Source organism: Gigantopelta aegis, chromosome 9 (genome assembly GCF_016097555.1).
Source record: "Gigantopelta aegis isolate Gae_Host chromosome 9, Gae_host_genome, whole genome shotgun sequence".
NCBI lineage: Eukaryota > Metazoa > Mollusca > Gastropoda > Neomphalida > Peltospiridae > Gigantopelta > Gigantopelta aegis.
Genome location: NC_054707.1, coordinates 45,369,026 through 45,490,921, shown reverse-complemented (window position 1 = coordinate 45,490,921; position 121,896 = coordinate 45,369,026). Strand labels below are relative to the sequence as shown.

The window sequence follows — 121,896 nt, the reverse complement described above, 5'->3', positions numbered from 1 at the left end:
TTACCTTTTCTGCATAGTATAATACCCTGGGCCCGTATTTTCAAAGCCATCTTAGCTACGACATATAGTAGCTAGTTAAGAGCAAAATACTAATGTCGTAGATTTAAGATACGACAGATTTTCGAAGGTATCACAAAGTTTTCTTAGTGTGTCATGATTTACGATATATTTGTCGTAAACAAAAATGGAAACTCTCATTAAGTGGTTATAGAAAGGATGGAGTATTTCTCGGTGACGTCATCAAGGACATTCCCTCAACACGTCATCTAGGTACAGCTGACTTGCCAGAATAATTGACAAATAAGTGTTTGATATTATTAAAAGGTTGGGGGGGGGGGGGGGGGGGGGGGGGGGGGGGGGTGTGTGTGTGTCATATTGCAGCATGTAAACATCAATTTCATTAATTCACTAAATATATTTTGGAGGCAAATGTTACTCTGTCGCCAAGTTTCGTGTCAGTACCATAACGCGGCGTTAACAGAGGCAACATTAATATAACCTATGTTGATTTAAATAAAGTTGTTGTGTGATCATTTGAAAGTTGTCATTGCCACAAAATCGCTTGTTTGTTTACAAAGTTTTGGTAAATTTGCTACTAAAGGTGGAATTGGTATTTTGTCAACGTTAGTACCGTAACGCAGATTCGCAATGGAGTCTGTGAGTTTGGCAGTTAAATGACCCTATAAATATGTAAAAAGAAATGACGTGTTGGATATAGCACAATGAAACATTGCATACAGCTATGTATTTTAAGTAAATAGTGTCATTTCTGTAAAATGTGTCAGTACCGTAACGTCAGTACCGTAACATGTTTTGTCTTTACGGCACTGAAACATTGCTACGGTACTGACACATTATTACATAATGACTGACATTATGGGTATGTTTTTGAAATGGCAGGAAACTTTGTACAATAAGTTTATAGCTACTTAACTACACCAGATGTTCTGGTGCGGACCTTGTCATAGAGGAGGATGTTGGAAATCTTATTGTTTGTTTATTTGTTTGTTTTTGCGTATGTGATGTGCGTAATTGTTTGTGGGTTTGTTTTGTTTGTTGTTTATTTGTTGTTGTTTTTGTTGGTTTTTGATGTGGGTTTTTTGTTTTGTTTTTTGGTGTGGGTTTTTTTTTTTTTGGGGGGGGGGGGGGGCGGGGTCCTTTATTTATTTATTTTTGTTACGGAAGATTGCTTTCGTCATCATAACGTATATTTGTTTAACTTACAGTACGGCAAAAGAAATGTTTGATTGTGCAACTTCTCATTACAAAACTGCAGCCGCCACTGAAATGAGATGCATGTATGCTTTGCTATAAGTGTTTTGTAATACACTACACATAGAATAGTTGCCATTCATTTAATACAGGACTTAAATCCGTAAAATGAAAACGATTTTTCCTTCACAAACAAGGCATTTCATATTGTTTCTGTAAGCCTCATACCCAAATACAATTTATCGAAAAAAGATCGGGGACTCTAGGAAACACCAGTGTTGAGTTGTTCTGGGTCTTTGAGTAATACTTACCGTACGTGTGCCCTACCATTACATCGTTTCTGTTCAGGTTACCGATATCAAGTAGCCTACCAGTTTATTAGCTGATTGTGCTCAAATGACCATGACAGTTCCCAGCGTTTAAATTCATGGTTTTCAAATGAATTTGCCTGCGAGAGCCAACAAAATCTGTGGTAATGTTAGTTAGCAGGCTACTGACACAACACACCAGAGTACGTTCGCATCATTTCATAACTTTTAATTAGCACACACCCTCAAGCTCCCCACTGTACCAACATGTTTGATCGTGTGTAATATCCCCTCCATACTCACCCAACTCCTCTTGTGGAATATTAATAGGGAAGATTTGTTTTCTACGTGTCGCTCTGACATTGTTTAACCATAATGGCCAAGCAACTTAATATTCGTGATTTTTCAACAACGGAATATCGCCATGCGAATGGTTACCTTTTCCGATTAGCAGCAAGGGATGTTTTATGTATGTATAAATGAACGGATGTTTAACGACACCCCAACACACACACACACACACATACACACACACACACACACACTAGATTAACTAGGGATCTTTTATAAGCATCACCCCACAGACAGGATAGTACATACCACGGCCTTTGTTACACCTGTTATGGTGCACTGGCTGAAACGAGAAATGGACTAATGGACACACCGACGGGAATCGATCCTAAGCCGACTGCGTATGAGATGAGCGCTTTACCACTGGGCTACATTCCGCCCCAAGTTAACTTTTGAATACACATGCGTATGTGAGTTAAATAGTTTAGCGGATCGCCCTATGTGGGACATGCATTGTATAGGTAGGCATGTTTACAGCAGATGGGGGATGGAGGAAGAGTGATAAAATACTAATCGACCTGCCTGTTAATTTTTTTTTTTACTTATTTTGCTATTTGGTTCAGGAATTAATTTGCATAGTATTGCAAAAAAAAAATTCCTTTAAAGAAAGACATTTCAGTAGTGAGTCTTGTCAGTACCGTAACGTGTAAGTCAGTACTGTAACAGGGAATAATACTTTAATTAACGGTGAAAATCGAAACTACCTCAAAAAGTGTTTTTTTAAAGTATTTATTTTGCACGTTCTTTAAAATAAAGTCACTTTAAATTCATTATTTATTATGTAAAGCAATTAGAAAAGCAAACAAGAAGATAAACTTGTTGAAAACCTTTCAAATTTAGTGAGGGATAAGAAGTTTTGATTATATATGTTTTCTTACTAATTTGTGATTTTTTACAATCATGTTACGGTACTGACAAAATGAGCGGGTGACCTAGTTTCGACAAGGTCATTTATTACTTGTTTGGGCCCAATTATATTTTCGCTCAGCTTGTGTGCCAGGTTGCGAAGAGGTGTCATTAGGTATGACAGACAAGGATAGCCTGAATCACCCAACAAATATCCCGAAATGTGACCATCTTCAAAGTTTCCATTTGAATCTAGCCTCATCAAAATCCTTCCATCGTGTGCACTCCGAGACCTCCGTGCCACAATGTTTGTTATCAATGGTTGTGCATTGCATACAATTGGGGTGTTGGTTGAATGGTATCCTTTTCGATTCAGAAAACGTGCTGCATCATCCCCTCCTGGATCAGCAATTCTAACATGCGTAAGGCCAACGACATTTGGGAACTCGTGCATATCACAGAAGCCTGGTGGGTATAACGTGTTTCATTACGTGTATGGGGCATGTTGATGAATTATTATTTTTTAGCTAGAGCGATGCTCACTCGTTTAATAATCCTGCTCACGGTGCCCTGGTGAATTTGAACATGGTCGCCTTCAGTAATCTGAAATGCACCATTATCATAAAATCTTAGTGTTGTCAATACCTGCAAATAGGATGGCAGTGCATAATTACGATGTGTGTCGTAACAAATATCGTCGATAATAAATTTAACATTTTCTTTTGTGAAACGGAATCGCCTGTGAAACTGCATCATTGTAATATTCAAATGGATTTTGTCGGTCTCTAAATACCATTCCCCGTCTGAGTTGTCTTTGGGCATGAAAATGTTGCAGATATCTCGCAAGTTGTGCAGTACATTCAACTGATTTGCAAAGTTCATGTAATTACATTTATTTACATTAAACAAACAAAATATGTCTCAAATCAATGTTTAATAAGACATTTAAAAAGTGAGAAAACTATGATAAAACCACATCATAATTAAAAACAAAACAGTGTGCATTAAATTAATATCACCGAAACTACTCTCTCAGCAAAATACTAGTAATGTAATGAAGAAACTTTAACACCGGTCGTTATGGTAGACCATCTTGTAGGCACAGGTTAATAGCAAAGAACACAATGTTCTTGAGTCAGTTCTCCAAATGACTGTCAGTTTGACTCTTTGCTAACTGCAAGTTAAGCATAGAGGTGTCCCGTTTAATTTGCATAATATTTTTATTTTCTGAATTATGGTAAAATTATTTGTTTAGGAATGCAAAAAAACACAAACCCTTTTTATTATTTAAAGTCCCCTGTCCTAAAATTTGGTGTAATTATTCAAAATTGTCCCTGTAAGTTTCTGTCCCGGAGTAGACCCCTGATGCACGGTCGGTTTGGGATCGATCCCCGTCAGTGGGCCCATTGCACTATTTCTCGCTCCAGCCAGTGCACCACGACTGGTACATCAAAGGCATCATAATGCATATAAAAGATTCCTGGCTGCTTATCGAAAAGAGTAGCCCATGAAGTGGCGACAGCAGGTTTCCTCTCTCAATAACTGTGTGGTCCTTAACCATATGCCCGATCCCATATAACCATAAATAAAATGTGTTGAGTGCGTCTTTAAATAAAAATGTCCTTCCTTCATGCCCTGGTGTTTAGGCCCTGGTGGTGTTTATTCTATCAAGTCATCCAATAATTTAAACATAGTCAATTGTTATTTTTGAAAATGCATGCCTGAATTTGGGACTTTATCTGATAATAATCCCATAGGTGCACAGTTAATAGTTAAAGGTGACTATTGTTTATAAACTGAATATTTCAGGTGCGTGCACATTTGGAGAACGTCGTTGACAGATAATTAATTTGGATTTCATTACGTCATTAAACCAAAACAATTACACATTATTGATTCCATTTTGAATTTGAAGGATACATTTGGGGTGTTATCGACAGGATACGGCAAAAGTATGTGCTACGTACTGCCTCCTCTTATGAGATGACCCCTGTAACTGCTGCACAAGGCGGAATCGCCCAGTCTCGAAATAGATCGCCGAGCTTTGCAATTGTTGCGACGGAGTGTCACGAAGCGTAGCTGAATGTGGGTGCTGTCGGGTTTCTTTCTGTAGTAAGTGTATTAGTGATTAATATGTGGATTTTTTTGTATCACTTAACTCGAAAATGATTGATGTAAAGGTATTTGACGTCAAACATAGGATTGTTGTGGTATTAGAGCGGGACTCGTTGCCTACCGTTTGGTAGTCAGGAATTGCCAAAAAAAGACATAGGTTGGTCTCTGACTGTAATGAGAGCGTGTTTATGTCCAAATGTCCGTCTAGCTCTCTTACAGTCAGAGTACTCGGGCTAAGGCTCTGCGTGTTAACATTGAATGCTTGTTTACCTGTAGATATAGAGAATTCACAACAGTGCGTGTATGACATTATTGATAGTTTTACTGATACTCTAAAAGATATAACACAGCAACTTGTTGTGAAACACAAAAGTAGAGAGAAATCTTACGTAGGTAACAGTAATAGTGGCCAACACAAACACAATTTATTCTCGCATACTAAAATCGACAAACCATGGTTCACCCATGATTGTAGGGTGTTGTATAACAGATGATATATGGATTCCTTGCGTGCATTCAACAAGCATAAGTGTGATGAAAATCATAAATCACTGCATGAATGTAAACATGATTATAAAAAATGGAATTAAAATTGAAAAGGCAATACAAGTTATTAGAGGAAATCTAATTAGATTTCTTACGTAAATATAACCCTAGACAATTTTATAAATATTTTTCAAAAAGTAAACAGAATCGAGCTGATATAAAATTCGCTGAATTTGTCAGCTATTTTAAGGACAGTAGTTCCGTTGATATCAATTTATATCATAAAAGTTTGTGTATGTGTGTGTGGGGGGGGGGGGGGGGGACGTGTTAGTGTTTGTGTGTGTTTCTTACATCGAATTACGTCAACAATGACGTTCGTACAAAACTATGATAAAAGGGATGACTACTTGCCATTTTAAATAAATAATTAATACAGTAGTTTTTGTTTGGTTTGTTTGTTTGTTTGTTTGTTTTTGTTTTTGTTGTTGTTGTTGTTGGTGGTGTTGTTGCTTTTGCTAAACGAAAAAGTGGGGGATATTTATATAGATTGTCCCCCGGCATTGAAAAGTGAGGGGGGGGGGCGCGTCCCCACCCCAACCCCCCGTTCCCCACTGATCGACGCCCATGATTTAGATACGACTTGTGGTTATGAAACCAATGACAATAGCGCTACTATGTATGACGAATTAGACAAGTCAACTAACGAAAGCGAGCAGTAATTAGAGAATTAAAATGCAACAAAAGCCATGGGCTGGATGGTATTATGAATGAGTTCTTTATCGAATTTGAAAATATATTATTGCCAGTGATTTGTAAGTTATTTAATATAATACTGAACACTGAATTTTACCCGACTGTATGATCAATTGCTGTCATTGTACCAGTCAATAGCAAAGGTAATATAAATGACCCAACCAATTATAGAGGTATACGTTTTTGTAAGCTGTGTAGATAAGTTGTTTACCTGTGTGTTAAACAAGAGGTTATATCAGTGGTCAGAAGAATACAACATTATAACAGATGCACAATTTGGTTTTTGAAAAGGTGTTAGCACTGTTGATGCTATATTTTTAATATATTCTATAATGAAATCTCTGGAACATAATGGTAATTTGTATTGCTGTTTTGTTGATTATAAGAAAGCGTTTGAATCTGTGAATACATATAATCTGTGGACTAAACTATTTAAGTACGGAATTAATGGCAACATGTTAAAAGTATTAAAATCTATGTATAACTGTGTCAGTGTAAATGGCTTTAGATCTGAATTCTTTAAAAGTAACATTGGCCTAATGCAAGGTGAAGTTTTATCACCGATACTTTTTTCTCTCTTTCTAAATGACCTAGAAAATGTATTTATTGTTAAAGGCTGCCCTGATACTATGTTTGCAGATCTCGGTGTTTTTCTGTTTTTTGCAGACGATATGGTTATTTTTCTGAACATTTATATGGATTACAGCATATGCGTGACACATTGGTTCTTTATAATAACACATGGGGTTTAACTGTGAATAAAAACCCTAAAATTATGATTGTCAGAAACAGTGGTAAATTACTAGATGATGAAAAATGGTCTTATGATGGTGACTCGGTCGAAGTAGTTGACCAATTTAACTATCCTGGTATCGTCCTATTTTTTATCTGAAAATTCTCTCCTGCTATGAAATGTATATTTGAACAGGGGAGAAAGCATGTTTTGCAATGAAGGAAAGTTCCAAGCCCTTGTTTGTAAATCAAAGTCCATTGTTGACAATCATCTTGATTTTTGTTAAAATATTCTAAACGTTAAAGGATGTACAACCAATGTTATGATTTATTTTGAATTAGGTAGATATCCACTGATACATGAACGTACATATCGTATGATCAAATGTGATCACATATTGATTCAAACTGATTTTCAATACAATGTATAGTGAGATGAAACCTAGCTGCGTCTATAAAACTAACTGGGTATTTTTCATTAAGAAAACATTTCAAAAGTTGGCGCTTAGTTATATTTGGGACAATCAGGACCATCTCGTGAAAAGTACAATGTATTATTTATCACTACTTATGCAATAGATATTTGACAGAACAGAACAGAACAGAACAGAACTTTATTACACTCAGACCGTTCCACAACGGCGTTAGAGGAACATACATAATAAATAGTATAAACGTGACAAGACGGTTTACAGGAGGATGAAATAATAACATATGATAATACATAATATATGTATTTACTTGTATATGATATTAATTGATAATAACTGTGACGGTAGTAGTAGTATTCAATGGCTGAGTGGTGATCATGTGACGCAACGTCACGATATAGGTCGGCGAACTTATAATTCTGCCGTCCGAAGTTTGCCGAAGCTTAGCTGAATGTGTGGGTGCTGTTGGGTTTCTTTTTGTAGTGTGTGTATTGGCGATTAATATTTGTTTTTGTTTTTAATTAAGGAACTCGAAAATTATCGATGTAAATGTATTTGACGTCAAAATTAGGTTGTTGTGGTATTAGAGCGGGAATCTTTGATTACTTTTTGGTGGGCAGCGATTTACAGAAAATTACATAGCTTGGTCTCTGACTGTAATGAGAGCGTATATAACCGTCCAAATCCGTCTAGCTCTCTTACAGTCAGAGTACTCGGGCTATTAGAAGCAACAGGAGGAACTGTCGTGTCAGGCTGCCGCCCAAATACTATCCAATACTGGATAGCCTACATGTATTTCAAGAGCTTATCAATATACGAGTGCGAGTGCGAATAATTTTTACATGCTCATATACCACTAGAGTTTCGAGCATGTCCGTCCCGGGGCCTGTCTTTGGATAGCCAGTGACTTGCTCCGGAAAAAAAAAATTAAGGGGACAATTTTGAAATTTATATCCAAAAATTAATTAGTGGGCCTTTAAAATTTTGATGCGCATCTCTAATTAATATAATTAATAAAAACAAAAAAAATCTACTCATTAAATTTGGTCGCTAGATTATATTGGGCGGTCAAAAAGAAATTAGATAGATAGATAGGGTTGGGGTGGGGTGTGGGTAAGTTTGAGGTGGGCGGAATTTGGAATACGAATTTAGTAGTTGGTCAAAGACCGAAAGGAAAATTTAAGTCCAAACAATGAAATTAGAGTGCTCGACCGAAAAGGTTTTAAGCTGATTTGAGCAATTTAGACGGGCTGCCAAAATAAACTGTGTCGGACTGTTTTACAAAACAAAAAAAACCTGTCCTAGGAGAGGTTGGCGCCTACGGACAGTTGAGGACCGGTCCAGCAGTCAGTGACGGGATCAGGTGCTTCCTGCCGAGCAATCCTGGATGACGATGTTGTAATCGGCGCCGCAGATCGTCTTGACGATTCGGTGGATAGTTGGGCTGTCCATCTGATGCAGAAGAATCGCTTGTCTTAAGATCTGCTGGCGCCGGTGTGTAACGACAAGTCCCGTCGCGTCGTTGAACCATAGGGAGTGCAGCTCGTAGTGAGTCCCATCCGGCAGTGGCTTCCATTTCTGATTGCTGTACCGGCCTCTCATCTTCTTCGTGCCTGTTATATACGACATATCTATCAAACTGTCCACTTCCATAATTGACTCTTTTAATGTTTTTCGACTTGGCAAGATGATTGTGACGGTGCGGTCGCGAACAAGGTTCATTCTGTCAAGCCAGTCCTGGGAGAGTGGCAGTCATCCTACAGGCGGTGCAGGAAGGATGAAGTAGTCTTGTGCCGTGCCCGCATCGGCGCCGTACATATTTGACGTATTCATTTATTTTAACGAAGGACCCTCCTTCTCAGTGTGAACATTGTCGGTGTACACTGTGGTGGAGTGTGATCATCTCAAGCCGACGAGAAATGATATATTTGGCAACAGAAATATTTTGGAATCGTTTAAGTTCCACCCAGAATTGTTTTTAAAGCACTTTGATTTCTATACAAAGCTTTAAAATATACCTAGATTGATATCTGTATTGTATTATATTTTTCCCACAGCTCCTTACACTGTGGTATCACATAATTGGATAAATAATATTTCCATATACTTGCCTTTCTGACACCCAATAGCCGATATGTATTTTTGTGCTGGGGTGTCGTTAAACATTCATTCATTCACTCATTCATTCATTCTTTCGAATGTACTCATTCAGCGCTACCTATGCGAGACGGGTTTTCATGCGTTACGTCCTAACTTGTACGTTATACATTACTGAATAATCTAGTTCGATTGTGCTTATTTCATTGTATGGTGTGGATATGGCGACCGAGTTATCGCCGTGGAGCAACCAATCACAAGTCTCAAAATTATCGTTAACGGGTCAACTCGAACGTATGTTCGAGGCTAAACGTATCAACAGTGAGTGATCTCTCGCACGGGTGTGCAAGATATCAATATCCACTTTTCTGATCGGGAAATTTTGGGGAAAGCTGAAGTTTGTTCGATATTCAACGTTCAACATTCAATATTGAATATTTTTTCGTGCTGGGGTGTCGTTAAACATTCATTCATTCATTCATTCAATATTGAATATTGCTCTGACAGAATAATATTCAACATTCAGTGTTTTTTTCTGAATTGTACAACATTATTTAAAATCTACGATACAAAGTTAAGTCTATGTGCTATGATGATATGATGAATCTAGGGTGGCTTATGGGTGCAAAATATTGTGTGGCTCGGAAATAAAGAACAGAGCTAAGCCTCGCCGAAATCTACAACACGCAATGGATATATATAATAAAAAAATAATAAGAAAAAGGTTTTATTTAACGACGCACTCAACACATTTTATTTACGGTTATATGGCGTCAGACATATGGTTAAGGACCATACAGATACTCAGAGAGGAAACCCGCTGTCACCACTTTATGGGCTACTCTTTTCGATTAGCAGCAAGGGATCTTTTATATGCACCATCCCACAGACAGGGTAGTACATACCACAGCATTTGATATACCAGTCGTGGTGCACTACCTTCCTTTATCATTACGTTTAGTTAGCAGGTCTTGGCGTCACACCATGACGAAGGCCTTTTCGATGTCAACAAAGATTGCACAAACTTTATGAGATTTCCTAAAAGTATCGTTAATAGAATTTTGTATCCGGACTACCTGATCTATAGTGGAACGTTTAACGCAGAAGCCCCTTTGAACGTCAGTTATTAATTTATTTTCCATAAAGTAATTATAAAGGCGTTTATTAATGATGGTTTCTAAAGTTTTTCACATGTGAAACATAAATGTAATCGGTCTGTAACTGTTCGGGAGAGAGTGGTCTTTCCCCGCTTTAGGAAGGCTGAAGCACTCGACGTGTTTCCATGCACCAGGTATTTTTCCCTCCTTCCATATTCAGTAAAAGCGGTAACATTATCCCAAGGGTTACGTCGGGCAAGTGCTTGAGTAAAGTATACCGTAACTAATTCTATTCGGTCCAGTGGCCATGCTTTTCTTAACTTTAAAGGGACATTCCCGAGTTTGCTGCATTGTAAGATGTTTCTAACTAATAAAATATTTCTACGATTAAACTTACATATTAAATATATTTTCGTATTTAGAATATCAGTGTCTGTATATTAAAAAAAACTGGATTTTGTCTTCAAATAATTTCGTACGTACGAAAAAATTATATTTTAGGAAATAAAATGAAATTTAACCTAGTACAAATATTAGAACGATCAGAAACACGTTTAATATACAGCCACTTATATTTTATGCAGAAAAATATTATATTTGATATGTAATTACAATCGTTAAAAAGTATTTTAGTCAATAACATCTTAAAAATGGTAGCAAACTCAGGAATGTCCCTTTAATAATTTATTTCTAAGAAGCCCAAACTGGATTTTGTCTTCAAATAATGTCTCCACAGAGGAGGTTCGATCCTTCGACCCAAACACGTCAGGCGAGCGCTCTACTGACTGACCTAGATTAAAAATTAATTTAAACGACTTTTCCAACTAGAACTATTTATTACGGCGTTTGCAATTAACTTTTGCGTCATAGAGAATGCGTTACGTCCTAACTTGTACGTTATACATTACTGAATAATCTAGTTCGATTGTGCTTATTTCATTGTATGGTGTGGATATGGCGACCGAGTTATCGCCGTGGAGCAACCAATCACAAGTCTCAAAATTATCGTTAACGGGTCAACTCGAACGTATGTTCGAGGCTAAACGTATCAACAGTGAGTGATCTCTCGCACGGGTGTGCAAGATATCAATATCCACTTTTCTGATCGGGAAATTTTGGGGAAAGCTGAAGTTTGTTCGATATTCAACGTTCAACATTCAATATTGAATATTTTTTCGTGCTGGGGTGTCGTTAAACATTCATTCATTCATTCATTCAATATTGAATATTGCTCTGACAGAATAATATTCAACATTCAGTGTTTTTTCTGAATTGTACAACATTATTTAAAATCTACTATACAAAGTTAAGTCTATGTGCTATGATGATATGATGAATCTAGGGTGGCTTATGGGTGCAAAATATTGTGTGGCTCGGAAATAAAGAACAGAGCTAAGCCTCGCCGAAATCTACAACACGCAATGGATATATATAATAAAAAAATAATAAAAAAAAAGGTTTTATTTAACGACGCACTCAACACATTTTATTTACGGTTATATGGCGTCAGACATATGGTTAAGGACCATACAGATACTCAGAGAGGAAACCCGCTGTCACCACTTCATGGGCTACTCTTTTCGGTTAGCAGCAAGTGATCTTTTATATGCACCATCCCACAGACAGGGTAATACATACCACGGCCTTTGATATACCAGTCGTGGTCCACTGGTTGGAACGAGAAATAGCCCAATGGGCCCACCGACGGGGATCGATCCCAGACCGACCGCGCATCGAACGAGCGCTGTACCACTGGGCTACGTCCCGCCCCTGGTTATATATAGTAAAACAATCAACATGCACACACATCGGAAACTAAACATAGAGAATTATGATATGATAAACAGGGGTTCAATAGTGCACATCCCATCGATATATAACAAATACTGGGTGGTTCAGGGGCAACTTCCCACATAACGCCCCATCATATATATATATATATATATATATATATATATATATATATATATATATATATATATATATATATATATATATATATATATATATAATATATATACAGTCAAACTTCGTTAACTCGAAGTTGAAGGGGACGACGAAATAGTTCGAGTTTCAGGGAGTTCGAGTGTTCGAAATTCGTACAGCAGACCTCAAAGTGAAACTGCATTGCAGTATTATCATTTCGTTGATATCGGATGTTAGCACATTTCTTCTGTGTATGTGATAAAACTAAGTAAATATTAACAGAAACGAGATAAATCAGATCAATTTGACGTACATCTCTATTATACTTTTATTGTATTAATTGAGAAAAAAGTTTTAAAAAACCCGAAAACTGAAAGCACGTACTTACATATAACCGGAAGTAAGCGATAAATTAAAGTTGATATATTTTTCAAATGTCAAAACAAGGCGGAACGTAACGTTGTAATAAATTAAAATACTGAATGTCGATTAGCACTAAGTACGTTTGTTTACCAAATAAAAAATACACAATATAAATAGAAAAATTATTGTAAATCACAAAAATCATTTTAAAAACCCTCACTAACATAGCGAGACATAACATAACAAATCAAAACGCTGTATGCAAATAGCACTAGGTTATGTACTTTTTTTTTTACATATAAAACATTCACAACAGTACAAAATAATGTATAGCTCTCAAATCACAAAGTACAAAGAGCAGAACTATCCGAAATTTTTTGTAATTAGAGATTGTTTGGCACACTTGCTTAAAAAATCGTCTTTCATTACTGTGTCTGTAATCTTGCACAGATTGAGCAGCATTTCTTCCGAATGTTCACGGTTCTGCAAACAAACAGCGTTAATTGTTATCACAACAGTTCTTTGAAGATTACAAGACTATCCGTACTTTGTGTAATGATGCCCGCTGCCGTGTACAAACACCGACAACCCAATGCAGGCATGTAGGATCATTTCCTTCCGCATAGTCGGCGATCTATTATTCTGTAATTACCGCGCGTATCATCGATAGCCGAGACCAGTCGGGGCACTTACGCTTGTCTTGGGTGACAATTAATTTTTCTTTAAAGTATTACCGGTACAGTTAAAAGGCTCAGTCACTCCACAAACTTCGAGTTTTGGAAGTGCAATATCCCTTATTTTGTTATGGTGGGACCACAAAATTACTTTGAGAGATAGAGTTTTTCGAATGTTCGAAGTTTGAGTGTTCGAAGTCTGTTATTACTAGTTTGTATAGCAGTTCGGCCGGGACCGCCGTTTCACTTCGAGAGATCGACGTTTACGAAATGATATACCAGTCGTGGTGCACTGGCTGAAACGAGAAATAGCCCAATAGGCCCACCGACGGGGATCGATCCCACACCGACCGCGCATCGAGCGAACGCTGTACCACTGGGCTACGTCCCGCCCCTTGCAAGATGACAAATGCGTATGAGATTACCGATATAATAATGGAGCACATTCACTGGGGGCCAACTAAGTAAAACCAAAATACCTTTCGCTACGAAGTCCAGTATAGGCGCTGCTGCAACAAAATGGTACGCCGCATGATCAATATTTTAAAAAGCTTTTAGAATTCGTAGAGCATCACAGACATTTGACTTACCTATGTTTCCATACGTAGTAGATTTTAAAGCCCTGGTCATACATTCACGACGTGGATGCCCACTCATGCCGACTGTTCGTGGATCTGTTTGTCGTACGGGGTCGTGTTGAATTGGCATCTACTACCCGACTCAAAAAGACTCACGACGACTTGGTACGAATTAGCCACCAATTGTTTTTGTCGTCGTGATTCGGGGTGCATTGTCCTGATTCGTACTTGTGTCGTCGCGGGTCGTGTTACATCGTCCTGAGTCGGCGTGAGTCTTGACAGTTGTCGTCGTGCATCGTACTGGTGTCGTACCAGATCTTGGTGATTCGTGATTAAAAATTGATGCCGTCTCAGGATGATTCACCAGGAATAGCATGTCGACTCGCTATGACTCACCAAGACTCACGCCTTCTCGACTCCCCAGGACTTGGGACGACTTACCAAGACTCAGGCCGACCGTGACAGTGTGACCAGGGCTTAATGTCTGTGATGCTCAACGATGTCAAAATGTTACGTGTTGTAAGATATTGATCATGCAGTGTACAATTTGGTGGTAGCGCCACCTATACTGGATTTCGTAGCGAAACGCCCTTTCGTTTTACCTAATTGGTCCCACGTGACATTGATCAAAAGGCTTCTGGAAGAAGCTATTAATCAAGTATCTGATATCGTTGAGATACTCTGTACACAACGCGAGAATAGCCATGGTGATTATTTAGACACCGCATATGATGATGATGATAAGGGTTATACTGATTACAGTGAGTCATTATCAAAGTGGGGAGCTCTATGCGTTAAGGTGTATGACCCAGTTTAAATTTGATGTGTACCTTCGACCCATAGAGCTCCCTGGGAGCTCTATGCGTCAGAAGCTCTATGCGGCGTAACATTATTATGTGCCGGTAGAGTGTCGTTTTTACGGACGGAGTGGGATATGCTCTGATCGCATCCCGGATGATATGGTTCAAACCATGTTGTCATATCGTCCGACCTCAGTGATAATTCGCTTGGGCGGTAATGATATTTACCCGACGACAGTGCCAAATGAAGTGGTGGAGAGTTTGCTGGCTTTCCGGTCCATGCTGCTTTGAGAAATGCTGTTAACCGGGGTTCGAAAAAAGCTTTGGGACAGGATCTGGTTCCGATGTCGACGAGGTACCCAGCTGACTACCTAGCGGACGGGGTTCACTTCAATGATAGTGGGATGCGAAAGTAGCCTACTTCTTCCGTATTCGCAACACTATCCGGCGATGTTAAGTCCCGTTCGACGGCCCTTTTCAGGGCCACCAATTCACTCGAAAGTGTGTCGGCATACAATTGCTGTAATTATAAACTGCAAATTAGTGCATACATGCATAATTACATACTAAAATTGGTTGACAATAATCAACTAAGACAATAACTATAACTATGATTATCAGGAGCCCGAGGGTGTGGGATCGACCCGCTCAGGCCCCCCGACCGAGGGGGGGGGGGGGGGGGGCTGTAGCGTACCAGTCCCACTGTCTATTTATAGATTGGGGTGTTAAATAATTGGGGATGGTGTTTTGGTCCCCTCCTCCCGGGGTAGTGTATATCGCTTGACCAGTTCTAAGTGGCACTGCTCACCCGGGGGTCACGTGTTCGTCCCCCAACCCATCCAATGTCCTCGTTGGTTATAGTTCTCTTATTCGGGCCGGTTGTCGAATCACCCGTTTTCAGCCTTGTTCCAGCCGTGAGTGCATAATCGTTCGGACGAGTTATAAGTAGCGCTAATCACGGTGTGCAACCGGACTGATTGGGTCGTCACCTATCCCCCCCCCCCCCCCCCCCCCATCCACACCCTGTACCGGCCCGCCTGTTCTAACTATTATGGTTTAGAGTTTAGTCTTGGTGGACTGAACGAATTGATAAATTAATTTAAATGTTCTTGCTTTATTTTTTTATCTGGTTGAAGTCACATTTTAGGGGTGATGATAGAGGCAGGGTTATCTTTCGTCAATGGTTCTAGCATTAATCTCCTCTGGTTATCGTGTAGCGTGCAGTCCAGAAGATAGTGTTTCATATATTCTGTTATGCCACACATGCTTGACTTGACGTGATAATTTTAGCATGCTCGTATACCACGAAGGTTTCGAGCATGTCTATCCCGAGCACCGTCTCTGGATAGCCAGGGGCCTGACTCGGGACAGAACAAATTTACCGGGCAATTTTGAATTTTTAATCTAAAATAAAATAATAAGTGGGTCAATTATAAATTTTTAATCCCCCACCCAACCCCGCAACACATGCAGTTACTTGGTATATTGCTAATTTTATGTTTGTAGTTGTTTAGTTGGGAAGAATTAACTATTCGTAATCAATAAGTGAGTTTTTACTACTTGGTCTTTTAGAGGTAACCAGAGGTTTGATATTATAGTACCACGTGTTAATTGTTTGGTCCCAGTCTTCCTGCCATTTGTTGATGTAGTGTCTGCTGGCTTTGGACATAATCTTCGTTTTGCCCAGTGGTACATATTTGATCATCTTGTCGTTGGTAATGGAGAGTGCAATTTTGGCTCCGTAGTCTGCGATTTCGTTGCCAATTACACCTACGTGGGCTGGGACCCACCCGAACGTTACAATAAGGTTAAGTAGTTGAATTTCCTTAAGTTCAGTGTGTATGGCTGCTATAATATCTGGCCTAGTTGACTGGTTAGTTTGAAGTGATTGAATAGACTATCAGAAGAAAAAAACAAACACTTTTAGGGTCTTTATTATTTTTAATCCAAACAAGGGCGTGTTGGATGGCTGTATAGACTGATAAGTTATCTGGTAGACGAGCGTATTTAACAACTTTAGGATGTCTGTATAGTTTTTCTTCCACTATTGCAAATCCAACATTGCCATTATTGGGATTTTTAGATCCATCCGTGTAGATGTGGATGTGATCTGGGTGATTATCGTTAGCAGCGGCTTCGAACAGAATTTTCTTAAAGGGTGGAAAAGGGGTTTATCTGTTGTTTGTTTAATTAGGAAGAGGCGTGACAGTCGATAGCTAGGCTGATTGACATGGTGCATTGCCACTGGAATGTTGTCTGTACTTGTTTCTATCTCTATTTTATTGGCCTGAATTGCAAAAGAGTTATTAAGTTTAAGATTAGTTTTAAAGGTTTGCCCTGATCGGCTTTCTATAGGCATAAGATCCTGTTTTGGATGGTTACGTTTAAGAGAATGAATTTTGAGATGATATTTAAGAAGCTGGTGTTTATTCTAGTGGCATGATGTCAAATTCTAGTTTTCACCATTTCAAAGTTTTTACCATTGGTGTTATTTGGTGGAACTCTAGCTATTATTCATAGTGCCTTATTTTGGATTATATCTAGTTTTTGTACCAGCTTTGTGGAGGCGCAGCTATAGGCTTTGGCTCCATAATCTATTCTGGAAAGGATACATGCTTTGTCAACCATAAGCACGGCCTCTGCTCTGAGTAAGTTAAGAGTGTTTGTAGTGCTTTTAATTATATTATTGATATGGGCTCTAAAAGTTAATTGGGCATCGAAAGTTACTCCTAAAAATTTAAATTCTGAGACTCGTGGTAAGATGTTATCACCTGATTTTAGTTGAAATTTATCTGGTTTGGTTTTATTTTGAATAAAGAGCATATAGACGGTTTTGGCTGCTGGAATCTTAATGCCCCCCAGTCTACTGCCAATGTATCGATCTATCCATAACAGCTTGCATTTTAAAAAATAAGTCAGAATTAATTCTGCCTGTGCGCCAAAAGGCGCAATCGTCAGCAAAAAGCGCTGTATTTAGTGGAGAGCTTTAGCTTAATTTATCTTTAGCATTAAGGGCGGTAGTAATATCGTTTATGAAGATGTTAAATAAGGTTGGAGAAATTACTGAACCTTGAGATATACCATTAACTATATCTGTTTTATCTGAAAACTGTCCATTAACTCTAACTGAAATATATCTGTTATGAATAAAATTGTTGCTAAAATTAATCATATTGCCTTTGATTCCTTTATCAAAGAAAAAAAGAAAGAAAGAAATGTTTTATTTAACGACGCACTCAACACATTGTATTTACGGTTATATGGCATCAGACATATGGTTAAGGACCACACAGATATTGAGAGAGGAAATCTGCTGTCACCACTTTATGGGCTACTCTTTTCGATTAGCAGCAAGGGATTTTTTATATGCACCATCCCACAGACAGGGTAGTACATACCACGGCATTTGATATACCAGTCGTGGTGCACTGCCTTCCTTTATCATTACGTTTAGTTAGCAGGCCTTGGCGTCACACCATGACGAAGGTCTTTTCGATGTCAACAAAGATTGCACAAACTTTATGAAATTTCCTAAAAGTATTGTTAATAGAATTTTGTATCCGGACTACCTGATCTATAGTGAAACGTTTAACGCAGAAGCCGCTTTGAACGTCAGTTATTAATTTATTTTCCATAAAGTAATTATAAAGGCGTTTATTAATGATGGTTTCTAAAGTTTTTCACATGTGAGACGTAAGTGTAATCGGTCTGTAACTGTTCGGGAGAGAGTGGTCTTTCCCCACTTTGTTTCCGTGCAGCAGGTATTTGTCCCCCTTCCATATTCTGTTAAAGCGATAACATTATCCCAAGGGTTACGTCAGGCATGTTGCTTGAGTAAAGTATAACTAATTTTATCCGGTCCGGTGGCCGTGCTTTGTTTAACTTTAAAGGGACATTCCCGAGTTTGCTGCATTGTAAGATGTTTCCAAATAATAAAATATTTCTACGATTAAACTTACATATTAAATATATTATCGTGTTTAGAATATCAGTGTCTGTATATGCAATGTGTTTCTGGTTGTCTTAAAGGGACATTCCTGAGTTTGCTGCATTGCAAGATGTTTCCGACTAATAAAATATTTCTACGATTAAACTTACGTATTAAATATATTTTCTTGTTTACAATATCAGTGTCTGTATATTAAAAAAACTGGATTTTGTCTTCAAATAATTTCGTTCGTACGAAAAGATAATATTTTAGGAAATAAAATGAAATTTAACCTAATACTATTTTATGCAGAAAAATATATTTGATATGTAATTACAATCGTTAAAAAGTCTCTTTTAGTCAACAACATCTTAAAAATTGCAGCAAACTCAGGAATGTCCCTTTAATATTTCTAAGAAGCCCAAACTGGATTTTGTCTTCAAATAATTTCGTACGTACGAAAAAATCCTCTTTAGGAAATAAAATGAAATTTAACCTAGTACAAGACGTTTAATGTACAACCACTAATATTTTATGCAGAAAAATATATTTGATACGTAATTACTGTGGTCAAAAAGTCTCTGTTAATTGATAATATCTTAAAAATTGCAGCAAACTCAGGAATGTCCCTTCAAGTGCTGATTTAAGTTCTAATAGTGTGAGAAAAAAAGAAATGTTTTATTTAACGACGCACTCAACACATTTTATTTACGGTTATATGGCGTCAGACATATGGTTAAGGACCACACAGATTTTGAGAGGAAACCCGCTGTCGCCACTACGTGGGCTACTCTTTCCGATTAGCAGCAAGGGATCTTTTATTTGCGCTTCCCACAGGCAGGATAGCACAAACCATGGCCTTTGTTGAACCAGTTATGGATCACTGGTCGGTGCAAGTGGTTTACACCTACCCATTGAGCCTTGCGGAGCACTCACTCAGGGTTTGGAGTCGGTATCTGGATTAAAAATTCCATGCCTCGTCTGGGATCCGAAACCAGTACCTACCAGCCTGTAGACCGATGGTCTGCCACGACGCCACCGAGGACGGTTTAAAAAATAGTGTGAGAGTTTTATTATACTCTGAATGACTATCTGTTGTTTGATTCTCGGCCGTGGAGTTGTTGGTTGGGAAAGAGTTAGATTTACTTAGTTTTTCTGAGAATTTCTTGGGGAAATTATCATTACAGCTATTTTTACTAAATGTTGCACTTAGTAAGTCGGCCTTTTGTTTATTAGTAATGGCTGTTTTATGTTTTTGAAGAACTGTGGGTCTAGCGCGGTGTCCTTGTATAGCTTTAACTTTACCCCACATTTCTTTAATTTAAGCTCTATTATTAATTTCTCCACAGAATTTATGCCAACTGGCTTGCTTACCGCTAATGATAAGCTTACCTACTTCACTTTTAGCTATTTTATATTCAGTATGATACTATTATTTACCTGTTTTCTTGAATAATTTACGCATTCTGTGTAGAAAGCCGCACTTAGATTTAATTTCGTCAGTCCACCAACTAACTGATTTATTTTTATTATTAGGTTTAGGTTTGGGAATATTTTTTTCTGCTATTTCTATTATTTTACTAGTGAGTTTAGTAGTGGCGTCGTCAATGTTTAGGTTGTCCTGTGTGTTTATTGTTTTGCAATGACTGGTGAAGCCAGACCAACTAGCTTTAAAAAAATTAAATTTAGGAATAAAACGTTATTCTTCTGAGAAGTGAGTATTACATTTATAACTGGTTAGAATGTGAAAGTGGTCGCTATTAAGGGTATCCAGTGTTTCCCATTGAACATTTGCTCCTATGTTTGGAGATGTTATTAGTATCGGACATAAACGTGATGCTACCATCATTAAGTCTATGTAGATTATTAATGTTAAAGGGAGGGTAAACTCAAATAAGAGCCTTATGTGTTGGAAAGATGCATACCCGAACCACCAACACATACTGACACTTTAACAAATGAAAAACGCGTAATTTTTGAATTAATAAAAAACCATGATTATTCCTTCTAACTGGGGGCAGCCATTTTGTTTCATTTTTGTGACGTCCGGTGGTATAGTTTGGGGCGAAGTGACATTAGCTCCGTCCAACCCCTCTTAAGCACAGTGTAAACGAACGCTCTAATTTACGACAAGGCGCTTCGCTTTCATCAACCTGACTTGTAAAACAACATAAATGACTTTATAGTATAATAAACTATTTAACTAAATATATTTCAGTTTGCATCAATAGAATGAAATGGAGTTATAGTATTTTTCTGTAAAAAAAATCCAAAGAAAACATGCTTATTATTAGGCCTATTGGTACGTTCGAGCAAAAACGACCACTCACGATGCCCAAGTGATAATTTTCTTTTCTTTGGGACTACGTAATTGGTAAGTTTTGTGATTTTAGATGGGAAAGTCTACTTAATCAAAGGTTTTACAGAATTACTTACAGTAATAAAGTGATAATGTCCATTACGATTTGAGGGATGTCCGCGCGGCTAACAGACAATACCTTGTGATCTTAATAAAAGAGGCACGTCTTTTTAGTGTGTCTAGACACAGTGTCTGGGGACCGTCTAAATATACACCTGCCAATCAGAAACCACAGGTACAGGCCACGGAAAGAAAAGACCAATTAACCGATTATTATTTCAGTACGTGGGTTAATTTATGTACAAAACAAGTATATATTATTTTTCAATACAAAATAAGCCACCATTGTCAAAGTGTTGAAATAACTGTATTATGTTGCCGGCTTACTGGGATGGATATTATTACAGAACATTGCGATGCATCTACAAAAAATCAGGTTTGTTTTGTTTCTTCATTTCGAAGACTAATTCCTGACGTGACACGTTAGGTATTACGTAACCACCAGCTCGCCAGAGGGCGTATTCACTGGAATGGTACAAAATGGCTGCGCCCGTTATATACAATAGCCGTCACATTTAATCGTTTTATTAATTAACTATACGATTAGACCTATACTTATTGATATTAAACAATAATGTACGTTATATATCGTTGAATATGCATACCAGGCCAAATGCCTTACTTGCCCCTTCCTTTAAAGGGACATTCCTGAGTTTGCTGCAATTTTTAAGATGTTATCAACTAAAATATTAGTGGCTGTATATTAAACGTGTTTCTGATCGTTCTAATATTTCTTTTAGGTTAAATTTCATTTTATTTCCTAAAATATAATTTTTTCGCACGTACGAAATTATTTGAAGATAAAATCCAGTTTGGGCTTCTTACAAATATTAAGACGACCAGAAACACATTGAATATACACACTGATATTCTAAACAAGAAAATATATTTAATATGTAAGTTTAATCGTAGAAATATTTTATTAGTCGGAAACATCTTGCAATGCAGCAAACTCAGGAATGTCCCTTTAACTCTTTTGTTAACTACTGCTGTAAACAGGATGATGAGATATGAGGTTTTTTTTAGCCGCGCTGGTTCCGGTCTACTGCCTCAGTTTATTACCTGTTTTGCTGAGGTGCTTTGTGGCGGACGTTGACTTTAAGCAGATAGCAGAGCTTTAAATAGTCACGGTCATAGCTTGTGCTGAATAGGCTAGTGAGTAAACAACAATCGGATAAAGGTCGAGGTACAGAGTTACCTGCCCGACAAGTGTTCCCAGTGAGTATACAGTGTGTAATATCATGTTATATATTGCGACTGTTGTACACATTTATGTATGTCTTTGTGTAAGTTGTGTCTACATGTATGTAATCTGAATTAAGTATAATATATTACATACATATAGTACGTCAATATATGTTGTCAGGGTGTGTGTTGGGGTATGTGTGTGTATGGTGGTGGTGGTGGTGGTAGGGAGAGATGAAAGAAGGACCGGGACATAGCTGACTGAAGTGCTGATATTAAATATGAAATACGGACAATGTTGGACTCATTCACAGTGGATGCGGTGCAGCTAGACAAATTAAAACACGCTGTTGCTAATAAGAGCATTCATTCTGGATACGCACGATACTGCTGTTTACTAAACTCATGTGACCAGACGCAAACGCTTATATAGATAGGATGCGGTGCATGCGTGCGTGCGGTCCCACTGATGCGTCATCGACTTCCGTTTTGGGGATATCACTGCCGTAGCTAGCGGGGGGGGGGGGGGGGGGATCCGGAAAAATTATAGAAACTAAAACAAAATTGTCTTCTCAACCGTTTAAGGAGTTTTAGACTATTAACTACTCAGTTGTCCCCCCCCCCCCCAACAAAAACATCCTGCTACGGCCCTATATATACACCATATACGATTATTTCATTGCGGGTTTTGGTATGCGTTTTACAGATGCACACATCGCACACATCTAACTAGAGTGTAGACGGTTTCATTGAAACTTATGTGTTTCGATTTTTGGTTTACCTGGACGCGCTGTATCCAGTCTGTACGGTCCTTAAGAGCCTTACCGCATGCGCCTCATCCAGTGTGAACGAGCCTTAATACCAGCTGCCGTCCAGCCGCAATTAATACGTTTACTGCAATGTACGTTTATGTTAAACATTAAAACTAGTACCGTGTTTTAAACATATTGATGAGAGTTCTGTATTTGTCATGTTTATTATTGCTATGCATATAGTAATATATACACCTGGAAAAAAGTTAAACGGACATACCCGAGTTTGCTGCAATTTTTAAGATGATATCGACTAACAGAGACTTTTTAACGATTGTAATTACATATTAAATATATTTTTCTGCATCAAATGTTATTGGCTGTATATTAAATGTGTTTCTGATCGTTCTAATATTTGTTTTAGGTTAAATTTCATTTTATTTCCTAAAATATAATTTTTTTGCACGTACGAAATTATTTGAAGATAAAATCCAGTTTGGGCTTCTTACAAATATTAAGACGACCAGAAACACATTGAATATACAGACACTGATATTCTAAACAAGAAAATATATTTAATATGTAAGTTTAATCGTAGAAATATTTTATTAGTCGGAAACATCTTGCAATGCAGCAAACTCAGGAATGTCTCTTTAAAGTGACATTCCCGAGTTTGCTGCAATTTGTAAGATCATATCGACTAACAGAGACTTTTTAACGATTGTAATTACATATTAAATATATTTTTCTGCATCAAATGTTATTGGCTGTATATTAAATGTGTTTCTGATCGTTCTAATATTTGTACTAGGTTAAATTTTATTTTATTTCCTAAAATATTGTTTTTTCGTACGTACGAAATTATTTGAAGACAAATTCCAGTTTGGGTTTCTTACAAATATTAAGACGACCAGAAACACATTGAATATACAGATACTGATATTCTAAACAAGAAAATATATTTAATATGTAAGTTTAATCGTAGAAATATTTTATTAGTCGGAAACATCTTACAATGCAGCAAACTCAGGAATGTCCCTTTAAGTACACCCTGCTATTTTGGCCATGAGGTCTGAAAACCTCTGCGCTGACCCACAATCTATTGAATAGAAAACAGAACATAATTATGCTATGTTTTGAAAGAGCAATACCGTACTTTGTAAAAAAAATAATGACATTTTTAGGAATTGGTATTCATAATATTGGTGAATATTTCATCGTGCGTACACGATTGATACGCAACTTAAGTATGGCGCTTCAGGAAGTCCTAGACAGTTCTGGCCGGTGCGTGGGTGATGGCAGTTGTCTGTGGGGCATCCCGTTCCCCTTCAGAAAGGCGCTCATAACAAAGGCTTGTCGCCTATCTAAGCGTCGAAGGTTGCGATATTCGCGAGGTGAGTCACACGACTTTGGAGTCTGGACGGTCCTTTACCTCATTAGTTTGCTGATGTTTCTGTGCCAGTCTCCGGTAAAGGATTTCCTCAAGAATGGCTGTCCTCCTATAAACGAGGAACTAGATAGAGATTCATGGAACCAACCACAATTTTGCTAAATGCCCATTCGACTGCATTGTGCACGTCTGTAGTATTTAAATAACCCGTTGGTTTGAAGTTACTTGTTATAATATGTAGTACTGAATGATAATAACTGTACAAGTGGTATAGTGTCACTTGTATAGCAGCAACACGAGGCGGTGATCAGGCATCGGGGCTGTTAACTGAAACATTTCGTGGTCGAACTATGTTGATTTCTACATGATACTTGTCAGTTGAGAGCACTCGCTAAATTAGTAGTCACATGACCCTCTCGATACTATAATGGACGGGATTTAGCTCAGTCGGTAGAGTGCTCGCGAGGTGCTTGCGTCTTAGGATCGAACCCGCTCGGTGGATCCATTCAGCTGACAGTTTTTTTCTCGTTCCAACCAGTGTACCACTACTGTCAATGGCTGTGGTATGTGCTTTCCTGTCTGTGGGAAAGTGCATATAAAAGATCCCTTGTTGCATCAGAAAACAAATGTAGCGGGTTTCCTCTTTAGACTACGTGTCAAAATTACCAAATGTTTGACATCCAATAGCCTATGATTAATTAATCAATATGCTCTAGTGGTGTCGTTAAACAAAATACACTTCTAACTCTTGATACTATCGGATAGTGTTGTATTTTTTTACAGAATATATTCTGACGTAGAAATTGCATTGAACTGTATGGTGTAATTAATGGTGGTTGTGACGGAACATGCTCTTATCTTTTTCGCCTGTGGCGATGTTAATTTGTTTTAGAGGGCTGTGTGCAGCTTAGTTACGTAATACCCCCGCGCGACGGTGGTAGTCTTGTTCCCAATATGCACTTAGACTAGGTGGGCACTTTGTTACGTAATACCTCCGCGCGACCGTACCCCCTAATACACACCCAGACGAAGTGTGGAGTCCATGTGGCCAGTAGTTACGTAATACCTCCACGAGTTCTGTTTTACGACCTTGTATTTCTGGCGAACTGGCGACAGTATGTCTGACCATCTAAGAAAAAATGTCGTCTTGGTCGCTGTGGAAAATTCACATGATGGGGGAGTACCGCGATGTGCCCCCAGGCGATATTCGCATTTTGTAATAAATAGATAGGATTTTAGAGATATCGAGGAGAAACATATTGGAAAGCTTCCGAGGAACGTGTCCGTTTGGACTGGTAAATATATATTTCTGCTCTGTTGTATAACCTTGATGTGATTGATGTGACTTTAAATATTTTAATACTGTATTATACCAATATTATTTAGACAGTGTTTCCGGTAATCTGACGAAGTAAATTGTAGGCTTCACTGTTCTAAAATTATTTAAGCTTAACCAGTCATCCTAGAGGACCTAGGTAAATGGTAGGTTATTGTCTTTATGGTGATATGTACCAGTATTATTTCTGTATTACAAGGTTACTGAATGAGTAGGAGTAGTTAAGGGTTAATTAAAAATTAACCAGTTAGGAATAGAGTTGTAATTCCTTTATTAATTAAGTTCCCCTGGCAGCGTTTCTCAATTATCACACGTGTGCGTGTTGTATAACGGTGAAGTGATTAGAATATTGTGTAAACTAGACACCTAGTGATTAACTAATTAAGTGATTAGTTTCGGGTTGTTATTATTATTGTTGTTGTAAGTAATTAACTGCGGCAAATATATTTGTCAGCGTAAGGTTAATACAGATTCCAAAGTTTATTGTGTTTTATTGTGTTTTCTAGTGAACTAACGTGCTATATTATATATACTTTATATAAGATCTTATCTCTGATATACCCAGAGCCGAGCCACTCGGGTATCCAACTGCCCGATACAGAGAGATCTAATAGATATACAGTTAGGAGAGATATTTGGATAATTGTGTTTTATTCAGTTACGGGTATTATAGGATCCCCGTGACAGTGGTGTGCAACCAAAACCGATTGTTGGTAACCGAGGTAACAACATGTTTGTAAGACATTTCTGCATTAATCATTATTCGTCACCTTCTGCCATCAGATAATCATTTTGAATAAGAATAAAAGGACACGTCAGAATAATTTCAAAATTGGTTTGGATATCAGGGCCCCGTTCCACGAAGCGATCTTAACCCTAAGATCACCTTAAGTGCACAGCTACCTCATGCACTTAAGGTCATCGTAGCACTAAGATCGCTTCGTGAAACTGGGCCCAGGGCCGTATCTAGCGGGAAGTCCCCCCCCCCCCCCCCCCCCCCCACACAAAAAAAAAAAAAAGAGAAGAAAATACGGTAAATATAACAGAAACTTACTGGTTACTGATGTTTTAAGTATATAACCTCCCTAAAATGGTTGCAAAATTGTATTTCAGAGCCTCTAGATTTAAAAATGTCTAGGGTGTGTATGTGAATGTGTTTGTGTTTGCATGACCCCGGACCCTCTAGTGTATTTTGCCTTCCATACTCGTTCGTTCCAAGAATTCATATGCCCCCCCCCCCCCCCCCCCCGCACAACAAACAAATCCTAGCTACTGCCCTGGATATAACATCGATTGATAGTGCGTTCTTAATAAGTCGCGGCTTGTTGTACGTGCATTCACATCTTAACCATGGGTATCTGTTCATGTTATTACCAAACATTTACTACTTAAAGCGTGTTTGCGGGGGGGGGGGGGGGGGGGGGCAGGCGCGTGTGCAGGAATTTTATCAGGGGTGGGGATCTACACAGATAGAGAGAGGAAACCTGCTGTCGTCACTTCATGGGCTAGTCTTTTCGATTAGCAGCAAGAGTTCTTTTATATGCACCATCCCACAGACAGGGTAGTACATACCACGGCCTTTGATATACCACTCGTGGTGCACTGGCTGAATCGTTAAAAATAGCCCAATAGGCCCACCGACGCTGAAATTCATGCACAAGCGTCTGCAATTAGATTCACTGTGTCCGCCTCGGACTAAGTCGCGCTACGGTTATTAACCCTTTGAGGGAGGGTTGTTGTTTTATTTAACGACGCACTCAACACATTTTATTTACGGTTATATGGCGTCAGATATATGGTTCAGGACCACACAGTTTGAGAGGAAACCCGCTGTCGCCATTACATGGGCTACTCTTCCAATTGGCAGCAAGGGATCTTTTATTTGCGCTTCCCACAGACAGGATAGCACAAACCATGGCCTTTGTTGAACCAGTTATGGATCACTGGTCGGTGCAAGTGGTTTACACCTACCTTGCGGAGCACTCACTCAGGGTTTGGAGTCGGTATCTGGATTAAAAATCCCATGCCTCGACTGGGATCCGAACCCAGTACCTACCAGCCTGTAGACCGATGGCCTGCCACGACGCCACCGAGGCCGGTATATTTTATAGGGAAGTTCCTGGCTATTGGATTGATAAATTCATGGTATGGTTTGTGGTCATGCAATAAATACCTTGCTACAGCTGAGCAATGGACGGAGTTTGTTTATTAGTTTATGATGAAGGTGATTCATGGTTGCACTTAACTTTTACTTTTGTTAAACTAATTAAATAGCATGTGATTAATATACTCCACAACATTAATTAGCGGTCAGGAAACTTTTGGTAAATTTTTGCTAGTGTTTCTACGGATGATTTCTGAATGTTGTTCGAGTAAGTTGTGACCAGTTTTGCAGCGCTTTGATTTCTTTTCAAAACCAAAACCAAATATATCTTGTAACACGTATAAAGACAAATGCTGGGGGTGGGGATCAACCGGTCCTTAATTGATTGTGTTGAGTATATGTCACAGACCCAAGCGTTTGGTTATTTCCGTGAATTTTAGTTTGAGAATCAACACCACACGGACAGGCCGTATCCGATGTAAACGAGCTCCAAAACTACTTCACGTTTGTATGATTTAAAAGAAATTGTGTTTTCTTATTTATTAGATTCTAAAATGTTCTGCTTCTGCTGGTACGTCATCGGTGCTGTTGCTGGATACTTTCTGCTAAAATGGCTTCTCAGGCTTGTCAAGATAAGCGACTACAGCAACAAGTACGTCTTCATCACGGGTTGCGACACGGGGTTCGGCCACATGCTGGCTAAACGACTGGATGGGCTCGGCTTTCACGTGTTCGCCGCCTGCTTCACCGAGAAAGGAGCAGACGACACAAAAAAGGGCGCGTCGTCCAGACTGATAACGATATCTCCCGTTGACGTCACCAAGGAGGAGAGTATCCAGAAAGCTTTGCAAGAGGTGGAGTCGAAACTCCCGACAGATAAAGGTACTAACACAAATTGTAACATAACATAGGTGGGTTCAAGGGGGCGAGACGTAGGTCAGTGGTAAAGTGCTCGCCTCATACGCCGTCGGTCTAGGATCGATCCCCGTCAGTGGTCCAACTGGGCCTCTTCTCGCTTCTAGACAGTGCACCACGACTGGTATATTAAAGGATATGGTCTGTGGGATGATGCATATAAAAAATCCCTTGCTACTAATGGAAAACTTTAGCAGGTATCCATGTTTCCTCTAAGACTATATATTTCAAAATTACGAAATGTTTGATATTCAATAGCCGATGTTAATAAAACAATGTGCTTTGGTGGTGCCGTAAAACAAAACAAACTTTAGGTTGGTTCAAGTGCTGACAACCCCCCCCCCCAAAAAAAAAAAAAAAAAAAAGAATAAAAACAACAAAAAAACCAAAAAAAAAAACAACAAAAAAAAAAAAAAAAAAAAAAAAAAACCCACACCAAACAAACAAAAAACAACTAACAAAAGCAACAAGAAAAACAACGAAACCCTGAGCTTCTCCTTAAGATTGCATGTGGCCCGCATTTATTTGCAGGTAGCCTGTGGGAGGCGCAAATAAAAGATCCCTTGCTACCTGTCGTAAAAGAGTAGCCTATGTGACGACAGCGGGTTTCCTCTAAAAACAGTGTCAGAATGACCATATGTTTGACGTCCAATAGCCGATGATAAAATCAAAAATCAATGTGCTCTAGTGGCGTCGTTAAATAAAACAAACTTTTTTTTTATTTGCAGGTAGATTAAATGGGAGGTCCTACACTTTTTATTGGTGCACTACCTGTGTTTTGATGCACTGCTTATATCAGTTTTATTAGTAAATGTGAACATTATTGGCAATAAGAACTGATTTGGTCTAATGAAATCTTAACAGCAAAGACAATACTACTGCAATTGATATAGCATCACTGACATCGGGGGGGGGGGGGGGGGGGGGACGTGGTTAAAGGCATACTGTCACGGATTTAAGGACCTTATTTCTCTAAAAATGGATAATAAATAAAAATTACATTCACTGTTGGAAACCAAATCTAGCTATTGCATCACCTTAACTGAACCATGATGGAATGAAATCCATGTCAACCATCTCGGCAATTTTAGTTTTTGAATTATGGACCATTGCCATAATTCAATTATTTTTTGCAAAATATCATTAATAAATGGAGTATGGTGGTTATGAAGATGGTTGAATAAAGTACATTTTGGGACAAATCAAATTATTTTTGTTCAGGTAATACTTAGTTAGACTATTAAATAGGTCAGTGGTCTGTGACAATATGCCTTTAAGCCATCGGAAATATGGCTGGTAGGTACTAAGTTCGCAGCCCGGAACCGGCTTCCACCCATAACGAGTGTTAACGACTCAGTGGGTAGGTATAAAACGACTACACTCACTAACCACTAACAATTAACCCTCTGTCCTGGACAGACAGCCCAGATAGCTGAGGTGTCTGTCCAGGACTGCTTGCTTGAACCGTAAATATATATATATATATATGACATATATAAGGACGGAAATCAGTTGAAATGAAAGGGAATGACATAGCATCGACCGAGAATTAACTAGGTCTATCCGCAATGTATTTGATACTGATGACAGACCTAGTTAATTATCGGTCGACAACAGAAAAGCATAAAACGTCTTACAATACTAGTTATAAGCTGTACTTAAAATAATTTTCTTTGTGTTATCTCGCACAATCTGGATTCACGTGTCCTCTTGTGTTTTAATTGTTACATGATTAATCCTGACCACTTTTAATAGTGAGCATTAATGTTAACTTAGGATAAGCACAGCTCCATTTATATAACTACTGTATTTAAGTAGATTTGCTTCAGTTTTAATAGAAATATATGTTCAGTCATTTGGCCAAATGGTTTGATGCCATTTAAGGTATATATGTGGCTGAGAATGGTATTATTCTAAATAAATATCTACCATGCTATGCTTTTTTGCTAAATACAATTACCAGGGCCGTACATAGCGGTAAAGAGCTAACAGGTGAGAAAGAAATATACCCAGAAGTGACCGTTTTAGTTTAAAATGCCTTTTTTTTTTTTTTACCTGAAGAAAGCCCCATATGAAGCAAAGCGGAGGGAGTGGTGGGGCACTGCCCCTCTTCTCTGAAAGTAATGCATTCCTCCCCCAGTAGAAAGGCAAATTACAATATTACTGCTCCCCGCCAGATGCTCTCATTTTCTAACAACCATGTTACTGTGCCATAATAATAATAAAAAAACATGTTACTGCTTCCCTATCTACGTTAGTGTAGACACGACCATCGGATCACAGTGTTATGCCTTCGTTAATGCAGCCATCATTGCTGGATTGGTATTATCAGTAGTTTGACAACTAGTGACCCAAAACTGGTGTAACAAAGGCCGTGGCATGTACTATTCTGTCTGCGGGATGGCGCATATAAAAGATCCCTTACTGCTAATCGAAGAGAGTAGCCCATGGAGTGGCGACAGCGGGTTTCCTCTCTGAATATCTGTGTGGTTCTTAACCATACGTCCGACACTATATATCCTAAATAAAACGTGTTAAGTGCGTCGTTAAATAAAATAGTTCCTTCCAGTACTTTGACCAACCCTGGGACAACATCACGGCACCTTACCTACCGGTGTAGGCGAGTCTTCCCTGGGTTTTCATGCCACGACCAGAAGCGGTCAGGCCCTATGGGCAACCTAGGGAGACACCCCGGCATCAAATAGGTCTAATTAACGAGCTACTCTCGACTCACTAGAATCAAAACCTATGTTAGCTCTTTATCTTTCTTTTTTGACCGACCCCTCAAAACTGCGCCAAATTTCCTTAATCAAAATTGCGTACCTTTTCTCTTTGGCATTTTTTGCTCCTTCAAAATTCCATAGCACCACTACCCACCCACCCGCCTGTTACCGACCACGGTCGGGCTACTGGTGCTCCCTTGCACCTGCGAGTGCAGGCGGTCCTTCCTCCTTCCCATCCCCACATTTCCTGTCCTGGACAGAGGAGCCGGCCAAGGCAACAGCTTGCTCTGAATGTGCACGTAAAGCACTATGACCTGACTTGACCTAGTTTGACCAAATGACTTGTTTGACTCGTTGTAACATTGTGTAATTCTTTTAATCCCATTGCGACAGGTCTGTGGGCGATTGTGAACAACGCTGGGATCGCTGGCCCCATGGGGTATATCGATTGGTTCACTCGCAAACACTACGAATCGGTGCTGGCTGTCAACCTGTTTGGCGTGATCGAAGTTACCCGTATTTTCCTACCGCTTATTCGAAAAGGCAAAGGTCGTGTTGTCAACATTGCAAGTTTTCTCGGAAGAATAGGAATTCCACCAATGCCGTACACAATATCTAAATATGGCGTCGAAGCTTTTTCCGATTGTCTAAGGTGTGTGTTAATTCATTGCCATCCAGCCACTATACAATGTTAGGTTTGAAGGTGTACAGAACTACATAGTTGTATTGGTTAAATACATCCACATTAAATATATTCATATGCGTGTTGGGCGTGGGTTGGGTTGTTGAAGTGGGGCTGCAACAAATCCTTTCAGACTAGGGAATTGAGGGTATGGTGAAATAGGGGCTCTTAAAACTATATGAAGTCAAATTCCTTCTGATCTTCTAGTACAATGCATATTATCCAGAAGTTACCCTTTTTTTCTCTAGTGGCATCTTTTCCACATCAAGGTTTGTTACCATTTGTGATGAGTTACTTAAGAGAAGTAAAAATAACTCTGTCCCATTATAGAAACTTAAAGAAAATTCTCTTCTTAACTGTTTAAGGAGTTTTAGACGATTAACTACTCAGTTGCCCCCCGAAACAAAAAATTCTAGCTACGGCCCTGATCTGTACACTTCAAATTTGGATCCTGGTATTTTAATTAGAAAGCAATAATAGCCGAACTCGTCTTACTCTGAATTTCTTTTCAGACGGGAACTGTATCATCAGGGTATTTCTGTGCACATTCTGGAGCCAGGATATTTCAGAACAAACATTTTGGACAGGAGCACCTTAAAAGACAACATGCGACGAAACTTCAGTGAACTTCCACAAGACTTGCAGGAGTATTATGGCAAAAAATATTTGGAAAACGGTAGGCAACGTTAATCATAGAACTGCTTCTGTATTATGCAGTTTTGTAGGTTTCTAATGCAAGTTATTAGCTATGTTCCTCTACCATTTTATACCATGCAAGCACGTTGCGCGGGAAGAAACCTTAGCCGTGTGGCCATCTTACTATTGGTTAGTAAGACAAGCCGACGTAGTAGCCTTACAACCCAGACGTGTGACCCCACGTATAGCTGGAGCTAATACTAGATGTACGAAACTCAAACACAAACCCACCACCTACCAGCTTTATAACCGTAAGCGTGTACAATAAATTATTCACGGCGGAGGGGGTTCCAACGATGGCAAGGCACATTTGTATAGGGGTTTGGGTCATGCTTCCTCTGAATAAATATTTTTAAAATCGTTATTGTCCATGTTATTTGTCCCGCAGGAACCAAGGGTCTAAAACATTTACTATTGTATGCCATACTATTGTTTGTCGCGATATGTACAGTAAGAAAATGGGTCGGGTCGTAGGTACAGGGGCGATGTTTAGCATCCCCAGCGAATATAATATTATGTTTCATTTATAGTCAAGTATTATACACAGTAGAATCTTTTAATCCCTTATACTGCCTTTAAGTACGCAACAATGGGTACATTATGACTTAATGTACAATATATAATACACATATTGAATCTGTTTACCATGAAATAACATATATTAGGCCTACTTCACGCTTACCACGTAATATCTCGATCTGTGTGTGCAATCATGTAAAGCCCCAGTCACACTGTCAAGGATCAGGACGCCGGGTTAGCCACGGATACGACTCGGCATCATTCGTCACAATCCGTTGTGGTCCGTATTAAATCCCTGATCAATCGTAGTAGTACTTGTGTATCCGTGAAAATTTTGAGCATGTCCAAAAATTCATCACGGATCGAACAACCGTAGTACATCCTTAATGATCCGTAGAAGAACGTAATAATCCGTTCTAATCCGTAATAAACCGTACTTAATCGGAATAATCCCCCGGCCACACTGTCAAGGATCAGGACGCCGGGTTAGCCACGGATACGATCCGGCATCATTCGTCACAATCCGTTGTGGTCCGTACTAAACTGTACCGATTTGTAGCGACTCGTAGCGCTCCACGTTGTCAACTAACCCCTATCCTTAATAATCCTTGGTTTATCCATGGGCGTACATAGGATTTTGAAAAGGGGGGTTCCAAAATAGATTGCAGATATTGGGCATATATTTCTATGTTGACTTTTGAAAAGGGGGGTTCCAAAATAGATTGCAGAGATATTGGGCATATATTTCTATGTTGAGTAAATATAATAATGTCAGATATCAATGTCAGATATATTAAATTATAAAAAAAGCGATTTCGGGGGGGGGGGGGGGGGGGGTTCGGTCGAACCCATCGAACGCCCATGTTATCCGTCGAAAACCGTAGACCACTATTCGGGTTCATCCGTCGTGGATCAGGCCAGACGATCCTTGACAGTGGGACCGGGGGTTAACAACAGCAATGTTATTCATTTGTTTAATGGGTATTTTGTTTTCAGGAATTGAAGTAATCGATTTTGTGTTGGACAAGGTTGCCAGCCCACACACCCACAAAGTTGTGGATGCTTACACACACGCAATAACGGCCAGGTTCCCCAAACACCGTTACCTGGTGGGCAACGATATCCAGGTCTTCAGACTGGTGTGGAACCTTCCAGAATGGCTGAGTGACTGGCTTCTGACATTACAGACAGCGACACCTGCCGGAGCTAAATGAAACAGGGTCCAAAGCTTGCTAACATTAACTGGTTACTGTCTTATGACACCGACTTTATTAAACCCGTAGGAACCGGGGGTGGGGTGAGGTGGGCCTTGGCTCTCCCCTCTCACTCGAGGACGAAACTGGATGCATTTTTTGCTCTACTCTACATAAAGGTAAACATAAGACAGCCCCCCCCCCCCCCCCTCCACCTCAGATATCGTTCCTACGGACCTGTTTATCCTGTGATGGTTAAAATGGCTATTGCCACATTTGCAATCAGGAGCCGATATCTTAAGACAGTAACCGGTTATTATTATTTATTTTTGTTAAATTTATTCTACATAATACAAAACATATATGAAAGTTATTATTTATTTGTAAAGACACTGCTGAGAGCGGTGTGCTTCAAGCAGTGAAACTTGTTTGAAATAATGCTCAAGTTTTGTATGCACTTTGATTCTTTTTACATTGTCACTTGGTAACGGTTATTTTATACTTATCCAAGAAGATACTAAAATGCAGTCTAAATGTGACCAATAACAGAAGTTGGCTGCTCAAACCAGGTCAATATGAACAACACTGGGTGGAAATGGTAAATGTGGACTACTTCAACATTTGTGCAGTTTGGTTGTAGTTATGGACAAGTTCGAAGAAATGTTGCACAATGGATATATTTGTAATTTATAGAAGTATCAAATTGCTCACTATCGGATTTCGATGTTTTGTTTTTGATGCGTATACATTATATTGTTTTCACTTACTTTTTAAATATAATAATGAAACGGAGTAAACAGCGACCCAGACACACATGACTGGTGTATTACTGGGGTCAGTTTGGTGTCGGTGTCCTCCTTTGGGGGGGGGGCATGTCGGTTGGTGGGCTGGTGGGATCGGGTTCTGCACTTTGTTCCTGGCTGGAGGGCCGAGTTCCGGATGTGTTTAGGTTGGATTAAATTATTTTTATTAGTATTTTAATCTTCTTTTTTTAAAAAGGGCATATCAATTGTGTAATTTTTATTGTTTTATTTACCTTTTTTGAAATGCCCAGTCAAAAATAAGCGTCACACTAAATTAACTAAAACTATTTTTTGTATATAAATACTATAGGTTATTTGAACGACGCATGAAATTTCCCCCCAACCCCATTTTTATAAATAATTCAAAATTGACCCATTAATAAGTAATTTTTCTGTCCCACACTCAACCACTGGCCATGTCAGAGATTGGGTGTGGGAGAGACGTGCCGAACCTTAATTAGATAGCGGCACGTTAATAGAGTTTACGAGTACGAGTATAAAAAAAAGAAAAAAGAATATGCCACTATTTACGGGACAGGATTTAGCTTAGTCATTATATTATAGCACTTTCCTGGGGTGCTTTGGTGGTACGTGTGTCTTGTATCAACAGTTATCTCAACTCCCAAGTCTCTCTGCCATTTTAAAAACACTAAAACAGATTACCACCTGTATTGTTTGTAATTGCTACATATATGATAAATTAATGTTCTAAATGATCCTATTCAACACACTTTGTTGGCTAACATATACACAAACTATTCTACTTCTAATTTCTTTGCACTGGCCTCGGTGGCGTCGTGGTTAGGCCATCAGTCTACAGACTGGTAGGTACTGGGTTCGGATCCCAGTCGAGGCATGGGATTTTTAATCCAGATACTGACTCCAAAACCTGAGCGAGTGCTCCGCAAGGCTCAATGGGTAGGTGTAAACCACCAGTGATCCATAACTGGTTCAACAAAGGCCATGGTTTGTGCTATTCTACCTGTGGGAAGTGCAAATAAAAGATCCTTGCTGCTAATCGGAAAGAGTAGCTCATGTAGTGGCGACAACGGGTTTCCTTTCAAAATCTGAAGCCATATAATTGTAAATAAAATGTGTTGAGTGCGTCGTTAAATAAAACATTTCTTTATTTATTTATTTCTTTCTTTCTTTCTAATTTCTTGGCAACACACAACATAACCATCTGATCAGTTACATACAAACCTAATACAAGGCACGGCCACAATGAAATGATTGACTTCAGCACACACAACATTATGGATGTTACACGTGCAGTTCAATACTCTCTAGCAAACAATACACATGGTATTTAACAGTGGCAAAACTACAATGTGATAAGCAAAGTTCTCCATACAGTTTGGTTTTGATATGCTGAATGAAAATTTCATGTGGTAATCAAGATATCTGTAAATTGGACCTTTATAGTTTTGGGAGATACACAGATTAGTTTTGGGGGATACACAGATTTCAAAATGGTGTAGTTTGAAAAAGGGAAATAATACTTTTTGAGCAACCAAGATGACATGGCAACAAAACAAATTATAGCAGATATTTTTAATAGATAATTATTTTCTTTAAAAATAAACAACAAATGATTTTGAATTTGAAAATGCATGTTTGTAAATGGATTTTTTCTTTTCTGTTTATTCTGCACCCACAGCTTAGATCCCTCCTCCTCATAGTTTACAGTTTATTATTACATTTACAGTCAGACCTCACTTTAATGACCAGCTTTACTGTGGCATTTACACCATCTTACCAAACATTGTCAGGAACAAACATACATCAATGTAATTTTGTTCATTACACCAGAATTAACTTTCTGACATCAACAGTACAAAGTGGGAACAAATGTACAGTATCCAACTTCTTAAAGTACCGCTTTACATAATCAAAGATGTTGAATGGAATGGATGCACTCAACACATTTTAATTATGGTTATATGGTTAAGGACCACACAGATAAAGAGAGGGGAAACCCGCTGCCACTTTACAATGGGTTACCCTTTTTGATTAGCAGCAAGGGATCTTTTATGTGCAGCATCCCACAGACAGGATAGTACATACCACATCCTTTGTTACACCAGTTGTGAACATAATTATGTGTTCTGTTTTTATGTCAATATATACTCTTCAAAAAAAGTAGGGAACCTGAAATATTAATGTTAATATCAACTATTAGACCAAACATACGTTTTGACCACAGACATCCTAGTAAGGAACAGTCAGGTTTGTTTATCAACACACAAAAATACATTCCATAGTTTGCACATGCATCACGCAGTTACCCCGTACACATGCATGGGGTGTCATTCTCGATTTTGACAAATTTCCAGGAAGGCTGATTAATCACTGTGGAACATTATTTCTGTCAATCGTTTTCATTCTGTTGATCACACAGTTGTTATTGTTTTGTTTTTAGTCATTTTTATTGTTTGAATTTGCAATTTACTGATAAAAAACGGTTAACTTTCAAATTCAGGGCTCGAACCTAACGGCGGCACAGACGGCAATTGCCGGCATTGAGATATAAATTGCTGTAGGCAGAGAGCATCACTGATGGCAGTTTTGTGCCTTCGATAAAGCTCCTCAACACTGGCGAAATGTATACACCTGGTGTATATTATCTGCCAATATTTAACATTTGCACATTTAAAAGATGTCTACATATAACAAGATAGCCTTTCAGTCAGGTTTATTTGCTGCAAATGTCACTTTAAAAAAAATTGCCACAGGCAGGCTCAAACTTGCCATCGAAGGGCTGTTTCACCCATTGCAATTCTTTTAAAAAATTGCCGAGGGAGACAAATTCTAAAGTTCGAGCCCTGAAATTTCTCTTCGGACCCCAATCGTCCTTCAAGATCTTTGGTGGCCATAAAACCTACTGTAATACTGAACTACTGGTTGTAATGTTTGCCCAATTAATTCACTATTAGCATGTAACCATTCCCCACAGCTAATATACCTTACAATTTTGGCAATTGTAAATTGTTATTAGAGTTCCCCTACTTTTTTCAAGAGTATATAAATGAACAGGACCGATGTCTATAGATTAATATATTGATTTAATAATGCTTTTTTTTCAAACGTATTTGTTAGTAGTGATAATAATTGCAGTGCATTATTTAAATACCTTTCAGACTGGTGTTATGATTATATTATAACAACTACTGTATTGAGCAACATTTTTCCTCGTCATTATGGCAAGGGAGATAATTCATGACAAATTCGCTATGACAATTTGATATGACAACAAAGTGCTCTAGGCACGAATATGGTGGTTGTGTGAAGGTCTAACTATATTATATTCTAGTTAATAACACCTCAGTTCCAGTGAAAGTCTGGTCGGTCAGCTCATCATGTATACAGATGGTCTCTGCTGACGGGGTTCCAATCTGACAAACAAACACACTGATTTTTCCGTCAGAATTACACACAATGTCAACAGCTGTCTCCAGCTTGAATCGAATCCCTCCTGTTACATCATTTTCAGACTGCGACGTTGACACCACTGTTTGATGTGTTCTGTCTTTATCTACGGAGATTTTAGACAACAGTTGAGCACCTATAAAATATCAAGATTCTAGAAAGATAATTAAGTTTTTATTTTAAGCTTCAGTTCAAGAATCTATTTAAATATTACACAAGTGACTATTGATGCACAAATGTACACTAATTGATGTAAAATACTGACAGGAGAGAAAATACCAGGCTGATAGTATTGTGATAAGAACAGAAAGGAAAGAACTCGGGGTAGCCCACTAAAGTGAAAAATCAACTTTTGGTAGCTCACATAAGTTAGTTTGTTTTGTTTAATGACACCACTAGAGCACACTGGCTACTGGATGTGAAACATTTGGTAATTCTGATATATAGTCTTAGAGAGGAAACCCGCTACATTTTTTCATTAGTAGCAAGTGATATTTTATATACACCATCACACAGAGAGGATAGCACATACCACAGCCTTTGATATACCAGTCATGGTGCACTGGCTGAATTGAAAAATATCCCAATGGGCCCAACGATGGGGATCAATACTAGACTGACCATGAGTGCTTTACAACTGGGGTATGTCCTGCCCCAGCTCACATAAATATAGCATTGTAAAACTATGAATAACAGAGTCCGAATGATCCATTTTAAATGTAAGATACTGCAAAGAGTAACCAAGACACTAATACCTTCTTCATTTGGGGGACGATCAAAGATTCCTTCAACATCTGTTAAAAACACAACTCTATTCACATGCACTTCTTTACATAAAGTCTGAAAGTAAAAAAATTAAATTTGGTTATTGCTATCAGCAGAATGTTGAAATCTGAAAATTTAATGGTTTAACAAGTACATTTAACTTTTTATTATTACAGGCTTGAAAATAAACAAACCTCATTTGAGAATATTTTTACCATAATCTATATTTAAAAACAATTCTGAGAAAAGGTAAGAGCTGCCAAGCTTTTTTTTTTAAAGGGACATTCCTGAGTTTGCTGCAATTTTTAAGATGTTATCGACTAAAAGAGACTTTTTAATGATTGTAATTACATATCAAATATATTTTTCTGCATAAAATATTAGTGGCTGTATATTAAACGTGTTTCTGATCGTTCTAATATTTGTATTAGGTTAAAATGTCATTTTATTTCCTAAAATATAATTTTTTCGTACGTACAAAATTATTTGAAGACAAAATCCAGTTTGGGCTTCTTACAAATATTAAGATGACCAGAAACACATAGAATATACAGACACTGATATTCTAAACAAGAAAATATATTTAATATGCAAGTTTAATCGTAGAAATATTTTATTAGTCGGAAACATCTTACAATGCAACAAACTCAGGAATGTCCCTTTAAAGTAGATCTTCCAACAAAAAGATAAATGTTTCTAAATAATCTAACTAGAAAGCAAGTCTGGGGGTCTTGTCAGAAAGAAAAGGAATTTCAGCCCAGCACATTTAACAATGGCTGTTAGGTGCCTGATATACTGTAATTGTGACACTTGGTCACTGGTCCTGTCCTTATAAAACTTTCCGAGCCTAAGACTCGAATGTCTAACAATGTGTTGAGACTTTAACATCATATCAACAAATGCAAATCACGTGTGTGTGCATTCAATAAAGATTTTAGTCCAGGCTAAAATTTTATAAGCATGATCCAGGACTAGACAAAGTGAGGAAAAAAAAACCCACTGTAAATTTCCAGAGACTGCTATTACCAATAAGATGAAAAGGAAGCCTTTGTATTTCTCCACAGGGGCAATTCCATGCAAACATCAACCTCAGGGTGAAAATCCAAACCATACTTTGTGATTATTGTTTATTGTTAGTTTGCAAGGCCAAACCAGATAACTAAACCCTACTGCATAATACATCTATGTATCCTGTTACTCAGTATTTCAGCTACGTAACATTATCTTGAATGGACGGGAAAAATGCTACATTGCAAAGGCTGTAACTTTATCAACATATATAAAAAACTGTTAGCAATTAAACCAAATTAGAGGTGTTCATCAATGGTCTAAATATCAGTCTCCAGAACTGTATAAACAACGGTTCGTTATATTTTCATATTTCAGTCATACCATGCCTTTTTCAGGGCTAGTTTTACAAATGTTATGCATGCTACTTTCACAAAACAAAAGGTTTTTTTTACTGCAGAAATCTGAAAGAAAATTTGGTGACAAGCTGGATTCTCGGTTAGCATCTAGTTATGGCTTCTAGCAAAAAAGATTAATAAAAAATTATTAGCCCTTTTCCCACAAAATATGTTAAAGGGACATTCCTGAGTTCGCTGAAATTTTTAAGATGTTATCGACTAACCGAGACTTTTTAATGATTGTAATTACATATCAAATATATTTTTCTGCATAAAATATTAGTGGCTGTATATTAAATGTGTTTCTGACCGTTCTAATATTTGTACTAGGTTAAATTTAATTTTATTTCCTAAAAACAATTTTTTCGTATGTACAAAATTATTTGAAGACAAAATCCAGTTTGGGCTTCTTACAAATATTAAGACGATCAGAAACACATTGAATATACAGACACTGATATTCTAAACAAGAAAATATATTTAATATTGAAGCTTAATCGTAGAAATATTTTATTAGTCGGAAACATCTTACAATGCAGCAAACTCAGGAATGTCCCTTTAACACACATGACATCCTGGACAAAATTTGTCTTGTTCAGATTTGTAATGTCATTAGTTTTTCTTACTGTATGTACATGTAGCTAGATGTCAGGACAATTTAGAATAGATGGGTTTTTTTTTTTTTTTTTTTTTTAAATTAATGTCAATGAATGGAAGTTAGAAGAAACAATGATGTCAAAAATAAATTATAATCTTGTTAATTTTAAAACTTTATGAAACCATTGATAAATAATGAAGAAAGAAAGAAAGAAATGTTTTATTTAACGATGCACTCAACACATTTTATTTACGGTTATATGATGTCAGACATATGCTTAACGACCACACAGATTTTGAGAGGAAACCCGCTGTCGCCACTACATGGGCTACTCTTCCGATTAGCAGCAAGGGATCTTATTTGCACTTCCCAAAGGCAGGATAGCACAAACCATGGCCTTTGTTGAACCAGTTATGGATCACTGGTCGGTGCAAGTGGTTTACACCTACCCATTGAGCCTTGTGGAGCACTCACTCATGGTTTGGAGTCGGTATCTGGATTAAAAATCCCATGCCTCGACTGGGATCCGAACCCAGTACCTACCAGCCTGTAGACCGATGGCCTACCACGACGCCACCGAGGCCGGTCAGGTAAATAATGAAGACCTGTTGTTATGCAATGAGTTGAGGTATAATGTCACACCCACACACACACACACCCACCCAAGACAACTTCCAAGTCAGCGAAGAGGATAAAGGGACATTCCTGAGTTTGCTGCATTGTAAGATGTTTCTGACTAATAAATACTTATTTCTATGATTAAACTGACACATAAAATATATTTTCTTGTTTAGAATATCAGTGTCTGTATATTCAATGTGTTTCAGGCCATCTTAATATTTATAAGAAGCCCAAATTGGAAATAAAATGAAATTTTACCTACTACAAATATTAGAATGATCAGAAACACGTTTAATATACAGCCATTAATATTTTATGCAGAAAAAATATATTTGATATGTAATTACAATGGTAAAAGTCTCTGTTAGTCGATAACATTTTAAAAGTGTAGCAAACTCAGGAATGTTCCTATAAGATTCTTCAAGATGTTAATTCTAATCAGAATGACACACAAGCTCGTATAATAATCTCTATTTATGTGAAATATTGTGCCATAAAAAAGATGTCATTGCCTGGTCGGAAATGAAACAAAAAGACACCCCCCACCAAACAAAAAAACCCAACAACCCAAAAACAAAACAACAAACAATCCCACAAAAACATAAGGAAAAAGAAAATCAGAAGCACAACCCCCCCTCCCCCAGACATGGACAATACGTCAAGCTAGGAGAATTGATCCTCCAACCTATCACACTTAAGGTGAACTCTTCCACTGAGCTACATGTACATCCAACCCTGACAGAGAGGATTCCCCGACAGAAAGGATTCCCCGACAGAAAGGATTCCCCAACATACATGATTCCCCAACAGACGGGATTCCCCGATTCCCCAACAAACCAGATTCCCTGACAGACCGGATTCCCTGACATACAGGATTCCCTGCAGACGAAGTGAAGAGAAAGAAGTAGAGTTACATGTATGATTGTGTCTCCACTCAGAATACAGCAGCCCAGTTTGGTGTCTTGAACGCAGTCTCCATGAATAACAGGCACAAAACCGTCCTTCAGCAGAGACGCCACGCTAGGTACGCCATGTTGTTTCACAGCTTTGTTTTCTGTAACCCACTGTCCACACGGCTGAAAATAATGAATAAATATCAAAATGAATGAACATACATGTATACGTGAATATACAAGCATTCTGAGAGTACTGCTAAAACAAAACAAATCCTATACCAAACCCAAGAAACTTTCACATACATGTATACTAGTAATCTCTGACATTGGACGGTCATAACTGTCAAACATAGGCAAATCCCTAGATGAAAGACAAATGTGATCGGTAATATTCAAAATTGCAAAAAACAAAGTCTGGAAAACCATGTGAGTCAAATGGATGGACATACATACATACATACATACATACATACATGTATATGGACAGAGAGAAAGGCAGGGAAAATCAAGAAAGGAATATCAGACAGCAATTTCTGAATTAGAGCTGCTTAGTAATGATGAAGTATTTGAGAAGTATTAAAAACTCATTAATAGCCCTTTTTTTTCTTTTATTTGGAAAACTACATGTAAAGTCCGAACTACATACATGTAGCTAACAATTAGTACAATAAATGATTCTCTTACCTTTAATTACTGTTAAATTTTCCACGCATTTTGTACAGACAGAAGTCTTGAAAAAGCCATCACACTGACACAGATTCCACATATTAGATGATAACCAAGTCACCTATATCGACTTTGCTGAGATGGCATAGGGCAAAAAGCATGTCATTTAGTGCTGGTTGCCATTTAGGGAAAACTCTTCAAGAGGTGTGAAAGGATGTGATGTAATCGAACAACGTCATAACATGTGTTGTGGTATAAAAGCATTTGCGATGACGTCACGTACTTTGGAGGCTTCCACCTCTTTTGTCCTAGATGATCCTAGCAAAGTCAAGATAGATGACATGTTTATCATCTAGAATGTGGAATTTGTGTCTTGTAATGTTTTTTTTTCACGATTTCTGTCCAGACAAAATGTACGTAAAATCTATTGGTAATTAAAGGTACAATGTAGAAGACTAATTTACTATACTTAATATTTTGAAAGTGTTTAGTTTTCCAAATAAAAGAGAAAAAAGGGCTATAAATGAGTTTTTACTATTTCTCAAATATTTTATCATTACTAAGCAGTTAATACAAGGATGAAATGGGGTGGACAAAATAAAATGGGACACTTACATATTTCATTTAAACATTTCAGTTTCTTACCGAGCATCCAACAGCAGGAACCCCTAAAGACAGTAGACTATCCACAATCAATGAGTTCAACTGAAAAATATAACAAAGTAAATAAGCATCTAATTTTACTTAAACTGGATCACTGTGAACTGCAAACATCTGTATGAAACAAATACTCTAACTCTACTCTCTGCTGATCGAAAAAGAGTAGTCCATCAATGTTTATGTGGTCCTTAACCATATGTCTGATGCCATATAACCATAAATAAGATGTTGAGTTCATCGTTAAAAAACCCAGTTCCTTCCTAACTCTACTCTCAGTTTGCACAGACTGATAGATCATATGACCTATGAATCAAAGGATTGGATGGACGAACGTCTGATGCATGAATGAATGAATGAATGAATGAATGTTTAACGACACCCCAGCACGACACCCCAGCACGACACCCCAGCACGAAAAATACATCGGCTATTGGGTGTCAAACTATGGTAATGCAAATAAATAAAGTGATGATCAACATCAATATAAAAATTCAAGGTTCAAACAAAAACAGTGTAAAGAACTGTGCAAAAATACAAATACAAATATCAAAGAATTTTACGGACACCGAATTTTACTCTAAACTTCAATTTGTGCTGTATTGGCCATTCTCAAAGAGAATGTTACACCCCTGCACCACAGTGAGGTTACAGCACACGCAGGGGCGTCTGATGCAGTATGTCTCATAAGACAAGAGGCTGGCTGGCTGGCTGGATTGACTGATGGATGAATGAATGAATAGATGGATGGATGGATTGATTGATGGATTGATGGATGGATGGATGGATGGATGGATGGATGGATGGATGGATGGATGGATGGATGGATGGATGGATGGATTGACTGAGTGACAGATGGTATGATATATGAATCATATGATAAATGGATAAATGGATGAATGGATGGATGGATGGAAGGATGGATGGATGGATGGACGGACAGACAGATGAAATGATACATCAATCAACAGATAGACAGATTTCTAATATGACAGATGCATGGATGAATGAATGGATGGTTGGATAGATTGACTGGCTTACAGATGATATGATCTATGAATCAATGACTGACAAATTTCTGATGCACTAAATTTCATATGACAGATGGATTGATGGATGGATCAATGGATGGATGACTGAATGAATGAATGAAATAATTAAGTATACAAGTAAATAAATAGACAGACAGACAAACAGATACATACAGACAGACAAGACAATTTGATCGATAGATACATGTAGATAGATGGATAAAATATTTTCAAATGCTTTCTCTTTAGTATAAAAATATTTTAAGTTTTAGAAAGTGATTTGTTCTATAGAACACAGACAACTACAAGTTTCTAAAGTAAGACCTTGAGAACGGACTTCCTCGTCACACAGAAGCCGTGTTTGACCACCGCTGCCGCCTTGTCATCAAGATGTCTGTAACCTTCATTGACCTTCAAGTTCTTCGCATGGTGGTGACCAAACGATCTGGGTCCAAAAGAAAGAAAGAGTTAAAGCTTGTTTTGATAACATCACCACTAGAGCAGAATTGTTAATTCTTCAATTATTCATCAGCTAGTGGATGTCAAACACTTAGCCATTCTAACACATGGTCTTAGAGGAAACCCACTACATTGTTTCCATTAGAGCAAGGGATGTTTGACATGCACTTTCTCACAGACAGGACACCAGATACGACAGATGTGGAGAACTGGTTGGAATGGGAGGAAACCCACTACATTGTGTACATTAGAGCAAGGGATGTTTGATATGCACTTTCTCACAGACAGGACACCAGATACGACAGATGTGGAGAACTGGTTGGAATGGGAGGAAACCCACTATATTGTGTACATTAGAGCAAGGGATGTTTGACATGCACTTTCTCACAGACAGGACACCAGATACGACAGATGTGGAGAACTGGTTGGAATGGGAGGAAACCCAATTAGCGAATAGGTCCACCAAGGAGATTCGATCCTGTTAACAAGTTCCTCAGGCAAGCGCTCTACCCACTGAGCTAGACCGGGCTTGGTGGCATCGTGGTTAAGCCATCGGTCTACAGACTGGTAGGTAATGGGTTCGGATCCCAGTCAAGGTATGGGATTTTTAATCCAGATACCGACTCCAAACCCTGAGTGAGTGCTCTGCAAGGCTCAGTGGGTAGGTGTAAACCACTTGCACCGACCAGTGTTCTATAACTGGTTCAACAAAGGCCATGGTTTGTGCTATCCTGCCTGTGGGAAGTGCAAATAAAAGATCCCTTGCTGCTAATCGGAAAGAGTAGCCCATGTAGTGGCGACAGCGGGTTTCCTCTCAAAATCTGGGTGGTCCTTAACCATATGTCTGACGCCATCTAACCATAAATAAAATGTGTTGAGTACGTGTGTCGTTAAATAAAACATTTCCTTTTCCTTTCTACCCACTGAGGTAGGTCCTGCCAGCTGGTTGCAACGGAATATGAGGACAAGATATCAGGAAATTCAACCTTTAGAGAATACTCAGCGAGCTACAAGGCAATACCGTTTATCTTGCCTGAGTAAATTGGTATTGACAACATCAATTTATGAGTGCAAGATAAACAGTATTGCCAACTAGTGAGTTGAGTATTCTGTTTATTACCCATTTTTAATCTTTATCATTTTATGGAAGATTTTTAAATGATACTGTTATTTAAAACAAGTTTGCAGGCTGAGAACAACAGACAGTGTTGCGTCATAGCTGTGACATGCATACACATGTAGTTAGTTGTTGAAATGACTGCCACCATGGAAACTATTCTTACACATAACTTGACATAAACAGTTGTTTGTTGTTGCCTAACAGCTGCTGTGTCAAAGCCTATAGTGAAGCACAGATGACATCGAAACATATCTAGGGGAAGAAATGTTGTTTTTTCTTTCCCAAGGGAAAGATCACTTTTCTTTCCTCACTTCTCTCTGCCCCCATGGGTAATAATATAAAATATGGTACAGATTATTATGCATTTAACATTATAATGTACATAACAATAGACTTATATTAAATATGGAAATAGAAAGAAACATGTCGTTTCCAGTACGGTACATTCAAAAATGCACTGATTCTCAATTTTACAATTAATTAAATCTCAAAGTAAATTTTTGTGGTTTTGTTATTAAATAAGAATATTTAGCTCCATCCACTGAATAAATGCATTATAAAATCATAGATAAACTGTAGGGGTGACAGGGTAACACTATTTCCATAATAATATTTGCAGTGTTATTGGAACACACTAATTATGAATTTATCTTTAAAATAGGGGAGACAACCTCACTTCTCAATGACTGGATCAATCTGTAATTTAGTAGCAACTGATTTAGTACCATGTCTTCTGCCTGAGGTGAAAATTCAGGTGGTGTGTCTCGTCCTGTCTGGGCACAATGACCCATGCTGTTACTTGTATAGTAAAACAGAGCTTATATATGCGCATGCATATGTCAGCAGCTAGCTAGTAGTATTTTGATACAAAGGTCACAATTACCATATTTCTGTTACAAATTAATAACTGCTGGTTAAGCAATCTGTTACGGTGGTATCAAACATTCCTTCCCTGTCTTTCTGGGGTTGTTGAGGGGTTTGGGGGTAGAGTACGTATCACAATTATCTGATTAACATAGTTTAACTTCAGTTCATCGGTCACCTTGTGTTTGTTAACTAACCAGGGCCCTGTTCCATGAAGCGATCTTAGCCCCAAGATCACTGTAACTGCACAGCTAATATATGCACTAAAGTTGATCTTAGAGCTAAGATAACCATAACTGCACAGCTATATATGCACTAAAGTTGATCTTAGAGCTAAGATAACCGTAACTGCACAGCTAATATATGCACTAAAGTTGATCTTAGAGCTAAGATAACCGTAACTGCACAGCTAATATATGCACTAAAGTTGATCTTAGAGCTAAGATAACCGTAACTGCACAGCTAATATATGCACTAAAGTTGATCTTAGAGCTAAGATCACTTTGTGGAATGGGGCCCTGTAGACCAAATTTCACAACACAATAATATTTTATAAATGCCTATTCAGTTATAATTGTTTGGTGCTCTACTATTGTGTTGCAAATAACTATGTAAGTAATATATTTGCTTTTACCAAATTCAAAATGCAAAACACACAACCCTGTGATCCAAATTTTAGCTACTAAGAATTTTAAAAACTAAAATTTAATCCAGCTGTAATTGAAAAACTATTGCTACTTACCCGGCACCATGTACGACAATAAATGTCCTGTTGGCAAGGTAACACTGATTGAGTAAAATGGCCACTTCTGCCAAGTTGTGTGAATTGAGCATCTCTGTATAATCCTTGTGGGTTACCGCACTACCACCCAGCTTTACTATAAAGTCAACATTAAGTTCCTCTTCAGCCATCACAATATTATGCCAAAAGCAAGGTCAAGATTAATAATATTTGTACTTTAAGCTACTCAAAGAAAAGTAATACCAAAGAAACAATTTAACAGGTTTTACAGTTACATGATTTGTTTTCTTATACAGTCTTGTCTAACAGCTGACATTTGACAGCCAGTTTCAATATGCAGCAATGGTAGTTCAAAGATGTTTGTGCATGGACATCACAATTACCTGGAAGAAAAATTCTACCAGAATGGAGCTTAATTTCAAAATGGCTGTTACAATTTTGAATACAAAGGTTTACTCTTTAGTTAATTATCTTACTGTATGAATTTCAACACTGACAGAAATATCACAAATCCATGTTACTTGGAGCACATCTGTTTCAGTCTGTCTGTTTAAAACAAACAAGTCGTCTGGTGATGTCTACACATTTCAATGTAGTGGCTCTATTTAAGCTAGTTGCTGGGTATGCAAGTCTTCTGATTTGTCTCCAGATAAACCAGTAGATCTCAATGTAGTGGCTGCTTACTCCACTTCCACATGTATCCAAGTGTCAATACCTAGAAAACACACATCATACTGTTACAAATTGTCCAGACAAGAAGGTAATGATTATATAAAGGATTCGTCATGAGTATTTTTTAATATGGAAAATATCAACCGAGTCTATTATAATCGGTATTTGTCGAGGTTGATATTTTACATATTAAAAAAACACGAGCAGTGAATTTTATTTCTCCTATAACACTTTTAAAATAACATTTAATTATTTTTTTTTAGTAAATCACAGTACTAAAGTCACTGCCATCGATAATATGACGTCATCACGATCAGCACAGATTAGTTTGACGTCACGCATTTAAAAAAAATCTTTGAAAACATTACACTCAGGTACACAGGTGTTGTTGTCTTGTAAGCAAATGACCCATCCACAGCAACACATTACCTAGAGACCTTGCAAATTTGCATACCATTATTAACCGGGTTAATAAAGTAAATTATCACATGGTTTTATGACATGGATATCATTGGTAAGTTATAGGATAAAGGCAGTTATTAGTAGAACTTTGTCTAAGAGAAGATGGTGTTGGGGTCCTAACCCACCCACCCCTAATCATTTCAATAGGACAGCATTCTATCAGATCTGGGGCCTAATTCACATAGGCGGGGAGGGATGTAGCCCAGTGATAAAGAGCTTGCCTGATGCACGGTCAGTCTGGTATCAATCCCTGTCGGTGGGCCCATTGGGATATTTCTCATTCCAACCGGTGCACCATGACTGGTATATCAAAGGCTGTGGATGTGCTATCCTGTCTGTTGGACAGTGTATATAAAAGATCCCTTGCTACTAATGGAAAAAGGTACATTATGTATGTCAGAATTACCAAATGTTTGACATCCAATAGCTGAAGATTAATAAATCAATGTGCTCTAGTGGTGTTGTTAAACAAACCAAACTGCTTTTTAATGCACAAAGCTCTCTTAACAACATCAGATAATCATTGCAAATCTCTGCATCACACTACGTGAGTTGAGTGAATTAGGCCCCAGGTGCACATTCTATAGATAGTAATAAATAAACACTGGACATGCAATGTATCTTTCTCAAATTAAATTCCAATAAATATACATTAGCTATTGAGTACATTTTACTTTAATTAGATTTTATGCACACATGTCTGAATATATTTACTTAAGATCTATATGCAGGGATTTACCCAGGCGTTCTGTGGGTTCGAACATAGGCCCATTCCCAATAGAAAGTAGCACTAAAAATTCCCAATTCATGTACATGTATATATAAAATTATATATTTAATTAAGTCTGTTCTGATAAATTAATGTAACAGTGGTGTACTGCATCATTCAGTGGCCTGACACAATATCCCAAGGATGATTTACTTGTGCTAATTTTCTCAATTACATCAGACATGAGACCCTGGCAAAAAATCCTGGATAAATCTCTATGTAGATATATACTACCTGTGTGCATCTCAACTATAGTCTGTCAAAAGGAAATAAAGGAATTGGCATATTACTACAGAGCTTCTAGATTATGGTAGCCCCACTCCCATGGCTAGTGATATTCAGTGTTGGGCTAGTAAATAACTATTATAACTAGCCCGACGGCTAGTGGAGAAGAAAAAAACCCTTGTCAAATGCTGCATTAATTTTACATAGTTTTTAAATATGAATCTCCTGCCCCCTCTTTCCACCCCCAATCTATTGATTTTAAATCTCTGTCTCCCTCTTTAGATGACATATCTGATTATTACTATTAGTAAAATTGTATTTATTTAAAGTAGAGCTAGTGAATTTGTAATCATGGCTAGTACATTTTTAAAATCACTGATCCCATGGCTAGTGGATTTTTATAAAATTCTAGAAGCCCTGTACTACATAAAGTAAATAATGCTAATTATATAGGCCTACTCACATAACACCCCACATATTATTTAGTTTTAAACCAATACATACAAACTCTCATCACATTTTTTACCAAAACATTCTGTTGACAAATAATATCCATCATTTTTTATAAATTAAATACAGACACTAAAAAACGTTCAACTTCCCGTAAAATAAATAAGTAAGGAACTGAACTATAACTATAAGCATCTGACAAAAATATTACACAGGGAGAATCCCTTTAATTATCATTCACTGTGCTATCAAAGATGGAGTAGCCAATGTATTTGCTCAAATTTATGTTTGTGATAGATAATTACATACCAGTACTACATACATGTATGCGTCTATTCACCAAACCTGGGGCCCTATTTTCGAAGCCATCTTAACGCTACGAAATCGTAAAACCGTCGTAGGTTGTGACGTCACTACAGCACACGCCATAGTGACGTCATAGCTTACGATGATTTCACGATTTCGTAGGCTAAGATAGCTTCGAAAATATGGGCTCTGGTCTTTACAATAAAAATACTATGAAAATGCTAATACACATATGAATACATTTTTGTTTGGCATCTGATGACCTACAAGCGCTAACTACATATTATTAAATTATATATAGTGTATAATCTGAAACACATTAAAACTAAAAATATCATCCAAGTTAAAACTACATCTTCACCATGAAACCACTGAAAATATGTCCATTAATTACAGAGTATCTTTAAATACTGTAATGAGAATTTCCCTAAACACAATTACAGGTACAGTAAACAGAATACATCTAGATCAAGTCTGTCTTAACATGAGAGAAATGCTGTAACCTAATTTATAAATTTACACTTCTGTTACAAGCAGTTTGTACATACATGTTGTATACCAGTATATGTCTCTAAAATAGCTGTATCTTCACCATAAAAGCTGAAATCATTTATGGCTTGCTGACGTTTCAACATGACCAAGCCTATACAACCTGCAACAATAGTCCACAGAGATTTTATTAAACACCAGATGAGGGATAACACCTGTTTCCTGAAGCGGTTTTGAAAGTGCTGTAAACAATCTATTTTTTTTACCAAAAAAAATAATAATAATAATAATAATAATTTAAAAAAATAATTAAAAAATGCTAGAAATGAATGATTTCCAACAATGTCCCAAGATGAAAAACACATTGGCTACTGTGTGTAACACAACGGTATATATGACAATCAACATCAAAACATAAATTCTAAAATTACTAACTAAAACAGTGTAAACAGCTTTGAAATGTAGTCTGGATGTCCCATACATCACCACAGTATAGGGCTGAGTAGAATTAGATTTGACATCCATCAAATGCAGTAAATGCATTTGCTTTACTTGCCATATGTATGTTTGTTCCAAATATGCCTAGCAAAAGTTGAAAATAGATGGTTTACACCATATCACTAAACTAAAAGTCATCTGCACAAAGCATGAAAGCCTACACAGCTAGCACAGCCTACTAGTACATAACAATGGTACATTACACTATACTTGAAGAAACACAGGGCAGGACATAGCCCAATGGTAAAGCACTCGCTTGATGCACAGTCTGTGATCAGTCTCCATCAGTGGGGCCCATTGGGCTATTTTTTACATTCCAGGCAGTGCACCACGACTGGTATATCAAAGACCATGATATGTGCTATCCTGTCTGTGGTATGGTGCATATAAAAGATCCCTTGCTACTAATGGAAAAATGTAGCGGGTTTCCTCTCTAAGACTATATATATATATGTCAAAATTACCAAATGTTTGACATTCAATAATCAATGTGCTCTAGTGGTGTATTTGAAGAAAACTATTTTTTTGTACGTTATCCACGTATTGGGTACCATACTGTGAACACGAAGAACAATGAATAATAGTGAATTAAATTACCTTTAATTAAATAAATGTTGCATGTAACCTGGTAAGTTTCATTGTATCGGTACCAAATACATTTATATTGCCAATAATGTTAATTAATTAATGTTGACTAATAAAACTGATACAAACAGTGTGTATCGTCACACCCAGGCAGTACACCAATAAAAAAGTTTGGCACCTTACATTTAATCTACCTGCAAGAAAATGGGGATCACAAACCATTTAGGTGTGTGATGATTTTTAAAATTATTATTATTACTATGCAACCGTTATTATTGCTGAAAATAACATTTCCATGTTTATGGGTACCCGGCACTGCATAACAACTGTATTATAACAAGGAAAAGTGTACCAGTATTTATTTATTTATTAATTAAATATTTTATTGGCAATACCACATCTAAGAAATTAGCATATATATATATACCTGCTGTTAACTTGCAGACCGTGTGTTTGTTTGTGTGTGTGTGTGTGTGTGTGTGTTTTGAAACTACTGTATATCAGGTCCAAAGTGGACATTAAATGGTAGGAGTCACAAGTATGGATGGAGAAGCAACTCCTGCAATTAAGAAAACGTCCACGGCAAAAAGCAGTGGAAAAACATTTCTAATATAGTCCACAGCAAAAAGTAAAAAAAGAAGTTTGTTTTATTTAACGACACTACTTGAGCACATTGATTTTTTATCTTATCATCGGCTATTGGATGTCACACATATGGTCATTCTGACACTGTTTTTTTTAGAGGAAACCCGCTGTTGCCACATAGGCTACTCTTTTATGAAAGGCAGCATGGGATCTTTTATTTGCGATTCCCACAGGCAGGATAACACAAACCATGGCCTTTGTTGAACCAGTTATGGATCACTGATCGGTGCAAGTGGTTTACACCTACCCATTGAGCCTTTCGGAGCACTCACTCAGGGTTTGGAATTGGTATCTGGATTAAAAATCCCATACCTCAACTGGGATCCGAACCCAGTACCTACCAGCCTGTAGACCGATGGCCTAACCACAACCACAATCGGAAAGAGTAGCCCATGTAGTGGCGACAGCGGGTTTCCTCTCAAAATCTGTGTGGTCCTTAACCATATGTCTGACGCCATATAACCGTAAATAAAATGTGTTGAGTGCGTCGTTAAATAAAACATTTCTTTCTTTTCTTTACTACACAGCCGTAAACTAATTAGACGGCGACCGTGTCTATAAGACCTGGGGAAATAGCAATATTGCACGGCTGCCGTGTATATTGCCTTATCTGACATCGGTTTTTATTTTTGTTTCGGGACACTTCCGGTACTTGCACAAAGATTATAAATTACAGAATGCCACCCAAAAGAAAATCGGTAGAAAATACATCACCTTCAAAAAAATTGAAAACCAGCAACAAACAGGGTATACGGTTGTTTTTATGTAAACATCTAGTTGAAGTTAGAGGTAGTTGTGCAAACTGCAGGTTGCATCTAATTTCTAAATGCCTCGCGCCCAATCGGGGTATTCCGGGTCAAGTTCTGGAATCTAGAACGCTTCGCACAGAATACAACATAAAACCAACTGCAGCAATGCAGGGATGGATATGTGGCAGTGATTTACATCAGGCGCAACTGAACGTATATATGTACTGGTACAGGTATTTATTCTGAATAAATTAAAAACGCACCAATAAACTCGGTCATTTCCGTAAAGGTCCGTTTGTTGGTCGGAAACACTGATCGGTGCAGGGGGTGCGCAGCCTCCTCCGAACTTCAGTGTATCCTGACATTTCGGTGTTTATCATACATGAATATAAAGAACATATGCTTTTTATTGACTTTTAACAGTTGGCATTATTTATTATTTTTGTTTTTCTAGTAAAATATATAAATAACAAAAGGGGCAATCTCGTAGTTGCATGTTTATAAATTAATACTAATTTTTTGTGAAAGGTAAACATTACACCTTGAATTATTACATATTTACATTATTACAAATATATAATATATATATCCAAAATAATTTAATTTACATGTATTACTATTTTGTAAATTTATATTAAATATTATATTTGCAAAATCCAGGGTGAAGGGCTGATTAACATGAGACATAATGGTTTTAATTCAAACTAGGCCTGTATCTCTATACTCACAAAGAACTGGTTGCTATTTTAATTGATATATGATGAATATTTTTTTTATGTCCTTCATATTTTTTGCCATGAATTCTTAAGGAAACCACTGTTTACACTGAGTGGCAACAAATTACCAATCTATTCTTGACTATTGTGCAAAGAATAATTTGTAGTTATTCGACATTTGCAACTTTGAGAAAGCCCCCGTAACATCACTGAGGCACCCATAAAAACATCACTGAGGATGCTTAATTAAGATACAGTAACAAAGTTATCCAGGCTTACATGGCTGTATGGAAGGTTTTCAGCCTGTTCAACCAATGGAGCTTTCAACCCTATGTAAATGGTTGGAATTTGTTTGTTATTTAACAATGCTCTCAACACATTTTAATTATGATTATATGGTGTTAGACATTTGGTAACGGATCACACAGATAATGAGAGGGGAAACCTGCTGCCGCAACGCAATGGACTATTCCATTCAATTAGATGTAGCAGCAATGAATTTTACGTGTATATGATGCATCCCACAGACATGATAGTACATACCATAACCTTTGTTACACTGGAGCACTGGATGGAACGAGAAATTTTAGCCCAATGAGCCCAGTGGTGGGGATCAATTCTAGACTGACCCTGAGTGAAAGGTGTGTGTCCAAAGCAAAGTACAAAAGTAGATGAACACAAACCATTAATTAGCATTTACTGTAGCCTGCACTGGTGTCTAGCTGTAGTAAATACAGGCTTAATTAATTAACCACTAGCTTAGCTGGAGGAAGGGGGCATGCCCCCACTTCACACCTTTTACCCCCACAACCTTTTATATTTGCCTGTTGCCCCATAACACGAGCTATATAAACAGTGTGGGGGGCTCCCAACCAATAAAAAAAAAATCTGCTAGTCCAATATAAGAGAGTATCTGTGGGTTGTACATCTACCGATACAGGTAGGTTCATTTAATCAAGATTGTGTTTTGTACTGTAAACATTCTAGGCTCCAGCAGTCTCGGATCTCTGCTTAAAGAAGATGGATGGAACGATGTGCTGCTGTCTGAAATGAAGGAAGATTATTTTGGAGAGCTCGAAAAGAAGTTGACAAAAGAATACAAGACAAAAGAGATATTTCCTCCGTGGGACCTTCTCTTCAGTGCATTCAATCTTACCCCTTTTAACAATGTAAGGCAATTTGAAGAACCAGTAGACAAAAGCAATAGTGAGGCTCAATTTCTTCTTCTTGTTCTTTTCATTTTCATAGATATAGTGTATGGGAAACTTTCACACTACTTGAAAATCCCCTCTAATTGAAAAAGCCCCCATAACAAACAAAACCCCCCCCCCCCCCAAAAAAAAAAAAATTCTTGTACCAACCCCACCCCACCTCAAAACAAAGACATGTACAGTTTTGAGAATCACTGATTGGACCTACCATCAGATGTCTATTTAGTTTGGTAGAAACAGAGCTGATTGAACCCAAACGGTTTTCTGCCAACCTCCTCCATGTTTTAGGAGCATCGATGATAACATCACATGGCAGACCATTGTATGATGAGGCATCGTGAAACATTTACCAATATTTACACACACACCCCCCCCCCCCCCCCCATCTCCAAAAAGATAACAGAAATAAATACCAGGTATATGTTCTAGCTTACTTTATGCTCATTGAAAAATGGCAAGTGACATATTACATGATCATATACAGTTGTACATGTATAAGAGTATACCTACCAAATGATCCTATTGTGTACTTTGTCATAGCCCACCTTAAACTAGATGGTATATAGCATTTTTCGGGGCCTGCAGGATTATATATTATTTTTGTGGCCCTAAAGATTGTAATCCTGAAAATTGTATGAAAGCTAGTAATTTAACCCTTTGTACATTCGTGTAGACTGTCACGTACTAGCAACTATGAAGAACAACATAATTCAGGATATAAACAATAATTTTAATTTACAATAATCTCATAAATATTCACAAATGTAACACACCATACCCTTTCATACCACCCATCAATTTCATATTTAACACAATCATTCATTCCCGCATCCCATTCACAACAAATTCACAACAATAGTTTACAATATTATGTCGTCACATAATATTGCATAATAGTCCACCAACAAACTATCAATGAATCACACAAGTTGCAAAGTCATGTTATTACACAAGTAACCAGTTCTCCATCCACGGAGCACCTAGTATCTACTTAGATACACCAAACACCGAATTCACCACCTCTCTCAGCTCTCCATCCAGTTTTCCATTGCATCATCTCTTACGAACTAAGAGACCCCTCAACATCACGAAAGACAGCCCTGACCCCGTGACGCACCTCTTGTTATAACTTCCACCACACCTGGGGCACATCTCACGTAGCATAAAAACTACAACAAAAGATTATTGAAATCACCACATTGTACCACATCCATATTTAACTACATACCCGGTACTAGTTCACATACATACATACATGTATTACACGCTCATAAACTAGTTCAGTTATTAATACATTCAATTAATAATCCATTCCTTTCTTCGTTTACACAAACTCATAATATGCATACAATGTTTAAATACATAAAGATCCACAAACCAATATTTATCTCATACCACATATTTTACAAGCTTTAACATTTAAGCTTAATGTAAAACATATACACATGATTCTACTCACTCTCTTATACCAGCTTTTAATGTACACCCACATATCTCGTTCCAATATATTTTTCCAAACGTCTCTACCAAAGAATGTGTTACCAGTGACCAGTACACTACACCACACTGCTTTTATTCACCAAAACTACTCACACCCAAGCTCCCAAAGCATGCACCACACAGTATTTCATACCCACACTCTACAGTCATTCTCAACAACTACAAGCCAAGCTACAGCTCTATTGTTCTATTGCATTAATAGTAATGCACACGGCTGTCAATAATTATACACCAAGCTATTTCTGACTTCTAATGCTACATTGCCTCAGCTACATAAAACATACTGACAAAGTGAACAGTGACAATGTAGCTCAATACAAAAAATAATAATAATAATTTACAAAATACATTTGACTTGTGACATAGACCCTAAATGTTATACATTGTACTAGCATATAAGACAGTCTCACCCTGGGTCAAAAGCCCTATAAAGATTGAGCTTGTTTATATCGCAGGCATTATTGAAATTTTTGTTAGACAAACAACTTAGATAACTGAGATATGTGTACAAGATAGTGTGTTTGAACCAGAAATGGTATATATGTAGAGATATCTCTCTATTTTTGTGATATATTTAGTTATACTGTAGGTAACTATTTTATGAAATATTGTGTATGGGTTTGGCATTTTTTAATTTCTTATTTTAATTTTGTTTTACCCATCAATATGTCTTTATAAATAAACTGATTAAAAATCTTGTATCATATTAATAATTTAATACTTAGCCATTTCAGACATTATGTGATCATGATGTTTACAACTTAAAACCATGGCTTAAACATACACTGTTCTCAACAACAAAAACCCCCCAAAACATCCATTATATGGTACATGTACTTCTGGTAGAGAATGACACTTTCTTGTTTAAATATTCAGTTCTGTATTCTGTATTCTTGATGGTATTGTCTATAGACGCTCCAGACAGTATATTGAGACAGTTTGACACAAACCATAATGTTGATGACAATGCTGGTTTGAATGTACCTTTAAGGAATATACTGATGGAAAGAAAAACATTTAAGGGAACACATGGTATTTGATACCAAATTTAATTACTGCTAGAGTAGTAATAATACATAGGTAATGTGTATTTGAATGTCAGTACTGTGGGCCCATGACTGCTAATAACACTGTTCACTTCCTGATACAGTGGATGTGGGGTTTTAGTATTTACTATTTATGTAATCACTTCTTTCTATCAGTATCAACAGGATATATTTGCTCTTACTATTTATGTAATCACTTCTTTCTATCAGTATCAACAGGATATATTTACTGTTACTATTTATGTAATCACTTCTTTTAATCAGTATCAACAGGATATATTTGCTCTTACTATTTATGTAATCACTTCTTTCTATCAGTATCAACAGGATATATTTGCTCTTACTATTTATGTAATCACTTCTTTCTATCAGTATCAACAGGATATATTTGCTCTTACTATTTATGTAATCACTTCTTTCTATCAGTATCAACAGGATATATTTGCTCTTACTATTTATGTAATCACTTCTTTCTATCAGTATCAACAGGATATGTGATACTAGTTGATCACCAATATAAGCAGATACAATTTGAACACTTCAGGTTGTGGATTGTCAGATGCACATGTACATTTAGATGATCATAATTTGTAAATACACTCTAAATGTAAAAATGTAAAAAAAAACATTACTATTTCAATCCACAAACTCAGTTTTAGACAAAATGCAGTATAACTTGTCAGAGTACCAAGTATTATGAAAGGTGAATGTTAACATGTTATATAATGTTTTGTTTCAGGTAAAAGTGGTTATTCTTGGTCAAGACCCATATCATGATGATGGTCAGGTATAGCATATTCTATTGTTTACTATAAACCGTGTTGTTTTTGTTATTGTTTAATATTGCAATAACTGACAGTTAAAGTTTGTTTTGTTTAAAGACACCACTAGAGCACATTGATTTGTTAATCATCATCTGTGTTGGATGTCAACAGCTGATAGAAACCTGCTACATTTTTGCATTAGTAGCTAGGGATCTTTTATATGCACCATCCCACAGACATGATAGCACATACCACAGCCTTTGATATACCAGTTGTGGTGCAGTGGCTGGAACGAGAAATACAATGACTGACATATTGTTATTTTCTTTACATACTTTTCATAATAAAAATACAAATAATTAAAATGACAAATATCTTTAAAATGTACACACATCACATCCTTTCTGCTCTGTAGGTCTCTTTCACAGACAACATGGACAACACAAACACACACAGACATGCACACAATCACTGCATTTTGTTTTCTTAGTGACAACAATAAAAATCCCAGCTGTTTTGTCTTTAGGCAATGGGACTGAGTTTCTCTGTGCCTGATGGCATCGCGGTACCCCCGTCCTTGAAGAACATGTACAAGGAGCTGACGACTGACATCCCGGGTTTCAAAACACCGGACCACGGCAACCTGACCAAGTGGACTCAACAAGGAGTATTACTTCTTAATGCCACACTCACAGTGGAGTATGTATGATTATTCTCTGTACTGTCATTAGTCCTCTACCGCTATAACCAGAGGGGACTATAGGTGTTATCTCCCATAACTATATAGTTTTATAGACTTTTTTTTTTCCACAATGCCTGAAGATATTTAGCTGAAATGTTATTTATATTCATATAGAGTTACAGATCAAGTTTGACTTTCATAGAGGTTGACCCATGTCTGACAGAGTTATGACCCTTGAACATAAGAGATATGAAAATTTGTTGGGCCCTGTAGGGAACAAATATTACTTTTGCAGAATGCTTCTTCTTCCATTGATATATATTTGTCTTTGTTGGCCCACAATCACTATTTTTGTGTGTTTTTTTAATTCAAGGGTTTCAATTTACTTGCATTCATAAATTTCATTCACAATAATAATTAATAATTCAAAATAAGACTACGTATTATATATTACATTAATAATAACAAATATAAATACAAGTAAGCTATTAATTTGGGTGAAAAATGTACATGGTAGTCTTTATTTGTGTTTAATGTGAACAAATTGGCCTGTCAGTAATATTATAAAACATTACTTACAAACATTGAATTGAGCAAGTTTCATATACATGTGAAATTCATCATTTATGATATTCCAAGCTCTCGTAAATAACATAAAAGTGAAGAGAACATATTAGGACATTGAATATCACTTCTGTATTTTTAATATAGTTACAAAATGTCTTATTGGTCCCCAATGAATATTAGTTCCATAGTTTCTGTGTGTGTTTTATATTGCATGTGTATGTATACACACCCCTGCAATTGCCCACAACAATTGGCAATGCCATGGCAGTTTTAAATTCTCCATGGCACTTTTTTTGCTGTGGACTATATTATTTGATTTTGTCTTCCCCTTGGCATGTTTTTTGCCGTGGATATTTTATTTGCAGAGTTTGATATATACCAAATTTGTATTAATTTCAGGGCCCACAGCCCCAACTCACACAGGGCGTATGGGTGGCAGAAGTTCACGGACAGAGTTCTGAAAATCATAAGTGATGAGAGTTCCACGAGAATAGTCTTCATCCTGTGGGGCCTGTTTGCCCACAAGAAGGAGAAGCTGCTGGACGCATCTCGACACACCATCATCAAAACAGCTCACCCGTCGCCGCTCAGTTTCAACAAGTTCTCTGGCTGCAAGTGCTTTTCCAAGGCTAACAAGGCGCTCAAGAGTGCTGGCATTAAACCTGTTGACTGGAGTCTTTGAACTCAGAAATGTTGGGGGTGTAGGCGTCAGTGTCCAGTTTCCCCCTCGCAATGTTAGTTAAAAAAAAAATTCCAGATCACTAATTTCAGGGTTTAAGCTGGACAACAAAATGTTCCAAGAATTTGGTCAGAAAGTCTTTTGGCAAATGCTAGTTAAACAAAATATAACAAAAATTAAGATTAAAAAAAAAAAAATCTAAGAGATAGTAAAAAAGGGTGAGGTGAATGACAAGTCATGCCAAGAAATCTGCTGACAAGATGCTGATGAATTATAAATGTATTCAAGCATATGTTCAGACAAAAGCATGAGGCAGCCAATTAGAGTTGGCTTTACAAAACACACATGATTTTCAGATGATCATTTTGGGCAATTAGTAATAGAATATATTCGTAAATTCAACTTAAAATTCAATTCATATTTTGTGATTTGGCAAACAACAGCTTATACCCTGCATTTTCATATCACATGATGGTGAATAACTTATCTTATTTTCGACTGTGTGTTTAAACTAGCTATAGTTAATCAGGATGAAATAGCCGACCATTGATCTGACAGAACTCGGAGGTTCAAGAGGTCCCGTTTTAATATTTTCTTCTCCCCTTCCTTCTGAAACACCAAGTCCACCCTGGAGTGATGGCTCATCTTATATGTTAGAACAGAAAGAATGAAATAGGGGCCTATTTTATTAAAATAAATAGCCGCTAATTTGTAAACTATGATTATTTGGTATCGAACATTATTATGTCTAGGTAATGAGTAAAGAAACATGCTACCACCACATGGGCTACTCCGGCCTACTGTATTGTGACAGAGTCTTTTATAAGCATTTCCCTATTCATTTCATTTCAACTTATTTTTGTGCTTATATCCAATTAAGGTTCAAGCACACTGTCCTGGGCACACACCTCAGCTATCTGGGCTGTCTGTCCAGGACAGTGGGTTAGTTGCTAGCATTTCCCTAGACACGGCAGCATGCTACAATTTTCTTTATGCAAAGATCATGTGTCAATTACATGGATAATTATCAGAAATAAATGTAAAAATAGTTAAATATATCACATGCAAATATAATAAGGGACGTTTAAATAAATAGGGTCAACATTTGTTTTGTTTTTTAACCACATTGCTTTTACTGTACAAGATATATTTTTACCACATTGTTTTTACTTTGCAAAATATATTTTTACCACATTGTTTTTACTTTGCAAAATATATTTTAGCACATTGTTTTTACATTTTGCAAGATATATATTTTAGCACATTGTTTTGACATTGTCCAAGATATACATGTACTTTCATTTTTTTAATTTTATTGTGTACTCTTTATAAGATATATTTCATAAAAAAAATTGTTGGTACATTTCCACTTTTAACAGATGCTGTGAATACACTTCATAAGGTGTATTTTATCAACTTGGTAATAAAATAAAAATAATAGAACTAATAATAACAAGGAAACTCATATTGCATGTATTCTGCTGTATTTACTAGAAATTGTGACACAATATTTTCTATTTTTGTCATAACAATAGTGTATATTCTATTTATAGATGAATACCTAATTTTTTAATCTGTTATTACACGGATAAAAGATTATGTTTATTTTTATTATTTTTGTATTAGTTATATATACCATGTACACATTTATACAAACCACATATGAAATATATTTTATTCTGTTAATAAACAAACAAAACATTTGTTATTCTTGTTTTCATTTATTAAACACATTCACTTTAACATATAATGAAAAACATGAAGATATTAATCTTGTTACCACAAGTTATTGTTGCCTGTTTGAAGGCTTCAATAAATATATCTACCACATTCCCTTCATACATGGAATTAAATCAATGCCAAAACATCCTGCACATAATTCCGTTTGATAATAAATATATGAAGTTATTTGATGCAAAGCCGAATGCGATTCGAACATTTGGTCTTCACATTAAGCAGTTTTTATCCGTTTTCCAACATTGATTTAACAGACATTTTGGAAACTCCTTCATATTTTATTTTGCCACTTTGGTGTATCAAACCACCCAAAAATTGTATTCAATCGTGTGCATCTAAAGAAAGATTGCACAGATGCAGTTGATTTATAAACATTTCATGGAAATCTAAGAGGTACTACGATTACATTCCTGTTTACACAGACGGATCACGTGATGGGAATTCTGTGGCTTCTGCTTCAGTTTTTCCATCAGACAATAATTTCCATGAGATTGCCCGATTCACATCAATCTTTACTGCTGAAACCTGGGCAATCATTGAAGCCCTGGAACAGATTAAGAATTCGTGTGCATCCAAATATATTATTTTTACAGACTCGCTTTCATGTCTCCAAGCTTTGCAGTACATGAAGTTGGAGCATCCCTTAGTTGGGAAAGAAAGAAAGAAATGTTTTATTTAGCGACACTCTCAACACATTTTATTTATGGTTATATGGTGTCGAACATATGGTTAAGGACCACACAAATATTGCGGGAGGAAACCTGCTGTCGCCACTTCGTGGGCTACTCTTTTTCGATTAGCAGCATGGGATCTTTTATATGCACCATCCAATAGACAGGATAGCACATGTCACAGCCTTTGATGTACCAGTTGTGGTACACTAGCTGGAGCTAGAAATAGCCCAGTGGACCCACTGACAAGGATCGATCACAAACTGACCATGCATCAAGCAAGCACTTTACCACTGGGCTGTCTTGCCACCCCCACCCCCAAGTTGGGACGATGAATGGGGGGGGGGGGGGGGAAGCAGGATGTAGCCCAGTGGTAAAATGCTTGCTTGATGCACAGTCGGTCTGGGATCGATCCCTGTCGGTGGGCCCCATTACCTATTTCTTGTTCCAGCCAGTACACCACGACTGGCATATCAAAGACCGTGGTATGTACTACCCTGTCTGTGGGATGGTGCATACAAAAGATCCCTTGCTTGCTAATTGAAAAGAGTAGCCCATGACATGGCGACAGCAGGTTTCCTCTCTCAATATCTGTGTGATCCGTAACCGTATGTCTGATGCCATATAACCACAAATAAAATGTGTCGAGTGTGTTGTTAAATAAAACATTTCCTTCCTTCCTTTTATCAACTGTCAATAAAGATGTTATATTTTGTTAGGTATCCAGCCATGTTGGCATTAAGGGTAACGAAAAGACAGATATTGCTGCCAAGTCTGCTTTGAACTTGCCCTGTGTCAATGTTTGTGTCTACAGTGATTTTAAATTTCATATTAACCAATATATCTTTTCGACTTGGCAAGATGATTGGGACTGTGCCATTGCGAACAAGCTTCCTTCTGTCAAGACAGTCCTGGGAGAGTGGCAGTCCTCCTACAGGCAGTGCAGGAAGGATGAAGTAAACTTATGCCGTGCTCGCATCGGCCATACATATTTGACACATTCATTTATTTTTAAGAAGGCCCCTCCTCCTCAGTGTGAACATTGTCAGTGTACGCTGACAGTGCGCCACATTTTGGTGAACATCTCAAGCTGACAAGAAATGATGTATTTGGCAACAAATGTTTTGGAATCTTTTAAACTCCATCCAGAATTAATTGTAAAGTTTTTAAAACACTTTGACTTCTATACAAAATTTTAAAATATACTTACCTTAATTGATTTATGTATTGTATTATACTCCCCCCCCCCCCCCCCCCCCCCCCCCACACACAGCTCCTTACACTGGTTTTACATGGTTATATATAAATATTTTCATATACTTACCATTTATAACACCCAATAGCGATGTGTATTTTTGTGCTGGGGTGTCATCAAACATTCATTAATTCATTCAAACATGGAAATTTGCAAGTAACCACAGGCACAGAAGAAGCAAGTAGGCATGGGGTGGGGGTGTCTAACCAAGATTGAGGGCACAGACCAAAGTTTTTAGAAAACTACATGTAGATATCATGAAATATGAAATGCAATTTCCTGCATTCTGCAAGTAAAATTTATTTCTGCCTTGATTTACTACCAATATTTTTTATTCAGAATTATTGGGGGGGGGGGGGGGGGGGGGTTCTGTCGTTCCTGAAACAGATACATTATTTCTATATGGTTCTTACATTGAAAAAAATGTCTTCATAAAATGGTAGTCCATTGCACAATAAATGCTGCAGCATATACACAAAAGATATAAATCAACAAAATACCCTGAGATTTATTCAAAATAATTGGAGGTGGTTTCGATATAATATTAGATATAACAGGAAGTGTATAAACATGCGAGCGGCAACCCACATTAACATGTTTTAAGTACAATAGTACTGTACCTGGTATACTGACATTCGATGAAATCAAATACTGAAGTTAGAATTATTAAAAAAAACAGAGAATAGTACTGTCACATATCTCGACAACATCATGGCTTTATTCTATACTTTAATAACAGTTTGGCACTGAACTTTGACCTAGTAAGATGTTTTGGTATAGTGCTACCTAATGAAATAATGTGATACAAACATTCACTTCCAGTAAAAAGTAAAATGAACAAACTTAAAAAGGGTGATTGTTTAGACTGATAAGTAGAATGTCGGTCACATGGATCACATTTTGTTTTTTTATTCAATTACCAACATCTCGTTATAGTTCATGTCCTGCGTATGCCATTTGAACCTCAACATTAACGGATCAATACCAAACTCCAATCTTTGGTGCCAAATCACTCATAACATTCCCAAACATCCAAGGAAATTTGACATGTTGCTATTTTCTACTGATATTCAACTTCTTTTTTAATTCCTCAAGTTCTTTTGAATGCTGTTTATGTATTTTCAGTTGATCTTCAATTCGGTTCTGAGATCGCATAAGTATTTCACCACACACAAGTTTGGCACTTTCTGAAATTTGAAAACAAAATAAATTAACACATAAAAATAATTAAACATTTGAATTACCATTGTAAATTTATGTTTTTGATTAGTTCACAAACCTGCTGCAGGGGTCAGGGATTTGAACAACACCCCACCCCCACCTCCTGCTCAGGCTAAAATACTTTTTTATAAATTGATATTAGGCTATATTCATATGGGTGTCCAAGGAATATGGACACAAAAGAGTCTGAAAGATTCATATTCACCCCCCCCCCCCTCCCGTTCAGACCACAGTATGTATTCCAGATGGTTTTGAATATCAATAAAATACTTATATACCACCAATACACAATTTTGCTGTGTATATAGTCAGCCCTCATTAGTAGAGGTTAAATACAATTACCCATGGATCTATGGCATAATAATTAATTTGACAGGGTGGAAAATGAATGTGGTAATGTTTTTGTGTTTTTTAATAACTTGTTTTCATTGTTTTTGTTTCTGTTTACCCTACTTCACAGGGGATGGTCAAGCATTCTCGTTACACAAACTGGACAAATTATATTGACACTGCAGTTATTCGGGGGATGCCTGTCACGTGATTCAAAATATAGTACGTCACACGTCTGTGCTCCTAATCATTATTATTTTAAAATTTATCTATGGACCAATGCCTCAATTCAATTATTTTTTTACAAAATATCAGTAATAAGTGGAATATAGTGATTATGTAAATGGTTGAATAAGTACTTTTAGGGACAAATCAAATGTATATTGAGGGTACACGGGAATAAAATATATAACATAAACAGATAGTCAGTATTATAATGATTGTGTATGTCAAGGTCACAATGAAAACCTATAATTATGGTAGGCCATTCAAAGTAGTTGGTAAACTATGCTTTCTATTAGACATAAATATTCCACGATTACAGTTGCAAAACTTTAAAATTAAAAAAATATCCCCTTACTAAAAATGTGACATCACAGGTTATTCCTGTGGACCCTTCATATATTTTCCGATAATACTTTGTAGGACCATTAATTAGACCAACGATCTGTGACAGTATTCCTTTAAAGGGATATCACTTTTCCCTATAGAACTGTGATAGAAGCACTTGTTGTCTAGCAAACGTACTGGGTGTGTATGTCACGGCATCTTTTACCACATCACATGTTTCTTCTTCCTCCTCTGAATTTGACTCCATCCCTTCATCCTCTCCAGTTGTAACATCTTCATTGTCCAACTGTCTCAGCTTCGGAAGACACTTGATTAGTCGGGCTCTGAAGATCAAACATTTTATTAAGAGAAGTTTGGTCTAAGCACAGATTTAGCAGAAACAGGGACTTGAGGTGATCCACCAAACTTTAAAGAGTGCCAAACATTACTGTATATCATTGTGTACCAGTATTAGCTGACACTGTGGATATAAGCCGACCTCTTAGTTTGCCACTCAATATCTGGTACAAAAAGGTTGGTATGATGTATAAGCCGACTCAAACAGGCAAAAATATAGATCTACAATGTATCTGAGATAATTTCGGTCTCATGCAACAGTCAATTACAGTAACGGCCAAATTTATGAAGCCTGTCTTTACTTAAATGCAAGTGTTTAAGCATTGTAAATGTATGTAGTTACACGTGTTTAGGACATAAACATGCTTTGAAAATTCAGCCTTAAATGTTTAACAGTGGTTGTAGGATGAAATGTTTTTACCGTAAATTACATACCGTAAAGTACTCTTATAAGGAACCAGAAGGGACCATGAGAGTTAGTTTGATATAGCGGTAGTTCATTGTACAAATTTGTACAAGTAGGTTATTAATGTATAGGGTCATAAAACGGGGACTTTACGATAAGTTCGTTCTATGCAGTAGTTCCGTTATAAGTGTATACTTTACTGTAGGCTACCGGTACATAATTATTAGTGCTTTCAGTGTTTTAAATTTTGAATTAATAACCATTCTGCTCTTTCTTGTCTAAATAAATTACTGACACTTGGATTTATATATAATAAAAATTAATGTGTTACTTTATATATATATATAGAAAATTATATTCCACTCTATGTTTACATTGCCATAAACATATTTCCAGCATAAACAGCATTTATAAAAATTCACCCATCTTTAGTAAAACACAGACCTACCTGTAGTCCACAAGCTGTGTACAAGGATTGTCTGAAAGATTTAACAAAACCAGTGACTTTGGTAGTTCATCTGAAAAATATGACAATGATAAAAAAGTATATTATATGATTTTACATAATAAAAAGGAAGAATTAAAAAAAATAAAAGACTCAACACGCTTTTTATTTAACGTTATATGGCATCAGACATACAGTCAAAGATAACACAGTACTTTACTTGCATTGTTATTAGTTACTTAATTTTGACTGTAATGCACTGAAATATCTATACATAATATTGTTCCTACAAATTCAATATCGTAGAAATGGGACCACATACATGTAGTCGAACCTGTATATAGCAACCACTCAAGTGACCAACAGAAAGTGGTCGTTATGGACAGGTGGCCTTTATATAGAGGTTCCAAAATATTCCAGTTGGTTTATAAATAAATAACACAAAACAGAAATTTACTTTTGTTTAATTGGGATTTATTACTCAAGTGTCATGTTTAACTCATTATTAGTGTCATGTTAATACTGCAACAATCAGATACTATAATACTAATCCATTGGTTTGGTAGTTGCATTGGGATTACATTTCGAACCGCAAACAAAACAATTTTGGTAAACAAAGGTCGCGATTTACCAAAGCATACCAGCTTAACTAAATTCATTAATGTTTGTCGTTTGGTGCCCGGTTGACAGACTACTCAGGCACCTTGGTTATAATTGCCTTTGATAATACAGCAACAATCAGATACTGTAATACATTCTGCTTTCATAGGCTACAGCCAATGAGAAGTCGCCTTGTTATTGAGTAACGATTTGAGCTGAACGTAGATTTGTTTGCGACAATAACATCATATGATAACATCAAAATAAGTTTGTTCTTTGTCAAATCAAATCACCAAACTTTCCCATCACGTGACACAACAATGGCAGCATTGCAGAAAACAATGGGATTTACTGGGAACTAAATCGCTGTATGATCATATTATGATGGGAAGAATTTGAATTTTTTTTTTTTGGGGGGGGGAATAATATTTTGGTCGCTAATGCAGGTTCAGACCTTATTTTTGCTGAAAAGTAGTGGCTGCTGGCCGCGTTGGACAGGTTGCCATTCTATAGAGGTCAAATGAAGAAAGAAATGCATTGGGGGTGGGGGGGGGGGGGATTTCAGGTGGCCATTATGGGCAGGTGGCAGTTATATAGAGGTGCCCATTAGACCAACTTTGACTGTATACATGTAATTACTTTTTATATAATGTGGTGTGCATATGAAAACACTAATAATAACAATACCTTCTACAAAGTCAGAAATGCTGTTGCTAGATAAATCTAGGAACAAGAGTTTCTTGAGATGTGAAAGGTTTTCAATGGTGGAGATGCGGTTACCAGACAGAGTCAAAAACTGGATGCTTTGTAAGCAGTCAAAGTTGTTAATCCTCTCAATACGATTCTGTAAAACACATGCTCATTACACTTTATAAAGTTAAAAAACTTTTATGAGGTATTTAATGGACATTTAACATGTATCCAAAAAATAAAATAATAAAATCAACAACGAAAAAGTAAAATATTTTCCTTTAAAAAACTACTTTTTTGTAATTATTATCTATGCTGTGAACAGCTAGCCAAACTCTCTGCTTGGCACTTGATGCTTGAACCTCAGAATTACACTCTTGAGTACTGATATATGACTTTTTAAATTAAAGCATTTAGAATATATCATCCAGTTTAAACTGGATTCAGTGAATGAATGAATTAACAAATGAATGGTTTAACAATTCCCAGCAAAAATAGAAAAGCATTGTGTGCCAAATAATCAAAGATAAAACTGCATTGTCTATTTGGTATCAAAAGATAAACATATGAAAATAAACAGATGATTAACATGAATTATATAAAAAGTAATTATTAATAAAGCATTTTACATGAATATGTAGAGAATATCACATTTAAATATATATTTTAAATTACTCCAGTAAACTCCAGTATCTTTCAAAGCCTGCTGTGTCACTCTATAGTTATATGATATACTGAAGAAGATGTATGTGGTAATACCTTAGACAGCTGACGAGGTCTACAGGTACAATATATCAGAAAATGCTAGCAACTGGTGGCTGTTATTAAATCTGCCTTTCAAATGGAGAGCACATGGTAGATGCACATGCATATTCTGGCCACCTCTGCTTCAGAGTTTGGAGTGGACCAACCCTCTTCCCATTCCATCATTAAAGCTTACATGATAGGAATTATTAAAACCAACTGCATATCATTATGTGTTCTGCATTAGTATAGAATGTCAGAGGAATGAATGAACGAACGAACGAACGAACGAACGAACGAACGAACGAATGATGACATTATAGCTTTCTTGATAGCATGAAAATAAATTACAAGTGGATGTGAACAATATGAATGTGAAAAGTAATGACTAACAAAACCTACCTGTTGTAGATAGATATGGGTGACATTTTCACTCAGTAGGTCCAGGCTGTCAACATAACCTATATTTTCCCTGTCTAGCCGGAGTCGTGTAATCTTTGCCAGTGCATCAAGTCTGTTAAATTTAAAAAAGTAATAACCATCATAATTCTTGTTTTAACAGATACTTAACCTTCAGTTGTTCATCAGCAAAGATTTTAACAATAAAAAGCATAGTAAAACTTTTGTGTATATGACTCTTTTTTTTTTAGTTCATATCCCATTGAGCCTAAAAAAGACAATCCTCAAGCATTGTACAATCTGTCATAAACCTCATCTTGAAGTCATCTGACAATTATCATTATTTGATATATTAATCATATACTTTTTTTTTAGTACAACCCCTCCCCCTAAAAATCCCCAACAAAAACAAATACCCAAAAACCTGTATTAAGCAGCCACGTTTTAAAAAATCCTCCCCTCCCCAACACATAGCCTATATACACCACTATGACAGATAACACATTTGATAAACAAAGTATTGAATGTTGTGTGTATTATCAGGTCTATTGATTTCAGCTGGCAACTCTGGATATTATTACTGTAAAAAAGACCATTTTTATCTGCCCTATTTACTTTTTATACCTTTCTTGATTAATTATATGTTTTTTCAAGTCAGTTCTTACATCTGTTGTTGTGTCCAAGATGTTGCTTTGGGTGGAAGATGCCGCTTGACAATCAAGTGAAGAGAAAGTCGAACAGGTTTCCTTTCTGGAATTAATGTGGAGCACATATATATATATATATATATATATATATATATATATATATATATCATATAATATCTTACATTTTCAGTGCAATCAAAGTATGTGATATTTTTTAGATCACATACTTTGAGAAGTTGATAACTTTGCAAATTAGATGTAAATTAGTCGATGTCTCGGCACTAGGTTTATTGACATTTAAGCAAACATACTTGGGTGACACTCCATGACTGACATATGCATTCATAGTCATCAAATAAAAACATTTCAATGGCAATTTGACACTGAAAGCTGTCCAGCATTCAGAAAACAAAAAACGTTAGGCATAACTTTATTTTGATGTAAGGACATCCAAAATGACGTCATTCGAGTTTGGTGTCATTTCCATTCAAAAATACACCGCGCCACATATTCTTACGTCATTTGAATATCTAGTACGGTAGTGATTAATATCTGAATTTTTTTTAATCAAGGAACTCGAAAATGTTTGATGTAAATGAATTTGACGTCAAACATAGGATTGTTGTGGTATTAGAGCAGAAATCTTTGACTACTTTTTGGTGGTCGGCGATTGCCATTGGTCTGTCATCTTGTGTAAACCTGAATTACATTTTCAAATTGTAGGGAGAGGCCATGATATAGGCATTTTTCCTGTTGTCCAATCCCCAACCAGCATTATAACTGGGAATAATATTGTTTAAACGGTTTATAAATAGTTTATAGTAAATTCCTGGTGATAATTAATCACAGTATGAAAAAAGGTGTTCCACGTGGGAAGAACTATAGTATGTAGAATATCTGTGTCATTGTAATGGTTAATGTGGGGGAAACCTAACAGTAATTAATTGTAGGAGAGTAGGCCTAATTTATCGTAGTTTTTAACAATGTGGCTTGTTACCGTCACCGTGGGGCTTGTGTGGTCGGGCTAGCTAAGTGCTTGCTGGGGCTACAAAAAAACATACAAATCACCTTCTGTGTCTATAAGTTCCGTTTCACCCGCTTCAAACATTGCCATTCATAAACAGTGTATCAATGAAGATCACAGAGCAAGTAATTTAGTGATAAATCTAGTTTTAAAAACCCTATATAATCTGCCGGCACGGCGTTAGCGTCCTTGTCGACATACACCAATATTTGTAAATATTCCGCACTGGGCAATCGAGACAGGGGTGCCAGTTAAAGTTCAGAATGGCTAAATATACGTCGGCCGTGATGATGAATATTTAGACGGGCAAAATAAAAATGAAACTCATAGAGAAGTAAGACTATCGGCCCTGGTGGTGTAATAGTTAAGCCACTGGACTTAAAGCTGGTAAGTACTGGGTTCGCATCCTGTTACCGATTTCAACCAAGAGCGTTTGGGTCTTATCGGTTGTCCTCCTACGAAAAATAAACTGTTGGTGCGCCAATAATATATTTAGGAAATTACATTAAAAAATATAAATAAAAATGGAGTCGGGAACTTGTTTATCGTCGCAACGTCCAGTTTTTGGGTTGAATACACAGTGTGTGTTTATATTTTGTCACATTTGACAGTGTTACCTAGATGGGATTTGATTATAACGTCAGCATTTAGACAGATACATTTTTAAATCGGCCGACGTTTAGCATTAGACGCAGTATTAATGCCTTGTTACCAGTTGTCGACACTTGTGACTTTCTGAGTTTCTCAGTTTGGTGATTTAGACTTTTTGTTTTAGTTTGAAATAGTACTAATTCGAAATAACTCACCACTTTTCCTCACTGGTGCATCTGTTTTTTCCATTAATATTCTTTGTGTAGTGAACAAGCTCACTAAACCAACCCAACCTGCACGTAAGGGTACAATATCCACCTGCCTCTAAGCCCGAATTCAGTCCCACCCCACCCTAGCCTGAGTACTCTGAGGTATAATATCCGCCCGGTCCCCTCCATTATTATTTTTTAGTTAGGGTTAGGGGTTATGGGTTAGGGTTTTTTAGTTAGGGGTTGGGGTTAAGGTTAGGGTTAGAGGAGGGGCGGACCGGGCGGATATTTTTCCTTTTCAAATGTCTATCTTGTTCTTTTATGGTCAGAGTACTCGGGCTAACCTCTCCCTAGTCAAGAACTCTGCCATTCGATAGCTAGACAGACATGAGGATGGTTATAATTGTGTTCTGTGCTGGAGGTACCTGTAAGTCTATAATGAATACATCAATCTTCTGCCTACCACCTAGTACCTAGAAGGTGCAGTAGACAAAAAAATCCTGCTCTAATGCTGTAATAAATCATATATTTGACGTTAAATACCATATTACAGTAACATTGAACATTTTCGAGTTCACATATTAACAACTAATAAACACACTATGTAGGAAAAAACATGACAATGTTTTGCTTAAATATATAGGTGCTGGCAGGTTTCTTCCTGTAGTCTGTGTAGGCCTATTAAGATGTGAAATATTTGTTACCAGCATTTGAACTAGATAATGATCGATGTAAAGGTAATTTAATGTCAAACATATAATTATTGTTGTATTAAATTGGGAACTTTTGCCAGTGGTAGTCAAAAACTCTATTTTTTCATCATGGACCTATCTCTGATGACATTCAAATATCCACCATGCTCTCGAACGGCAGAGCACTTGGGCTACCCTACCCCCCACCACCCATATTCAATCTTCAGTTAGAGTTAGATTTTGTGTTATGGTGAGATTCACTCTTTATATCAATATAATGTGGGGGTGGGGGCAGGTGGATATGTTTCCAGTACTATTTTTATATTGCAATATCTTCTTCAAAAACAGTAAGATGCATAAGTAATCTTCAATTAAAAAAGTTCATAGTACCTTTGCATGTTTTCCTGTGTTCTGAAAATGGAAATAGCATAACCTATTTTATTGGGGGTTTTTAATACATGTATTATTATTTAAAATCTTTTTTTTTTAATTACTAGTAATATTGCAGGGGGATGCAATGTGACATGTTTAGTAAGCTGACATCATTCAAATGAAACCAGTTATAATTATTTCAGTAACTGCTTCATCACACCAACAGAACAAAAAAGAACAAATCTCAAACACCTTTTAAAATAGTTTTGAGTTCAATATTGAAGACAGTGTCATTTACATTTTTGAATGTGTTTATTTTTTTATTATTTTAGACAAAATATTTATTGTTTATGAAGAAAACAATATTCTATTTCAGTTAGCTAGATAAAACCCAAATGAATTTAAAGTCAGATTAACTTGTTTCAGTGACAAAAGAAAATGGAGATGAACCCCCTCAAAAAAACAAACAAATAATAATAATGTGTATTTTTAGTACAAAATGTTTTTACAGAAAACAACTAGAACACAAAATGTTTTTAGTTTTTTTTACAAAATTTGGTACTATTAGGTGGATAAATTATATGTAATAGGTGGCATACTGCTAAAAATAAACCTGTGACCTATTATTTTCATTCATTACATGTTTTACAACTGTGTGTGTGTGTATATATATGTGTGTATATATGTGTATATATACAGTCAAACTTCGATAACTTGATTTTGAAGGGGACAAGGAAATAGTTTGAGTTTCAGGCAGGTCAAGTTTTTGAAATTAATATATAAGAGTTAAAATTTGAAACTGCATATACATGTATGCAGCTGTATGATTTCGCTTAATATTGTAAGAAGCATGCCCTTCACAGCCTACCTCTCAACTCTGAAAACTATGCATCACCAATTGAATAACACTCAGTACATTTGTTTTTCACAAAATTATTTTCAAGCATTTTTGTAAACATTTCTCATGATTGTTTCGAGAAAATTGGCCCCTGGTTATAAAATCTACTAGTCCCATATTAGGACAGAGTCACTGGGAATTTTCAACCTTGTTACATAGTTGCCTAATTATTATTTAAGTGATGTTTGGAATTAAAAAATGTAATGTGTGTCCTTTCTATATTTTTTCAGAAACTATTTGTTAACATGATTTCAAAGTGAAAGGTGAAAGACAGAACTTGAAAATGAGTGGAAGAGACTACAGGACATTTGTCACTTTCCATAGGGCAGAAGAGATGGGTAAATATTTAGCAAGTTGTATATGATGATCTACAGCTGCATGTATTACTATTAAAGGTGCACACACTTCACCCCAGAAATAACTGGAGCAATAATTTTTGTAAAATATTTAAAGTTCCTTGCTTAAAATATTATTTTATGAACATCTGTTTATAAATGCAGACATCATTTTGTTTATGGAAGCTATAGAAAGTTTTTTTGCACCTGTACTCGTATGGGGCGGGATGTAGCCCAGTGGTACGGTGCTCGCTCTATGCACGGTCAGTGGGCCCTTTGGGCAGCCAGTGCACCATGACTAGTATGTTAAAAGCTGTGGTATGTACTACCCTGTCTGTGGGATGGTGCATACAAAAAGATCCCTTGTTGCTAATCAAAAAGAGTAGCCCATGAAGAGTTGACAGCGGCTTTCCTCTCTCAATATCTGTGTGGTACTTAACCATATGTCTGACACCATATAACCATAATTAAAATGTGTTGAGTGTGTCGTTAAATAAAACATTTCTTTTTATCTGTACTGATACATATTATATTATTGAAGTGGCTGTCCTGTTATATATGGTGTTGGAACACATATCATGGTGAACATGTCTGACAACAAAACACCTGACATTGCAGGTCTGCATTTAAATGTCTTTTGGAATCAGACTGGTGCAGAAATATTGTTTTGAATATGCTAATGACAGATTCAATTTGTTCTATATGTTACAGCTTTTAATATTAACACACTTTTCAAGATGATATATTGTTTTTATGTATTACAGTTTAGTATTACTGGTGAGTAGATTAAGGTAGCTAGAGTATCTTCAGTTTTCTTGTGGGTGGGGATAGTTTCCTTTTGAGGATGAAGTTTCTTTAATTGTTACATGGAAGAGAATGCATCTCCCTCATAAAATTTATCAGCTTTTCATATTCAGCCAACAGTTGGATAATTTGTCATCTACAAGTAGTAGGTTGTAGTACTGCCAACTCAACTATAAACTTTCATGTTCAGTATTTTGGAATTGAGGGGGCGGGGGGAGTGTTGTGTCATGATTATTTTCTTATTTGTTAGGAGGGTGTCTATAGATCATCAATGCACTGTTAAACCACTGAAAACTCAAAATCTTTCTTAAACGACTTCTACTGTTATAATTTTGCATTCATAAGTATAGACTATATTGAATTTTTATACTGCTATCAATTTAAATTTTTGTGTATATATATAATTATTATTTGTTTGACACCTAATGATGATATACCTTTAATCTCTCTTGTTGTACAGATAAGCTTGTGCGCAGAATGTCGGATGGTATTGGCAGTAACAAGTATTACAGTGCCGACTATTCTAAACTGAAGATGAAAATGGCCGAACAAAAATTCTCAGGTCACAAAACTCTACTGAAAGTGCAAAAACTTGAAGAAATATCCAAGCAGAACAAAGAGAACAATGTGAACAAACAACACGGAATTCTTTGGCACAAGGAATTTTTGCATTTGAATCAACTGAGAAAAAAAGTACAGGCAGAGATTGATGCACACATTAGAGAAAATATGGATGGACCTCTGTGTCACAAGTTGTATCAAGACTTTGAGTACTATAAGGCAGCGATTGAAAGTGATTTTGACAAATTTAGACTTGATACAGCTGTTCCTGTTTGGAATTTAAGGTAAGGTAATATAGCACCAAATGTCTAAACATGGAGCTGGATGTAGCTCTATGGTAAAACACATGTGTGAGGTGTAGTAGATCATACGGTCTGTTGCCCTCAATAACTCGGGTTTGTTCCCTACACCAGCCAGTGCAGTATGACTGGTACATCAAATGCTGTAGGCATTTGATGTACCAGTCACAGGAAATGTATATTAAAGATGGTTTGCTGCCTCTTCAGTAGGAGTAGCTAGTGTTATGGCAGTGTTGGTCCCTCTCTCTTCTCTTCTCTTCTCTTCTCATATCTTCTCTTCTCATATCTTCTCTCTCCCTCTCCCTCTCTCTCTCTCTCTCTCTCTCTCTCTCTCTCTCTCTCTCTCTCTCTCTCTCTCTCTCTCTCTCTCTCTCTCTCTCTCTCTCTCTCTTTTGTCAATAATGTAACCTTAGAATGTGCTGAGGTGTTAAACAAAAATCTCTTTCCTTTTCATTATATAAATATAAATTGCCTCTCATCCGCAGAGATACATGTAAGATATTCATATAATGTATGCAACATATCAAACCACACAATTGTATGTAATGTTTCAGGAATTTTAAATTGTTAATGTGACATTATTTACTTTATTAATATCGGGTACATTGGCACTTACTGAACTTAGTATACCCTTTAGTCACTGGACATCTACACATTGTTTCCACCCCTGCATCATGACAAATTATAATTTCAGGGAGGACTTGACATACTGGATGTCTGAGAATAAGGACGATCTGGCCCTAGGGGTGCCTTCCGTGTTGCAGAAACATCAAGAAATCATGTGCACCATAGACAATGTGAAACAGCAGCAAGCTGACATAGTAGACAAGTTAAATCTGGAACAGAGGTCCTTGGAGTGTGAGCTCAAATCAGGTGAGTTGATTAGTGAGTAATATTGCTTCTGTTCCAGCTCTCTGTTTACTCACTTGTCCTTGGAGAGTGGGCTCAAATCATGTGAGTTGGTTATTGAGTAATATTGCTTCTGCTCCAGCTCTCTGTGTTTACTCACTTATCCCTGGAGAGTGAGCTCAAATCAGATGAGTTGGTTAGTGAGTAATACTGCTTGTGCTCCAGCTCTCTGTGTTTACTCATTTCTCCCTGGAGAGTGAGCTCAAATCAGGTGAGTTGGTTAGTGAGTAATATTGCTTCTGCTCCAGTTCTCTGTGTTTACTCATTTCTCCCTGGAGAGTGAGATCAAATCAGGTGAGTTGGTTAGTGAGTAATATTCTTTCTGTTCCAACTCATTATGTTTACTCACTTATTCCTGGAGAGTGATCTCAAATCAGGTGAGTTGATTAGTGAGTAATATTGCTTCTGCTCCAGCTCTCTGTGTTTACTCACTTATCCCTGGAGAGTGAGCTCAAATCAGGTGAGTTGGTTAGTGAGTAATATTGCTTCTGCTCTGCTCCAGCTCTCTGTTTACTCACTTATCCCTGGAGAGTGAGCTCAAATCAGGTGAGTTGGTTAGTGAGTAGTATTGCTTCTGCTCCAGCTCTCTGTGTTTACTCACTTATCCCTGGAGAGTGAGCTCAAACCAGATGAGTTGGTTAGTGAGTAATACTGCTTCTGCTCCAGCTCTCTGTGTTTACTCACTTATCCCTGGAGAGTGAGCTCAAATCAGGTGAGTTGGTTTGTGAGTAGTATTGCTTCTGCTCCAGCTCTCTGTTTACTCACTTGTCCTTGGAGAGTGAGCTCAAATCAGGTGAGTTGGTTAGTGAGTAATACTGCTTCTGCTCCAGCTCTCTGTGTTTACTCACTTATCCCTGGAGAGTGAGCTCAAATCAGGTGAGTTGGTTAGTGAGTAATATTGCTTCTGCTCCAGCTCTCTGTGTTTACTCAAGATGAACTGCGCTTACATATTAACGTCCCTCTCCTGTTTATTTATATGAACTGAAATTGCTTTTTAACTTAACTGTCCTGTTTATTTAAATGTATTGTTATTGCTTTAACTTAATTGTCCTTCTGTTTATTTAGATGAACTGTGATTGCATTTTAATTTTAACTGAACTGTCCTATTTATCTAGATGAATTGTGGTTGTGTTTTAACTGAACTGTACTTCTGTTTATTTAAATGAACTGCAATTGCTCTTTTGCCTTAACTGTCCTTTTTATTTAGATGAACTGCGTAGCATTTGTCCACCAGCTTTGGAAAGGAGGCCACAATTTCAAGATGGAATTCCTGAAGAAGCATTTGATCTCGAATGTCCTAACCAAGAATTAAAGCTGAAGATTTTAGAGGAATTTTTACTGCTGGACCAGAAATATCATACACGCCTTGCACAGTTGGATCAGTGGCATGAACCAGTTTTAAGGTTTGATTATTGTTGTAGTCAATGAAATGATCAGTTACTTTGTTACAAAGTCATGGATCCAATGCTAGTACAATGCAGGTCAGTGCTTTTTAATGTCCCAATGCTGAGAATCTTGAATTTGAGTTCACTCAGTTTTGAGTTTATTAGAACTTTCACGAAAACATGAGATGTACATTCGTGAATGCTCTTCAACTGGCATGACAGAATCAATAGAAACTGATGTCACCGTCACAGGCCTCCCAGACCTCCTATTTTTCCTATATTTCCTTTTTTTATATTATAGGATCCTATAAAACTCCTATAATTGAGATTCATTTCCTATACTTCCTATATTTGACTTAATTGCTTTGCCAAAATGCTGAAGAATAAAATATGTTTCTGAGTTATATTCACAGTGAAAGGCAGCCAGCCTGTCAGAAATTCAGAAGATGCTTTGAATGTGGGAGATCTGTATCAAGTGCCAATCAAGATCCTGCTCACCTGATGAGGTGAGGAGGATGTATTACTGATACAAGATGCACCAACTTCAAAGTATCCTGGATATTGGCATGGACTGCTGGCAAGCCTTGGTATATATTTTTTGTGGTAGTAGCTGGTATCTTGTGTACATATGCAAGGTAAGAACATACCATTAGTCATGTAAATGTCTTTATAAATCTGTGTAAAATGCCTATAATCATGATAATCGGTCCAAATTTTTCTATAAAACTCCTATATTTGACCTAAAAATTCCTATAAAACTCCTATATTTTGATATGCAAATTCCTATATTTCCTGTATTTTAATATGTACAAGTGGCTGGGAGGCCTGCGTCAGAATAGTAATACTTATATGTTGCCTTCTGACTACACCAAGGTGAGACAAAAGTGTCAAGTTGTAGATCATAAGTACAGTATGATCACATAAATATTATGTGGGCTGTTATTTTAACTCACATTTGTACTTAGCTTGCAAAACAAACAGTCTAATTGTGTGCATTTGACAGCTAACTAGAAGGTGTATAGGTGTATATGTACATAAAAAACATTAAACAAAAAAAAACAGTGCCCAGATTTGTGGCATGGAACCTATTTTGAATGATAATTTTGACCTTAGCTGGTGGCCTAGCTATAAGATGTACACCCGTGACATCATGCATTCACTTTTATTTGATAATTATAAACACAAAAATAAATGAAAGTGAAATGTACCCTTAATTTAAATGAATTTATGTAATTGCACAATCGTGTATGTATTGGTTTATATGTTATATCATACTTTTATTTCTGGTTTTTAGATTGGATGAATTTGGCAGCTGGAATGAGGAGGATCATTTCACATTTGTGGCTGTTTACGATCAGTATCCTAACGAACTTCCCAACAGACGCACGCTGCTCATTAATCGACTGAAGCGCCATCTACCATCATATACAAGGAATGACCTGGTACACTTTAAAACTAACACATAGCTGGAAATGTTTAATTCTAGAGTTGTTAAAGAATAATTTGCTATGATCGCTTGAACTTGATTCATATTTAAACAGTATTTATTTTAACTAGAGGTTAGAGGATGTTTTGTTTAATCAAACAAATTTCATCATTATAAAAGTGAAAATTTTTTAAAGTTAATATTTTACAGCAATTATTAAACTATTGTTTTTGAAACTGACATTGGCCATGAAATAAAAATAATTGAATTTATTAAAAACTTCTAGTTTTACTTTTTTGCAGACTTTAGATAATCTGATACAATATTAAAGTGGCCTTTAAAGACATGTTGCTCCTAAACAGAATGTTCTCTTTGTGTTTGTATGTTCATTTGTTTGTTTGTATGTTCTTTTGTTCATTTTTGTTTTATATATTTATAATTATTTAATTATTTATGTGTTATTGACATCATCATCATCATCATCATATATTATCACCATCATTATCATTATTTATTTGTTTATTATCATCGCCATTCATTATTATTACCATCATCATCATCATCATTATTATCATTATCTTCATCATCTTCATTATTATTTTGTTTTTCAGGTTGAACATGAAGACTGGTGGGTGGGATATAAATATTACAATGAACGACAAAAAGCTATTTATTCAGACTGGCAGAGAGACCGACGAGAGCTTCTTACGAAAGCTAGAGTGATTTTTGCTGAAGTATGTGCTGCTCATGAACTGGAGGAATTACAAGCCGAGAACAGACACAAACAAAAGGAGCTGTGCGATCTCTTGTATAACAAAGTAAGTAGATTTGCATAATTATCAGCTTCACAGGTTTGGTGGTTGGGTCATCGGGTGTTAGGTTGGTAGGTACTAGATTCATATTTAAATACCTGGCTCCAATTCTCAGTGAATTAAAGTGACAGCTGCCATAGTTTTTAAACACTATGGTATAGTTGTCTGTATTAGAGCTATTTTTGATAATTGAAATCAACATTACTTACATTTTATTTTTAGATTATCCAATTCCGTACATCTGAAGTGTTTCTGGTCATCCTGGTGTTATTAATATCACAAAGTGCATTTTTCTTATTTTAAAGAATGTACATTTGTCTGAGAAGTAATGGTTATGGAGACAAACTCTACTCTGTTTTTAAGGGTATTTCTCCATTTGAATGTCACAGACTGTTGTTTCACTCTGTTGTTACTTTATCCAGATGTGTTACAGATTTGTAGATTGACCAAACTTACTGTTCATTTTCACGGGTTCAAACTAGTGTCAGCTGCTTTAATAGATAACTAATCTAGGGAGGTGCATGCAATGCCAGTTCACCTGCCTGCTGACTTCACTTACCTGCTGACTTCACTTACCTGCTAACTATTAACTTCTTTTCTGGACATACAGCCCACATGCAGAGTTACAAATAATTATATATACTGGAGTGAGCAGTAAGATCTGATGTTATTTTGATTGGTTCTTTAGACATTGTTTGACATTATTAGGTGTGTGACTGGCGGAACCAGAAACTCGAAGCCATGTATCTTGAGACTCAGTTTGAGGAGCAGAGACTGAAAGAAATGGAAGAAAGGTGGAAGAATGATGAGCAGAAGGAGAAGAAGAAAAGACATGAAGAAAAACAGAAGGTGAAAATATATCTATAACAGGTGAAATGGTGACACCCTACATATTTTCATTGGGACATATTTATGAACAAATATATGAAAGAATTAGCTTGATATACCACATTTTAATGTTTAGGTTCAGTTTGCATTGCCCACGTCTCGACTATAAAGCCAGGATCACACAACAGTTGATCTAACAAACAGTGACAAAATATTCAATAATATATAGATATTTAATTTGTCCTGAAAATTACTTTAGTACACCAGCTGCATACTCGTCATATCCGACTTGTTATTGCTATTTTGTTCTATAACTGAATTATGGCCTCATATACATAAATGATAAGCAAAAAAAACTTTATTAACTTTAGAATGTTTCAGAAATGGAAATGGTTTATGGTAGTGAGTGCTAGCTGAAGAGGAATAATTAATGTACACAATGTATTTATTTAAATATCATAACCTGTTTCTCTGCCTTTAATATCTCAACCACTGTACAACCCTGCTCTAAAAGATATATTGCAAAAATATATACATATGTACAGGTAAAGATCCCAGTTGAATATTATTATTATTATTAATTTTAAATTATTATTAATTTGTTTACACCAGAATTTCGAGTTTTGAGAGTAGATTTTCTTAGTATTTCACTCAGAATAACAACAATCAGAAAACAGCAAAAACAAGTCTTAAGATACTTATTTTGATGCTAAAGAATTCATTGAGCTACATGTACTTCACATCACAACACCTGCAAAAGTTGTCAAGTCACATTTTTAATATATATATTTATATATATATTTATTTCTTCTCTACAGCTTGATGCTTTCCATGAGGAAAAGGAGAAGAAGAGGAAACTGGAGGAGGAAAAAGACCGGAAGAGACTGGCTGACCTTCACCAGCATCTGATGGAGCAGGCTCTCATCGACAAACAAAGGTTTGTGTCTCAGTCTCTGTCAATTCAATCTACTGTCTTGTGTATTATCCTAGGTCTGTGCCTGTAAAACGTATAACACATTCTTCTGTCATATTTGCAAATTGGCCATGATGAAACTGTTTTTCATTATGGTAAAACTCAGTAGCGATATATACTGACACACAATGAAAACGCAAAAACTACTTTTCATTGCAAATAACGACAAACTATTAATGAATTGATGGATAATGTAAGATGACATTAATGATTGGTATTCATGAGATACATTCACATGAAAACATGCCCAGTTATCATCAGTAATTGAGTTGCATTTGTAATCGAAAATTTCAACCCTTCCATATCAAGGTCAGTATCTGGTGTGTCCACCATTGGCCCGTGAGCATGCGTGAAGATGACGGGGAAAGGGTTGGCACAAACATCTCAAATAAGCCACAGGAATGTTCCTCTACTCCTCTTGCAACGCCTGTGCAAGCTCAGCGACGTTACACGGTGGTGGCTGGCGGTGACATACACGACATCCTAACTCATCCCACATGTGTGCAATTGGGTTCAAATCCAGTGAAATGGCTGGGTAATTCTTGTAGTATGTAGACGGGCATTGTCTTGTTGAAACAGAAGGGGACCCTCTGGTCTTCGGTGACAGCGCAAAAGTGGCTGTAGAACTGGTCTTAGAATAATGTCAACATAACGCTGGGCTGTAAGGTCATCGTGGACAATGATGAGATCACTCCTGAAATCACAGTTGATTTCCCCCCATACAATCAGACAACCGCCGCCAAACCGATCACGTTCCCTCACACATCCATCAGCATACCGTTCATGGCGTCTCCTGTACAGGCGTGCTCTTCCATCGGCAAAGGAGACAGAGAAACGGGACTCATCTGAGAAAACAATGCTCTGGTAAAAGGCTGGTGGATGATTACCATTCTTGAGAGAAAACTAGTCTCGCAGCACGATGTAGCGGTGTCATGATGTTACCGTTGTATGGGCGTCTGCATCTGAGTCCAGCCGTTCTGAGTCGACGGATGACCGTCATCGGATGGATATGCCTTCCATGATGTCCTATAGTGTTGCTTGCTGTCATCGTCACAGTTCTGAACTGGTCACGGAGGTGGTGTCATTGAATCTGCCGATCTTGGCGTGGGGTTGTAACGGGACGTTGACCAGGTCGAGGTCGATCACGGACACTCCCGGTCTGTTGATGACATTCAACAAGTCGTCCAATAGTTGATGGATGGACTCTGAAGGTCCTAGCAACTTGGCTTTGTGAAGTCCCCCCTTGAACCATGCCCAACGCTCGCTCCCTTTACTCTTCTCTGAGTCGTGGCATTCTTAATGTGATGAGGAATACGACACCGTTACGTGACTTTTATGTGTCCATATACTGGCATTTCACGTGCATTGCATGCAGCATGATTGAGCATGTAGTGAATGCATTTCACACCATTTTGTGTGTTTCTGCTATTGTATGTGTAACGAGAACAAAACCAGGATTAAAACCCAGACAAAAGTACCAATCAATGGCTTCCTCTCATAAATTGTTATTTTAAATCCAATAAATATATTTTTCATTAATCACAACAAAATATTGAAAAATATCTGTTTTGCGTTTTCATTGTGTGTCAGTATATATACTTAAACTTTGTGGCACAACCACTGCATTATCAAATGCAGTGTACAATTGTATTCAGCTTGTTAAATTTTACATTATTTGATGGTGGGTAATAAATAAAATATCACATTCGTTTTTGCCAGATAACATTTTTACAAAACTCCTGAACTTCCCATGGTATTTGATCTCACTATCATTTGGTCAAATAGTGGGAAATTCATTTGTGTCATAAAAGTGATATCTCACAAAAACTTGTACAGTATTTTATATTAAACTTTTTCTTTACTCCAGAGTAAAATACAGAGAAGACCAAATGCAAATAAAGATGGAGGAACGTGAAAGAATGAAAGAAGAAAAAATTGCAGATGATTTAGAAAAGGAGAGAAGACTTGAAGCTCTGAGAGAACAGGTACAGGCAATGTAACTGAACACATTTCAGTTCCTTATTGAAACTGAACAAATTCATGTACGTGGCAGGCTTGGATAAAAACGTAAAATATAGCATGACATAAAATGAAACCTTATTGTGTATGCATCCATCTGAGAAGACGGTTACATGGAGGGTGGAGGGGGTGTAATATTGCCAATCATGTGTTACATAATTATTTGAGGTTTCTATTGCAAAGAAAAATTAAGTAACTGAATGTTCTTTTGGTTACATTTAATCACCATCAAGTTCCTTCCATCATGGATTGCCAACACTTGCACCCTGGACTGTCATGTGCTGCAACAGATTGTTCTGAATGTGCACATAAAACCTAACTCACTCACACAAACTCACCATCAAGTGCTTAATTGATGTAGTTATGCCAACTAGTGATGTTTCAATGATCAATTATAATAAAAAAAATATTGATTGGTTTGTCTCTACCAATATGATGACCAATTATAAAAATCCACAATTGATTGTGTGGGAAATTGTTAACTCTAATTGTTCTCCAGTTTTGGAAATGAAACTGATGTTGGGTTTGCAGTTTGCTTTCCTGTGTATATAAAGAAAAGTGATATTAAATAGTTAATAAAGGTACAATTAACCATTTGTAAGAACTACATGTAGATTCTGGTGGGCACAGCAATTGGGGCATGTTCTTTGTATTCTTCTTATGTTTGTATAATTTTAACCGATTGTTTAATCGAAGATTGATTGGTTGGTGGCAACCGATTATAACCGATGATCAGTGATGAAATTACATCCAATTCCCAACACTAGTGCCAATCTAATTTACTGTACCATCTCCGTGGTATGTTGAACATGTTTTCCTATTTTCAGGTTCGGGTTATTGCTGAAAGTGATCCAGACAGAGTTATGAAAGACACTGAGGTTAGACGATTCTTTTTACCCTCAGTTAGATCTTATATGTTGTAAATATTACCATTCTTAATTTTGAGATTTAGATTTTAGCTATAATTTCTTCTTTTTAAATGTTTGTGTTTATATACATATTTAAAATAAAAATAAATTTTGAAGCATGCAGACCTTAATGTGCAGAATTCAAATGTGTTGGTTAAAATAAACCAAACATTTCAGCATGACCGTAAATTTTATTTGTTTATACTGCAGTTTTATACTGCAGTTTTATACTGCAGTTTTATACTGCAGTTTTAGGGTAATACTAAGAAGTAAACATTGTAAAACCTTTCTGGAATCTGTAACATCTCGGCACGGTCACATTAGGGTGCGAGTGCGAATAATTTTTACATGCTCATATACCACTAGAGTTTTGAGTATGTCCGTCCCGGGGCCTGTCTCGGGATAGCCAGGGGCTTGTCCCGGGACAGAAAAAAATTAAGTGGACAATTTTAAAATTTACATCCAAAAATTAAATAGTGGGCCTTTAAACTTTTGATGCGCATCTCTAATTAATGTAATGAATAAAGAAAATTCTACTCATTAAATTTGGGCGCTAGATTAGATCGGGTGGTCAAAAAGAAATTAGATAAGATCGGTGGTCTGACTCGGGATGGAGGATGAAAATAGCAAGTAAAAAAGTTAATAGAATTTAAAAAAAAAAAAGGTACAAGCCAAAAATAAAAAGAATTGACTGCTTGGTCGAATATTTATATAATTTGGAGCATTTTAGAAGGACAGTCCAAAAATAAATAAGAGAAAGAAGAGAGGATCGGACTGTTTAATAATATTAAAAAACAGAAAGTAATTTTGACAAACTTTTGAACGAAGGTCTAAAAGTTTAAAGTCTGATCTATATGTCCACGTGAGTGGCCTTGTTAAGGCCATTAGGGTGCACAGCTTGTAGGGACAAGATGGGTTGCATCTCTTCAAGAAAACCCCTAGATTGACAGTCAATAGACGTTGAAGGTGTAGTGCTGTGCTGAAATACAGATCTTGAGAAGCTGGATCCGTCTGAACGAGAGAGAGAATCAGACTAGGGTATAGTCTAGTCATGGGTTGGTACAGTGGTGTGGACGGGCCCGACTCCGGAGGATACGAGATGGTATCACAATAAAACAAAGTAAAGTCTAGAAAAGAGTAGTAGGGGCCGACCCTGCTTCCTATTTCTTCTTAGAGTGGGGCGGTCAATCTTCCAGTGCTGCTAGGACAGGCTCGGACATGTAGAGACTAAATGCAAACAACCGTGGTGTTCTGCAGAATGGCCGTCATATGAGTCACGAAAAAAACAAGTCAACATAGTCAGACGAAGAAATGACGTGGAGGCAAGGAATCTCGCTAAACAAGAATCCAACCTGGTGGTGCAGACTGTCGAAACGAGAAGCATTCCAGCGTTCAATCATTTCCAATGGCCGCATACATCCCAGTAGAAAACTTAACTTCGCTGATAAAAACAATGAAGTGAAGGATCCCCAAGTTGAGCCACGAAAGCACGTGCAGTGTGCACAAGCGAAACAAACACGTCTTACGGCATCGAGCTCCAGACTGGGAATCTCACATTAGGTCATTAGATTTTCAGTTAAGCTGTGGGAAGTGGTCTAGATGCTGGCTTAGATTCAGTTACTGTTTACCTGTCACTTTTCAACTGTTATTTTCATCATGATGCTGGAATGTGAAAAATCTTTCCAAGGTTAGGTTATTTTGGTGGTGTTTCTTGGAGTGTGTGTGTGTGTGTGTGTGTGTGTGTGTGTGGTTTTTTGGTAGTCGATAGTGGAGGGTGTGTGTTGCTTTTTGTTTGTTTGTGGAAAACTGTGAAATGACATATGTACAAATGCTTAAGAGACATGTTGTGTTTAGAGAGACAAGGATTTCTATGTAGAGTTGGACAGATATTATAAATAACTATTGGCATATGCAGCAAAGAGAAGGAATGGACATAGATGGAAATATATAAAAATAACATATAATAATATATATATATATATATATATATTTTTTTTAATTTGCTATATTTTGTTTGCAGGCTTGGCATTGCCACGTAACGGAAGATGAAGATGATTACATGAGTATTCAGAAGCCTCTGTTTGAAGTGAACACTTTCACTTCTAATCAGGTATGGACATATTGCCCAGACACTGATCAGTGGGTGTGAATTTTGCAAATAGAGAATGCCTTCAAAATTCAACATTTAACATTTCAATACAAAAACTGTAGTTATTGTTAGTGGAGCTGATGTGATAATCAGATCAGATGGGTGTTTCCAGATTAGGGTGTAATGATAAACTCGAATATTTGGTGCACTGAACAACGATCTGTATCGTAGTTGCATTTGTATTCGTCACTAGTTGAACCGAATACACGAATACATATAACACAGGGATAAACCACATGCTGGTAACAGTATAGTTACTCACATCCACAATGGTGGAGGAAGCACGTGATGAGTATTAATCAATGTTATTTTCCTTTCTTAACGGGCATTTTTGAGATGTCCCTATACAGAGACTTCTTTTAATATATAAAATATGCATTCTTGAAGCATACGTTTAAAAAAAAAAAGTATTTGGGAATTAGATAACGGGCATCAAAAATCACGTGTGATGTTGGTAACTGAAAATGTCAACATCGTGAGGATTTTGGGTATCTGTTATGGTTGGATGAGGGTAACTGTTTGATGCATAATGCTGTTCAAATCACATATAATTCAAAATTAGGTGATTGATTACATTAATTAGAATATAAGACAAAATGACTTGACCGTAATGTCATACTCTATTATGTAATAATATAGCTAAAATGTCTTTATAGTCTTCTTGTATTAACTTGATTGAAATAGTCTGACATACTACCCAAACTCTGAAAGAAATTATCCCCAACTCAGATGAAAATTGAATGTCAGATTACACCAAAATTAAAATTAAATTATACTCCTGATATTTACTGAATTCCACACACACACACACACACACATGCTTGTCATTCAGTAAATGTGTGAAGCTGTCCAAAGTCTTTAGGTATGAGTGCTTCAACTAAACTTAGTTTTGCCAGTTGATATAGTTATTAGCTGTGGAATTGCAGAGCGCGTGTTGGCCGTGACCTCTGGCTTGGACCAGAAGACATTTGAGCTACTGTTCAGTCAGCAGAGCTGGTTTACGGATCCGCAGGGCCTGTAGCACAAATAACAGCAGGGCCGCCTTCCAAGGATATATATTTTCCAATCCTCTCAGAGAGAGGAGGAAAAATGACCTGGGGAAAATAACCCCGAGGCCCTTGAAGAGTGGGGCCCATAGCACATGCTACATGTACTACTAGGATAAACCAGCCTAACAACCATACACATATCAAGGCATCCGTATCCAACAAACTGTATAGGCTAGAGTCCAGGGTCATAAGGTGAACTCATTTTTGTTAAACATTGTCGCCATGACAGTGTTTATGAAAAAAAATAACAAAAAAATTAAAAAAAGCACGCTGTTAAATACATCCACCCACCCCCTGTAATGCCACATAACATTTGGATCTACACCTACCCACCCCCTCGAGTGTTTTAATGGCCCCATTGTGTATTTTGATGGTGTGTGTTAAAATAATATTGGCTCGGGTGGAGGGTGTATCACACAAATAGCACATGTAATAATTTGAAAAAGAAAATGAAGTGGAAAACATAAGAATAAATTTGTTTACTAATTGTTTTTACTATCTAGACACACATGGCGATCATTAGTTATGAAGAGACAACTCCAGCAGTTACTCTCATCCTACAGCTACATGTATGCTCATCATGTCAGTTACCCGCATCCCTTTTGTCAGATACCCACATCCTGTCAAAAGCTGACAGACAGCTACCTATATCATTGCTTTGAAGTTACCTTCATTGTGCCTAACTTTGTGATTTCATTATCAGCTGAATTACACAACTTCTGTTTAGTGCATCAATCCAAAATATATTCATATTAAACCAACTGTCAATATGCTCTATTAAAATGTGAATGTACTGCTTAGAAATACAGGAATTCACAATGATTAATACTCATCCTGTGATGTAGCCCAGTGGTAAAGCGTTCACTTGATGCGCGGTCAGTCTGAGATCAATCCCCGTCGGTGGACCCATTGGGCTATTTCTCGTTCCAACCAGTGCTCTACAACTGGTGTAACAAAGGCTGTGGTATGTACTATCCTGTCTGTGGGATAGTGTTTATAAAAGATCCCTTGCTGCTAATCGAAAAGAATAGCCCATGAAGTGACGACAGTGGGTTTCCTCTCTCAATAACTGAGTGGTCCTTAACCATATGTCTGACACCATATAACCGTAAATAAAAGTGTGGAGTGCACTGTTAAATAAAACATTTCTTTACATTTCGTTTTTTTCTGCTTCTGGACTAGATACACCTATGATTAATCTGTTTTTAGTTAAACCCCCCCCCCCCCCCCCCCCCAAAAAAAAAAATATTCTTTCTGCAAAACCTTTTTACTTTTGTATTCATGGACATATTCGTATTCATGGATGTATTCGTATTTGTTACCTCATATTTGTGATTTGTATTGTATTTGCCACCATGTGTTTTCGTTACACCCCTATTTCTAAGGAAGGTTACCTAAATATAATGCATGTTAGTGCAATATTTAATATTGTTTTGCCTCTTTTAAAAATTAGTCTGCCGCCGACTTCCTTGGAAACATTCTTCATTCATCCTTGTTGCTACTTTTTAAAATTATATAGAGGTCGAATAATTTCAACTCTTAATCTACCTTACAATTTAAGGTCATCATTTCAACAAAAAGGTAGTTGAATAATTCATAATTTTATGAAATAAACACATGCACAATTGTTTATAAATTATTTTACATTAAAGATATTTTTAGTATATGGGTTATGCGTGAATGTAAAAGTTATTGCATTCCTTGTCTCTGTGTTGTTGCTTTTTAATTTCATTTTCAGAAACGGTATCCTTTAGTATTTAAAAAAAACACTGGTAGAAGTGTTAGTCATATTAAGAAAATTGTCTTTTGTTGTAGATCACCTCAGATCATAGAGTTAGACTGGAACAGAAGCTTCGTGATGCTGGCCTCCACACATCAGACTATGCCCGTCAGGTCATTGCACAAGCCAAACCTCCAACAGTTCCTCGAAAAGACATGGAATCGACAGTTTTCAAACAGGACAAGAATCCCTCATAGCCACACAGAAACCTGTTTGTAATTGTGTTGTTTGTTAACCAATTTGCCAAATTAATGATACATTTGGTAAACGTATCTGTGTGTATCTGAATACACCAAAAACAAATTTGACAATCAAATTATATCATCTCTTTGGTTATTTTTGTTTTGATTTTCTCACATTTTGATGTACTTTAACAAAATGGGATTTTGTTGACTATTAATAAAGACAATTTGATGAAATGTATACTGTTTTTGTTAAGATTGAACTGAGAATAATCTCAGTTTAGATTCAAGTGCTAGCCATTATCAAGGCCTCCTAAATATATAGGTTTTTTTTATTATGCCTCATTATTTCATCAAAATGGAAGATCAGTTGAGGAACTATTTTTAATGAAATTATATTTATCAAGTCATAATTAAAAGTAACAATACTCTCTCAAGTATCTGCCATTCGAATGTATTGCCTAACTTAAAATCCAAATTACTAACAGAATGCATTCTAAGTGCATATACTGTTTCAACAAATTTGTTTATATTTTGTTTTTATCAGAACCAATTTACATCTTTTTATAATTGTCATATGACCCATCTGTGATTATGGTTGACACAGGAACTGAAACACTTTGACCTGTTCCAGTGCAAATCAGAAATAAATTGTATGTTGTGCACCAAAATATGTTTCACAATTAGAAAATACATGTATGAGGACGAAAACATTTCTTTTATGTATAGATCTTTTAGGTTCCATCATCATACTTTAAAAAAAAGAGAGTTTAATTTGTCCTATGACATGATTGTACTTCCATTTACATTCAGTTCATATACTAAGTTTATATTCATTTGAGGTTCAAAACCATTGTACAGGACACACGCCTCAGTTGTTTGAACCACTCTGTATGAGAGCCAGTACTGGTATGTGAACCAGTCATTACAAAACTAACTGCTGAACCACCAAATTTCCAAAGCTCAAGTGCATTTAAATCAAATGTAATTGATGACTACCTCATGTTATTTAGAAATAGACACCACAAAAAGCAAAATGGTGTTTTAGAATAAAATAATAGCCTAGATGTAAAGAGTATTATGTATTTTTTGTATAAAAATAGTCATGACCAAAAACAAAAATAATATGTATTTAAAACAAAAAAAAGAGATTGATTTTAAACTTTTGTGTCTATGTCGAAAATGTTTTGCAAAAATGAGGATCGAACCACTGGTGCACTATGCATGTTTGAAATTATTTAAGCTGTCTTTTGCCAGATCAAAGTGAATAAAAGTTGGATTTGGTAAATATATTTATTAGTGTGCCAAAAAGACAGTTGTTAACACCCTTTCCCCTCACCCAGTCCAAACATATTCATTAATAAATTGTATTCTGCATTGACTAATTAACATCATCCATCAGATTTTGCACATTCATTTAATGACATTGTAGTTTATGCTGATATTCTGTTTTAGACTATGTATATGTATGATAGTTACTCTATCAACAAGTATAACAAGAGATTGCTGTCATAAAACTAATAGTGTTGAGCACCACAAACATGTTGTAGGCTTCCAAAAGACCAATGGTTTTCCCTAAAAACCAATCCAAACACGGCATTTACATCATTATGACCATTGTTTGACTTGTGAAAACCATCAATATTAATTTTATAGACTGTCTATTTGCTAGTCAGCATTAAGAAACCATACATATGTTATAGAAGTCTAGTTTAATGTATATCGAACTATATCCATTTTGTTTTGCATTTGCTAAAATTTATTTTTAGAAATGTATATTGTGTCTGGAGTGCATCACCTACTGATTTAAAGTCAGTTAATTAAATCAAAGCAAATAAAACACGTGTCATGCATCTATCTTTTTATTTGGTTTATTGTTTGGGTATTTGCTGTTCTTTGTGGATGTTTGAAAGATAAAGATAAATGACTCAAAATAGTTTAATATATTTATTGTTTTAAAACCCGCTTTTAAATGTCTGCAATCTCTCGGTCAACATTGCACTTCCCATCAATGTTCGTATACTGGCTGCTGTATATATTTTCTGACTACGATATTTCAATCTAATCTGACTATAGTTCATCAAAGGTTCTTCTTCCTCTTATGTCTTTGTATTGTACTTCCTGTTGAAACTTTGTCTCTTGCTTACACTGTTCAGTTGTGAACGTTCGGTATTTTCATGAGTGTCCTGTTTATGGTCGAAGTTCAAAACATTCGATTTGGAAGATGCAAGACGTTTAATGCTGGTATCGTGTAGCAGGTTCTGGTCTAGATGAAGTTCTGTTCTAGCTCAAGTTGGCTGGCTTCATGTCGAATGGTTTTACTTGAGACTTGCTAAATGTGCAGACCCGAGAACCAACGATCCACATGGTCATGATTACAGTCTCCGCCAGTTCTGACAGCGTGAGCAGGCTAGCGCCGAGGAAGAATCCCATCTGACCTCCCAGCTTACCTGAAGTAAACAGGAATAAAACAAAAATCAAAACTGTTATGGTTGCAACTCATTTGAAATTTATATATTAACATTCATAATCTGGCTAAAATGAGATAAAATACATGTTTCTTTGTTGCATATGAATATATTGATATATGGAATTTTTATAAATCAAGCTTAATTTTTTTAATGTTTCTACTGTAGAAAAATCCACCTGCCATGCAATAGGTATACTTTTATTTATAGCGGCAGCCAGGAATTAATCCTACTTTCCCACTGCTCTGAATTTCAGCTGAACTAACATATACCATTTCGTCTTGTAGTAGCTTAAGTGTCAGAGCAAATGGTGTATATGTGTATGTCGGAGGTTACTATTTGGTGTGTATTTATTTCAGAAGTTTGGTTCTTCCTTTGCTTTAGCCACCTGATACCTGATGATACTTAGGAAACAGACCTGAATTTGAAGGGTTTCTAATACAAATGTTTGTCTTAGAATTGTGCCTATATTAATTGAGTTGTGCAATTGCAGACATTTTTAAAATAGTCTTATTATTTACATATTATAGCATAATTAGTAAGACAGTTGTAGGCAAGGTTGCATGGTATTAGGCCTATTAACAATATGATTAAAACCGACTCTACAGGTAATATGTGGAGACCAGAGGAACTGATTTTAATCAGACTAGGTTTAGAGTCAATCTGATTGAAATCGACTCTACAGGTAACAGTTATAGATCAGTGGATCGGGTTTTAATTAGATTGACCTATTAAGAGAATATTACACAGATCATGTGATTTCAAATATAAGCTATGTTCTCTGTACAATCCTCTGTAAGAGCCTTATTTTTTCAAACATTTTAAACAAGCATTATCTAAAACTGAACACATATTTTGTTATGTCATATCTACTATTTACTAACCGAAAATATCTCCCCAGGACATCTCTGGAATGTGCTCCACATGCTGTACGATCATTCTCTCAAAGCTGATGGACACGAGGATCAGATTGCTCCTGTAAAACGTAATGTCCAAGTATGTACATTGGCGTAGCCAGGAGTTTATACTAGGTGGGCAACCATATTGTCAATGGGACGTATTTAATATGGGGCGAAAATATAAAAGGTAGAGGGGAGAAAAAAAAGTGTGATTGGGATAGGCATACCCCACCCCCTTGGTTATGTCGGTGCCTATTTATTGGTCGTTGCGCCATTATGTGGATACTGACATTGGGGGCAAGCAAATAGCCATGCACGGGGAAAGCAGTTGGTTAGTTCATTTTGTACCTCTATCTTCTCATGGAAAGAGAAATCCATTTTGATCGTAATTTTCTATCAAATATTATCAACTAGTTCTTTTGATTAGTATATTGTGTTTTTGAGGTGTACTTCAGGCAAGACATTCTGGTTAGATGTACAGCACGAGATACTGTCCAGTCAACGACATATTTAACGACAAACTGGCACATTTTAAGCTACGCTTTCTAGGGTTAATTGATGTGTCGATGGCTGAGCGGTTAAGGTCGCGGGCTGTCACATGAGAATCAGTGCAGTAGGTTCGAATCCTGACAATTGATACTTTGTGTTTTTAAATATTATTTGGTGTCTATCGTATTGTTATTTCGACACATGATCTTGGAGACAAAGAAAACCTGCTGTCACTACCATAGCAATTCCTACCTGGCAGCAAGAGGGTTTTTGTTTTTTAAATATATATATTTTTCCCATATTGGGCACATGTTGGAATGCTGAAAATGAGTCAACTGAGGGCGATCGATGTTACGACTCGTCATTACTGATGGATACAAAGACATAAACTAATCTGTGGCATAACACTGAGTGACAGCTGATGAAATACATTGACATCGCGTTATTTACCTAGCATACTTGGCAGACTTGATTAGTTTCTCGTCCACAAGGAACTCTGTAAGCGGCTTGGTTGGGAAGGCTGCTGACGAAGAGTGGATGTTGTATTCCTTCATAGAACACGGCTGGGGACAGTCACACTTAACTGTGTTTTTCGCTTTAGCTGAGGAAAAAAACAAAAACATTGTACATTTGATTTAATTTTCTATTATATTTTATTAAATTTATTATTATTATTATTATTATTATTATTATTTGTATTGTTTTGTTTTGATTTGATTTGATTTGATTTAATTTTATTAAATTTTTAATTTAATTTAATTTTTATTAAAATTCTAATTTTATTTTATTTTATTTTATTTTATTTTATTTTTATAAAATATTTAACTTAATTTATTTATATTTTATTTATTTATTTATTTATTTATTTATTTATTTATTTTATTTTATTTCGTTTTATTTTATTTCGTTTCATTTATTATGTTAGTGTAAATTTTGATGTCTAATTGTTATCGTTTAAGTGAAAGCTATGGATCAGACAGCCATTTTGTGTGCCATGACGGGTACCACCGATGGCGCTGGGTATGCTTTCGTGAATGCCAGATGTAATCACTGGTTGATGAGAGCACGCCATATCAAATGTTTAAATTTCATTGAGCTATGTCCTGTTAAGGTTTTGATTTGTATTTTTGTCAAATCAATATCTGGAATTGTATCCCTCTTACCAACAAAAGAGTGTTGTATCATGATGATAACTAGTTTAACGTGCCCATATACCACTAGGGTTTCGAACACGCCCATCCCGAGTCCGACCTCCGATAAGATCGGTGGCCTGACTCGGGATGGAGGGGGGGGGGGGGGGGGGTAGAAACTGGGCAGAATTTTGAAAATAGCAATTAGTAAAGAAGTTAATAGATAAAAAAATAAAAAGGTTACAAGCCAAAAATAAAAAAGAATTGACTGCTCGGTCGAATATTTATATAATTTGGAGCATTTTAGAAGGACAGTCCAAAATTAAATAAGAAAAAGAAGAGAGGATCGGACTATTTAATAATATTTAAAAAAAAAAGAAGTAATTTCGACATAAAATTTTGAACGCAGATCTAAAAGTTTAAAGTCCGATCGATATGTCCACGCGAGTGGCCTCGTTAAGGCCGTTTGGGTGCACAGCATCTACGGGGAGGTGATGTTGTTCCTCTCCTCAAAGTGAGGCACCAGTCTCCTGTAGCTGTGGGTGTTAAGGCAGTGGACCATCTGTGGGTACTGGGCGCCGGTGACGATCTTCATGATTCTGTGGATGGTGTTGTTATCCATGTCATGGCTGAGGAATCCCTGTCGGTAAAGATCATCCCGGCGCGACGTCACTACTATAGCTTCCACTCCCCGTAGTTTGACCGTGTGGATGGCGACCTGGTGGCCATCGGGAAACGTCTTGAAGTTTTCTTCGTAGACCCCCGCCTGGCAGTCTGTCGGGGTCCGTGACGTCTCCCACCAAGTACTTAGAGTACTGGCCTTTGATTTTCCGCGCTGCCACTCTCCAGTCACCCGAAGAGGAAGTAGAAGGCCGCGTCTTGGCTGGTTGGTCCTCCGGGGGGGTCACGGCCTTCCTCTTGACAGCCCCAACATCCAGAGTCGCCGTCGCGGAGTCCCCCGTGGGTGGGGGTCTCGACGCAGACGAACGACGAGCGGGAACAGGTGACGCTGGTCGCGGTGCACTGGTTGGCTGCTCCACTTCCCGCATCTGAACAGTCGGTCCGGCTGGTTGGTATCATGAACATCCTTTTATAGACAGAACACTTGGCGATCATTCACAACCCTGTCAAACATCATTAAACTCTTGGAGATATTATAATCAATGCGTTAATGGTTTCAACGTTCGTAACACCTGTTTCCATGATTATACTTCTTTCATTTCAAATATTACGAACATAAAAAGGCACCATTATTAGGTAATACATTTACATGGTCGTAATGAGACTGACTAGTGTTAAATACAAGTAATTATTCACGTCTCATTCGATGTCAGTTTAAAATACTTTTTGACCTCATCGTCACCTAAAAAATAATACTGTATGCTTCAAAGGTATCCAAATTTTACTCTGTGATAGTACCTGAAATAAGCAACGATTACAGTAAGCATTTGTGATGGTCACTCTTAGTTTCAGATACTTCCGAAAATGCATAACATTCTAGAATGCAGTGAAAAACATTCTAAAATATGCGCGCAGTGCTAATTGTTATTGGTGCATGTGCATCCGAATGACAAACTCGTAATCGTAATGTCTTCTAGAGGTTTGTCATTCAAGTTGTCACGAACAAGACTAGGTGGTACCTTTTTATTATTGTTTAACTGCTTTACCGTGAATGTTCCAGCAGTTCCTTTCGCCATTATCAAAACCAAAATTTATCCAATGAAATTAGATGGTCATTGTAAGAAACCTCTTTATTTACATAGAAACTTGCTTTTAATTTTATTTTTACTGAGAATTGGTATTTCTTGTACAAGAGTTTTAACATTATTCATTTTAGAGAGGTAATGAACGTACTGGATAAAAGAAGCATTGCTCCCAAAAAGTAAACTTACATTTTGACCCCTTCTCTATAGATTTGCGATGTATTGTATCATAACACACTTCTCCATATAGTATACTCTTCCTTATTGCGGTGAATACAATTGAACAACGTATACACCCGTGAGTGCTACATTTGATTATGATAGAGGTGGTGAAAATGGAGGTGATAGTAATGATTATAACAATGAACTGCTTACAAAACATCGGCCAGTAGCATTTGTCCAGTTCAGATGTATGACAGATCTTGATGTCCATGGCTTCTGTAAAGAAAAGAACGACGAAGCATAAAAACGTGGTTTTAAAAAGCGTAAAGGTTCGAAGAAAGACCTGTTTCCCGTTAATCCCACCAGTATGCCATTTTATTTTATTTGCATGTTTGTTGAAAGAAACCAAACAACTGGGTATGGAATTGCTAACCTACTGTTGACGAATGAGACGTAGGGAATATTAGTTCAACGGATATTATCAGACTGTTTTATTAATAGGACCGTACTTGGCGTGGGAGAAAAATGCGAATAATTGCTATAAAGTAAATATTTCCCCTGAAGTGACTCAATCTCCATACTCGTTACATCTTAGTCGGGTGCTATTAGTTACCACCGGATTGGAACTCTCGACTCTTCAACGTATTATTATTATTATTATTATTATTATACTGAGTCAAATTAAAAAACTTCACAATCTAAAATTTGAATAAAGTCAATGAGTGTTGAAAGCAGGTATTTTTCAGGAATAAACATTGTAATGGCAATGTCAACACTTCATTTGAAGCCCATCACAGCCCACCTGACCCGATCCATAGCACGTGCACAGCACCATTGAGGCAAAAGTGGTTTTGCACGTGCCACTGGTCACGTGACTACAGTAGCACACGTGTTTTCACCGTTGCTTGCTCACAATAGTCTGACACAACGAAAAAACACATTAAAACGATATTTGTTACGACCTGTTTCGATGCCACGCCTCACAAATGTGAAGCGTGAACTGTTGTCTGCATGTTGCACGCGGGAACGTCAGGTTGCAGTCGACAAGCAATTTATGATCTGCGGACACGAGTACAACAAACGGGCACCACAGCTGATCGCCCCCGACCAGGTAGACAACGTGTGACGTCACAGTCAGATGACCGTCATATTGTGTTACGTCACCTCCGCAACTCTTTCATGACAACTACAGCAACCAGTAATTAACTTTTCAGACGTCGGGTGTCCGCGCAAACGATCCGAAATCGGCTGCGAACCGCTCACATCAACGCACGACGCCCATAGGTTAGAACCATTTTGACCCAATTTCATCGACGTCAACGTCAACTGTGGGCACAGCGCCACTTGCGACAGACTCAGAGGGAATGGAATAGATTCGTGTTTAGCGATGAATCAAGATTCACACTGTGATTTGACGATGGCAGGCAGAGGTTTTGGAGACGACGTGGTGAACGTCATGCTCAGTGTTGTGTCAATGAAGTCGACAAATTTGAAGGCGGAAGTGTAATGATTTGGGGTGCCATCTGTGGAAATGGCATCCGTGGTAATCTCAACACTGCTGCATACCGCGACCAGGTGCTGGCTCAGGAACTTGTGCCCTTCATGGCAGCTCGTGGTCCAGGCCTGATCTTTCAGCATGACAGCGCCAGACCCCACACGGCCATCTTGACAAGGGATTACCTGAGGAACACGGACATCATTAGTGAAACAATGGCGCCGTATCCCTAATGCAATCTTTACACTCATGAGGCAGTCGATGAGGAGGCGTTGCCTTGCAGTTGTGGGTACACATTGAGGGCATACGCGCTACTGAACCTGTGATTTAATCAGACAACCTTGATTGTCAATTACCATTTTGACTGTTTGTGGTTTTGACGAATGCTGTGGGCGCATCGAACAGATTTTTTAATCAACATTTATTCCTATTCTTTTTTTTGTACGTCATGCAATAAAAAATACTTTATTTAACACGTTCTTCTGTCATATTTGCTAATGAGCCAAGATGAAATGGTTGTGAAGTTTTTAATTTGACTCAGTATGTTATTATTATTGTTGTTGTTGTTGATGATGCTGTTTTTGATGATGCTGTTTTTGTTTAAAAAAACAATATTTATTGACGTTTCTATTAATGTCGGTGATCTCCCTACATTTGATGATGATGATGATGATGATGATGATGATGATGATGATGATGATTGTTGTTGTTGTTGTTGTTGTTGTTGTTGTTGTTGTTGTTGTTGTTGTTATTATTATTATTATTACAAATGCAAACGGAATATCAATGTCATGATGTATGATTGACAAATGAGATTCTAAACCTACATACATCATATCCAAGGAAACCGGATCTAAAGCATGCACTACGACGTCAGCGTTTCTTACCAAGGTGCGCCCCGTAACGACAGCCACACTTTTCGACAACCGGGATGAACCTGCACTCTATGAAGCAGGACAGCATAGTGTAGTTGTCGTAGTACCGCAGGCTGTGTTTGAAACCCGCACTGTACACGTCATCACACGTCTCTTCACCGGAACCAAACGACTTGTAAGGAAGTGGCAGAAACTTAAACTGAAAATATTATCAATAAAAGTCATCGTCGTCACAGTACCAGTTGTAGAGATATATGGTTCATAAGAATCAGTTCTGTTGTTAGATTAGATACAAGAGATCAGTGTATCCAACCACCACCACCAATATAGGTTTCTTTTTCTGGTTAACGAAAAATATATACCATCTCATGGGCTTGGGTATTTCAGTTATGGATCACTGGTACGAATGAGAATAGTCCATTTGATCAACTGATAGGGGCCAACTATGCAGCTAATGGCACTGGAGTCAGAAGGTTCATCTCTACTCTAAATTAGTTTCAAAGCGTAAAATAAACTATACTTTAGATATAAAAATCACGCGCCACCTCATGTGAAAGAGTTTCTTTTTATGGAAATGAAAACACTTTTATCTGACTTACAGACGTTTGAGTTAATTTGATTCTTGAAAAGGTTCCCGGCTCAACCATTACTAACTGCTCATCTCTGAACTGTATCTCATGGGGGTCATGAATCAGAATCTGAAACAAAATGGAAACATTAAAACATTTTAAATGGAAAACAAAGATAAATAAAATATGGAAATTCAGACACATGGGGCATTTCCAGTAGTGCTGTACTTCAGTACTTGGTTTAATGAATAATTCGATGTTTTCAATGAACGCACTTTGTTGGTTTATGGGGTTGGATTTAGCTCAGTAAGTTGAGTGCTCGCCTGAGGTGCTCGCGTAGCAGGATCGAACCACCTCGGTACATCTATTCAAATGATTGGATTTTGTCTCGTTGCAACTAGTGCACCACAACTGGTCAAAAGCCGTGGCTTGTGCATTCCTGTCTGTTGGAAAGCTTATAAAAAAATCCCTTACTGCTAATGGAAAAATGTAGTGGGTTTCCTCTGATTACTACCGAGTCAGAATTACCAAATGCTTGACATCCAATAGCCGATGGTTAATTAATTTAACTCTCTATCTTGTTAAATTTGTATTCTTAGTTTATATTAACGCTTGGGCTGTTTGTCTAAGGCAGAGATTACGATCGTCCAACACAGAGATTACGATTGTCCAGAACGAACAAAACATTGCCTGTTGGGAATGTTTGCATTATTAACATTCATGATTGTTGTTGTTCTTCGTATTATTGTTGATGTCGTTGTTGTTGTTGTTGTTGTCCTAATTTATTTATTTATTTGCAGGTTTGGGAAAATACTTTTATTTACCAGCGACAAAGAATAAAATTACAATAATATTATGGGTCTCTTTAAAAAACAACCCAGATAGGCTACTCTAATCTATACTATGTTGATGCCTACCTGGACTCCGTCTATATAAATTGGTACTATATACTCGTGAGCGACTCTAATCAATACCATGTTATGCCTACCTGGACTCCCTCTGTGTAAACTGGTGCTATATACTGGTGAGCGACTCTAATCAATACCATGTTATGCCTACCTGGACTTCCCTCTGTGTAAACTGGTGCTATATACACGTCAGTGACTCTAATCAATACTATGTTATACCTACCTGGACTCCCTCTGTGTAAACTGGTGCTATATGCACGTCAGTGACTCTAATCAATACTATGTTGATGCCTACCTGGAATCCCTCTATACAAACTGGTGCTATATACTCGTGAGCGACACATCAATACTATGTTATGCCTACCTGGACTCCCTCTGTGTAAACTGGTGCTATATACACGTCAGTGACTCTTAATCAATACCATGTTATGCCTACCTGGAATCCCTCTGTGTAAACTGGTGCTATATACACGTCAGTGACTCTAATCAATACCATGTTATTCCTACCTGAACTCCCTATGTGTAAACTGGTGCTATGTACACGTCAGTTACTCTAATCAATACTATGTTGATGCCTACCTGGAACACCTCTATGTAAACGGGTGGTATATACACGTCAGCGACTCTAATCAATACTATGTTGATGCCTACCTGAAGTCCCTCTATGTAAACGGATGCTATATACACGTCAGTGACTCTAATCAATACCATATTATACCTACCTGGACTCCCTCTGTGTAAACTGGTGCTATATATACGTCAGTGACTCTAATCAATACTATGTTGATGCTTACCTGGAATCCGTCTATGTAAACGGATGCTAATACACGTCAGTGACTCTAATCAATACCATGTTATGCCTACCTGAACTCCCTCTGTGTAAACTGGTGCTATATGCACGTCCGTGACTCTAATCAATACTATGTTGATGCTTACCTGAGCTCCCTCTGTGTAAACCGGTGCTATATGCACGTCAGTGACTAATCAATACTATGTTGATGCCTACCTGGAATCCCTCTATACAAACTGGTGCTATATACTCGTGAGCGACTAATCAATGCTATGTTATGCCTGCCTGGACTCCCTCTGTGTAAACTGGTGCTATATACACGTCAGTGACTCTTAATCATTGCCATGTTATGCCTACCTGGAATCCCTCTGTGTAAACTGGTGCTATATACACGCCAGTGACTCTAATCAGTACCATGCTATGCCTACCTGAACCCTCTCTGTGTAAACTGGTGCTATATACACATCAGTGACTCTAATCAATACCATGTTATTTCTACCTGAACTCCCTATGTGTAAACTGGTGCTATATACACGTCAGTGACTCTAATCAATACTATGTTGATGCCTACCTGGAACCCCTCTATGTAAACGGGTGGTATATACACGTCAGCGACTCTAATCAATACTATGTTGATGCCTACCTGAAGTCCCTCTATGTAAACGGGTGCTATATACACGTCATTGACTAATCAATACTATGTTGATGCCTACCTGGAATCCCTCTATATAAACGGGTGCTAATACACGTCAGTGACTCTAATCAATACCATGTTATGCCTACCTAAACTCCCCCTGTGTAAACTGGTGCTATATACACGTCAGTGACTCTAATCAATACTATGTTGATGCCTACCTGAGCTCCCTCTGTGTATACGGGTGCAATATACTCGTCAGCTTGGATGTTCAACAGAAGATGCAGACCTTCTGACTGACGAACACGAAATCGTTCCAAATCTCCATCTGCACTGAGTGTGTTGAATGAAAAACAGCTGAGCCCAGCCTTCTTGAAGTCTCTGGACACGTTTAAAGTGGTCTTCCCAGCCATCGCCCACAGTATGAAATCCTCCTTTGGGATCCAAAATTCGTCATAGTCGTCTGGTAGTGCTGCATAATCAGCAGGCTTACTGATGTTCAAGGAACCAAACATTCCTCCTACGACTTGAGAATACAGATAACGTGACCACTCTCGGGAAATGTTTAGCTTGCTTGCGTAGTAGCTGTTGAATCTACAGACAGAGATCGCGGGGAAGTCCAGTTCCACATGTCGCTTCAAGCTGGTCACCGTCTTGAACGGGTAGCTTCTATACACAGCATACATGTCTATCAACAGCCTCAGAAGCATGCCACTCATCACTAGTAGCATCACCGTCCATACGATACTGAAACAAGAGAAATATTCCATACTGCACTTAAATAGGCACCCAGTGCACATGCTACAATAAAATAATAAAAAGTCATAACATTGCATTGCAACAAGAGAACCATGGCAGTCTGAATTACTGCATTAAGAATTGGAAGACAGTTTATAATGCTAGGATCAGACTACCACCTGCCACGACAACGTTGGCCACCTTTCTGCTTTCACGATTTCTATGTCAGTTCAGGTGCTAATCTAAGCGCTGTTACAACTCAATTCTCGTCGTATAACCAATTAGTTGTTATTCTGAGCGCACTCGTCGTAAATTGGGAGTTGGGGGGAATCACAATGTAACTGTCTGAGACTAGCATTAGTTGCCCTACAATAACAAGTACAACAGTTCATATCATGCACTCCAAGATAAGGAAAAAGACTACATACGTCATTTACATAAGAGACATATTACGTTCCACACTGCACTAAAATAATAATAAAAATAAATATAAAAAATAAAAACCCACGCCTAATATACAATGGAATCCTTAAAGGAACATTCCTGAGTTTGCTGCATTGTAAGATGTTTCCTACTAATAAAATATTTCTACGATTGAACTTACATATTAAAAATATTTTCTTGTTTAGAATATCAGTGTCTGTATATTCAATGTGTTTTTGGTCGTCTTAATATTTGTAAGAAGCCCAAACTGAATTTTTTCTTCAAATAATTATATTTTAGAAAATGAAATGAAATTTAACCTAATACAAATATTAGAGCGACCAGAAAAGCATTCAATATACAGCTACTAATATTTTATAAAGAAAAATATAATTGATATGTAATTACAATCGTTAAAAAGTCTGTTATTCGATAACATCTTAAAAATTACAGCAAACTCAGGAATGTCCCTTTAATGTAATAAATTGTTAAAGAACCAATCAGTGATAAATTAATAGAAAACACCAAAAGATTTATCAAAGATTGATGCTTTATCTGATTGATTGAGACATATTTTATTGCTTTTTAAAGAACAAATGGATTAGGCACAAGTTACACAACTTACTAGGCCTTCTCCAAAATACATACATATTACGACAGTAATATATTTTTGCAATTTAAATATGAACAGAAATAAATATTATTGAGAAAAGAAAGAATAAAGGAAACAGAAAAAAGAGACGCAATAAAATGTTCTATGTGTTTGATAATTAGACAGCAGGTTTGATAAAAGAAAACACAAAACACAAACAAGGCATCGCAATGATTACATAATGGCTACACAAATAATACTAATAGCAATAAAATAAATAAATAGTAATAATTTTAAAGATCCATACTTTATTTACTACTTAAGGGAAACGTTTTGTTTCATTTACATACTTATGCACATGAAAAATATTGTTTATTGTCTTCTTCACTAAGAGTGTTTTTACCATTCAAAACTAGTTGTAAATCTATTGGCTGAAATCTTTGCAATGAATTCCAGAGAGTGCGTCTTTGCCTTTCATATAAAATGTATTCACAGAAAAAAAAGATAATTGTTTTCAAAATTATACCCACAACTGCACGAGGAATCGGTGCTAAGACCAACTCGATATAAGTCTGCTTTTAAATCACCACACCTGTGTCTTAACTTGGTATGTAATACATTTTCTCTTCTATTACCAAATGAATAGCATGGCGCATGGACATCGGGCTTTATTGTTTTTTTAAATGAAGATATGTTTTGACAATTTCGAATTTCAGCCCGTAGGTTGTTCCAAAGTTTTATTGTCGAAAGAATAAATGAAGATTGAAGTAAATTAGTTCTAGCACTGGGTAAAGAAATATCATTCCGATTTCTTAGCATGTAAGGGGATCTTTGTCCAACTGTTTGTGCTATACTGTGTATCATAAAATCAGGAGCCATACATTTCATTATTTTAAACATTGCGCACAGCTTTTTGAATTTACGCCTCGAAGTAAGTGTTGCTAATCCAGTTTCGTAATACAAAGACTTTCTAGATGCAAATTTGGGCAAACCCGTGATTAATCTGGTGGCTTCTAATTGTACTTTTTCAATATTGTCTTCCTCTACTAAAGAACACCCATCCCATACTTCCGATGCATATCCTAATATCGGGCGGATAAAAGTTATATATATTTTCAATAATGTTTGTCGATTTAATAAATATTTGTATTTCCTGAGTACAGAAATCATTATCGAAGCCGATTTACAAATATTATTAATATGTGTTGTCCACTTGGCATTTGCTGAAAAGGTTAAACCTAAATGTTTATGAGTTTCTGTTGTGTTTAATGTTTTGGTACCAAATACAATGTTAGGTTTTGGCTGTATGATTGCTTTTGTAAAATGTACAACGCTAGTTTTATCTGGATTAAAAGATACAAGCCATTTTTGAGACCGTTTGTGAAGCTTTAATAAGTTTGAGTTAAGCTTCTTTTCAGTGGAAGAGATATCATTAGATGAAGATGTTATGTTGGTATCGTCAGCAAATAGTCTCGTTACACAGTTTAGGTTATCTGCAATATCATTAATATAAATTAAAAATAATAAAGGTCCTAATACTGAGCCTTGAGGTACTCCGGCCATTAAAATGCCTGAATTTGATAGAGTACCATTTACGATGACTCGTTGCTTTCTGTTTGATATATAATCTTTAATCCAATTTAGTGCATTTCCTGTTATGCCACAGTTTTCAAGTTTATGGATTAATCCTCTGTGCCATACTCTATCAAATGCCTTTGACAAATCACAGAACACGGCACAGAAGTGTTCCTTTTTGTCCAAAGATTCACAAATTTGGGAGTATAATTCTAATAATTGATGAACAGCACTTTGATTAGGGCGATATGCGCACTGATATTTATATAGAAGGTCATTGGATATAAAATAATGATATAAATGTTTGAATACAATTCTTTCAAATATTTTCCCAATGCAACTTTGTAACGATATCGGTCTATAGTTAGTAGAATAACATGTGTCACCTTTTTGAAGAGAGGTTTAACATGAGCTATCTTCCATCTGTTAGGGAATTTAGATGTACGTAAAGACTTGTTAAAAAGCAACTGAAGAGGAACTTTTATTGAATGGATGATACGTTTAAGAAGTTTGTGACTAATCTCATCTGGACCCATTGCCTTAGTTGGTGCTAGTATATTTATGATATCCGATATTTCTTCTGCATTTATAACTAATGACTCAAATCTATCTTTACACCATGGTTGACAAGGAGTGAGTTCTTTATTTGTATCATCTACTGAAGCAATAGAAGGAAACTATTTGTTTAATGTTTCCGCTTTTTCAAAATCACTGAATGCAACCGATAAATGTGTTGTTGGATCTTTTAATGGGGGAATTACCGTCTGACTTTTATGTTTATTTAAAATATATTTTAAATATTGCCAATATGTATTTTTACTTTCTGAACACAATTCTATCAGTTTACTGTCTAACGTATTTGCAAATTCCTCTTTAGCTATTTTTTCATATTATTTACTTTGTTCCTTTGTTTTTTATATTTCCTTTCATCGGTGGGTCTTTTCGACCGCAATGTCTTTTTCCGTAATCTATCTCTGATTCGTAGTTCTTTTCTGAGTTTACTGTTAAACCATGGTGTGTCATTCGGTCGAACAGTAACTGTCTGATTAGGTATACAGTTGTTAATATGCTGTTTAATTATAGATTCAAAATGTTCGCAAGCGATATCAACGTTTTGTGCGGAATTTATTAGTTCTTGCCATGGTTCTTTCAGTATTAAATTATTGAGTTTTACAAAATCACCTTTATCGTACAACCAAACTTTCTTTTCGAATGCTTTGCTATTGGATAAAATATTATTTAATATAACGTACGTAGCTTTATGGTCGCTAATACTCTCTTTAAATTGAACCACCCCACTTTCTTTGGTTTCACATGTTTTAGAAATAAGAATAGGATCTATTAATGTAGCACAATAGGCCGTAACTGTGTTGGGGTGTTTATTACATTTGACAGATTGTTACGCATGATGAGTTCATGCAGAGCGTGTTTTTGTACAGAGAGTACATCTTTATTTAGGTCACCATTAATGACTTTATATTATCATTAACACCTATATACGTTGTACAAGACTGACAAGAAAAAACAAAAACCCAGTTAGTGTGATACACAGGATGCACTCTTTTAATTTGTGTTCGATATTCGACCTGAAAATGGTGTTCAAATATTCGATGAAAATGACAACCGAATATTCAAATACCAACTAAACAACAACTGACTCATCAAACTAACGGATTTTTGTATAGTTTGAAATGTGTAAATGACTTTTATTAACCCCACAAAAGCTTGTTACATCAGAAAACATAATGAGTAGTGACTGGCAGTTAATCTAGCTATATATTTTGACTTGTTTAAATAATAAATACTGAATTATAAATATCATGAAAAAGACTAAAACAGTATGACGAAAACCAATATGCGCCGGGATATCATAGATAAAACCACCAGATCAGTCCACATGTGTTTTGATTTTTGTTCTGCTGTTGTTTGTATTTTTTTCAAGTTTTTTTTTTTTTTTTTTTTTGGGGGGGGGGGGGGGGGGGATTTTTTGGCTAGAAAATGTAAGATTCTGACTGCTCAGCTCTAAAGCTCAGATTCGGATGGATTTATTTAACAACACTCAGAAATATTACAATATCTAACAAAAGGACAATGTAAATACATAAAATATCTATAGTTAACAATGAACACCAGGTACATAATCAAAATAGCTAAAAGTTCACAAGACTAGATGCTTAAAAGGACATCCCTGAGTTTACTGCAATTTTAAGATGTTATCGACTAACAGAGACTTTTCAGCGATTGTAATTGCATATCAAATATATATTTCTGCATAAAATATTAGTGGCTGTATATTAAACGTGTTTCTGATCGTTCTAATATTTCCATTAGGTTAAATTTTATTTTATTTCCTACAATATTATTTTTTTGTACGTACGAAACAGTTTAGGCTTTTTACAAATATTAAGACGACCAGAAACACATTGAATATACAGACACTGATATTCTAAACAAGAAAATATATTTAATATGTAAGTTTAATCGTAGAAATATTTTATAAGTCGGAAACATCTTACAATGCAGCAAACTCAGAAATGTCCCTTTAAATAAAGCAAGGTTTTTCAATAATGGTGCATTACACAAAAACAAAATACCTTTCAATTTAAACACAATGGGATAAAATTATATAGAAAGAACTTTAACTGGTGATAATTACAACTCCAACATACCCATTAAAACAATTAGTAAACTAGTTGCAACAATATTAGAATAAAATAAATTTCAATTTAATGGTGAAAACTTTATCCAAATACAAGGCACTGCAATGGGTACAAGAATGGCCCCAAGTTATGCTAATTTATTTATGGGTTGTTTTGAAAAAAGTTCTGCTGAGCAAATGTGTTAGATCGCCGCTACTTTGGCTTAGATATATAGATGACATATTTTTTATTTGGGACCATTCTGAACAAGATCTTAATAAATTCATTGAATCTGCCAATCAACAGCACCCTACCATTCAATTTACATACACATATTCAAGGAATAACGTTACATTTTTAGATGTCGATGTCATTAAAACAGATAGTGGGTCTTTTTCATCAACTGTTCACACAAAAGTAACAAACACACACACCAATATTTACATTTCAAATCAGCTCACCCCAAGGCATGTAAAAAAGGAATTCCTTTCAGTCAAGCTAAAAGGTACACCAGAATCATTTCAAACAGTGACACGTTACAAACTAAACTAAATAGTTTGAAAAAACACTTCTTGAATAGACTTTACCCTCCTGTCATTGTAAATAATGCTATAGAAAAAACATCAATTGGACCCAAAGAAAAACATATCGAATCTCCTGCATCTACGTCTGAACAAAAAACAATGATACCTTTTGTCGTAACATACAACCCATGCCTACCAAATATTGGCCATATATTACACAGATATTGGGGAATTCTCGAACAGTCAAGTAAACTCAACATACTAGCACAAAGTAAACCAATTGTTGCTTTTAAAAGACCACATAATCTTAAAGACATGCTTGTTCATTCTAAACTACAATCTAATGATGATAATAAAAAGCACTCTGCATTAAAATGTGGTAAAAGTAAATGTAAAAATTACAAATTCCTTGAAGAAAAAACGCACTTTGAAAGCAGTCAAACTGGACGCGTTTATCCCATAAAACATACTATGACATGCTCTTCTTCAAACGTAATTTATCTTATCACTTGCACAAAATGTAGTATGCAATATGTAGGACAAACAGGGGGTAAGATGTCTTTACGTATGAATGGACATCGTAGCGACATCAATTTATATCCTAGTAAATCTACGTTGGTTAATACCCACTTTAATACGAATTATCATTCCATATCTAACTTTTCTTTTATGCCTATTGAACAAGTATTTAGCAATGATGAACATCATCGACTAGTTAGAGAAACTTTTTGGATACACGAACTGAGAACCAAAACGCCACATGGACTTAATGATAACGTTATATTTCATGTAAACACATCTTAGGCATTCAGTAACGTTATAAATATCCAATGTAGTACAGTTACATTACTTTGTGTTTCCATGTTCCATAATTAATTAAATAATCTTGTCTTTATAGTAATTTAACAAAATTGCTATAAAATGCATTTATACACTTATTATTACCTTTTTCTATTTACATTGTTCTTTAAAATTTCAATATGTTCAGTTAGTGGTGTAATGTCTGTTTTGACGGCTACTTTTCAATGCATTAACCTGCAGTTTTTAGACTACTGTTGTATCTACGCAGATCCTGTACAAATTGATAAAACAATATTACAATAATGGAAATGAGAGTGTATAAAAAATAAATCTGTTTGTCTCAATGACGTCAGGATGAGAATGACGTCAGGATGACGTTACGTCATCTTATTGTTAATTTGAAAAAGGCAATATGCCGAAACATGTAATTATTAAATAAGTGAACTGTTGGTAGTAGTTTTATTATTATATTTTTTCAAAATGTAATTTTGTTTTATATATATATATATATATATATATATATATATATATATATATATATATATATATATATATATATATATATATATATATATGCATAGCTCTTAGCGACCCCAATCAACCACTAAATGATATCCGGCGCGTTCACGCTCCAGTCGTTTGCAACAAAGGTCCTTTGTTACTACTGAATTGCGGAGTAGTCGTCGACTTGTTCTTTTATTTTTTGACGTTGATAAAGTTTTATATTGCTATTATTGTTTGTCACACACACACACACACACACACACACACACACACACACACACACACACACACACACTATGACAGCAGCTGGAGATGCACTTTAGTAAGAGAAATGTTCGATCCAAATATTCGAATATTCGCTCGCTAATTTGATATTCGATATTTACATATATATTTCTGTTTTCAGTATTTTGATTTGTGAAATTGAATAAATAATGGTATTCATTTCCATTATCAGCATTACACAGTTTACACCGCATGTTTTCTTTTGGATTGTTAAACTTGTATCTAGTGGCAATGTTAAATTTGATGTAGACAATTTAGTGATACAGTATTTATTTTGGCACGATATGTATAAAATTGGCCCCTAGAAAACTTTATAATATCCTAAAAAATACTAATGTACTGTTGATCGCAGATATTTGTTTTAAGTTTTGTTTATATGATTTGATATACTGGTTAGTGTTGATGAACCTCATACCCGTTTTATCGAAAATACTTCTTTTTGTGTGAATTTTATCAACCCACGTGGCGTTACTAAGCCTACTAAGACTCTGCTCTGAAACTCGAGACATGCTTTATGTTCACGACCCCTGCGCGTGCTGTAATCTCACCGTGGTGCAGGGGTGTAACATTCTCTTTGAGAATGGCTAATACAGCACAAATTGAAAGTTTTACACTGTTTTTATTTAAATCTTGAATTTTTATATTGATGTTGATCATCACCTTATTTGTTTGCATTACCATAGTTTGACACCCAATAGCCGATGTATTTTTCGTGCTGGGGTGTCGTTAAACATTCATTCATTCATTCATTCATTCATTATGTTCCCGACTGAATGCACGAGGCAGGCAGCATGCAGAACCGATCTTAGAATTCAAGAACATTATTTATCTCATTTAGAGTCATGTCCCCTGTACGACTTAAAAACTCCAGATATTCGAATACTTGAAAATACTATTTGAATATTTCGAATATTCGGACCGAATACTTGTCTTACTAAAGTGCATCTCCAGCTGCTGTCATAATGTGCGTATAAATTGCACCCACCTGACAATATGTTTCACCGTACATTATGTCGAAGCTTGTAAGGCTTTTCAGAACGTTTATTCTAATCCTGTCTGTGGGATGGTGCACAGAAAAGATCCCTTGCTACTAATACAAAAAATGTAGCGGATTTCCTCTCTAAGACTACAGTGTTCGAGATTAACGGGGAGACCAGAATTTAATTTTGGATACCACACTTCAATAACCCAGTATCCCACCAGGATACCATATAATATTGTTTTGGGGGGTTTTGCGGTGGGGTTTTTTAATAGTATGTTTTTATTTTTCTCTGAAACCACAAAAGTCGTCATTTACTGGTGAAGTCAAGTAACAGTGTCATCCAAGTTTGTAATGATGTTATTTATGAATTTCATTTAAGTGGGATACTAAATTCTCAGGTGGGATACCAGATTTTAAAATGTTAGTATCCAACTGGGATACTACCCAACAATTTTAAACTCGAACACTGGACTATATGTCAAAATTTAATAAATCAATGTGCTCTAATGGTGTCGTTAAACAAAACTAACTAACTTTTGAAGTGAAAGAACATACTACTCGACCGCTACGCGGTCTCGTGCTATATATTATTGCACAAAATAAACTCGTGCAACAAATAGGAAGCGAAAACAACGTATGTGGAGTTCAGTATATTTATTACTCTGTGTGTTGAGTTAATACATGGAAACAAATTATGATCATACACCTCGTCATTTCTTTTAATCCTGAAATTTGCTCTTCGACAAAAGGGTACGAAGGCAACACAATGATCTGGCAGGTGTGACTATTTTGTTCCCGGCAACAAAATGGGTCGTAACATGTACAGCCTCTTCTCCCCACCTTTGATATTCCGACGCCTATGTAAATAATAAATATATAAACTTACCGTTGAATTATAGACCTTCGACCACTTCGTATATTTCTGCATCCGTGGAAACTGGTTTCTCGCAAAAACTCTTCCCACACGCCGGCAACAGTTTGGGCATTTGTGGTAGTTTGTATCATGTTCTTTGGTTTTTTATCTCTTTTCCACATCATTTCACTTGATTCGAATACTAGAAGCTGAACACTCCAAGTATGAATTGCAAAATAATGGCACTTTTAAATGATTTTGTTTTGTTTAATGATTAACACTTTTTTTTAGCTGTAACCTATTACGTGCAATCTGGTAGTATTCTGGTCAAATTCTCCTGATAACCAATCACATGTCAGCTCCTGACTTATCACCGCTCTGTTGATTAACACTTCAAAAGCATTTATCACATTGAGAATTTGCGAAAAAAAAGTTAATATTAATTTCATTCAAAACAAAAAGTATTCATTATGCGCCAATATCAGAATGTATTACCTATAATGTGTTTGTTATTTACTGTGTTAATGTCCTGTGATAGTGCAATGTTGTTCTACCACTCCCGACTATTGACGTTTCCTGCCCCGAACTGTTGATACCGATTTCACGTGCAAGATACCTCGGACCCTAATTACAATCATTGTTGCTAGCGCTTGTATCTTAAGTGTATCCAGACTTTTCCACCACTGGGGTATTTGCTAAAGTCCCTTTTGTCCTAGGCACAGGATATAATCTACTAATGAGGGATTAGGGAATAATGGGTGGACAACAAGATGTATTTAAACAGCAAGACATAGTAATTGGTCGTATTGTTAAAAAACACGCACGTATGGGCCTATTAACATAAAACAAAACTGAATTGGCAAAAGAAAGGGTATCACCATCTATGGAGATATATTTAATGGACATTTAATTTCATTTGAACTTATTTTCAGTTAAGATTCAAGCATGCTGTCCTGGACACACACGCAAGCACGCACACGTACACACACACACACACACACACACACACACACTTCAGCTATCTGGGCTATCTTTCCAGGACAGTGGGTAAGCGGTTATTGGTTAGTGAGAGAGAAGAGGCTGTAGTGGTCTTACACCTATCCAATGATCCGTACAAATTCGATCCGGGTGGGATCCGGTACCGGGCGGCGAACCCTGTACCTACCAGCCTTATGTCCGATGGATTAACCACGATACCATCGAGGCCCGTATGGAACTTATGTATAGTTCAGGCGCCTCTGCAGGGGGAGGGTTGGGGGGTTGAGCCCCTCCCTACTCTAGCAAATTTCCTTTGTTCTATATATTTTCCAGGGGAACATTACTCAACCCCACCCCATATAAATTTGGCTCGCCAAAGTCAAGACCCCTCCCTTCGGAAATTCCTGCACACACGCCTAAAGTTTATTGTCCTTTTTGGTCAGGAAGTCTGTATTTGCGTGTTGACACGTGCGTTCTTGGTGTATGAGTTGTGTCTGTAGCTTGCGTTCTTTGTAGACAGTTGCAGTGGCGTAGCCGGGGGTGGGGGTGGGTGGGTGGGCATGGTTGCCTTGCTTTCCCCAAAAAACTTTAAAAAACAAAACTGTATTAAATTTTATAAAATAATACATTTAAAGGGACATTCCTGAGTTTGCTGCATTGTAAGAAGTTTCAGACAAATAAAATATTTTTACGATTAAACTTAGGCCTACATATTAAATATATTTTCTTGTTTAGAATATCAGTGTCTGTATATTCAATGCGTTTCTGGTCGTCTTAATATTTCTAAGAAGCACAAACTGGATTTTGTCTACAAATAATTTCGTACGTACGACAAAAAAAAATATTTTAGGAAATAAAAAGAAATTTAACCTAGTACAAATATTAGAACGATCAGAAACGCGTTTGATATACAGCCACTAATGTTTTATGCAGAAAAATATATTTGATATGTAATTACAATCATTAAAACGTCTCTGTTAGTCGATAACATCTTAAAAATTGCAGCAAACTCAGGAATGTCCCTTTAACATCTTTTTCGACTAAAAGTTATTTACAGCCGTTGCACTGGTAGCGACTTAAGCGTCACAATGATTGTCAGGTTAACTATACGTCACAGTCTAATCGATTTCCATCGCGCTGCGGTTTTTTTTTATTGGACGGATGGCATTGGTGACCTGGGCCCCGTACCACGAAGCGATCTTAGCACTAAGATCATCTTAGTGCATAAGGTAGCTATGCACTTAAGGTGATCTTAGGGCTAAGATCGCTTTGTGGAACGGGGCTCTGGTCATCATCTAGGAGCAACCATTCAGAGTATGTGTTGAAATTGTTAACGCACGTATATGTGTTAACAAGTATGTGTAATCATAAATAATACACGGTGTTCTCACCAACGGGTGTGTAAGAAAAGTTAATATTCATGGGGTTGAAGAACAGCTTCGTTTAACGAAAATTAACAATATGACATTATCTATCTTTAATCAGCTTTGTCCTGATTTGCTGTAGGCTAAACATGTTCAAACAATAAAGTTACCTTAATCTCCTTTTTCGGAATCAAAGCAATTAATTGTTCTTTCACCTTCACAATATGGCCTTAATTAGATTCAATCCTGCCATTGCAGTATACCAGTATCTTGGGGTGCGCGGATGGTGTGTGTGTGTGGGGGTGGGTGGGTGGGGGGGGGGGGGGGGTGGGGGGGGGGGGGGGGGGGGGGGGGGGTGTTTGTGTGTGTGTGTTGGGGGGGGGGGGTGTTGGTGTTCAGGTGCGCATGTTTCCGAATCTCACGGTTGGCTGGATGTTTCTGAGAATTTGATCATGTATTATAATTATGACGAATGTTCATGTACTTTGAATTACTGTGGCTGACTTTAAAAAAAAAGTTGCACCGCCTCCCAAGAGATTTCCCACGACTGGTACATCAAATGCCGTGGTATGTGCTATCCTGTCTATGGGATGGTGCATATAAAAGATCCCTTGCTGCTAATCGAAAAGAGTAGCCCATGAAATGGCGACAGCGAGTTTCCTCTCTCAATATCTGTGTAGTCCTTAACCATATGTCTGACGTCATATAACCGTAACTAAAATGTGTTGAGTGCGTCGTTAAATAAAAAATTTCCTTCCCAAGAGATATCCTGTTTGTTTCTAGCCCCTTTAGACCTTCTGCCTCCTTTTGTAATATGTGATTTACACACATTTAGTGTGCCAACTGATTTTCATTTTGCTGAAACTTACTTAAGGTTCAAACACAATTCGGAACTCCTCAAACTTAGTTTCGACATGTTTTGATGTACTCTAAGAAGAGAAAAGCATTCTTTTATAATGACACCTTAGCACAGCTTTAATCTAAGTTTTTCTGTGGTGAAACGTGGTCATTTTCACATCTACAAACAGAGAGAGAGAGAGAGAGAGCGAGAGAGAGAGAGAGAGAGAGAGAGAGAGAGAGAGAGAGAGAGAGAGAGAGAGAGAGAGAGAGAGAGAGAGAGAGAGAGAGGGAGGGAGAGAGATACACACATACATACAGAGATACAGAGAGACAGACAGACAAGCAGACACACCGATTCCACGTAGCTTTTGAGTAAAACTCGAGAAAACAGTCTAGTTGTATTGCAAATGTCATGAAAAATATTTGTATTACATTTGCAAACAACTGACAGTACGCTAATAGTATTGTTTTCTCAGACACCAATATGTATATCATATTTAAAGATGCAATCTCGTAACACACTCTTATAATATCGTTTAATACAAACACAAATACAGTTTTAAAGAGTTAGTGTATATTCCCTACAAACGTATATATATCATATAGCCTGCATGTTTTCATTTTGCTTGTCTTCAATAATGATGAAGAGTATTTTGAGGCAAGCTTTTTTCACTGAGTTTATGCATACAAATATCAAATAGAATTTTGCTCTAACGCCATTACAATAAATAATAATACCCGTGCATTGTACGTGTGCATATCAAACCTACAGACTGTATTTTTTCTTGATATATTATTTACCCTACTAATAATACTTCATATTCAATGTCCATTATGAAATACTGATGATTTGTGACTGACAATAATTAATTATATCCACTGATGTATTCTGTATCAGTTAAAGAATCAAGGTGTTTGTCAACCTTCAATATGTCGAGGTAGACATATCTACTGCTATCCATGGGGAAATTGTTTTGAGTCGGTGACAAACGTTTCCACCACTCAACATCTGTCAGCTCGCTGAATAAACAGAACGTGAACTCTTATCCTGTGCAAGTTTAGGTTTTCTAAGCTAGACTAAGTCACTCAGGAAAGGCAGTCCTCCTACAGGCGGTGCAGGAAGGATGAAACGTCCTTTTACGTATCTCCTAGGGAGTGGCGGTCCTCCTAAGGACGAGCACCGGATAGTGGATCATGGAAGCAATCACGACTTTGCCTTAAACCCCCCTTTGACTCTGTGTTGTGCAGAGTTACGATTTTGATCACGCAATACGGTCTTGCCATTCAGATTAAATTTTGGACGTCAGATCCCGGACGAAGAAGTACCTTTCTGCGCGGTTAAGACATGGGCGTACATAGGATTTTGAAAAGGGGGGTTCCAATACATAGGATTTTGAAAAGGGGGGTTCCAAAATAGATTGCAGAGATATTGGGCATATATTTCTATGTTGAGTAAATATAATAATGTCAGATATATTAAATTATTAAAAAAAGCGATTTCAGGGGGGATTCGGTCGAACCCATCGAACATGTTGGTGTCCATCTTGGTGTAACTCATACTGTGGCGTGCTCGTCTGGGGACGCGTTTTACATGTTGGTGTCCATCTTGGTGTAACTCATACTGTGGCGTGCTCGTCTGGGGACGCGTTTTACATGTTGGTGTCCATCTTGGTGTAACTCATACTGTGGCGTGCTCGTCTGGGGACGCGTTTTATCTTCCCATGCTGGTTGTCCGTTATGTCCACGCCACACGGCTTTTTGTCCGGATTGTCCTGCGCCACACGTTTAAATTCGTCTAAATCGGCGGCAATGGAGACCTGCTCCTTAACAATGGCATCAGGGATCTCAAACAATCCCCTCTTGCCAATGAGCCAGAAGGTTTCCATCAGACCTTTCCCCTGTAAATTAAGATTAACATTAAAACAGATGATTGTGTATGTGTTCAACTGTAACTATGCATGTGTAAGTGTATGTGTATGGGTGTTTATATATATGTTTGTGTATGTGTTTGTACCTGTGTAAGTGTATGTGTATGCATATGTGTGTGTGTGTCTGTGTCTGCGTCTGCGTATGCGTATGTGTATGTGCCTGTCTCTGTGTCTGTGTCTGTGTATGCGTATGTGCATGCGTATGTGTATGTGTATGCGTATGCGTATGCGTATGCGTCTGTGTCTGTATCTGTATCTGTGTATTTGTATATGTATATGTGTATGTGTATGTGTACATGTGTTTGTGTATGTGTGTGTGTGTATGTATGTGAGTATGTATATGTTTACGTGTATCTGTCTGTCTGCCGGTGGTGGTGCGCTGGTTGCAACGGTGAAAAACCCAATCAAAGAATGCGTTCACAAAGGAGATTAAAGAAAACATTAAATATATACAAATAATAATTAATAAATTGAAAACAAAAATGAAACAAAAAGATTTAAAAACAGCCCATGTTACTTGTATTGTCGTATTTTGAATATCAGTGTATTCAATGTGGTAATGGTCGTCATAATATGTGTAGCAGCTCAAACTGACGTTCGTTCATTGTAATGATGAGAAACACTGAAATGATATTCTAACTGATTCCGTCTACTTAATCTGTCGTGAAAGGGCACTATTAGTAGGAGCTATGTTAGAATGGCAACAAACTTGTGAGTGGAAGCTGAAATGACACGGAATTCGAAGCTGTATAAAGCTATATGAAATGAACTTATGGGGTTGAAGACAAATGGTATAATCTTATGGTGCGAAGAGATGTGAAACAAAATATGTAAGTAAGATAAACCAACACCTAATTAGTACGTACCTTAATATGCACTTTTCCCCTTTCAAGTATCGCATATTGTGGGTTCTGTTTGAGAACTTTCTGAGTGTCTGGCGTGATATGTATTAGCATTGCTGGAAAACAAAATGGTTAAGTGAACCGGGTGTTGACTTGTTCTCTAAAGTTATTTTAAATATTTTGTCTCTGGTTTGAAACAACCCCAACAAAACAAAACGTCCCACTTTTTGAAGACTGATATGTTGTGTGTTGACTGTAAAAGTATATCTTGATGCATACTAACTTTTAAAATGGTGACTGATAAACACTTATGAAACACAATGCTGTACCATTAAGTAGCTAATGAAAATAAAATTATATGTACAAAAAAGAATGACGTTTTTAATCACCATATACGTACGTACATACATACATGCATACACACACACACACACACACACATACATACATACATACATACATACATACACACACACACACATACATACATACATACTACATACATCAATACATACATACATAAATATTTGAAGTATACGTTTTAAATTTTTTGGATGCCTCAATAGCTCAGAGCGCATCGCTCGCTCGCTCTCTCTCTCTCTCTCTCTCTCTCTCTCTCTCTCTCTCTCTCTCTCTCTCTCTCTCTCTCTCTCTCTCTCTCTCTCTATATATATATATATATATATATATATATATATATGTATGTATGTATGTATGTATGTATGCATATATATTTAAATAATTTTTGGCATGGACAATAATTATTGTTACAAAAATAAATCACGTTTTTGCAATATTTCTTTAATTTATTTGTCTTGATGGTGTACCTTTTCTACAGTTGTCTGTGTCATCAAAAGGCATGTATACATAATTCAGTTTTATTACTAGATATTAGATTACTAGATAACATTATATTTTAGTTGACCAATCAGCGCTATCACATTCGTAGGAATTGTTAACAACAAATATTTACCTGAAGACATGATGTAACATGCCTGAAGTTTGAGCTACAGACTGTAAAAAAACACCTAAGTGGTAGTAGCATCCGATTTCAGAAAACATATTTAGACCATGATTTATACACATTGATATGTATGATGTCCAACTAGGCAACCAAGTAATCCAGAACAAGATTAAACAAAGCGCAAAAAAAACCCATCATAAAAACAAAACAATACAATATATACACATAAAAGAAGGGAAAATAAGGAAAACAACCCAAACAAACCAAATGTCAAATCAACTACAATCAGAAACAACATGATTATACTTCAACAAAAACTATCTTCCACTTATATGTTAGTGTAGCCATGTTTGTTTGCTTACGTCGTGCACTGGATTCCATTCTGGATGCTGTGTTGATCGTGTCACCAAAGAGACAGTATCTAGGCATCGTTAGCCCCACCACACCAGCCACTGCTGGTCCTGTGTGTAAACCTGGAACGAAGAACACGTTTATTTTATTTAACGACTTAACTAGAGCACATTGAAGTATTAATCATCGGGTATTGAATGTGAAACATTTGGTGATTTTGACATAATATTATAGTCTTAAAGATGAAACCCGCTATGTTTTTTTCATTAGTAACAAGATATCCTTTATATGCACTATTCCATAGACATGATAGCACATTTCACGGCCTTTGGTATACCAGTCGTGGTGCACCGACTGAAATGGGAAATAGCCTAAGGGGCACAACGACGGGGGTCGATCCTAGACCGACCGCGCATTAAGCGAGTGCTTTACCACTGGGACTTGTTCAGCCCTACCCGGAATAAATGACACCATACATGTATAGTCATGCACACCCAATAATCAATTTGTTATTTCCTGTTAAATAAAAATCAAGATTGTTTCAAGAGCATTCGAATCAATAACGCTCCATTACAATTGCATGCATATCATAAAACATGAACAATGTGTGTCACATTTTTCAGTCAGTAAATTTTACTCTAATGGCAATCTA

At 36.8% G+C, this 121,896-nt stretch overlaps 8 protein-coding genes and 1 long non-coding RNA gene across 16 annotated transcripts in view; 3 read left to right on the top strand and 6 right to left on the bottom strand.

Moving 5' to 3' along the window:
* Window positions 1-12,659: 12,659 nt before the first annotated feature.
* LOC121381148 lies at window positions 12,660-32,798 on the bottom strand. The gene is made up of 3 exons (XR_005959055.1): window positions 32,699-32,798; window positions 14,998-15,289; window positions 12,660-13,200 (listed from the first exon to the last, which is right to left on the bottom strand). It is a non-coding gene; the product is annotated as an uncharacterized LOC121381148 (long non-coding RNA).
* LOC121381147 (retinol dehydrogenase 7-like) lies at window positions 22,185-35,322 on the top strand. Its single transcript, XM_041510308.1, has 5 exons — window positions 22,185-22,334; window positions 28,430-28,765; window positions 31,915-32,173; window positions 32,716-32,879; window positions 34,415-35,322. The coding sequence occupies exons 2-5, from the start codon at window positions 28,438-28,440 to the stop codon at window positions 34,630-34,632; spliced, it is 969 nt and encodes a 322-aa protein (XP_041366242.1). The 5' UTR covers window positions 22,185-22,334; window positions 28,430-28,437; the 3' UTR covers window positions 34,633-35,322.
* Window positions 35,323-38,589: 3,267 nt separating this feature from the next.
* LOC121380859 (isopentenyl phosphate kinase-like) lies at window positions 38,590-54,616 on the bottom strand. 2 transcript variants are annotated; one of them, XM_041509855.1, is made up of 7 exons: window positions 54,484-54,616; window positions 48,669-49,383; window positions 45,808-45,928; window positions 44,441-44,500; window positions 43,148-43,309; window positions 39,599-39,683; window positions 38,590-38,979 (listed from the first exon to the last, which is right to left on the bottom strand). In XM_041509855.1, the coding sequence occupies exons 2-7, from the start codon at window positions 48,836-48,838 to the stop codon at window positions 38,717-38,719; spliced, it is 861 nt and encodes a 286-aa protein (XP_041365789.1). In that variant the 5' UTR covers window positions 48,839-49,383; window positions 54,484-54,616; the 3' UTR covers window positions 38,590-38,716. The 2 variants fall into 2 exon arrangements, with proteins under 2 accessions (XP_041365789.1, XP_041365790.1); XM_041509856.1 differs by lacking the exon at window positions 54,484-54,616 and adding an exon at window positions 52,101-52,253.
* Window positions 54,383-63,386, top strand: LOC121380860 (uracil-DNA glycosylase-like). 5 transcript variants are annotated; one of them, XM_041509857.1, is made up of 5 exons: window positions 54,383-54,516; window positions 56,222-56,403; window positions 59,731-59,778; window positions 60,282-60,454; window positions 61,404-63,386. In XM_041509857.1, the coding sequence occupies exons 1-5, from the start codon at window positions 54,447-54,449 to the stop codon at window positions 61,684-61,686; spliced, it is 756 nt and encodes a 251-aa protein (XP_041365791.1). In that variant the 5' UTR covers window positions 54,383-54,446; the 3' UTR covers window positions 61,687-63,386. The 5 variants fall into 5 exon arrangements, with proteins under 5 accessions (XP_041365791.1, XP_041365795.1, XP_041365794.1 ...); XM_041509861.1 differs by lacking the exon at window positions 54,383-54,516 and adding an exon at window positions 54,635-54,751; XM_041509860.1 differs by lacking the exon at window positions 54,383-54,516 and adding an exon at window positions 54,838-54,940.
* Window positions 63,387-65,840: 2,454 nt separating this feature from the next.
* Window positions 65,841-72,966, bottom strand: LOC121381429 (leucine-rich repeat-containing protein 46-like). Its single transcript, XM_041510743.1, has 7 exons — window positions 72,803-72,966; window positions 71,753-71,837; window positions 71,091-71,202; window positions 69,942-70,098; window positions 68,658-68,727; window positions 67,645-67,790; window positions 65,841-66,533 (listed from the first exon to the last, which is right to left on the bottom strand). Exons 1-7 carry the CDS (start codon window positions 72,846-72,848, stop codon window positions 66,400-66,402), a joined length of 750 nt encoding a protein of 249 aa, XP_041366677.1. The 5' UTR covers window positions 72,849-72,966; the 3' UTR covers window positions 65,841-66,399.
* Window positions 72,967-73,260: 294 nt separating this feature from the next.
* Window positions 73,261-93,794, top strand: LOC121381979 (coiled-coil domain-containing protein 148-like). Of its 3 annotated transcripts, none has more exons than XM_041511428.1 (13): window positions 73,261-73,340; window positions 75,751-75,858; window positions 77,120-77,504; window positions 78,214-78,392; window positions 79,636-79,831; window positions 81,108-81,255; window positions 81,851-82,057; window positions 82,760-82,900; window positions 83,698-83,816; window positions 85,720-85,837; window positions 86,699-86,749; window positions 88,800-88,889; window positions 91,793-93,794. In XM_041511428.1, exons 2-13 carry the CDS (start codon window positions 75,804-75,806, stop codon window positions 91,952-91,954), a joined length of 1,851 nt encoding a protein of 616 aa, XP_041367362.1. In that variant the 5' UTR covers window positions 73,261-73,340; window positions 75,751-75,803; the 3' UTR covers window positions 91,955-93,794. The 3 variants fall into 3 exon arrangements, with proteins under 3 accessions (XP_041367362.1, XP_041367363.1, XP_041367361.1); XM_041511429.1 differs by having other exon boundaries at window positions 73,295-73,505; XM_041511427.1 differs by having other exon boundaries at window positions 73,295-73,510.
* Window positions 93,795-93,843: 49 nt separating this feature from the next.
* LOC121382254 (acid-sensing ion channel 3-like) lies at window positions 93,844-99,917 on the bottom strand. The gene is made up of 5 exons (XM_041511787.1): window positions 99,753-99,917; window positions 99,004-99,066; window positions 96,246-96,396; window positions 95,292-95,383; window positions 93,844-94,389 (listed from the first exon to the last, which is right to left on the bottom strand). Exons 2-5 carry the CDS (start codon window positions 99,059-99,061, stop codon window positions 94,223-94,225), a joined length of 468 nt encoding a protein of 155 aa, XP_041367721.1. The 5' UTR covers window positions 99,062-99,066; window positions 99,753-99,917; the 3' UTR covers window positions 93,844-94,222.
* A 1,241-nt stretch (window positions 99,918-101,158) lies between these two features.
* On the bottom strand, window positions 101,159-114,159 carry LOC121381603 (acid-sensing ion channel 2-like). Its single transcript, XM_041510938.1, has 4 exons — window positions 114,011-114,159; window positions 104,283-104,808; window positions 101,760-101,858; window positions 101,159-101,359 (listed from the first exon to the last, which is right to left on the bottom strand). Exons 1-4 carry the CDS (start codon window positions 114,157-114,159, stop codon window positions 101,159-101,161), a joined length of 975 nt encoding a protein of 324 aa, XP_041366872.1.
* A 4,649-nt stretch (window positions 114,160-118,808) lies between these two features.
* Window positions 118,809-121,896, bottom strand: part of LOC121381602 (atrial natriuretic peptide receptor 1-like) — a 5,375-nt gene continuing 2,287 nt past the window's right edge. Inside the window, exons 6-8 of the mRNA XM_041510937.1 lie at window positions 121,256-121,366; window positions 119,954-120,045; window positions 118,809-119,057 (exon numbers count right to left, since the gene is read on the bottom strand). Of these exons, the coding sequence (XP_041366871.1) occupies window positions 118,809-119,057; window positions 119,954-120,045; window positions 121,256-121,366 (452 nt within the window). The remainder of the gene's footprint in view (window positions 119,058-119,953; window positions 120,046-121,255; window positions 121,367-121,896) is intronic.

What these genes read in the sequence shown, in the direction of transcription:
- LOC121381147 (XM_041510308.1), top strand. Translation starts at nt 28,438, where the DNA reads ATGTTCTGCTTCTGCTGGTACGTCATCGGTGCTGTTGCTGGATACTTT. An exon ending in GCTTTTTCCGATTGTCTAAG is followed by an intron (nt 32,174 to 32,715) that starts GTGTGTGTTAAT and finishes ATTTCTTTTCAG; the next exon opens with ACGGGAACTGTATCATCAGG. An exon ending in CAAAAAATATTTGGAAAACG is followed by an intron (nt 32,880 to 34,414) that starts GTAGGCAACGTT and finishes TTTTGTTTTCAG; the next exon opens with GAATTGAAGTAATCGATTTT.
- LOC121380859 (XM_041509855.1), bottom strand. Translation starts at nt 48,838, where the DNA reads ATGGCTGAAGAGGAACTTAATGTTGACTTTATAGTAAAGCTGGGTGGT. An exon ending in CGAGGAAGTCCGTTCTCAAG is followed by an intron (nt 44,501 to 45,807) that starts GTCTTACTTTAG and finishes TATATTTTTCAG; the next exon opens with TTGAACTCATTGATTGTGGA. An exon ending in TCGTCCCCCAAATGAAGAAG is followed by an intron (nt 38,980 to 39,598) that starts GTATTAGTGTCT and finishes GATATTTTATAG; the next exon opens with GTGCTCAACTGTTGTCTAAA.
- LOC121380860 (XM_041509857.1), top strand. Translation starts at nt 54,447, where the DNA reads ATGCCACCCAAAAGAAAATCGGTAGAAAATACATCACCTTCAAAAAAA. An exon ending in GAAAACCAGCAACAAACAGG is followed by an intron (nt 54,517 to 56,221) that starts GTATACGGTTGT and finishes TAAACATTCTAG; the next exon opens with GCTCCAGCAGTCTCGGATCT. An exon ending in ATCTTACCCCTTTTAACAAT is followed by an intron (nt 56,404 to 59,730) that starts GTAAGGCAATTT and finishes GTTTTGTTTCAG; the next exon opens with GTAAAAGTGGTTATTCTTGG.
- LOC121381429 (XM_041510743.1), bottom strand. Translation starts at nt 72,848, where the DNA reads ATGGCAATGTTTGAAGCGGGTGAAACGGAACTTATAGACACAGAAG. An exon ending in ACACAGCTTGTGGACTACAG is followed by an intron (nt 67,791 to 68,657) that starts GTAGGTCTGTGT and finishes TTTGATCTTCAG; the next exon opens with AGCCCGACTAATCAAGTGTC. An exon ending in TGCCGTGACATACACACCCA is followed by an intron (nt 66,534 to 67,644) that starts GTACGTTTGCTA and finishes TTCAAATTTCAG; the next exon opens with AAAGTGCCAAACTTGTGTGT.
- LOC121381979 (XM_041511428.1), top strand. Translation starts at nt 75,804, where the DNA reads ATGAGTGGAAGAGACTACAGGACATTTGTCACTTTCCATAGGGCAGAA. An exon ending in TGGCATGAACCAGTTTTAAG is followed by an intron (nt 79,832 to 81,107) that starts GTTTGATTATTG and finishes TCTGGTTTTTAG; the next exon opens with ATTGGATGAATTTGGCAGCT. An exon ending in GACATGAAGAAAAACAGAAG is followed by an intron (nt 82,901 to 83,697) that starts GTGAAAATATAT and finishes TCTTCTCTACAG; the next exon opens with CTTGATGCTTTCCATGAGGA.
- LOC121382254 (XM_041511787.1), bottom strand. Translation starts at nt 99,061, where the DNA reads ATGGACATCAAGATCTGTCATACATCTGAACTGGACAAATGCTACTGG. An exon ending in ATGCTACTGGCCGATGTTTT is followed by an intron (nt 96,397 to 99,003) that starts GTAAGCAGTTCA and finishes TTTTTTCCTCAG; the next exon opens with CTAAAGCGAAAAACACAGTT. An exon ending in AAGTCTGCCAAGTATGCTAG is followed by an intron (nt 95,384 to 96,245) that starts GTAAATAACGCG and finishes TACGTTTTACAG; the next exon opens with GAGCAATCTGATCCTCGTGT.
- LOC121381603 (XM_041510938.1), bottom strand. Translation starts at nt 114,159, where the DNA reads ATGTGGAAAAGAGATAAAAAACCAAAGAACATGATACAAACTACCACA. An exon ending in CGAAGGTCTATAATTCAACG is followed by an intron (nt 104,809 to 114,010) that starts GTAAGTTTATAT and finishes CTCTTGTTTCAG; the next exon opens with TATCGTATGGACGGTGATGC. An exon ending in TCAAATTAACTCAAACGTCT is followed by an intron (nt 101,360 to 101,759) that starts GTAAGTCAGATA and finishes TAATATTTTCAG; the next exon opens with TTTAAGTTTCTGCCACTTCC.